At 40.6% G+C, this 144,179-nt stretch overlaps 2 protein-coding genes across 11 annotated transcripts; one reads left to right on the top strand and one right to left on the bottom strand.

The window, feature by feature from the left end:
• Nucleotides 1–43,741: 43,741 nt before the first annotated feature.
• LOC307036907 (uncharacterized protein) lies at nucleotides 43,742–47,677 on the bottom strand. Of its 2 annotated transcripts, XM_079677536.1 has the most exons (9): nucleotides 47,406–47,677; nucleotides 46,699–46,833; nucleotides 46,351–46,485; nucleotides 45,915–45,983; nucleotides 45,716–45,810; nucleotides 45,306–45,432; nucleotides 44,689–44,806; nucleotides 44,524–44,600; nucleotides 43,742–44,089 (listed from the first exon to the last, which is right to left on the bottom strand). In XM_079677536.1, the coding sequence occupies exons 1-9, from the start codon at nucleotides 47,673–47,675 to the stop codon at nucleotides 43,979–43,981; spliced, it is 1,137 nt and encodes a 378-aa protein (XP_079533662.1). In that variant the 5' UTR covers nucleotides 47,676–47,677; the 3' UTR covers nucleotides 43,742–43,978. The 2 variants fall into 2 exon arrangements, with proteins under 2 accessions (XP_079533662.1, XP_079533663.1); XM_079677537.1 differs by lacking the exon at nucleotides 45,915–45,983.
• Nucleotides 47,678–64,009: 16,332 nt separating this feature from the next.
• Nucleotides 64,010–143,852, top strand: tns2a (tensin 2a). Of its 9 annotated transcripts, none has more exons than XM_079677501.1 (28): nucleotides 64,010–64,589; nucleotides 100,169–100,274; nucleotides 100,607–100,644; nucleotides 117,023–117,061; nucleotides 117,465–117,506; nucleotides 117,899–117,948; nucleotides 118,717–118,900; nucleotides 119,088–119,138; nucleotides 119,237–119,359; nucleotides 123,030–123,094; nucleotides 123,594–123,677; nucleotides 124,609–124,721; nucleotides 126,669–126,729; nucleotides 127,154–127,229; nucleotides 127,890–128,019; nucleotides 128,945–129,010; nucleotides 129,169–129,285; nucleotides 129,749–131,317; nucleotides 131,581–131,746; nucleotides 132,254–133,458; nucleotides 134,016–134,147; nucleotides 134,305–134,406; nucleotides 134,967–135,044; nucleotides 135,167–135,244; nucleotides 135,318–135,486; nucleotides 139,045–139,113; nucleotides 139,595–139,624; nucleotides 141,524–143,852. In XM_079677501.1, exons 1-28 carry the CDS (start codon nucleotides 64,458–64,460, stop codon nucleotides 141,660–141,662), a joined length of 5,214 nt encoding a protein of 1,737 aa, XP_079533627.1. In that variant the 5' UTR covers nucleotides 64,010–64,457; the 3' UTR covers nucleotides 141,663–143,852. The 9 variants fall into 9 exon arrangements, with proteins under 9 accessions (XP_079533627.1, XP_079533629.1, XP_079533628.1 ...); XM_079677500.1 differs by having other exon boundaries at nucleotides 64,011–64,589; nucleotides 117,468–117,506; nucleotides 129,746–131,317; XM_079677499.1 differs by having other exon boundaries at nucleotides 64,011–64,589; nucleotides 129,746–131,317.
• Nucleotides 143,853–144,179: the final 327 nt, after the last annotated feature.

Raw genomic sequence — 144,179 nt, 5'->3', positions numbered from 1 at the left:
TACAACTTGAACTCAACCTCTACCAATAAATCCACTATTCATCAAAACAATGGCATATTTTTGGGAAATATTCAGTTGCAAATTTCCATAGACAGCAACATTAATTATTCTGTGAAATGCCAGATTTAAATCAAGACAAGTTTCGTAACTGTATCTGATAACAAGTAACCGATTCCAAATGTGTGCCACTTTCCAGTGCAATTTCCTATGCCCTGTGACTGTTATTGTGAAAAGTGTGTTTGACAGTGCGTCTACTGTTAGAGCCTCCTCCTGTCAGTCTCGCTAGCTGTTTTTTTTGGTGAAGTCCTAAAGCTGTCTTCCCCAACACTAAGTCTTTGTTGCAGCTGCATTCTGCCACCTCCTGAACCCAAAAGCTTTTTGTTATGGCTTTACTGACAGAAGCTGGGCAGACGGACCAGTGAAAAAGGGAATTCCAAAAAAAGAGTAGAAAAGAAGGGATGGCAGAACTGGCGGACATAGAAGATAAATGGGGGGGAGGAGGGGGGGGACAAACAAGTGCATGTCTCTTCTGCATGCCTAGGACCGGAGAGCTGGCTATACAATACATTTCTCTCTTCATAAAGATAGGAGGCCCTCTGAGGATTTACTCTGCTAAGTCCTAAATCCTCAAAGAATAGCGAACCTAAGTAAAACTGGATGGTTCAACACAGCAAAGAAGACTCCATAGCTGCCTCAATTGTGGACTCCATTTGAGTGGTCATTAAGAAATGTTGAGCCAACTCATTAGCACATTTGCATGCTTAAGTTCACGAGTGATAAACTCAATGAAACAATTTGCAGATTTATTTGGCAACCTGCAAATTGATTGCTGTAATTCTTTTGGAATACATTTTACATTTAACCCTAACCCTCATAAATGCTGTTGTGATCAGGCCTTAAAACTTAATTAGAAATGTTTTGAATGCATGTTTGAAACCAGAGCCCACTCTGCTCCGATTGGTTGGCTGGCCAGCTCTGTTGTGATTTGTCAACCACTTAGGGATGTCCCGCCCAATAGCCTATGTACAATGAGTTGGAGCATGATTGTTACATAATGATGTCATCATGTTACGGAAGTACAAATAGAAGCCCACTGGGACCGTTTCAGGCAAGAGAAACTCCATCTGGCATGAACTTTGGGAATTTGGCCTTTTGCAGACCATTTACATGCAATAAAAGATATATCACACACTACAGGAAAGAGAAAATCCCCAAAAGCATAATAGGGAGTCTTTCAGTAACATAATTAGGTCATCACATTCTTATTTAACCATCTATCTTTAACATAGCACTTTAACAGTGAAAGGTCCTGCCAGAAGACTTTTATTTTTCAAACTAATCCTTATTCTCCAATTGAAAGGACAGTAATGCCATACTCTGTGAGGGTGCAGGCATGTCCCGACATGTGTTTGTCCCTTAGTGTCTACAGCCAAGTGTCTCGATTCATTTTGCAAACATTGGACATGTTAAATCTGATCACCACAGACCAAATGTTGCAGGCGAATTTCATCGCCCAGAGTGTAGAAATTCACAAACCTACTCCTCTTTCATTTGACAGGATTATAGAACTTTTTACTTAATGTTAATGTAAGAGGCCCGTTAAGGGTTATCAGCTGCTATCATGAGTTAAGATCAACAGTTTGTAACAGGACTTAGCATTTCATCTGAACCTTCTCCAAGGTGTTCATGAGTCACTCATTGTGGGTTATAGGCCACTGTTTCATCTCCTTCTCCCTTTCCCCTAGTAAAACATTTAACAATCTTACGACAGATAAACCATGAATCATCTCCTTCTCTTTAACAGACTTTCTTCCCTCTACCCTACACATCTGTTGGGTGTGCCGGTTGCAAGTCAATCATCTAGTGATCCCAACTGGGCCTCCTCCCAGTGGGATGGAAAGAGAGGAGAAGTTAGGGACCAGTGGTTGAAGGAAAAGGGTTTGGTAAGACAAGACTGAAGGGCGGGACAGAGGAACCAAAGAGAGATGGAAGGCAAAAGCTGGTGGAAAAAACAAATAATGAATTGAAGCCGTAGTAGATTCCCTCAAAAATAAACACTCTATGCTCGAAATACACAAAACAGACTGCCCACAGGAAGCATTCATAATCAAAAGCTGCAGTCAAAATCCAAACAGTGGCAAATCAATGCTCCCCTGACTGACATCATGACTTACCAAAATGAGGTCTTTGGCCTCCAACAACATCCTACACATGACTGATTAGTAAACAAACTAATGCCGCCTTAAAAGTCTTCTGGGAACTGATTTTTATGAACACTTACTGGAAGTCTTGCCAGTGTTTGGACCTGAAAAAAGGAAAGAAATTCAAAGAGATGAAAAGTGTGGGAGAGCAGAGAAGGGGGAGGCAGATTTAGTAAGAACAAAACTAGGCAACGTGGCACCATCCAACCACCACTTCTTCTCCCATTTTCCTTTTCCAGTCCCGTAGTGTGGAGAGAGAAAGAAAGTTGGAAACCCTATCCCAAGCTGCAGCTCAATTGGCTGAACTTGTTGAGTGACTCATTCGTCTGGTTTCCATGGAAACTCACCAAAAGAACCTAGTGACCAGAAAGTCGCAGGCTGTACACCCCAAGGAGTAAGATGATTACCGCCTATGCGCCGCTAAAAATACAGCGCTGTGGATGAAACCAGCCCGTGCTGAAAATAGTTCCAAAGCTGAGTTTAACAGGTTTGAAACAGCCAGCTTTGCCCAAGGCATGAATGAAAGTGATTTGGTGTGGGCATATATATTCAAATGGGTGCACAATTTGACCTGGGATGTGATATGAAAAGCCTTACTAGCTAGACTTGGTTGGAAGTAACCATCTAACTGACATAACTGATTAAACTACAGACTACACTTTCAGAAGCCAAAGTAAAATATGCTACAGAGAAGTATAAGCAGATTGAAAACAGAAGATGTAGAAAAAGAAAAGAGGGGGCTGAAATACTAGCTGACGTGGCCAAATGTCCAGTGTCTGGCATGTAAAACTAAATACAACTTTGCCCACAAACCACAATTCAAGTTTATTCTCAAGGTATTGTTTTAGGGAGATTCTCCTATTTGTAAAAGGACATTGTGTGAAGCTGTACTTTTTTCCACAAATTTGGAAATGCTGGTGTTCTTGAAATATACACAAGAATAACAAGGTTGTGTAGCATAGCGCATTATAGAGGACTTACATGGTAAGCCTTTAACTATATCTCCAGTATAATAGCTTGTGAACTCAGGTGGAATGAGACTGCTGGTCTGAAAAAGAGTCCCACTGCTGCTCTGATACACGTTATCCAAAGAAGTTTCATTGACCTTGATATTTTTTCAATGAGTAACTAACTGACATTCCAAAGCAAAGGGTAAATGATATAAACTGCATAGAGAGGGAACTGCTCTGTTCCACTATAAGAGATAGGAAGGATACAGAATGATAAAAACATGTTTATTCATCTGTAATGCAGACCAGCTGATAGGGGCTTATACCATCAATATTCAAGATATTCCTTATTTATTTATTGTTATTATTATTTTTATGGTTAAAAAGTTCATGAAACGGTGTACACAAGACAAAAGGGAAAGTGAACTACAAAATAGATAAGTTAACTATTAATTTAGTTTTTGTTTTAAATATATATATATCAATGACTGAGTTAACAGTCACACCATATTATGAATTTGATAGTCATGTAAACAGAATATTCAGAATTTTGATTATCTTATTCTGAATTTAACATTTTCCCTTTGGAATAGGCCAATATGAGGTTTTCAATATTCATGGACATGTATACATCTCAAACTGGATTGTTAGAATGCGCAGCTTCATGGAAACAGGACATTTCATGGAATCTTAAAGGAGCCCTATTGTGTTTTTTGGGGGTTTTCCTTAACTGTAGTGTGGTTTTGTGCATGTAAATGGTCTGCAAAGGCTAAAATCCCAAAGTTCCAGAGGGAGTTTCTCTCCCACACACTCCCCCCCTTCCTGAACACTTCCATTGGACTCCTTTGTTTACTTCCATAACATAATGACGTCACTATGTTACACTGCCAGATGTATGGCGAACCGGGATGACTGGAAGCGACGATGGAGGGCTCGTCTGAGGACGACCTAGAGAGAGAGAGAGAAATAGAGATGCTACATTCGCGCTTCCGTTGGCTGGCAATCCAACACATTGTACATGATAGGCTAATACGGGACATCTCTAAGCAGTTGACCAATCACAACAGAGCCGGCCAGCTAACTTGCAGCAGAGACAGTATGAGAAAATAAATACCTTTTTGAACATTAAAGCATGCAAACATGTCACAGTAAAGACACAAAATCCAAATAAGGACCTTAGAATAAGCTTTAAATGTTTACAGCAGTTTTAGCAGCATACAGTGGCCAATAGAAATTATAAACCTGTCTCCACAAAGTCCACTACGCTCCACGCTAACTAGATTGGGAAGTTGTCACGTCTTAAGTGAATGTGTGATTTGTGGCCCAGATAGTGGTGAAATACTTTGATAGAGAAATTATTGTCATTTTTTTTTTTTACTGTTTTTGCAGCCTTGGTTTGGGTCTCACAGTTCGGTACAACAAGAAAAAGCAAAACAAATTCCCAAATGCATAATTCCAGGTTTGTTTTTTATTTATTTAGTAGTGCAAGTTTCAGTTTAAAAATAAGGAACTTTTACATTTTGAATAATTAACTTTATTACACAGTTAAAAACGAACCAGAAACAGTAGCCTACCACACACTCAGATGGCCATATTATCTATAATGGCTGATGTCAAACAAAAAGGTTCAATAAGCTCCTACAACTAAAAATAATGTCTCATATTACAAAATAAATAATAAGAAAGTGTTTCAATCATTTTCAATCACAATCAATAAAAGCCGGGGTCCTCTACTATTGCATAAGACGTTGAAAAATATTTGCCAAAAGCTTCCGTTATATATTTTTGGTCTCTTGGCTTTCGTGTCTATTGGCTTCTTAAAAACAGTGGGGATACGCTGTTGAACTGCTGATGTCTTTTGCCGGTGTTCCGGTTTAACTGTTTTCTTAGATCAACTGGTTTATGGTCAGATGTGTCGGGGGCGTGGCCTTCGACTGAAATACACATTTCGATCGCTTCTTCTGTCGTTTACATCCATCTTTTGGTATATTTGGCTCCATAGGAATACTTTGACGCACATTCAGTACCAGTGTGTGAGGTTGAGGTTGTGTCCGGACGCGTGCAGCGAGGACTACAAAAAGACAAACGAGGTGACTGGGGATGTCTGTTCAAAACATTGCGAGCTCGAATAAATCATTTAAACCAGCTATTGTTGCCAGACTTATTACTGAATATCGTTCTTAATGTGATGCCAAGTTCATCTGAGACCTGTGTACACCTTCAGACAGCCTCCAAGTGAAGCGTACGGTAGCCTACTCACAGTTTGAAAGCAGCGGGGAGAAGTTTTCAGCTGTGGTAAACTGTGATCCGCTCAGCTAAACCAGTATCCGCTAAGGTAAACTGTGATCCGCTCAGGTAAACTGTGATCCGCTCAGGGTAGACTGTGTTACGACTTCTGTGGCTATAAAAACGGTATTCTGCAGCACTCATCCAGATAAGATGTGACTGTAACTCGTTTTGCTAAGATAGCAGCAGAAATGTCATTGCTGCATGTGCAGGGATATTTAGACTAAAATGATAATTGTCTATATACTGGCTGGAAGGGCCTTTCCAAGATACCCCTTCAGTGTTTCCCCTAGGTTTACTGCTTTGGGGGGGTGCTGTTTGAGCAGCGGGCGGGGGCGGGGCATTGGGATATATATATGTGAAAAGTGACAGTAGATATAGATTAGCTGCAATTTGGTACAAAAAAAAAAAGATTAATTAAAAGAAAAAGAAAATTATTATTTATTTATTTTTTAAATCTGGAGGGGAGTTTGACAGGGGATTACTCAAAAAGTACATAGTAAAAGTACTTGATTGTATTTGTGGTAGTAGTCCAAGTAGTACTCTTTCAAGCAGTACCACTTTCACTGAGAACTTATGGCAAAAAATCATTTTATCTCTCATCAAAGATGGCAGAAAACCTACATTATTGTACTCTGGAGGGGAGTTTGACAGGGGATTACTCAAAAAGTACACAGTAAAAGTATTTGATTGTAGTTGTGGTAGTAGTCTAACAAGTACTGAGTCCAAAAGTATCGATTATATTAAGAACTTATGGCTAATAATCATTTTATCCCACATCAAATATAGCAAATACATGAATTATTTTACTCGGGAGGGGAGTTTGACAGAGTATTACTAAAAAAAGACACAGTAAAATTACTTGCTTGTACTTGTGGTAGTAGTGTAACAAGTACTGAGTCCAATGCAGTATCACTTTTATTAAGAATGTATGGTAAAAATCATTTGTATCGCATGAAACAGAAAAAACATGCATTCTTTTACTCTTGCGTTAGTGCCGCTTCTCAGCGATTACCGTAAAGGTGATATATAAATCGCGCACTCAAAAAGGAAGAACTGCTTATTTGACCAAGCAAATGCGAGAGACGGCTGAGTTGACCGCAGTTAAAATTTCATGGGGAGCGCGGGGCTTCGTTGGCGGGGCGCAGCGCTTCTCCGAGACAATGGTAGGGGAAACACTGCCCTTCTTACACAACCTGTCAAATTAAATAAATGTGTTTTTGAATAAATTGGATATTCTCTCAATGCCAACTCAGGACAATTAAAGTTTGTCTAAAGGAATTAAATTAATTAAAACGACTATCAGTTTTAAATGACAGCTCCACAGAGCCCCCCTTGTTTCCTTATTAATTCTCTTCATATAACCTCGGTTAATCCATTTAGGCCTACTGCAGGATACTGTTGGAGAGGGAGCTCTAATTATAGAGATTGTTTGTGAGATTTTTTGTGACGGTTGGAATTCCATCACAGGAAGGGAGAGTCCACATTTAGGGGTTGGAATGACCCTCTGACAAAACAAGAAATGCACAGTTCAAAAACACACACACCTGCATGCCTCATTTTCCTGCCCTCATATCGGGCACAAAAGACCTTTGTAACACAATCTTGACAAACCTTTGGCCTGTGTCCCTGTGTGAAATCTAAATCTAAGTTAATGAGGCGGAGGGGGAATGACGAACACAAGGGTGTGACTTTGGAAACCATGGAGGCTTCTCTCTAATGGTTAGTAGTAAAACAGGAGAATTTAAGAGGGGAGTTGGGTCTCGGAAAACAACCAGAGTTAATAATCAGTTCATATGGATTATCTAACCGAAATGCCCAATTTGTTTTACTGGTTTGTAGCAACAGGCTCCATATGAATTTGTATTTGTTGAGCTTAATTATATGTTTACGCAGGATTTGTCATAAAAATTAAGAAAAGCATTAGCATTTAATTAAAGACGACATATGCTCATTTTCAGGTTCATATTTCTATTTAGTGTCTCTACTGTGACATGTTTCCATGGTTTAATGTTCAAAAAGCTCTTTATTTTTCTCATACTGCCTGTGCTGCAGCACCTCTTTTCCCCCTCTGTCTGAAACCAGAGCCCAGTCTGCTCTGATTGGTTAGCAGGCCCGCTATGTTTTGCAATGTACATGTACAATATGTTGGAGATATCCTTCGAGCCATGTGCTCCCTGCTTCATGCTCTCTTTGTTCGTTTTTTTAAAATGCCTCTGCCCTTCTTCCATCAGGTGGCTTAATGACCCACAACTGTCTGAGTGCTGAGCATTCTGGGAGATGTTGTGTCTGCAACTGCAGTCATTTTTGCAATGTGGCTATTAGCCCAGTGTGGGAATATAACCCCTCTACTCCTTGTGATGCCACGACATATAATCCTAAAATGTTTCGTGTATGACAAATATATTTAAATTGAACTCTAACTAATGAAAAGTGGTTAAATGCTATTTAAGAATATAGACTTGAGGTTTTGATGTTTATACATATACATTACATCAATCTAATTTATTAAATCAACTATTTCAGCTAATTTGCCTTCTAATTCAAAAAGGTTTTTATTAATCTAGGATGGTATTTTGTATATTTTAGAATTATGCATCTGCAAAGATGCGCACATTTCACATTAAAGGGAATTCAATAATATAAATATCTTGGCTTACAAGTCAGTTTTATTTATGATTATTTGCTTCTTTTTAGAATAAAATGAAGAAGATACATAAAGAATGGAATTAAAGTATGTATACAAATTGTATAAAAGTTTAATAAAAATGTGATAACTGCAAAAATGTAACATTAAAGGGATTTCAAACAGATTATAATCTTGGCTGACTAGAGTAATTTATTATAGAAAAAAAATGATGAAATAGAATAAACTAGAATACAAATATTTATATAAAGAAAATAAGTTAAAGTAAAATGCCTAATAAAAGATCAAATAAAATAGAACATAAATAAATAAAAAGTGCTATTCAAAGGCATTTTTTACATTAATTTGTTTCTTTTTTTAAATATCATGATCAAGGCTGATTACAGTAACATATATGGGCAACCTCATGACATAATCCAAATGACATGTAAACAGTAACCACCCAACCAGGCAAACACAACCTATATGCAGATGACATTACACTGGGGTTGTGGGAACCCTTTTTGTTGTTGACACATGAGGCTGTTGAGGTAGGATATGCACTGTTACCCAACAGTTAATCTGTGTCCATGTCATTGTGTGGCACACAGTAGGCTGAGCCACATTAAGAGACGTTAGTGTTTGAAAGGGATTTAGGTCTCATCCCCAGCTTTAAATCACTGAACAGCTCATTGTTTGACGTCCTTTCTAAAAGTCCCTGTACTCCTCCACATTCCTCTCATGAATGAAGTATCTCTGTCAAACCTTAATGTGCTCCTTTATTTTCCCAGAAAAAGACGGGCCTCACAAGACTGTGTACCCAGAATGTTTTGAGTTTTGAGAGTGGAAACAGGACACACATAGGACATGGGCAATCATTAATCTTACTGGCTGCTTGTTGCACAGTTGGGGGTCAAAGGTTGGATTCATTCAGTGTGTTTACCCGGTTGCCACGGAAACACGGCGATAGGAGAACAGTGTCAAATGATATGCTGCAGCAAATAATGACTTTTAGGGTTTGTTTAGCAGCTGAACAGCATATGGAGAAGTTTGCTTTCAGAAATGTGATTTTTGTTGTTATTAGTGCCCTTTAAATGCTTCATTGTTTACATGTACTTGTGAGTGAATTTTTTCAAAGGGCGTGCGTGTGTCTTGTCTTTGTGTGTCAGCATTGCTCTCCTTTCGTGCATGACGGTCCATCTACAGTGTTAACAGAGGCCCGGGTCTGTCATCACACCGACTGCTCCCCATAACCTCAGTGTGTGTGAGCGTGACGAAGCCTTCACAGTGCTCTGCAGACTAGTCATGCAAGAGAGCTTCTTAAATCTTGAAGTACACACACACACACACACACACACACACACACACACACACACACACACACACACACACACACACACACACACACACACACACACACACACACACACACACACACACACACACACACACACACACACAAACAAACACACACACACACACAAACAAACAGAATTTGGCCCAAGTCAATTTTATGAGTTTGGGCTCTTTTTGCTCCCATAACAAGGCTTATTTCAGACTAGTGGAAATAAAACATCCAAATTATACCTGTATCCATTAGATCATGCCTCATTTGCATATTAAAATAAAAAAAAGTCTTAAGTAATCAACATGGAAAGTTTAAGGGTGATATTAGATCATTCTTTACCTAGACTCTTACAAGATGTATGTAATTTAACATTACATTTAAAGGCTGTTATTTACATTTCTGTTCTGGGAATTTATGAAATTAGCTTATATTTAATAAGATTGTGCCTTATTTGCATATTTGAACATGACCTTTAAGTTCACTTGTATTAAAAAAAACAATTGCCTTTGTCTCCCTCTTAACTGCTGTTCTTAAGTCTTGTCTATCCAAAATTACAGGTTGTAGTTTTAAGCCTTATTTGGCATTGTGTACTTCTGAGTTGTGTGATTTGCGGGGGACTTCCTCAGCTTGGTCAAATATTATGATCTATAAACATCTTGTGGTAAATGTCTCTCCCTTTCCCCTATTCTTCAGCACATCCTCCCCTAGGGAGCTACTTTTAGTGATTACTAACAGACAGGAAGTTGCACAGCCCGTTCCTTTCGTCTCTAAGTGCTGTACAGGATGTGCTGGTACATACAAGGTACTGCAGGGCACCACGCTCAGAAATGAAAGTCATGTCAAAGAAAAAGCTAAATCCCAATGTCCACACTTACATTCCTGCAAAAATGGGGAGGGCTTAGGGCTGTCCCATGCCATGACAAGTTTATGTCTTGCAGGAAGTTTGAGCCCTTTTTGCACACTTCATAAGTCAAAGTATGCATTTCTGCAAACTTTGCCTGAGGGAGTTACACACAATGCAATGCTTTTCGACTTTAAACATGGGGTAAAGAAGTAAAACTGGACAGCAAATGTATTCAGCCTGGCATATAAAACACTACTTTAAAGAGGTCATAGTATGCTAATTTTCAAAAAAATGATTTAGTGTCTCTACTGTCACATGTTTCCATGCTTTAATGTTTAAAAAGCTCTTTATTTTTCTCATACTGCCTGTGCTGCAGCACCTCTGTTCACCCTCTGTCTGAAACCAGAGCCCAGTCTGCTCCGATTGGTTAGCTCTGTTGTGATTGGTCAACCACTGTGAGATGTCCCGCCCCTTAGCGTATGTCACTTTGTTACGACAGTCAACAAAGGAATTCAATAGAGGCATTGCAGACCATTTATATAAACAAAAACCTATAAAACAGTACAGGAAAGGGAAAAGCCCAAAAAGCGTAATAGGGCCCCTTTAAAGAGCATCTTGCAGGTTTTAATTTTTTCTACATTTATGCTTAAACTTGCTTGAAAATTACAATTAAAAAAGTGAATGCAGGATTTGATATGTTTTACGAGACATAAGGGCAGGAATTCAGAGGGAAAGGAGCAATTTTGAGCTCTGCTCTTAAAAACGGCTTTTTTTTAAGGTCATACGTCAAACGCGTCATATTACATCACACAGGGGACACATCTCCGCTCTCTGACCGCGGGTATAGTAGAGTTGCGTTGAGTAGAGCGGTTGTGTTTTAAGGAGCTGGTATTTTTCGGTAGTTTTACATTGTATTTCACCATTTGTAATCATGGTGCAGTATTGTGTTTGTGCAGGTTGCACAAATACCAGCCTGTCAGGACATCGAGTCCACAGTAAAAAGGACCGGAGCTAGCGTTCGTTCCTGGGTGCGTTGTGCATCCACCTCCCTGCAGCACATACTCTCCACAGCTTTATCAGGAAACCGTATTACTTCTCTCTCCCCCCCCTTCGCTGCTCTCTCTCTCTCCCCTCCGGTACACGGCACCGTAAGACGTAGTGTGGAGTTGCATTAGGTAACGCTGTGGTGGCTGTACTGCTCCAGCCGTCTCCTTTGTGTTTGTTTGTTTCCCCCTGTCTGTGTTGTTTGTGTGTGTGTGATGGCTGTCACTCCTGGTTCCCGGCTCAACCTCCACTCACCTGCTGCAATCAGCTGTGCACCCTCCCCGACTACACACCTGCTTTCCATCAAGCCATTTACAACGACATATCAACGGAGACTCCACAACCTTTTTCCGCCAGATCGTCAAGTATCAGCCGTATCTCGCGTCTCCCCTCCGGTACACAGCACCGTAGAGTTGCATTAGGTAACGCGAGATACGGCTGATACTTGCGCATTAGTTTCTGTTATGGATCAGTATCAACAGTCCTGCCAGTAACATTACTATATTATCAATGCTACTTTAGTTATAGCCTGATATATCATAGCTAACTTTACAATGTTGTGATGTGACGTTAGCTAACATTCTGTAGCTAACGCCGGTCACTCACCAAGATAGCTGCCCAGTTCTCCACTGGTTCTCCTCACACCACAGCTCAATTTCTCTCCGATGGCCGTTATTTCTTCTAATCCTTGGCTGCTCCTGGTCTCTTGGACGCCTAGCAGGCTCATAATTATAAGGTTGTGGTCCGTCATATGCATTCGAATATTCATGTTCAACTTCTTCTGTGTCTTCTGTGTCGAAACTAGCATTGGGATCCATGTTTATTAATTACATACGTTACACCGGCCGCTCTCCCCCTTGTGTCCCCCGTGTTACGTCACACGCGGGAGGTCACGTGCCGAGGCTTTTTTATGCGGAAGTGAACATTTCTTACAAAAATGACGCCAGATGTCACTGTAGTGTATATTTCTGTATCTTTTTTTGAAAATCTAGTGTATTCATCATTTTCCTACACATTTATTCACAGGTCTCTTTAACCTGGAAGTTGCTCTTTAAGGATTTAAGGTGGTATCTCATAAAACACATGAAATTAGAGGAAAATCCAGCATAGACTACGTAAAACACCTGGCTAGTTTATTTATTAAAAGGTTTATTTTAATTTAACTTAAAAGACATTGGGATTCGGCAAAATGATGGAGAGCAAATATTGGATTAATAAATCCCTGTAGTCAAAGTTCATTTTAAAGTGACTCAACATTAGCACATATTAACGCTTCACTCCACCCTTGTATGGCAGAGAGAAGCTACAATTGTCCGGTCATATCTATCTCAGAGTATTTGCCAGAGACATTATACAAGAAAGCAAATTCAGTCCTTGAGATGGAATGCCCTGGCGGGAGAAATTCCACTGTTGAATAAATCTTAATTTAATCATCAGGCTCTGAACTATTTCCTTGATCCACATCTCCAAAACAGCCCCTGTCAGCGAGCCAGTGCATGCCAATGAATGTTGCCGGTGTAAGGTCAAGCAGTAATAATGCAGGCAGCTCAGTGCTGAGTCTACAGTGTTCTTCTGGCTTATTTGGCCTCGGATAACTGTGATATGACCAAAAAAGGCCTTTCACTGTGCGCTGCTACTGGGAATCCGGACTTTATCACTCAACCACAAGGAGTAGTTGCAAAACACTGCCGAAGGCCAACAAGGGAGCTTTGGACAAAGAACTGTGACGAATGAGGGAGATGGGATGGGTCGGGAAAGGGGGTAAACTAGGGTGGAATGTAACTACTGTAAGTGCATTTACTCAAGTACTGTACTTACATTTAATTAGTAGGTACTTGTACTTTACTTAAGTATCTTAAGCTCACGCCATTTTATTCTCCAGCTTTTAGGGAAAATATTGTGCGTTTTTTTTCGTATGAATTCCTATTTATAATGTAATATTTAAAGATATTTGGGATGGTAGCATTAGAAAGTTGTCCCACTGGGTTCTGGGTAATATTGCATTGAGTTGCAGATTGACATAACATAATTTAAAATGAGCTCCAACTCATTCAACTACAAGAGTTACATCCAGCTTTTACATTATTGCATGAATAATCATAATCTTATTATGATATATAATAGTTTAATAGTCACCACTTAAAGTTCATAAAGGATCAACTTTTGCTCAAGCAATATTTTCAATGCAGGATCTTTACTTTAAATTGTTTATTTTTAAAGTGTAGTATTAATGCCGTAAATTAAGTAAATGATCTGAATACTTCCTTCACCACTGAAGATAACAGTGGTTCATTTAAATGAACGTACATGTGAGCATGTGCCCTTTAAAGGCAATGAGAATGAGAATTTCCGGTCCTCTTAAACAGACCTAGGGTAATTATCAACTAATCCACCTGATACAGATCAGATATGCAGGAACAATAAAACAAGTTGTTTTATCTGTCCAGGCAAACATGTACAGCCCCGGGGATTATCCCGACATGACAGCAACAGTAAAGTGTTCGAAACACATGAAGAGTTATTCGCCAAACCCAGGGGATGATCTTTTTCTCTGGTCAAGGCCCTTTCTTATCACACTGGGCAAACACGGCCATAAAATAATGAGGAACTATTTGTTAAGAGTGTGAGAAAGTGAAACAGACGGAGAGAAAATGCATATAAGTGACAGCTTGATCACAGCCTTTAAAGAGCATTTCAATGTTAGTCTTGGCCCGAATGTTGTTCTTACGTAAGCAGGCTAAATACTGCTCTGGTCTTCCTGTGCTCTTTGGGAACAACTGGACACTGAGGCTATGTAATTGGGGATTCCTGCAATGAGCTCATTCTAAAGGAATCTGTTCTTTTTTGGCAAGTGAATTCAGTAATGGCTTTACCTAATCTGGCAAGCCTTTGCACGTCCACACATCCTTCTCCTTATTTGCTCTTTAAGGATGAGAACAAGCCTTCCTTATAAAAGCAGAGAAGGAGAATCCAACTCAGTGCTTCCCACTGCGAGAGTGTGAAAGGAAAAACCTAGTATTTAGTTTGCAACTGAGGCAAAATGTGACTCCAGCTGTGAAACATGTGACAATGCTGACATTTCTACTTTCTGGCTCAGTGCCAACGACAGATGATCTGACCCATAGTAACCTTATCCCCTAACCAGATGTGTGATGCAACAACAACAATTATAGAGATAATAATAGAGAAGCATCCACATTGGTCTACCACTTTCCAGACTGAAACATATTAATATATTCTCTTCAAATATGGGGACAATAATACATCCCAAGTTACCTTGTATTCTTCCAGGTGGATTTTAATTTATCCATTCCACTCTTTGGCACAAGACACATATGGTGCATATATATAGCACTAATTAAAATGCATTTCAACTTTAAAGAAAGATATAAAAGTAATATAAACAGAAATGCACTATGTGGTTCGAGTACATGCACAAATGTAAACTAACCATGACGGCTTTTAGTAAAAGAAAAATATATAAACCTCATAAACTTTGTATCCCTTTTGTTTTACAATCTTTTTTTAGCAATCTAAAAATATTGTCTTAATCTTTTTTCCGTCACTTCTTTAGCCCAAAAAAAAAAAGAGGAAAACTATTTGGATCAGACATAGTAACAGGTTCATTATTTTTTTCATTGGCCTCTTAGGGCTTCCATATATTCAATATATGAACACCTTGTAAGAATGACATGCCAAACACTTTAACATTCAGTTGCCTTTTCACACATCCAGAGAACATAGAGATACATTTAGATTTAGAGAGTGTATGTCCAACTGAAGAATTTATGTCCAATATTTACTTTCGATTTAGCGCGGTTTTTGGTCTCCACCAGCTACTGCCCTTTTGTGTGCTAGTTAGTTGCTAACTAGGGTGCTAATTGCGAATCGCTTACTCAAACCCATTAAATGTTTTCTAATCTTTGGGTGACACATTCCTCATTAGATGGTTTTGATTTGATTCTAATAACATTTAATAAAATAACTTTTAGTTTAACCTCACTCAAAATGAGTTGCTAGCATGGCTACATCTCTTTATGTGTTTTCAGTTTTTACTCTTACAACAGTACAGGCTGAGGAGCCACTTGTTGTTTGTGGTATTGGTAATTATGTTATCAGTATTACAAACATGCCTAGCTTTTTCTAATCCATCTTCATCACTTGACAAAGGATCATTACTTTCAAAGCAGTCACTCCTGCATGGAAATGCTCAAATTGGTAATTACAGGTTTCCTTTATCCCATGAATTATGGAGACAAAAGAAGATTAGACTTAATCCAAAACACACAGTTATGGGACCTCACCCAATTTCAGAATAATAATGGACTGGGAGGTGCATAATGCCGACCAAACTTTAAGATGACATCACTGTCTGCTGCCTCCAAACATCAGAGAAGCAAAGCCTAGGCACGTAAAATAACCACAAACTGACATAATAAATGAGGTAAATTAAACTTAATCTGGGTTTTACTACTGTGTGTCACGGCACCACATAAAGGATTTAGATACATAGAACAACAATTTTGTCTTGAAATTCTTGAGTAGTTTGATCCACATGTAATAATGTTGGATTGAATGACGTAAACCTATCTTAAAGAGAGCGTGGTTTCGACACGTAATGAAACAATAGCACGAACGTTTGGGAGATCTTTCCAACATGATGATGTCAGTTTGTTTAACTCAGCACCTTCCTCCCAGTGACATCACCGTATGATACTATAATCCCACAGGCTTTCCTTGACCAGAGAAGTTCTCATGCTATGTATGTTACCCATAAACATGGCAGTGTTTCATCAGCTGTAAAAAATATTTATTTTAACTTGAGTGAGATCATAGAATATTTTATCTCATTTAGGAATTTGGGATTTGTTATGGCGAAGTTCATTTTTAGGGTAGTCGAGAACAGTCGGTATACGACTCAAATCGGGAATAAATAAATGCTAAGCTATAAATGGGATATCTAAGTCCTACTTTCTATGATTCATTCAAAGGAAGGAGGAATTAAATGTCTCTCTTCACTTTAAGCATGACATGAACCAAACTGACATTTCCGGGAGCCAGACCTCTGGAAAACCTCATGAGACCCGTTTGCTTGCCAAGTTTATAAGAACAAAAAGCAGATAAAGAGGTTTAGAATGGAAGACAGGGGTGAGGGAGGCAAGGAGGAAAGAAGAGGGGAGGGATTGAGAAAGTGTTAAGATAAGTGGAAGATATAATCATAGAAGCTGTTCATTAAAAATGACTTTGTGCCGTGGTAAGCCTTTCACTTGGACAGCTTCAGGTGATGCATAAAGAACTGCCAAACAACTTGAATCTCTGTAGGGATTTAATGTGAAGCCAATTAGCAGTATGGCAATATGGTCATGTGGAAGTTCACATACTTGGATCTCAAAATCAAATACACCAAACGTTTATGGAGCTCTCTGACAAAGGCTGTGATAAGACGCAAAAAAGGGTGGCATAGCAATCGAGAACTTTGTGTGAACAGTTGAAATAATTCCTTACATTTATTATTTTTCTTATCAAGCTCCACTTTTGTGGAATCAGCTTCCAGTTTGTGTTCGGACGGCAGACACCCTATCCGTTTTTAAGAGTGCGCTTAAGACCTTCCTTTTTGATAAAGCTTATAGTTAGGGCTGATTAGATTCAGCCCCTAGTTTTGCTGATATAGGCTTAGTTTGTCGGGGGACATCTTACTTCTTCCTTCTCTCTGTCTATACCTGTGTACTCTCATGTTCCGATTAACCCAGCTTCCCCAAATTTCTTTCTTTTTGGTGTCTATATATACGCCGGGATCCGGAGTCATGGATGATCCTGCGGTCCTGTGTCATGGATTGCGAGTCCTGGATCTTGAGTCGTGGCTGTGGTCCTGGATCATAAGTCCTGGATGGATATACTCATGGATTCATCTTCCTATTATACACACATGCATTTCCAAACATTTGGACTACCTATGTTGCAAATGTATTATCTTTTCAATTTACACACGGCATCTATTGCACGTCTGTCCGTCCTGGGAGAGGGATCCCTCCTCTGTTGCTCTCCCTGAGGTTTCTCCCATTTTTCCCTTTAAACTGGGTTTTCTCTGGAAGTTTTTCCTTGTACGATGTGAGGGTCTAAGGACAGAGGGTGTCGTATTGTCATACTGATATTCTGTACAAACTGTGAAGTCCACTGAGACAAATGTAACATTTGTGATATTGGGCTATATAAATAAACATTGATTGATTGATTGATTATAGCGCTTTTCAAGATGCTCAAAGACGCAAGGTGGGAGGTTTGTCGACGCAGCCCAGACGCATCCTGGTTATCTATCAGGCTGAATATCTGGACTTGTTGGGGAAGTAGCTCAATAAACAGATATCTACATATACATGTAGACCACAGGGACTGGTATCAGAAGATTCCTGCTTTCATTTTGTGTTGACCAATCAAAAACCCTAACCCTAACCCTAACCCGTTGACCATGCTTTGGTTGCATGCAGGTAAACAGTCCGTGTGAAGAGTGAAAGAGGTGGAACGCTTTGTCCTAAATGCACCTTAGGAACGAAACAGATATAGTCTGATTTCGATTTACCATCTTCTCCCCGAATGTTCGTCCAGAAAGAAAATACATTGCTCAAATGTTGAAGAAGAAGAGCATTATTTCAAGCAGCTGTCATTGGCATATCTCAATGTATGTACTACATATAAAATACAAGATCATCTCAAGCCAAGTCATTACCTTAATCATTTTTGATCCTGTCAGAGCTCGCAGTAACTCATAATCTTGCATTAACGTGGTCGCACTTTACAACCACAAATCTACCTGGAAATGCGTCTTTCAGTCATTTTTATGTGCCGATAATTCAGCAGGGATTCTTTGCCAGTTCTGTGCGAGATAATAACTCTTCTGTCAAACATGTTCTATGTCAACTTGCCTTATGTATCGCTGCCTTCTATGGGGTTTCACATGCCTTCTATGGGGTTTCACATGCCTTCTATGGGGTTTCACATGTCAATGCTAGAGCAAATAGCCAATCTGTAGGTTAGGACACCTGCAGGTCTAGAAGTTATAAACACACGTGAATTCACTCCGGACATTTGTGTGAAAGCAATGCTTTAACAGCCTTCCAGGGGGGAAATGAATGGTGCTTGGCTCAAGAAATCAAATAATACAAAGACGATGCTGTATTCTACTTACTAAATAATACCAACAGATTTAATCAAAAGTTTTAGAACAATTTAGCTGATTCATTTGTTGAGCACACTGTAAAAGGATGCAGACAATATAGTTATATAAATGCTTGGCAAAAGTGAAATCTGGCTTTGCCAAAAGGGGGTAATGTGGTCTCAGTTCTAATTAAGCAAAGGGTCTTTCTGAGCTACTTTCTGAGTGTCTCAGAGCGTCTCAGAGCGGAATCTGAGACATGATTCTGTCAGGAACCACACAGAGATCTTACTGAAATCAGGCCATGTTTCGCTCCAGAGGGATAATCACGCTGGCATCTAAGTAAGAAGTGGATGCCAACATTCTGCAAAGCAGGAAGTGTGCACTTAGTTTGCAGGTTACAGAGCCGTTTGGAATTATCACGATCAGTCTAAACTCCATACTGTAACCACGTTGGCATTAAGACGCTAACCCCCCCAAAATGGTCATTCCACACAATCTGTCTCGGGTTGTTTTCCTGATGTAATGTTCATACTTTTTCAACCTGTTCAGAACACAATTATGTTCCCCACAAACTTAAAATATGTTTAAATGGTGAATTTCTCAATTAGCAATTGAAAAATGTGGACTGAAATGTGGACAAAACCCGAAAGTGAAAAATCCTAGATGTTTTATAATAAATAGTTTTAAAATAACTTTATTTAAACAAAAAACACATTTAATCCTTTCAAGAATGGTTAATTTGTATAAATTAATAAAGGGATGCTTTAAATATGTATATTTGTATCAGCATCATCACATACTTTATCCTCATTTTATTGAAAGTGATTTTTGCTCTCACTAGTTAGATAGTCGATAATTTTGTCTGCAATTTGGTGTTGGGCATCAGCATCGTCATCACTTCTCAGAAAAGGACCATTGTCAGTTTTGAAATGTAGGTGTCTGACATGGCTTAATGTGTTTAGCACTTGCATTTATTTGTTCATTTTTGAAACCTAAATTATATTTTAGATTTATCCTTAATTAAAAAACATTTTACTGTAATCTAGTCACTATCTTTGTGGTTTGGTGCTGGGCAGATAGCATTCATCTGCCTGCTGCATATGGAAAAAAGGTTGATGATAAAGTTTAGTTTTGGGAGATATCACCAAAACTATTAAGCTGAAAGGCAGCAACACACTGAAAAAAAGGGTACTAAAGAGTTGGAGGATAGTTATCTGTGAGCTTGCAAGGAACTAACCCTTTTTAAATGTGATAATTTGATTCAATATAAACAATAAATTATGCAGCTTTCTTTTTATGAAAAGAGAGTGTTTACTAAGAGTAAACAATAGAGAATGTGGGAGGGCAGCTGTTCTACCTCCTGCCACCACAACTCCTAACACAACTCAGCACATCATTTTTTTTATTCTCATTCTCATTTTATCACACTGTCACTTATTGTGTAGCTTCTATATAAAGATCAATTACATACGAGCTGATGAAGTCGGAAAAAAGCAGAATTATTAGCTGTTGTTGAAAGTGTCAGACTAAAGTCCAATTGGAAGGTGACGACTGAAGCTTAGCCGCTAACAGATCATGGATGCACTCTTTAAATCACAATAACTCCCATAAATTCAGTATTTTGTTTATTCTGGGTTCATCTAAGTAAGGTGTCTGGGCGCTTATTCCTACATGTCAGGACTCTGCTAAAGTTTAATCCTGGAAAAAGAGCAGAGGGGAAGAAAAAACAGATTCAAAACCACTCTGGGAAATGTTTCCACGGAAAAAGTAGACATATTGCCTCCACACACTCACACAGACACACGGTCTATTCATAGTCTAGTAATTGATTTTTTTTCAAGCTCCATGTGTCCTTTGGTTAGACAGCTTTCAGGCAGATGAGACCTAAAGACACAAACTGTTTACTGTAGTTAATTAAAACATTTTGATTTGCCAGATTCTTGATAAACTCATGCCACACACATCAATACAGTGATGTACAGTATGTCTCACTTTCACAAACAGTATGGCGTAAAGGTTCAACTCCAAAGTATCTTTAGTCATCACAGCATTTCTTTAACAAAAGACAGCTGGGACAGGAGCGCTTGTTGATGCTCAGGGATTATCAAGAGACTTAGTCAGTTTTATAATTTTTTCAGTATATTTTAAATGATTAGGTTAGCTATGTTGGCTAGCTAGCTTACAGCGGATCTGCAATAATATTGGAGGAATCGTGTGATCACATTGTTAAAATAAGACAATAAAACGTACATGTTAGATACAGTGACAACAACAGTGACAGTTGGCCATTTGTATAATCCCCGAATGTCAACAAGCAGTGTGCGTCACTTTTGAGTGTCTCCGTTTCTGTTGTGTTTTGAGCTTCCTGCAGCATTTTGTGTTCACAGCGTTTGTTCATGCAGCGATTTTAGTTAATGTTGCTCATGATTCGTCAAGTTTGTGAAAATGTTTCTTCATTTGCATGCATTCGTTTTGGCACATTTCTGCTTTTATGATTGCATCGCATTTCTACTAATGTTAGTCCTTTACTACGCGTTTGCATCTGTCAGCCACCGTACAGATGAGACCTAGAGACACAAACTTTTAAATGTAGTTAAAGAAAAAACTTGAAGATTAAACCCATGCAATACACATCAACAGTTATATATATATAGCTCAGTTAAATTGCCAATGTCTGTCTGTTATTCATCATAGCTTTAAATAAGTTGTATTTTTAGCAGTGAAAACAATAACAAATTCTTTTAAACACAGTGATCTAGAACTGTTAATAGAAATCTGATCAAGTCCATGGTTTAAAGACTAATAACGCTTGACAAAGTGAAACTCTGTGGAGTATAAGTCAAAGAACTTTCAGGTTTATTAATGGGTTTGTCCTGAACTACTAAAACACCCTTTCATCTTTATTAGTGTCAGAGCGTTCTCAGTCTCTCCCTCCCCCTCTCTCACTCTCACTGTACAGTCACAGAAATAATAAAGAGCTTATTTCCTGTCTGGCGATGACGAGGAACTCTGACGTGCATTCACAATCTGAAGCGTTGTCATGCCAATGAAAATGAATGGGAAGTACTGTAAATGTGAGTGTCATGACTACGGTCGCTACAACACATCAGTAACTGGGTGAATGAGTTTCAAGTTTCAGGAATGTATTCCTTATTCATAGAAATTACAGAGAAGCAGTCCCTGGAAATCAAAAATCTTGGGCCAAAGGCTTAGGAAAAAAAATCCTCATCCATCATGTATGTGAAATAGGACAATCTAAGACATAACAAAGCAAAGCATTTATTTTAGTGGATAGAAAGGAAATATAAATAAATAATAGATTTCATGCTCAGTCAATTAACATTTTCATTATCACAGTACAGTTCAAATGAGTAACGTGAAGCATTGTATTTAAAACATTTTGGTGTCATTTGTTATATTATTGGATCATGATGCAACATAAAAAATATTGCACCTTATTTAAAAAAATAAAAAAGGATGCTGCCACTGAATTTGATTTTCAAGATTCTCTTTCTACATCACAAAACATGTTTAACTGAGACCCAGAAAGAAAAAGGTTTCAAATTTCCTTTTTCACACAAGCCTTTAGGGTGGTATAAACATAATGACTAACAAAAACTAAAAATATATTTTTTTATTTTTGTTTTATTGTGTGTCCTTTGTAGAGGACATCAGGTGTTAGTTATGCGAAGCATAGTATACAAACAACATTAACATACAAGTACACGTAGACAACATTAGAGCACAACAACTCAATGCAACAAATACTGAGCCCTCATTTGTAGTACTCCATCCTTTTTTGAAATGCAGAGATACATCTGACAATTGAGACGCTTGATGTATGTTTTCCCACTGCATCCGTCTGCTATGAACCCTACAGAAACCTAAGTGTTAGTTTTGGCCCATAGTGGACTCCATTTGTGTTGTGTAAAATGGGGGGAAATAAAAAAGTTAGCCAATCCCCATGTCCTCCTCAGAGGACATTCATAAAAACATTTAGTTTTAGGTCAAATAAGTATTACACTGCTCTGAAACTCACTACACTAACTCCTAAGATGTTCCCTTACTATAATTGATTAAAGTATTGAACTCACAACACTGGTAATTACAAAATTACCATTTCTCTTTCTATAAATAGTGCTTGTGTTGATGGACGCCATTTTGAAATACAATGAAATTAATTAAGCCACACCCACACATATATCACATGTCTGAAAAGCCCAGGATGTCCTCTGTGGAGTACAATTGGACTTGTGAAATGTGTTTTGCATAGCATTTACAGTTGCCCCTTAAGCAATAATGGCACAAACTAAAGGTGTGTATTCTACAACATGTGTGACAGTGTTTCTCAAGTGTGAGTTTTTCTTGCTGCTATTTATTTTCCTTTTTTTTGCATTTTATGAAATCGTACGGTTATAGGGATCACACGCCAACATGAAATAGAGTTAAAGCTTTAATACATACATTAATTCAAAAAGAAAACAAGGTTTAAAAAAATTATTAACCTGAATGTATAGCATATAGTTAACCGGAAAACTGATTGATCACTAATACTTATACATGCATTATTTATCTCATTAGCAGAGGGTTATTTTGTCATATTTTGACAGGATTATGTAATCTGATTACATCATTCAAATAGCACCCCACCCTGATTAAAGTTCCCCTTTTTTTCTAACTGCTGGTGACCCAGTGTACGATTAGCCAAACAGTGTAATGTCCAGGAATGAGAGCAAAGTCGAGTCATGTATAACAAAAAAAACATTTTTCCTTGGTGATACAATCATGGGAACCATATCAAACTATGGACAGTAGGAATAGTGCAGGTCCGGCAGCTACTGCTGGAATGTGTGTGGGAGGAACTGTTGTCAAAACAATGATTGAACTGTTTGGGGGTTACTAAGACTTTTCAGGCTCGGGTTTTGATGACAAGCAGGAAAAATCTGTGGGGAGTAAAAATATAAAACGCTCTAATCCGGTGTTCTTTTCTCGCCTTTCAGGTTTACCCACACACATATTGTGGCCCCTATAAACACACTTGTGCAAACGTTCAGAAAGACGCTGTTAGCATAGAGATAACGGTTACCTTTTGGGTAAAACAGAAGCAGTTGGATGTGGCGATGGATGTGTGACAGATGTGAAAGATCTATGAATATACTGTTTTTACACACAGCAACATAACCGTCATGTGGCAGAAAGTGAAATGAATCTAACAGCCCTGTGACACATTAACACAGCAGCTGGTATCACCTCAGTCAGTATTACTTCACTCTCAGGCTGAAGCCACAAAGAATCACAATGTTGTTCCTTCCCATAACAATATAAACTAGAAAGGCTCTAGAACATTCCCAAGGCCGTTTCAATAAGTGAAATATAATGTGTGTATCCGCCCCGTGATTTGGAACCACTCCAAAAAGAATGTGTCCTTTCTTGGAACATGATACACCCTTCCAAGTTCTGTAAGAATCAGGCCATCATTTTTTTTTTTGTAATCATACCTGTAAAGGAATCCGAACACGCTGACATATACAACATTAATTACAACAAAAGAATATACAGTGGGGTTAATGCCTACAGTTGCAAAAGGGCTATATAACGTTAAAAATCAATTGATTCAAAGGACTAACACTCAATGACATTGGATTGTGCAGTTACATGTACTATGTACCATGTAGACTAAATCATTTCCGGACAATAGTCATTTAAAAGATGTAATGGTTTTATGCAGTGGATTCAGACATAATATAACTGAAAGCAGGAAGAGATATCTTTTCATTCCTGTGCCTGTACTACCCTCCAGTGGTGTTTCAGTAGAAGTGTGACATCAAAGTGTGGAGAGATGTCTTGTTCAGTTTGACAACCAGAGGCCACTGTTTTGCCACATTTTGTCATAGTAGGAACATACTGTGTAGACTGCTAAAAATAATTTCCTGACCTGTTGTTTGTACACATTTAAAACTGCATTTGATTCACAAAAAGTATCTTTTGACGTTCATACAAGGTTCAAGGTTCTTTATTTAGTCATACGAACATAGCTACAGTGTAGTTATGCCGATGAAACTGTTGTGTAACAGGATTCCCCAACAGAGAAACACAAAACACAGATTAACAGAAAAGATATATCGCAAGTAAATAGCAAATGTATACAAATAAATAAATACAAAAAGAAAAATAGTTTTAAAAAAGTGAAATAGTGCAATAAGAGTCTATGCAAGTTATTGAAATAGGATATATAGGTAAATAGATAAATCATTTATAACTTCCGGAGAAAACCCACAGTTTAAAAGGGAAAAATGGGAGAAACCTCAGGGAGAGCAACAGAGGAGGGATCCCTCTCCCAGGACGGACAGACGTGCAATAGATGCCGTGTGTAAATTGAAAAGATAATACATTTGCAACATAGGTAGACCAAATGTTTGGAAATGCATGTGTGTATAATAGGAAGATGAATCCACGAGGATATCCATCCAGGACCACAGCAACAGGCACAGCCACGACTCAAGATCCAGGGCTCGCGATCCAGGACACAGGACCACAGCAACAGGACCATCCATGACTCCGGATCCCGGCGTATATAGACACCAAAAAGAAAGAAATTCGGGGAAGCTGGATTAATCGGAACATGAGAGTACACAGGTACAGACAGGGAGAAGGAAGAAGTAAGATGTCCCCCGACAAACTAAGCCTATATCAGCAAAACTAGGGGCTGAATCTAATCAGCCCTAACTATAAGCTTTATCAAAAAGGAAGGTCTTAAGCGCACTCTTAAAAACGGATAGGGTGTCTGCCGCCCGAACACAAACTGGAAGCTGATTCCACAAATGTGGAGCTTGATAAGAAAAGGCTCTGGCTCCCATTGTACTTTTAGAGACTCGAGGAACAACCAACAACCCTGCATTCTTGGAACGCAATGCCCTAGTAGGACAGTAGGGTATAATGAGTTATTTAAGGTAAGAATTTTAAATTCTATCCTGTGTATAGGGAGCCAGTGTAAGGCAGCCAGAACAGGAGTAATATGGTCCCTTTTCCTAACTCTGGTTAGTACACGAGCTGCAGCATTTTGAATCAGCTGAAGCGACTTAACTGTCTTCTTGATACACCCTGATAATAAGGAGTTACAATAATCCAGCCTTGAAGTAACAAATGCATGGACTAGTTTCTCTGCATCGTTTTGAGGCAAGATATGCCTGATTTTTGCAATGTTACGAAGATGGAAGTAGGCGGTCCTTGAAATTGATTTTATGTGGGCGTTAAAGGATAAATCCTGATCAAATATAACACCAAGATTCCTTACAGTCTCACTGGAGGCCAGATTAATGCCATCCATAGATAGTATATCTTTAGATAATTTGTTTCGTAGATTATTCGGGCCGAGTACAATAACTTCAGTTTTGGTCGTGTCATCAAAAAGTTTAAGGTCATCCACGTTTTAAAGTCCTTGAGGCAGTCTTGAATTGTATTTAGATGATTAATTTCATCAGGCTTGATTGATAAATATAGTAGAGTATAATCCGCATAACAATGAAAATGTACAGAATGATTCCTTATAATATTGCCTCACGGAAGCATATACTATAATGTGAACAAAATAGGTCCGAGCACTGAGCCCTGTGGCACTCCATGGCTAATTTTGGTTTGCGTGGAAGATTCATCGTTGACACGTACAAACTGAGAGTGTTCAGATAGATAGGACCTAAACCAGCCAAAAGCAGTTCCCTGTATGCCAACTAAGTGCTCTAGTCTTTGCAATAGGATGTCATGGTCGATAGTATCAAATGCAGCACTGAGATCGAGCAAAACAAGAATAGAGACAAGTCCTTTGTCTGAGGCTATTAGAAGGTCATTTGTGACTTTAACCAGAGCTGTCTCTGTGCTATGATGTGTTCTAAAGCCAGACTGAAAATCTTCAAATAAATCATTATTTTTTAAGTAATCACACAACTGTTTTGAGACTGCTTTCTCAATCATTTTTGAGAGGAACGGAAGATTAGAAATAGGTCTATAGTTGGCTAAAACCTCTGGATCGAGGTTGTGCTTTTTAAGAAGCGGTTTTATCACTGCTACTTTGAATGATTGTGGAACATAGCCTGATAATAAAGACATATTCATAATGTTTAATAAAGAAGTGCTAATTAATGGAAAAACTTCCTTCAACAGCTTAATTGGAATTGGGTCTAAGATACACGTTGAACTGTTCTGGGGTGATGGGGGTATTTTATAATCCTGAGGGATTTCTTCCTGAGGGATTTCTTCCTTAGGCGCTGGGAGTAAAGGTCCTCCATGGATGGCAGCTCTGTCCTGGTGATGTGCTGTGCCGTTTTCACCACCCTCTGTGAAGCCTTTTGATTGAGGGTGATGCAGCTGCCGTACCAGGCCGTGATGCAGTCAGTCAGGATACTCTCTATGATGCACCTGTATAAGGTCAGGATCCTCTCTATGGTGCACCTGTAGAAGGTCAGGATCCTCTCTATGGTGCACCTGTAGAAGGAGTCCATGTTGAACCTCCTCAGCCTGCGGAGGAGGAAGAAGAGCCGCTGTTGAGCTGTTTTGGTGATGGTGGTGGTGTGAAGAGTCCATGTCAGGTCCTCAGTGATGTGGACAGCGAGGAACCTGAAGCTGCTGACTCTCTCCACCGTAGTCCCATTGATGGTGATGGGGGTGTGTCCCTCTCTCTGCTGCTTCCTATAATCCACAATCAGGTCCTTGGTTTTCCTGACGTTTAGATGGAGGTTGTTATTCTGGCACCAAGATGTCAGGTTTTCGACCTCCTCTCTGTACGCCGTATCGTCGGTGATCTGGCCGATGACGGTCGTGTCGTCAGCAAACTTAACGATGGTGTTGGAGCTGTGTGTTGCCACACAGTCATGTGTGAACAGGGAGTAGAGGAGAGGGCTGAGCATGCAGCCTTGAGGGGCTCTGGTGTTGAGGATCAGGGTGGAGGATGTGATGATTCCCACCCGCACTGCCTGGGGTCTGCCCGTCAGGAAGTTCAGGATCCAGTCACAGAGGGTGCTGTTGAGCCCGAGGTCTCTGAGCTTGATGACCAGTTTGGAGGGCACAATGGTATTGAAGGCTGAAATGTAATCAATGAACAGCATTCTCACATATGTGTTCCTCTGCTCCAGGTGTGAGAGGGCAGTGTGGATGGTGAGGGCTATGGCGTCATCTGTGGACCTGTTTGCTCTGTAGGCAAACTGCAGGGGGTCCAGAGAGTCAGGGAGGGAGGAGGGGATGAAGGTTTTGACTAACCGCTCAAAGCACTTCATTATGATGGAGGTGAGTGCTACTGGGCGGTAGTCATTGAGGCTGGTGATTTTTGTCTTTTTGGGCACAGGAACGATGGTGGAGTGTTTAAAACATGTGGGGACTACAGATTGCAGCAGGGACCTGTTGAAGATGTCTGTGAACACAGACGTTTATCCAGGGCTTTTGATTAGGGAATGTTTGTACTGAAACCTTAGGTACCACGTCATACATTTCCCAATGTAGCTGATGATCGTGTCCGTGTGTGTGTTGATGTTGTTGTCCTCAAACACAGTCCAATCCGTAGATGCAAAGCACTCCCGCAGTGCTGAATCTGACTCCTCACTCCATCGCTGTACTGTCCTTGTAATCGGTCTGTCCCGTTTAAGTTTCTGCCTGTAAGCAAGCAGCAGCAGCAGTGAGATGTGGTCTGATGTGGCAAAGGGAGGGCGAGGGAGAGCCTTATATCCATGTCGAAAAGGGGAATAAACATGGTCCAGTATGTTTCCCCCGCGCGTCGGGTAGCTGTTGAAAGTATCTCGGCAAAACTTTCTTCATGTTGGCGGTCCCCGGCCACAACGTACGCCGCCTCTGGCCGTGAAGTCTCCTACTGTCGATAATCCCAAACAGCTGATCGAGTGCCGTGTTGTTGCCGGCGAGCGGCGGAATATACACTGCTGTGATCGCAACAGATGTAAATTTTCTCGGCAGGTGAAATACCTGGCATGTAGTCCATTCACTTATTGTTTTGGAGCTTCTGATTGTTACACACTATCTTCCTCAACAGATGGAATAGGCTACATGCACAGTCACTTCCGCATTGTGCGTAATACTGCCCAACTGTTTCCGCTACAACAACAACAATCGCGACGTTCTACACTCAGTGTTTACAAGAGCTCCCGAAATTGAAAATGACCGATGTTCATCGAATTTGCAGGACTACTAAATCCCCAGCCAGCAAATTGGACAAAGGGTTCAAGTTATGCATCATATATTCATGATTACAAAGGTAAGACACAATTATAAACGGATTGACTAGTTAACTAGTGTTAACTGTGTTCGTTATTCTCCCGTCCAGGAGAGAAGCTTTAAAAGGAGACTAAATGGAGTCTCTGTGAAAGTTCAATTGGGTACTTTAATTAAAAAAGGCGCGGGTTGGTCACAAGCATGATATTGTTCAGTCAGACAAACAGCTGTGATCCGCTCCTCGATAGGGAAGAGAAGAGCCTGGATCTCTCCTCCGGTGCTGTTATATATCCTCTGCTGGCTCCTCCCCGCCAGCCGGCTCGCCTCGTCTCCAATGTCCGTTATTGCATTTAAACAGAGGATTGGTTCTTTTCACATTCAATATATGCTTAACACGCCTTTTCTCCTCATATTGTCTTTCATCACTTTTCATTTAACACATTCTAAACGCTGTAATCAATACTCTAAAAAATACTTCTCGGCTCGTTTGATTTCCGGTCATTCCGGATGTTGTCACATGCTACTCTCGACTGTAAACAATAATGTATTCAAATAAACTGTACCTTCATTTAATATTCAGCATGGTAGTATCTCGACATCTATAGTTGTAGTGTTAAATCAGTAGGCTTCGGTTTGCACCACTCCATATCATTTCGCTACTAAATTCACCTCTTTAGGAAATCGTATATTAGCCACATGCTAAATGCTAACCGTAGATGAAGGATTTTCAGAATAAAAGCTTAACTGCTTGTGCACAAGAATTTCTGGTTTTTCAGTATAAAAGAGCATTAAAACTGACGGCATGTTTAAACTACATTTCCCCATTAAAACATTGATTTTAATTTCTAACAGTCCCTCCTTACACACCTAAAAGGTGTGTATAATACTGAAATCAATGAGTTCTTCATCTGAACTTTGCATATTACATATCTCATATTAACAAACATACAATCAAATGGAATGGTTTTACAGCCGGCTTTACAAAAATACAAAATAAATTCTTGTCTGTGTTCAAACATAAAAGTTTTCCCTTGTGCATAACTTCTAGTGTTTACATTCAATATCATTCTTCAAAATAGCAGCAATGGCTTGGTATCAGAACATTTCTTCGTCCCTCCTTTCACAGAAACCGTTCTCATACCACGCTCATTGTTAAGGCACTTGTTTTTACAAAGTGAAAAGAAACAAACCATTTTAGAATAGCAATGATTTTTACAACATGAGATCCACCATATTAGAATAGTATAAAGTAATAAAGAATAAAATAAAATATCTTGGATTGGCAAAGTAAATTGAAAAATAAAAATAAACTATCTTGGAATAGTGTAAAGTAAATTGAAATGGATTCACTCCATTTTAGCATTTTATTTTGCTCACTTCTTCACATGATTTCATAATGTAAAGAATCACATCAGCTGGACATTCATTGATCAATCTCATCTCCGAACATCCATATCATTTAAACTAACTCATCATTGTTATCAACATCTGTATACGGGGGTTGGTCGTCTTGTTCTGCTAGCATTTGTAACTGTCTCCTCATGAGAAATGTACCCTCCCTCCTTTCATACCATTTAAGGTATGAAAGGAATATGTTCTCTAGAAGGGGCCGTCGTGATCAATCGGTACGTTCTACTCTGGGGTACGGCATTCTAGACAGTCATTTCTGGGAGAAGATTTTGGTCAGTTACAACAGTTGTAGAGTTTCATCACTTAAAAGTTCCTAATCATTACCTTTGGGTGGTCTGTTCTAATGCAGTGATAGAGTCCCTGAAATGGTGTGAGAACCAGTGGAATATCAATAACTCATTATACTAATTTATTTTCAATTCTTGTCTACTTAAATAGCTAGGCTAACCCCTTTAACAGTGTGTGGAACCTTGGGTGCTAGAGCATGTGATAATTACTCCCTCCTTTAACAAGAACTTTAAAACAGAAGTCATTTCATTAATGGTTTGCAGTTCAATTCAGGAATTACACCTATGGCAGATATGTTTCTCCTTTAAATAACATCTCTAAAAGTCAGGTCATCACTGATTGAATGGATGACCTTTAGGAGCTGGTGGCGCTTGTCTTTTAAAACTCATACTCTGGTGCCGTGCGCTCCCTCTGAAGCTGCAAGTAAGATTTAAAACATCTGCAGGGTGGGTCGAGCGACCCCTTCTCCCTGAACGATATTTGTTGTAAAATATGCACCATCACAATGAGTGATCCAAGGCCCCCCATGTATTACTCCCAATTATATTCGTTTTTTTTAAATTAAAATGTGCAATCTCTCTTTTGTCTTTTTAAAACTCTACATCTTGGACAAAAAACAACTGTTATTTCCACCTTAATCTTCCCTCCTGAGGTAATAACCATGCTACAATGGAGATATCAATACTCTAGATTGGAATACTATCTTTGGCTTGGTACTAGCTCTACCTTTAACATTTTCCATACAAATAAAGATTTGTCTGCTTTTATAGAGTGGTTACTAAAACCATCCCTTTAAACTGTAGGTCTATACTGTAACAAATTAAATCTTACCCAAATTCATACATGAATAAAAAAAACTCTTAAAGAATCATTTGTTCATATGATGAAAAGATTGAATAATATGTTCTACCCTCAGTGTGTTTTTAGGGTTATTTAATAGTTTCCTCTTTCTTACTTTATAAATTAACCAATTGATTAATTCATGGCTAATAAATCTTTTTCTTTCCGTATTTCTCGTTGGTGAATAAGTGTGTTTATGTGTAAACTCACTCACTCCCGTTTTCCTTCTCTCCCCCTCTGGTTGTCAAGCCACGACCCCCTCACGTTCTGCCGGACCATGCCAACTCCTCCGTCCTTTCCTCTCCTCAGTCCACCTTCTCCTCAGTCCATCCGCTCTTGGATCCTTCCGCTGTAACTCTCTTCAGTGTCCCATCTGCTTTGCTTTTAATCTCCTCCTTTACAGTCTCTACTTTGTTGCATGGAGGGCGTATTCTGCTCTCATGTCCCACCCTCTGCTCTTGTGTCCAAATCTTGTGGCTCAGCTTGGAACTTCATGTCCTGTGGGGGACCGATGAGAGTGTGCCTTTTTATGTCACCTGTAGTTCTGGATTCCTCAGGTGGAGATGGTTCTGGATAAAGTCTTGTCATTGTTGGTTCAGCTCTGCTTCTCTGTCTGTTCGATGGAGGAGGAGGAGGAGTCTTCCGTGGTGAGGTCTTTTGTCTGCTTGGAAGTTGGGGTCGTAGCGTTCTGACAGGCGGAGAGATAGAGAGAGAGAGATCTCGGGACGCATTATCTATAGTTAATTCTAACACACTAGGGTAAAATAAATCCAATCTTTCCCACTCCATTTTCCTAACCATACTATCTTTCTTTGATGTTAAATGTCATCTAAGCCCAGTTAATGTTTTCTAATAATTGTACCATATCCCTAAACATTGTTTTCACCCACTGTAACATGTTTACTCCAATTAACTCTTTCAGGAAACCACTTTCTTCCATACATTTAAATACCTAGATGCTTCAAGCACCACATATTTCACACACTATAAAGGAACGTCTCCATATTTTCTCCATCACTTTAAATCTCACTGTTATTTAGAACATAAGTAACTTTGGTGACTGTACATATCTGCAATGTCGCCACTGTCTGCTAGGAAATGTGGTTCATAGAGTTTGTACTTACAAAGCTGTACTTTTGGGTTAGTAGCCTGTTTCAACTGTAATCATTTTCAATAATTCTACTCAGGTCACCGGTCGGTTGTTCATAAACTTAACAGGGGGTGTTTCTGGTACAGACTAAAACATGGATCCAGTGTATTTAGAGATTCCCCTAATCTGTAAATCCCCATCACTTACATATCCCGATCACTTAAACCCATCTCATCATTTGATACAAGAACTGCATATAGGGGGGTGAATCATCTTGATAATAACCGCCTCTTGTTTGGGACCGAGTATTTCTAACTCCTCCTCTTGTTGCTCAGCTGATCTTTTGGCTCTGAGGATAAGTGAAAGTCTGTGAAACACAGCTGGAGTCTTGTTAGTGATGTGGGCATTCTCTATGAGTGAACTAATGGTTCCATGTCTTACTTGATATTGTACTCCCCATCCAACCAACAAGGTGCCAAGTGTAATGAGCACAATCAACAATGCTATTCCGACTCTTATCCCTAGGGGACCCCACAATTGGTTTGGCTTTGTTCTCGTCATCATCTCTATTTTATCCCTGGTTGTGTCCGTTACAGAATTTAAATAATGAGTCCAAAAATAACATACAAAAAATTAGACTCTTTTTCAGATGTAAAACAAAAAAATAGGTTTTCACATTAATGTACAATCTATAAAAATCTATAGACAATTTGTCTTTTGAGCTGTTTCTATCTTTATCTTATTTCTATTTATTGTTTTGTTCCAGCTCTGCCAAATCAGTCCTAACTCCCAATAATGTTCTGGAAGTTGCCAGTGAAGGGTGACAATGTGTGAGGTGGTGTCAATTTGCTCCTTTTTCTTTACCTTTAAACCGGAGCGCGTGTGAAGTTTGTTACAACTTTTCACGCTTCCGTCCACCGGGGATGAGCCCACTGTCTTTTGTGAACTTTCACCCTCACCCAATCACCTGGCCGAACAGGAGTCTCTTCTAGTGTCTCTTCTGGTGTCTCTGTAGTTTTCCTAGCCTGCTGTGTAGACAAAACTTGCATAATATTACTCAGAGTTCTGACATATTCATCCACTTCTATTTGTCTAATATCTAAAACTGGACCACTCCCTCCTTGGAGAAGGCCCAAGCTTTGGCATACCTCTTGTTGTTATGAGACCTATTGTTGACTACATTTTATTATTTATTAACTACAACGTCACTGAAATCAACATATCTGTATAATCATGACACTCCCTCCTTTGAGCATAAAATGCTCAATTGATATTGCAATGATTACCGTATTATGAACAGGACATGGAAATCCCACAACGTTGCATTAAATAAATATAAATTCTCCGTGTACCCACAAGGCGTACAAAAATATCATATGATGTATGGCTTTCTGATGGCATAAATGCATATTCACAAAACATTTCCCATTAGCACTTCTAATAGTTTACTTGTTTCAATAATGGCTTTTGTCATGGTATTATGCATCATCGTTGCTGCGAAAAACAATACCCCTGGTGTCGCTAATGCGTCTCAATAACTCTAGGATTAGAGGATTGCTGCTGAACTAACATATGATAAAATAATCATTCTCCAAACTGGAGGGAAAATATGAACTATTCTCACAGAGGGTGACCTGCATGAAGGGCTGGTGCCCCTCACTCAAATGAGATATTGCCTTACGCACTACACTATAAATCAGTAAAGTTACTCAAGAATAAATAAATAAAGACTGATTCTTGAAACTGTTGTAAAAACCCTACAACTTCTTCATCAGTGTTATGTTATTTAATCTGCTGCTCATGCCTTAAAACAGACACTTCAGACCGATTATAAAATTGTGTTTATGAGAAAAATGTAATCTGACTCCATAAATCACATAATTGTTTGATTAAAAACTGCACTTCTGGCTAAGAATAAATGAAGTTCCCCTTTAAACACAGCCCCGGTCTTCTGACGGGGTCTATCTATGTACTGGCTGGAAAATGTTGGGCCAGTCTCTGTCGCTCCGTCACAGTTCTCACACTAACAGTCACTCTCTAGTTCTGCTGGGTTCTTGTTGACTTCTTCACTGGTTTGAGACAAGCGACCCTATCGGACACCTCCCTTTGTAGCCAGACTTCACCACAGCAGAATCGAGTTTCTGTTTTCAGGTCTGGACAGCTTCACGTCAGGTGTATCGCCGCCCCTTGCATATTTTGGGTGGAAGCCCGTCTTCTTGACCTCACTAGTTGTGTGGACACAATAGTTTTCTGTGTGGGGGAACAACATCACTTGTAATCTGTATCCTTCTCATAATTACAAAAATAGTCTGCTAAATGTTCTACTCTGCTACTTCTAATTGGTGGATGCTCTGTGTAAATGCAAATTCAAAGCAAAAGGAGCAAATTGAATTTGCATTTCACGAAATGGCGATTGCCCTGTCTTTGTTTTTCCACATGTGGGGTGTAAACAAGATGGCACCCGATTATTTCGCACTCTGACCTGTAGACAAAGAGATTTGTCCATGCGGCTCTCAGGTGGGAGTTTAAACAATGGCTAGGTGATCTTTAAACGAACCGTAACAAAGTAAACCACTGGTGTGGTATTATAAACCCTGAAATACAAGCCAAAACAACACTTAGTTTAAAATAACAACATTTCTATCTAGTTTATTATGAAAAAATGGGCTACTATGAAAAAATGGGCTTTATCTTATTGATATCATCACTTAAAGTTAGGAACCCTTACGCACTAGCTATAAACCTGTTCACGTAATATTTGACTTTATAGTCGACTATGGGCTTTATCTTATTGATATCATCACTTAAAGTTAGGAACCCTTACGCACTAGCTATAAACCTGTTCACGTAATATTTGACTTTATAGTCGACTATGGTTAACTGTTGCTATTTGAACACGCCAAACCGGGACCAATATGGAGACCTATCAGTCACTGACAATAGACCGTCGTCTTATTAATGCACTGCTGCTGTAACTCCGATTACCGTAACCCACCCGCAATATCTTTTTTTAAACAGAACAGTTTTAACCACTGATAAAGGCTTAGACCTTAACCAAGCCTTTCTTGAAAAGGACTTTCTTTAAAGCACTGACTTCGGTCTTAACCCTGAGTTGATTCACTATGCCCCGCTGGTTTTCACTTACTCGGCCCTTAACCGATTCGCTATGTCTCCAGATCTTAACAAAAAATCGTCAAATGGGCTATATACCCTTACGTCATAGGCTAAATAACTATTAACGTAACAAGAGACACCCATGTGAAAGCAGCAAGGCACCTATCCGAAGTACAATGTCCACACACTATATATTTAAAATTCAACACCCACACGTGGTTAATAGCATGCAGGGTTAATGGAACAAAAGAAAGTGTGAACTCACCCTGCTTGTGACAAAACAACGCCTCGTGGTTTTAGAGTGATTATTTTATCAATTTGGATTGTTTTAACATTAAAATGCACAGCTATTTTCAGGATCAGCCGGCTGCCGTCAAACACACAAATCTAACTTTGCCTAGTTTAACTAGTGAAGAATCTTTGTCATAACAGGCATCTTCTTACCGATTGATTTGAGCTCTTGTGTGTCGAATGGCTGCAAGCGTCTCCAGGAAACAGCCGGTTGGTTTTCTCTCCTCGGTCAGCGAGATCACGTCAGGGAACTCACCAGATTGTTAACTGTGTTCGTTATTCTCCCGTCCAGGAGAGAAGCTTTAAAAGGAGACTAAATGGAATCTCTGTGAAAGTTCAATTGGGTACTTTAATTAAAAAAGGCGCGGGTTGGTCACAAGCATGATATTGTTCAGTCAGACAAACAGCTGTGATCCGCTCCTCGTTTGGGAAGCCAAGAGTTGGATCTCTCCTCCGGTGCTGTTATATATCCTCTGCTTGCTCCTCCCCGCCTGCCGGCTCGCCTCGTCTCCAATGTCCGTTGTTGCATTTAAACAGAGGATTGGCTCCTTTCACATCCAATATATGCTCAACACGCCTTTTCTCCTCATATTCTCTTTCATCACTTTTCATTTAACACATTCTAAACGCTGTAATCAATACTCTAAAAAATACTTCTCGGCTCGTTTGGTTTCCGGTCATTCCGGATGTTGTCACATGCTACTCTCGTCTGTAAACAATAATGTATTCAAATAAACTGTACCTTCATTTAATATTCAGCATGGTAGTATCTCGACATCTATAGTTGTAGTGTTAAATCAGTAGGCTTCGGTTTGCACCACTCCATATCATTTCGCTACTAAATTCACCTCTTTAGGAAATCGTATATTAGCCAAATGCTACATGCGTAGATGAAAGATGTTCAGAATAAAAGCTTAACTGCTTGTGCACAAGAATTTCTGGTTTTTCAGTATAAAAGAGCATTAAAACTGACTGCATGTTTAAACTACATTTCCCCATTAAAACATTGATTTTAATTTCTAACACTTATTGAATAAAGTTTGCTATATTCACTAACTAGTTTGGCAATATTATTCCGTGCATGTGTTAAAAACCTTATTTCCATTTGATTCATTGGATTACTCGCGTGAATGTTTAGCACGTAAATGCTTTCGTTTTTAAAACCGTCCGACCTCGACTACAAAACCATCAACCAGTTGCATAGGATTAAAAAATGTCAACACTCACTCACCCCGTTTTAAACATTCCCAAAAGAAGTGCCTCCGTCTCTCGTCGTGCTGGATGAAGTCACTGGCGACGAGTAAACCCAAAATAGTCCCAAACAGGCGCAGAGGCATTTTTCTTTTTTACTAGTTGTCCGAGTTCGGGGCCGGCAAATGCTGCCGCCATCTTGCTCAGCTCAGCTCTGTGCTGAGCTCTGAGAGCGGGAAAGACGGACTGCCCTCCCCTGCCCTCTGCTGGCGCGTGCTGTGCATTACAACCAATGTCGTCCCTGTCAAAACTCCGTGTCAGTGTAATAGAATGAAACGCATCTATGATTTGGCGCACAGTCTGTGACGTCACGGTATTGAAAATCATACCGACGGTATTTCAAAATACCCTGGTATACCGTAATACCGTCATACCGCCCAAGCCTAGATGACACCATCAAAAAGTTTGTTCTCTTTTATCCTCCTAATGACACGCTCCACATGAACCCTCAGTCTGGCAATGGCCTGTGTCTCCCTCACCTGATAGGCTGGCATTTGCTTCTGCTTTGACAGAAAAGGGGGGCAGTACAATTTGCATTTGCAGCAATCGCTGATCGGGAAGCCCTTATCTACCATCACTGCCATGTTTTCAGTCAACAACGCAGCTATTCCAGACTATTTGAATATCTCCTTGTCGCTGACAGAACCACCATACAGACTGGAAACAAATGTCACTGCGCCATGTGGGGCTATGCCAACCAGGGCTTTCATGGTGCAGTGAGATTTGTTTGTAGAATACATTTCACTTTGGAGGAGTGAGGATGGTGTTTGACACCTCAGCTCTGTGCAATCCAGGATCACCTGTGTGTCTGGGAAACCTTTGAATGCCTCTGGGAGGTGGGCTTGAACTTCTGCAGGTGTAAGCCAGATGCACTGTGACCCCAATAAAGTTGTAAGAAAACTCGTCCATGTTGCAATGATGCGGCTCACAGTGGACTGGTGTACGTTGAAGCGGTTTGCAAGGTCCCTCTCTTTCAAACCCATCGACAGGAAGCAGAGAAAAAGGAAGAACTCGTCAATTGGCTGAAGCAGCTGTCTCTGGAAGATAAAAACAAAAAAAGGGTACTATATTAATCTCATGAGTGTAGCACACCATGGGAAAAACATGAAGTTGTTTTAGTTCTCTGATGTATTCAAAAAGGATTGAGTACTATAGCCTTTTAGCCTACCCGAAAGCAATGAAATGTCGGAGATGTTAGATTGTGTGTTAAAAGAAACATAGCCTATACCGTTGATGGACGTGCGTGTGTAACCACTTCTTCATTCCTCTTGGCAGCTGATATCGCTCTTGTAACACGAACCATTTTATAAATGGAAGGCTCAATCAAAAACCAGAAGGCCATCAGGTTTTTATAGCTCGGGAATCTGTACACAAAAGACACATGTCAGTCATTAATTGACAAATTAATTAAATACAGTTGTGTTAACACATGGGCTAATGCTTTCCTCTTGTTTGCTATAATACATTACAATTCAAATATACTGATTACAGTAAGAAGGCACTTGGTGCAGGTATAGTAATATACAGCAGTAAAATGTAACTACATTAAAGCAGCAGTAATAATAATCTAAAACATACAGGGAACATTTTACACAGAATGACTACTTTTACTCTTCATTCTTAAGTGTGCAACTGGGGGAAAGGCAGTGGATATTGATGTACTTTTACTTTGGTAAGGTTTTGAAGATTTCCACTTGTAGTAAAGTATTATCAGTATGTTGTTAGTATTAGTATGTGTTACTCCACCACATTTAGTTAAACTTCATAGTTTCTAGTCACTTTTTATATATGAAAACACATGATTTATGATTCTACATGTACAGTTCAGGAGTACTTTCAAACCACAGTATTTGTACTTATACTTCAGTTAAGTTGAGTAGCCTACTTATTCCAACACTGCATGCATATAGTCAGCAGTCAAACGGCAGGTAAACAGGATTCTTTATAAGCTAACCCATCTCAAAAACTTGGATAGAATTTAGCCAAAACATTACCTGCTATAGAATCGGATGTTGTCGTCGGAGCCAGCAAACCGCTGTAAGTAAAACTCTCGCTGGACTCTTAACTCCTGCGGTTGCTTCTGCAGATCCTCCACTGTTTTGGAGTTGTCTCCTGTAGCTTGAGAGGACATGTCCAGTGAAGCTGGTTCAGGGGTTGAGCAGTAATCATGGTCACGGACATCGATCTGCTCACCGCGGTGAATTTGGTTTTAGGTTGGATATTCGACGGACATTCGCGGAACCGCCAGCAGCGTCAGTTTCCCGGACCCGCCAGCAGCGTCAGTTTCCCGGACCCGCCAGCAGCGTCAGTTTAACGGGGAGATCTTCTCCGCGAAACGAGGCTTTCATTTAGGGACCATCAACAAATGACTTTTACAATTACACAAGAAAAATGTTCTTTTTAATAAATCGACAGCTTCTCGATCATGATGCGAATATGAAGCAAATTCACTCCAGAGAATACATTTATTGAACACACATTTTAATACTTTAAATACGTTTTACTAATAGTTTTGATTGAACATTTGCTTATTTCTTCAATAACTTCCAGGTCATGTGACCTAATCACTCAAAATCAATGTTGGGTCAAAGAACTACATTGGCTAAATAAGACACACCTCTTTTTATTGCATTTTAATACTTAAAATATTTTTATATTAATATTTTAATGCGAAAATGAGCTTATTTCTTCAATACCTTCCAGGTCATGTGACCGATTCACTCAAAATCAATGTTGGGTCAAAGAACTACACCGGCTGAATAGGACACACCTCTTTTTATTCAATTTTAACCCTCTAAATATTTTATATTAATATTTTGATGGAAAAATTAGCTTATTTCTTCAATACCTTCCTGGTCATGTGACCGATCCACTCAAAATCAATGTTGGGTCAAAGAACTACACCGGCTGAATAGGACACACCTCTTTTTATTCCATTTTAACCCTCTAAATATTTTATATTAATATTTTGATGGAAAAATGAGCTTATTTCTTCAATACCTTCCTGGTCATGTGACCAATCAACTCAAAATCAATGTTGTGTCAAAGAACTACACTGGCTAAATAGGACACACCTCTTTTTATTGCATTTTAATACTTAAAATATTTTTATATTAATATTTTAATGCGAAATTGAGCTTATTTCTTCAATACCTTCCAGGTCATGTGACCTAATCACTCAAAATCAATGCTGGGCCAAAGAACTACACTGGCTGAATAGGACACACCTGTTTTTATTGCATTTTAATACTTAAATAATTTGTATATTAATATTTTGATGCAAAAATAAGCTTATTTCTTCAATACCTTCCAGGTCATGTGACCGATTCACTCAAAATCAATGTTGGGTCAAAGAACTACACTGGCTGAATAGGACACACCTCTTTTTATTGCATTTTAACACTCTAAATATTTTATATTAATATTTTGATGGAAAAATTAGCTTATTTCTTCAATACCTTCCTGGTCATGGGACCGATTCACTCAAAATCAATGTTGGGTCAAAGAACTACACTGGCTAAATAGGACAAACCTCTTTTTATTGCATTTTAACCCTGCAAATATTTTATATTAATATTTTTGATGGAAAATGAGCTTATTTCTGCAATACCTTCCAGGTCATGTGACCGATTCACTCAAAGTCAATGTTGGGTCAAAGAACTACACTGGCTGAATAGGACACACCTCTTTTTATTGCATTTTAACACTCTAAATATTTTATATTAATATTTTGATGGAAAAATTAGCTTATTTCTTCAATACCTTCCTGGTCATGGGACCGATTCACTCAAAATCAATGTTGGGTCAAAGAACTACACTGGCTAAATAGGAAAAACCTCTTTTTATTGCATTTTAACCCTGCAAATATTTTATATTAATATTTTGATGGAAAATGAGCTTATTTCTGCAATACCTTCCAGGTCATGTGACCGATTCACTCAAAGTCAATGTTGGGTCAAAGAACTACACTGGCTGAATAGGACACACCTCTTTTTATTCAATTTTAACCTTCTAAATATTTTATATTAATATTTTGATGGAAAAATTAGCTTATTTCTTCAATACCTTCCTGGTCATGGGACCGATTCACTCAAAATCAATGTTGGGTCAAAGAACTACACTGGCTAAATAGGACACACCTCTTTTAATTGCATTTTAACCCTGCAAATATTTTATATTAATATTTTGATGGAAAATGAGCTTATTTCTGCAATACCTTCCAGGTCATGTGACCGATTCACTCAAAATCAATGTTGGGTCAAAGAACTACACTGGCTGAATAGGACACACCTCTTTTTATTGTATTTTAACACTTAAATAATTTGTATATTCATATTTTGATGCAAAAATGAGCTTATTTCTTCAATACTTTCCAGGTCATGTGACAGATTCACTCAAAATCAATGTTGGGTCAAAGAACTACACCGGCTGAATAGGACACACCTCTTTTTATTCAATTTTAACCCTCTAAATATTTTATATTAATATTTTGATGGAAAAAATAGCTTATTTCTTCAATACCTTCCTGGTCATGTGACCGATCCACTCAAAATTAATGTTGTGTTAAAGAACTACACTGGCTAAATAGGACACACCTCTTTTTATTGCATTTTAATACTTAAAATATTTGAATGCGAAATTGAGCTTATTTCTTCAATACCTTCCAGGTCATGTGACCTAATCACTCAAAATCAATGCTGGGCCAAAGAACTACACTGGCTGAATAGGACACACCTCTTTTTATTGCATTTTAATACTAAAATAATTTGTATATTAATACTTTGATGCACAAATTAGCTTATTTCTTCAATACCTTCCAGGTCATGTGACCGATTCACTCAAAATCAATGTTGGGTCAAAGAACTACACTGGCTGAATAGGACACACCTCTTTTTATTCCATTTTAACCTTCTAAATATTTTATATTAATATTTTGATGGACAAATTAGCTTATTTCTTCAATACCTTCCTGGTCATGGGACCGATTCACTCAAAATCAATGTTGGGTCAAAGAACTACACCGGCTGAATAGGACACACCTCTTTTTATTCCATTTTAACCCTCTAAATATTTTATATTAATATTTTGATGGAAAAATTAGCTTATTTCTTCAATACCTTCCAGGTCATGTGACCTAATCACTCAAAATCAATGCTGGGCCAAATAACTACACTGGCTGAATAGGACACACCTCTTTTTATTGCATTTTAATACTTAAAATATTTTTATATTAATATTTGAATGCGAAATTGAGCTTATTTCTTCAATACGTTCCAGGTCATGTGACCTATCACTCAAAATCAATGCTGGGCCAAAGAACTACACTGGCTGAATAGGACACACCTCTTTTTATTGCATTTTAATACTAAAATAATTTGTATATTAATACTTTGATGCAAAAATTTGCTTTTTTCTTCAATACCTTCCAGGTCATGTGACCGATTCACTCAAAATCAATGTTGGGTCAAAGAACTACACCGGCTGAATAGGACACACCTCTTTTTATTCCATTTTAACCCTCTAAATATTTTATATTAATATTTTGATGGAAAAATTAGCTTATTTCTTCAATACCTTCCAGGTCATGTGACCTAATCACTCAAAATCAATGCTGGGCCAAATAACTACACTGGCTGAATAGGACACACCTCTTTTTATTGCATTTTAATACTTAAAATATTTTTATATTAATATTTGAATGCGAAATTGAGCTTATTTCTTCAATACGTTCCAGGTCATGTGACCTATCACTCAAAATCAATGCTGGGCCAAAGAACTACACTGGCTGAATAGGACACACCTCTTTTTATTGCATTTTAATACTAAAATAATTTGTATATTAATACTTTGATGCAAAAATGTGCTTTTTTCTTCAATACCTTCCAGGTCATGTGACCGATTCACTCAAAATCAATGTTGGGTCAAAGAACTACACTGGCTGAATAGGACACACCTCTTTTTATTCCATTTTAACCTTCTAAATATTTTATATTAATATTTTGATGGAAAAATTAGCTTATTTCTTCAATACCTTCCTGGTCATGGGACCGATTCACTCAAAATCAATGTTGGGTCAAAGAACTACACCGGCTGAATAGGACACACCTCTTTTTATTCCATTTTAACACTCTAAATATTTTATATTAATATTTTGATGGAAAAATTAGCTTATTTCTTCAATACCTTCCTGGTCATGTGACCGATCCACTCAAAATCAGTGCTGGGTCAAAGAACTACACTGGCCGCATAGGACACACTTCTTTTTATTCCATTTTAACCCTCTAAATATTTTTATATTAATATTTTGATGGAAAAATGAGCTTATTTCTTCAATACCTTCCTGGTCATGTGACCGATCCACTCAAAATCAATGTTGTGTCAAAGAACTACACTGGCTAAATAGGACACACCTCTTTTTATTGCATTTTAATACTTAAAATATTTTTATATTAATATTTTAATGCGAAATTGAGCTTATTTCTTCAATACCTTCCAGGTCATGTGACCTAATCACTCAAAATCAATGCTGGGCCAAAGAACTACACTGGCTGAATAGGACACACCTCTTTTTATTGCATTTTAATACTTAAATAATTTGTATATTAATATTTTGATGCAAAAATTAGCTTATTTCTTCAATACCTTCCAGGTCATGTGACCGATTCACTCAAAATCAATGTTGGGTCAAAGAACTACACTGGCTGAATAGGACACACCTCTTTTTATTCCATTTTAACCCACTAAATACTTTTATATTAATAATTTTATGTGAAAATTAGCTTATTTCTTCAATAACTAATGACTCAAAATCACTTTATTAATTGAATACTAGTCTGTACACAATAGAAACAGCTCTTTATATCGGATAATATTACATCCTCTATTTAATATTAATATTTCTATTACAAATTCAGGGTTTTTTCTATAGCTTCCCTGTCATGTGACCCAGTGATTAATGATCAGAAAGTAATACAAACAAGGCTACACAGGACACATGTTTTACTAATCGTCATCATTGAGCACATTTCAAGTATTACTTGCACAAAGGACATTTCCAATATCCTGTCTCTGCCTTTTTAAGGTCTCTGCTGTCCATTGCCAGACACTGGGCATGGTACCATCGTTCGCAGTCATCACACTGAACCTGTTGAAGTGAAAGAAATAATGTATTTATAATATATTTGTACCTTAGATTACCATTCAGTTGTCTTAATACTCAAGTGTTAGTGAGGAATCAGCTGACACAATCATCTACTCCTTAAAACCCACTCCCTGTGTTTTAACATGCTCTATTGTTTTGTTTTATTTTTTTTGTTTTATTGTTCTGTCTTTTACATTTTTTGATTTAAGTATTCCAGTAGTGAGTGTTGCATTTTTTAAATGTATTGTATTTAGTTGTTTAAAATTAAATGTGTTTTAGATTGACTTTTAAAATCTGTCCAGGGACTACAGATGAAAAATAGCCTCTTGGCTAACTCTGGCATATTTACAGAAATGTTCATTAATGTGCACTGTCCCTGTTAAATAAATAAATAAATGTAGACATCACAATTACACATTTTCTTCACAACAGCTCACCCAGTCTGTGATGGGAGATCCAGATCCTGGAGGCCTTAAGGCAGCACACATAGCACAATAAGTGTGCTCATCAAAGACTGAAACAAGATAACAATACTTGTATGTCAGCTTCTATATAAATACAGACACCCATATATACATATACATATATTCATATTTATTTACCTGATGCCTCAAGGATTTCGAGAGCCAGTTCTCTCCTCTCCTGTGTCATGTATTTCTTTGAACACTCGAAATTCACATTCGGGATCAGAGGGAAGGATTCCATGACTGCCTTTGTCATCTAAACAAACAACACTTATGTTATGGAGGGTTTTTCTTCTTTATTGTATAGTAATACAGATACAGACAAAAACATGAGACACATTATAGAAAACATCCACCCTTGACTAGAATGCCTCCCAAAACCTTTGATTATTGATATAGACCGGTCCTATTATTGGAATTTTGAGATATTCAGAAGCAAAGTTTTGTCAATTAAACTTTCTGTGTTCAAGTGAATACTAATTTAAGTTCAACAATGTTGTGTCATAATCCAATTGTTGTCAGTTGTGAAAAATACAATAAACAACAACATGATATCGGCATTATACTATATATTGTCCTTTGGCCAACCTGCCTGCTAAATATTATGGGGATCAGCATCGGCCTTTAAAAAACCTTTATCGGACGGTCAACCACTACTTTTGACAGCTTTTTTAAATCCGTCCTTGCATTAAACTGTCTTTCACATTAAAAACTCTGCTTGTTAACTGGATGAAAACAGAATCTCTTCAGCTCACCTTCACAACAACGACACCACAGCTACATCCATCCTTTTGAAGTGGGTGACCCATAACGCCTCCCTTCCACTTAACATCCACCCAGTCTGTTATGCTGTGGCGTGTCCTCCTCATCCTGAAGTACTCCCTGAGAAAGGATAATGTCAACACACTTTACATTTCTAATTATGTGGCTCCTAAAGATAATGTAACAGAAATTCATACTGTTTGTATTCACCATATGACCATTTATTTGTAGGGGCAGCCACAGGTCAGCTATAGATATCACTGTCTGAACACAGACTGTATCAGACTGTTTAAAATGCTTTCAATGCTGTCTGTGAGTATGAATGTGACACATTTTTTACATTTTTTACGTTTAAATATAGTTTTTCCTTGAATTTTCAAATATCTATTGAATTTTGATTTACTGTATTCTTTTGGCAGCATGTTCGGAGTCATCAAGCTCTTCGATGCTTTGAGCTGGATCCACCAGGAATACGGTGCTGGTTTTGGCATGAATGTACTGTGAAAAAGTAAAAGCACTTTTCATCAAAAAAGATTTTTGGTTTCACCATGTAAGTCTTGTGCTTTAACAGAAATAATACAATAACACAAATAATTACAAACCAGCAACTTCCAGTGGTTGTTTTTGACAAGTACAAAGGACAGGACAGCTTCATAGTTGTGAAATTTTACCTATAATGCCATCAAATAAAGGATTAAAACAAACTTGAAGGCTAAGGTAAAAATAACAACAACATCAGTCTGACAATTATGTTCTTGTGCCATTCATTGGTCGTGCTTAAAACAAGTGTTGGTATGGAAATTCAATAGTAAGTAGATTTATCAGGTGATTTAACTAATGACTATAGTTTCAGAGAGGATACAGTAAAATAATCTCAGTTAATTTCCTATTTAAGATCTCAGCCAATGCTTCACTCCATGTACCTAATGGGTGAGTGTGAGCCCACATATCAAATCCACACCTACTTCCCCCTAAAGTATCACCATGCACAAACACAACACACCACACACATAAACATACACAGACCACACACATTACCTTTGGTAAACTGTGAGATGTTAGCTGAGTTCTGTCCCCGAACAAAATGACACCTGCTGTGTAGTGATTTAGCAAGTACATTTTGTTCACAACGCCGAATTTGTCGGCAGCAACATGAAACACGCCTTCAATTACCTGGCAAAAAAAATCATAACAATTTGCCAATTAATGCATATTCCCAGTTATACTGAACTTTCATTCCCTGCAACTTTGAGAATCTTGTGACTGACAAAAGTATCTAGACATTTTTTTCAGATACTTTTTGGGCAGAAATCGTTAAATGCTAGATAAAGAAAATGACACAGTGTAGAGTGAAACTTCAGACACTTGAAACATGTAGTAACGTACCTCCCCTGTCAACCACTGGTGGGGTCGAAGTGAGCATAGCTCACAGTGGCGGATAAGTAAGATGCGTCCTTTCATCTGTGAGGGGAGCACTGCCACGACCACCTCGGTGTCCTTTTTTTTCCACAGCCAGGTCAACTAAGTCAAGATTGAGGGGAAATAGATGCATTCTGTTTAATATGGACACTTGAGGAATCTTTTAACCCTCCGGTATCACTCTGGACATTTTTGTCCCGAATGACTAATTAGGGTAGTGCATTTGAATGATACCAGAGGGTTAACAATCTTGAATGTTTGGGTGGAGGCCTTGTTTTTGTATATGCACCATCAAAGCTACATACACAAAATATAATTAAACTGTCCATGTGTATGCATTTAACCTCAGTCCCTTTTAGAGTTTTCACTAAATGTCATTAAACAGGCTGCTCAGGAACAGAAACTGTAATTGCAGTTTAAAGTCTGATTTAGAAATCTAGTTTCTGTTATAAGTTTGTATGCTGTATTTACATTTTTCATCTTCATATTCTCCCCCTACAACATGCACCTAATCATATTGGGTTATAATACTTCATGTCCTTTGTCCTTCACCTCACTCACCAATTTAGTCCATGCTTTACTTTCTGACAATATTTACTTATTCCATTGTTACAATTAAAATGCTGGAGAACAATTTACACACTCTGAACATAGTAAGTCTTAGAGAAACTCACATTTCCCTGTGCATATTTTTCCTGTTGGTCCACTTTTCTTTTCTTCACCTTTGTGGCAGGTGGGCTCTTGGGGTTGGGTAGTGTTTTTGGTGGATTGAAGTACTTGGACTTGGGCTTGGTGTGACCAGCAGAACTTTCCCGCTTGTTCCACTGTTCCTCGTGGTCATCATCTGGCCTGCTAGGATGTCCAAAGTTTTTGTCCAGAATATGCATTGGCAGATTGTGTTGCTCAATGTGCTCTATATATCTTCCTTGTATTGAGGCATACATTTTGTAGACAAAAACTCAGCTGGTCTCAGGTACTTTTTTTTTAAAAGGATGGAGTGTTTGACCAACCCAAACCAGAGCTCAACATGGCAGTTGGTATCCCTGGTTTTATGACTTCCATCTTTTTTAGAGGTACCTTTTCTATGTCGCGACAGATCCCCAAGCAACAAACCACTCCACAAAGGGAAGATCCCCATGTAGTTTTTTAACATTGCATCAATGGCACCAGGACAGAGGTAGTGGTTTTTTACATGAACAGCATCGTCAGAGAGAATGTCACACTCTGCTTGGTCCCGTCTGACTTGAAAAGCTTGTGTAAAAGGGGACTTTCCAATAATGTTATGAGCATTTTTTTCCATTTTGCTTTCCTCCTCTCCCATTACATGTCCAATTTCCTCCAGTTTCACGTCCCGAGTTTGCAAAATGCACTTGTCGAGGTACATTTTGTTCTGTTTCACCAAATTAGTGTACTCCACTGCATCAAAAAGCACACACATATGATAAAAAACATCAAGGGCTTCCTGCATACTTGTGCAGTTCAGGATGTACGCGAAACAGAATGTTGCATATTCCTGTGTGCCTCTGTCTACAGTTTTTTTTCCAAATGCTTGTGACACAGCCTTCATGATATGAGCAGAGCACAGATGCAGCACAGTGAAGTTAGGAATCAGTTCAGTTTGTCCAGACACTATCTCAAATGCTCTGTCAAGGTACACTGACATATTTTCCCTGTTAAAAGACAGAAGCACACTGTTTATCAGAGCCCAACTATAATCTGTCTCAACCTGTGCTATCTTTCTTTTTGTTGTGTAAGACAACTTTCTCTTAAATTCCATGAGCCAATGGGAAATAGATGGAATGGAATGGCTATTGGTGATCAGTTCTGTGACAGGCAAGGGAGGCTTATCCTTACCCATTCCGGGCAAAACCAAATCATAATACAAGACCCGCTTATTTTGATCAGGAATTTTCTGTATCACGCTGCCTGTGGCATCAAGGTAGAGGGCCGTAGGTGTTGGCTTTTTCAAGTGCTCAGTCAATATCTTTATTCCAGCATCTGTGTATAAATGCACAGCAAACGGATCAATTTGTAGGTGCTGAAGATAGCCTTTTGATGATGCATGACTGCTGCTCTCTTTGATTATTTTTTGAGTCAACATGAGTTCAAGCATCATGTCATCGTGGAGCCTTGCACTTTTCTTCACTTCAGAGGATATTTTCTTTAATACGTCTTTTGTGAGGCTTCTGCTTATGTTACCAGCCATTATTTCCTCTACTGGTGTCTGTCTCAACATAGTGTAATAATAATTGCTGACACCACTGGTTAAGGCTTTGGAAATTGTTCCTCTTCTCGTGTATTTTGCTGGTCTAAATCGCCTTTGATTTTTATGGTGTATAACTTCACCAATGCGCATGACTTTAAAAAATATTTTTTTATCCGTTGATTTTGGCCTGTTCTTTTTTCAGAAACTGTAGACAGCGAATTAAATTAAAGCGCACATCCATTAAATGTGCATTTTGCAGAGGCACAGAAAAATGGCGAATTCTTTTTATGGCTATCATTTGTCTTAACATGCTGGTATTTGAAAGCAAGTGTGCAGCATGGATTATTTTCGAAAATTCCTGATAAAATGTATCAGTCCAGGGGGGACGGAGTTTTTTTTTGCAATGTTTAGTTTTAATTTTGTTCCATTGTTTTCTTGTCATGGCAATTTTGAACTTTTTTGGCCCTGCTTTGCACTTTCTGTTCATTTTTGTTGTCATTTTGGTGGCTGTCTCTGTACTTTGTTGGTCTGACTCTTCTGTGTCTATCTCAGACTGTGGCTGTGCGTTACTTATTTCCCTGTCATCCTGACTTGTGTCCTCGTCTTCCTCACCCGTAGGTGCACTGTAAGACTGTTTCTTGATACTGTGCTGTCCATCTCTCCCTCTTTCACTGACATATTTTCCTAAATACAAACATTACAAAAGCAAAAAATCTCATTTAACTACTGTATCTCTTATTGCAAGACTACAATGCAACTTTAAGCAATCTGCCATCCTTGGGTCAATTACAGTAAATTATGTTAACATCCTACTGTGATGGCTGTAGTATTTAATTAAATAAGAACATTAACCCTTATGCCTCCCTAATGAAATGCATTATCCAGGCTACTGTTTAATTTTGCGAGCATTCTGATTGTGTTAAGAATATGACACGGCATTTGGTAGAGATGTTAGTGTTTTGGAAACATGTTCTTAATAATGTGTAATCAAAATAGTGACTTTCAAATCCCTAGCGAAAAAAATAAAAGTGAATGAACATTTGATAATTATGATCAGCACTGAATTGGGTTAAAAAATGTAAGTAATTGAAAGTGGAACAACATTATTAACATAGCCTATAATATCTTTATTACAGTATTTTTAGATGCAGACATTTTTGTCGTTAGTGTTTTCAGAGTAATGTTTTTAAAAAGGGATTCACAAGGGTTAAGCTTCAACTTAAAAGCCTCTGGGGCAGAGTCCTGCATGGGTCCAGTTTTGCAAATCTGCAACCACCCGAACCCTCGCAGCACAGTAGCAACTGCGAACCGACGCGTTACACGCAATTATCTTCAAGTCAAATCTGGACCCGACCTGTTGATATAAGACCCACGACCCGACCCGTTGTGAATTTTTGGGGGGCTAGTGGAGTACTTCGTGACCACAGAGCGTGAACGTTGTGATCAGCTGTTTTAGCGCAGTTCTCCAGTGAGTCTCCCTCCGCAGCCGGTTGGCGTAGTTTTTGGCACAATTCCGTTGTACAGACCGACGTTAACAGCAGCCCCGTCTGTGCACACGGAGACCGACTCTGTCGTCCGGTGATCGAACCGCCTTCTGGAAAAGCTTCACAAGTACCTCGGTACGCAAATGCGCTTTGTGACACAAGTGACGGTACGCAATTCAGATTGTTTCCGCGCATGCGTACCTGCGTACCAGTTATGTGCACCCCTGGATATGGGCCTACGTGTATGTTTTGCCCGTTACCAGACCCGGCGTCATGGGCGAGCCCCATGGGGCCGGGCCCGCTCATCCAGGATTTGGGCCCGCCCATCCAGGATTTGGGCCCGCAGTTTTAATCAGGGCTGAATACAACATTGTAATTGTTTTATTATTATGTTTATGGTTGTTATTTGTAGGGCTCTTTCCTAATATTTATTTTTGTTGTAAACTATGTTGAAAGATTAGTTTAATATCATTTTTTTATTTTGCTATGAAATTCTGAATGAAATTCTGAATGAAAGGCTGCGCGCGAGACTGGTTTTTCGCTGGGTTGAGTCATGTGGGTGTTTGAGTGAGATGCGGCACAGCAGCCTGTCAGTATACTCTTGCTAGGTTAGTTTGTCTATTATCATTTATATTTATCTGCAACAATGGATATCAGGAAGTGGTTCATGAAAGGAATAGGGCAACTCAGAGAAATTGACTCTCAAGCCGGCTCTCTCACAAACTCCGGTTCTGTGCGCAAACAGACCGCTGCACACGCTATCTGCCCCTCGCTCAATCTCTCTCTCTCTCTCTCCCCCTTTCTCTTTATCGCTCAACCTCACTCCACCCTGTGTACGCTCCTCAAGTTTGCCTGCGTGCTTGCCCAAGTCCCCACCCCCGTTGACAATTCAGATTTCCCGGGAAATGTAAGTTTCGGCCCTGGCAAATCAAATGCCCGCCCAGAGACGTACAGGACTGTCTCAGAAAATTAGAATATTGTGATAAAGTTCTTTATTTTCTGTAATGCAATTAAAAAAACAAAAATGTCATACATTCTGGATTCATTACAAATCAACTGAAATATTGCAAGCCTTTTATTATTTTAATATTGCTGATTATGGCATACAGCTTAAGAAAACTCAAAAATCCTATCTCAAAAAATTAGAATAGTTCCTCAGACCAAGTAAAAAAAAAAGATTTATAACAGCAAAACACAATCAAACATTTGAAAATGTCCATTAATGCACTCAGTACTTGGTTGGGAATCCTTTTGCACGGATTACTGCATCAATGCGGCGTGGCATGGAGGCAATCAGCCTGTGGCATTGCTGAGGTGTTATGGATGCCCAGGATGCTTCAATAGCGGCCTTTAGCTCATTAGCATTGTTGGGTCTGGTGTCTTTCAGCTTCTTCTTCACAATACCCCACATATTCTCTATGGGGTTCAGGTCAGGGGAATTTGCAGGCCAATCGAGGACAGTAATGCCATGGTCAGTACACCAGTTACTGGTGGTTTTGGCACTGTGGGCAGGTGCCAGATCATGCTGGAAAATGAATTCCTCATCTCCATAGAGCTTATCAGCAGACGGAAGCATGTAGTGCTCTAAAATCTCTTGGTACACATCTGCATTTACTCTGGGCTTGATGAAACACAGTGGACCAACACCAGCAGCTGACATGGCTCCCCAAACCATCGCTGACTGTGGGAACTTCACACTGGATTTCAAGCAACTTGGATTTTGCTCCTCTCCAGCCTTTCTCCAGACTCTGGCGCCTTGACTTCCAAATGAAATACAAAACTTGCTTTCGTCTGAAAAGAGGACTTTGGACCACTGTGCAACTGTCCAGTGCTTCTTTTCCTTAGCCCAAGTCAGACGCCTCTTCCGTTGTCTTGAGTTCAGAAGTGGCTTGACCATGGGAATACGGCTATTGTAGCCCATTTCCCGGACACGTCTGTGAACAGTGACTTTTGATACCTGGACTCCAGCTTCAGTCCACTGTCTTTGAAGCTCCCCCAAATTCTGGAAGCGACTCTTCTTCACAATGCTGTTAAGGCTGCGGTCATCTCTCTTGGTTGTGCAGCGTTTCCTGCCACATTTCCCCCTTCCAACAGACTTTTTGTGGATGTGCTTTGAAACTGCACTCTGTGAACAGCTTGCTCTTTGAGAAATTTCTTTTTGTGTCTTACCCTCCTGATGGAGGGTGTCAATGACGGTCCTCTGGACAGCAGTCAGATCAGCAGTCTTCCCCATACTTGTGATTTAGTTTACTGAACCAAGCTGAGTGTTTTTCAAGGCTCAGGAAACCCTTGCAGGTGTTTCGAGTTAATTAGACGATTCAAGTGATTCGTTGAACACCCTACTAGTATACTTTTTCATGATATTCTAATATTTAGAGATAGGATATTTGAGTTTTCTTAAGCTGTATGCCATAATCAGCAATATTAAAATAATAAAAGGCTTGCAATATTTCAGTTGATTTGTAATGAATCCAGAATGTATGACATTTTTGTTTTTTTAATTGCATTACAGAAAATAAAGAACTTTATCACAATATTCTAATTTTCTGAGACAGTCCTGTATGTCTGCCGCCGGGTCTGCCCGTTACACAACTATTTTGCGGGTTATCCGCCGGGTATCCGAGGCGGGACTCTGCTCTGGGGCTCATCAAAATTATTTTTTAACAGTACCTGCTTGAAGCACCTCAGTCCGGACTCCACGTCGGTCTTCACCCCAGATGACCCTCAACCACTTAAGATGCTCTTTCTTATTACCTTTAAACACTGTAAGTGTAACTGAGGACCACTGCTCAGTTGTAACATTAACTTCACTAAAACCATGAGAAATTAAAGACCTGGTGATGAAATCTCTACCTCCTGCTTGTTGCCACAGGTCTAAAGCTTTCTTTGTCTTGCCTTTTTTGAAGCGCACCATTTTTAGATCAAACAATGTGATCTGGTTTCTAAAATGTCTTCTTCGTGTTCTTCTTCTTCTTCTTCTTCTCTCGATGTTTGGCGTATTGCAAACAACTTTAAAGGTGCATACCGCCACCTGTACATGATTGTGAATCAACATATCATGTCTTAACCATGGTCTTAACTCATGGACGTATCTATGATCTAATCAAAAAATCTATATAAATAAATCAACAAAAATGATATGATACATTATTTGTTCAACCTCACACTCAATGGCGTTGGCTAATTTTCTGTGAAGAACTTATATCAGAACACATTTAAAATGACCACCCACTGTACTACACATTTATATTACAAACAGGAGGTTCGGGGCTAACACGAATGTGGAAATTGTGTGTGTGTGTGTGTGTGTGTGTGTGTGTGTGTGTGTGTGTGTGTGTGTGTGTGTGTGTGTGTGTGTGTGTGTGTGTGTGTGTGTGTGTGTGTGTGTGTGTCTTATCACAACTGATCAAGATGGCCAAATTATGCTCTGCTCAGAGGGCCTTGCAAATGATTTTGGAAGAGAGAGAACCATTTGACGATGATGTAGAGGAAGAGGAAGGTGTATCAGAATGTGTGGGTCACATTTCTGAGAATTCTGAGTCCGACAGTGACTTTGAAGAACACGATTAGATTGAGCATCAGCTAGTTACAACAACAAAAAAAGCAACAGGACCAGCCGGTCAGCGGGCAAAACAACAAGTAGCACTTTAATTAATGAATCAAGGTTCAAGGTTTTTATTTGTCATACGAACATAGCTACAGTGTGGTTATGACGATGAACATCTTAGGTCACAGGATCCTCCATTGAAACAATAAGCTAATTTTTCCATCAAATTATTAATATAAAAATATTTAAAGTATTAAAATGCAATAAAAAGAGGTGTGCCCGATGCAGCCAGTGTAGTTCTTTGACCCAACATTGATTTTCAGTGAATCGGTCACATGAACAGGAAGGTATTGAAGAAATAAGCTAATTTTTCCATCAAAAAATTAATATAAAATATTTAGAGGGTTAAAATGCAATAAAAAGAGGTGTGTCCTATGCAGCCAGTGTAGTTCTTTGACCCCACATTTATTTTTGAGTGATTAGGTCACATGACCTGGAAGGTATTGAAGAAATAAGCAAATTTTTCCATTAAAATATTAATATAAAAATATTTAGAGTGTTAAAATGCAATAAAAGAGGTGTGTCCTATGCAGCCAGTGTAGTTCTTTGACCCAGCACTGATTTTGAGTGATTAGTTGACATGACCTGGAAGGTATTGAAGAAATAAGCTAATTTTTCCATCAAAATACTAATATAAAAATATTTAGACTATTAAAATGCAATAAAAAGAGGTGTGTCCTATGCAGCCAGTGTAGTTCTTTGACCCAGCACTGATTTTGAGTGAATCGGTAACATGAACTGGAAGGTATTGAAGAAATAAGCTCATTTTTCCATCAAAATATTAATAAAAAATATTTAGAGTGTTAAAATGCAATAAAAAGAGGTGTGTCCTATGCGGCCAGTGTAGTTCTTTGACCCAGCATTGATTTTGAGTGATTAGTTCACATGACCTGGAAGGTATTGAAGAAATAAGCTAATTTTTCCATCAAAATACTAATATAAAAATATTTAGACTATTAAAATGCAATAAAAAGAGGTGTGTCCTATGTAGCCACTGTAGTTCTTTGACCCAGCACTGATTTTGAGTGAATCGGTCACATGACCTGGAAGGTATTGAAGAAATAAGCTCATTTTTCCATCAAGATATTAATAAAAAATATTTAGAGTGTTAAAATGCAATAAAAAGAGGTGTGTCCTATGCGGCCAGTGTAGTTCTTTGACCCAACATTGATTTTGAGTGAATCGGTCACATGACCTGGAAGGTATTGAAGAAATAAGCAAATGTTCAATCAAAACTATTAATAAAACGTATTTAAAGTATTAAAATGTGTGTTCAATAAATGTATTCTCTGGAGTGAATTTGCTTCATATTCGCATCATGATCGAGAAGCTGTCGATTTATTAAAAAGAACATTTTTCTTGTGTAATTGTAAAAGTCATTTGTTGATGGTCCCTAAATGAAAGCCTCGTTTCGCGGAGAAGATCTCCCCGTTAAACTGACGCTGCTGGCGGGTCCGGGAAACTGACGCTGCTGGCGGGTCCGGGAAACTGACGCTGCTGGCGGTTCCGCGAATGTCCGTCGAATATCCAACCTAAAACCAAATTCACCGCGGTGATCTGCTCTTCCTGCTCCTCCCGAGAGACTGGTTCAGTGGGCCGCTACCTTCTCTCCCAAACACTAGCCCGCGGTGTTTGAGCAGTAAAGTGATTCCACTCAAACAGAGTTGGTACAGCACCTTTCACAAGCCTCCTATGGCCATCAAGGGTTTTTGGCTCTATTAGTTGATCCGTAGCGAAGTGACGACTGCAGACCTTGGAGTGAGAGGAGATTGTAAAGTTATCGCGTCGTATTTTAACCAGCCACTGTCTTCGCAGCTCGAGTTTGGTCAGAAAGCCATGGAAACTTAGGACGCCGTTGAAAGTGGGACACAGCAGTGCTCGGAGTAGTTCTTTACTTGTCTTTGAAAATGCTCCGTTTTGAAAATCTTACGTCGACTCATATTTATAACATTTGTGGACGATCTCCGGCTCAGCTACGCAGACCGGAAGCAAACCGAAAGCTGCCGAGCCGTATTACGGCTAAGGCGGAAGTACGTCTCAGACCCTAGTGCATGTAGCCAATTTGCAGTCACTAAAAACATATTTAATAGAGAATGTATCTTCTGATGATATGCTCTAATGGTCATTGAATTAATAGTTTACAAAACATCTGGGGAAATGGTGATCCAAAGCCACGAGGTAAACAGTTAGACAGAGAAAAGCGGCATTCCTTCGCATTTGACAAGCTGAAGACCAAAAACATCTGAAATAGTTTGCTTTAAAAATACACTAACTGATTAATCACCTATCAAAGTAGTGCAATTTAATTGGCAATCCCCATATGATGAGTGCAGTATACTGCTGTCTGAAGTGTTTATAGTAAAGTCTTTACCACTTGGTGGTGCTCTCTCCATGCATAATAGTAGTTTTATGTAAACTCCTGCATCATAGGCCACACACCCTTGTCTACTTCTTGGAGGATTGGGGTAGTTTTGGACTTCTGCACTTTGTTCATTGTGATTTATTTTTAGACCATCCAGAAACTAAATTGGCATTCAGAGAGTGTATAATGTTAAAAAAAAAATTTTTTAAAACAACACTCTGTGTATCCATACTGTGATATATTGGTTCTTTCTTGGTCCATGTTAAATCGTTATACCATTTTTTATGAAAATTGTACAATATTTTTTATTTGCGATCCTGCTGACTAACTATCAAACCGAAATTAACACAAAAGCTGCTCGGAGGAAGACATTAACGGAAATCTGTGGAAAACACATCCAAAAATCTAAAATTCCAAACATGCAATGGAAATATTTCAAGAAAGGACAGGTATACATAAGTATGTCATGCAACATGCAACGGTTTCAATATATTCCATGAATGCAGCCAGTTACTCTGTGCACTCCTGTCACACCAGGTGCAGGGCCTTTGCTGTTTGACTTGATAGTCATTTGTTTTTCTCCATGGGTAACCAGTTTATGTGAGGTAGGCTATAGATGACAACAGTGTTACAGAAATACATACTGAAAACCCAAGCAGTGTTTTAAGTGTGCTATGTGAACACTGGAACAGTTTTCAGTTGATAAAAGAAAATTGGGAAATTCTGCAACCCAATGCATTTGTGGGCTTTATTTTTCTCTTTGTAAGATCGTCCAAATGATTTCAGTTCAACCCGATTGAAGCCTAGCTTAACCTTGATTTCACTTTCCCTCCCATATTTTCCATCATGACTCAGCTAGAAGCCCAGACACTCCGTTTCCGGCTTTTGTACTAACAGTGTGCTCTGTGTGAAATCTGACGTCAATCTAAAAAATAAAGAAAATATAGTCCTGGCATGAAGGATAGGAGCAAAAAGTGTATACCCTTATATACTTTGAGAAAAATATTAATCAACACTATCTAATCAAATCACATTTCACACAAAGTGTAATTAAACATCTAGGCGCACAAAGCGCCTATTGGTTTACAATTTATATTCTTAAAATCTGTTTAAAGGGGACCTATTATGCAAAATGCACTTTTTTGTATGTCTTTTATACATAAATATGTGTTCCCAGTGTGTGCACTAATAACGGGGGTACAACGGAGCTGATCCAGATTTGCGTCCGATATGACATAATATCTGAAATGTGGGCTGGCTTTACACCCACGGCCCTATCAGAAACGTTGCTATCAGAAACAATGCCCGACTGTTTTGGACGTAATATGGTCTGTGTTTACATTAGCAAGCATCGCTAACACTAACACAGATTATGTGTAAAGGAGCAGGAAATAAAAAAGGAACTCACCTTGTGGTATGCCCGCATGAGAAAAAAGCATTTAAACTCCATACTGTTTCTGAAATAGTCCTTGATATGGTTTTGAACATTAGCCTATAGGCCTATGGCGTTTCAACACGGCTGAGTATCTGCCGGTAGAATCTCACATGAGCAGGCATAAACTCCGCCCCCCCCCCCCCCCCCCCCCCCCCCCCTCTTTAAAGCTTTATACCAAGAATCAGCACTTTAGTAACAGGGGTGAGACGGAGGGATATGAGGCATGGCTAGAATGGGTGATCTGTTTGGTGTTTTGAGCAAAACACTTCATAGACATGTTTTTATATATTTTTATATATCTGGCATCTATGCAGTGAGAACGTTTTTGCTATATAATCCATGCAGGTTGCATATCAAGATGCCGATTCACATTAGGGCTGAAGATAGAGATTGCAGGGATTGGTTGTGCAAATTGGCTCTTGCATCAATCTGTCTGGGTGACTGGTCTCAGACAAAAATGTGCCTGTCTACAAATGGTTTGCGAGTCCGGATTGTTCGGCCAAATTTTGAAAAAATACCCAGCTTATCTGAAATAAACATTCAATTCACGGCCAACAGCTCTGGTGCACATTCCTGCCGTCATCATGCATGGACATTATAAATGGTGACATCTGAGGCATTGTGTTGTGTGATAAAGCTGCACATTTTAAATGTGCCTTTTATTGTTACCAGAACAAGCACCACCTGTTTGGTAATTATGCTGCTTAATCCGAATCTTAATATGCCATATATGTGAGGGAGATGAATGCAAAGTCACCTAAAAACACATTTGCACTCAACATTTGAAAAATATATATATATTTTTATTTCTGAAAAGATTAGACTTTTGTCAAATTGGAGGGGAAAAAATTAATTCTGCCTTCTTTTTTGTTATTTCCTGTTTGGGAGGTCATGGTGCCATACCTGTGTGTCCTGTCTAACTTGATGACGTTACTTATTTGTGTGTCCACTCCAGTTAACATTATGTGCTGAGTCCCAATCCCAACTAAAGCTGGATAAATTAGGATTTTCTAGAGTTTTTTTATTGTCAACAAATCTTGTTACAAAACGAACAATGTGTTGGTCCACCTCAACACTTTCTGACATCCTTACCCTGTGTTAAATATATGATGTTACTCAAACAGGGGGGAATTCATTTTAAATTTTTGGACCATTTTTCAAGTCATGTTGCACTTACCACCGTTTATGAAAAACAGTGGCCTCTCCATGCCATTTCACACATCGAACACAAATGCATTACTTGAAGTGTGACCAGAGAAGTGTGTGATCTCATGGGACCACGAGAATCCCGCTCCCATGAAAGGTAAGGCGTATTAAAGTTCTACTCAAAATATGTGTTTTCATGGTCAATATGTTTTTTTAAAAGAGCTTGGCAATGGTAATGGAGCTCTCTGGTATGGAGGAAGAACATATAACAGGATTGGAGTGGTTTTCGACAATGCAAAGAATACCATTTTATTAACATGTACATTTTTAGGTTCATATTTGCATGTTGTGCCTCTACTGTGCTATGTTTACATTCCTTGATGTTCAAGAATGTGTCATGAACCTTTGGAGTGACCTTCACTAGCACTTTTAAATTTGACAAGCAGGTCAGCACCGTAGTCAAATCCTGCTTTTTTTAAATAAGAATATTGGCCAAGACCAAGTAGTTTTTATCTTTTAAAGACCTAGAAAGGTTTATTAACGCCTTTGTTACCTCGAGACTGGAATATTGCAACGCTCTGTATGTGGGTATGGACCAGGCCTCAATTAAACGCCTGCAGCTAGTCCAAAACGCAGATGCATGTCTTCTCACTGGCCACAAAAAGCTTGACCAATTCTCGCCTCACTGCACTGGCTTACAATTAGGCAAGGCAAGGCAAGGCAAGGCAAGGCAAGGCAAGGCAAGGCAAGGCAAGGCAAGGCAAGGCAAGGCAAGGCAAGGCAAGGCAAGGCAAGGCAAGGCAAGGCAAGGCAAGGCAAGGCAAGGCAAGGCAAGGCAAGGCAAGGCAAGGCAAGGCAAGGCAAGGCAAGGCAAGGCAAGGCAAGGCAAGGCAAGGCAAGGCAAGGCAAGGCAAGGCAAGGCAAGGCAAGGCAATTCAAAGTGCTTTACAAAAAATGAAAGACATTAAGAAAATGGCATTTAAAATCAGTCATTAAAAAGAAAAGTTAATAAAATAAACATTAAAAGAAAAAATACATGGATAAAAGTTACAGTGCAGTCTAAGATATAAATAGTTCAATTAAAAGCAGCGACAAAAAGAAAAGTCTTCAGCCTGGATTTAAAAGTAGTAAGAGTTGCTGCGGACCTGCAGGTTTCTGGGAGTTTGTTCCAGATATTTGGAGCATAATAACTAAATGCTGCTTTACCATGTTTAGTTCTGACTCTGGGGACAGAAAGCTGACCAGTCCCTGAAGACCTGAGAGATCTGGATGGTTCATAATTTAGCAGGAGGTCAGAAATGTATTTTGGGCTTAAACCATTCAGTGCTTTATAAACCAGCAGCAGTATTTTGAAATCTATTCTTTGACACGCAGGAAGCCAGTGTAAAGACTTCAGAACAGGAGTGATGTGATCCACTTTCTTAGAGTTAGTGAGGACTCGAGCAGCAGCGTTCTCAATCAGCTGAAGTTTTCTAATACATTTTTTAGTGAGACCTGTGAAGACACCATTACAGTAGTCCAGTCTACTGAAGATAAAAGCATGGACAAGTTTTTCCAAATCCTGCTGTGACATTAGTCTTTTAATCCTAGAGATGTTCTTTAGGTGATAGTAGGCTGATTTAGTAACTGTTTTAATGTGACTGTTGAAACTCAGGTCAGAGTCCATGACTACACCTAGATTTCTGGCTTTATCTGTTGTTTTGATCATTGCAGACTGAAGCTCAGCGCTAACTTTTATACGTTCTGCCTTGGCTCCAAAAACCATTACCTCAGTTTTATCTTTGTTTAATTGGAGAAAGTTCTGACACATCCAGTCATTGATTTGTTCAATGCACTTACTAAGTGTTTGAATTGGAGCATAGTCTCCTGGTGAAATTGTTACATAAATGTGTGTGTCATCCGCATAGCTATGGTAACTTATTTTGTTGTTTTTCATTATCTGAGCCAGTGGTAGCATGTAGATGTTAAAGAGAAGAGGCCCCAAGATGGAGCCTTGAGGTACCCCACATGTTATATTTGTCAACTCAGATGTGTTGTTACCTATAGAAACAAAGTTGTTTCTGTCCTTTAAGTAGGATTCAAACCAATGTAGAACTGTTTCCGAAAGTCCCACCCAGTTTTCCAGTCGGTTGAGTAATATGTTGTGGTCAACAGTGTCAAACGCAGCACTGAGATCTAATAATACTAACACTGAAGTTCTGCCACTGTCTGTGTTTAAGTGGATGTCATTGAAGACCTTTACAAGAGCAGTCTCAGTGCTGTGGTTTGGACGAAAGCCTGACTGTAACACATTGAAACAGTTATTAAATGCAAGAAGTTACTCAACTGTTGAAAAACAACTTTTTCAATGAAATTAGGTTCTGAATTGATTTTAAACTCCTTTTATTTGTTTTCAAAGCCCTAAATGGGCTGGCTCCGGCCTACATAGCCAAACTCCTCCATCGCTACACCCAAGCCAGAGCTTTGAGGTCGGCTGACCAGCTGCTGCTGATAGTGCCCAAGACCAGGCTCAAAACCTGAGGTCACCGAGCCTTCGCAGCAGCTGGCCCCAGGCTCTGGAACAGTCTGCCCCTCCATGTGAGGTCGGCCCAGACCCTAGGGGTTTTTAAATCATTGCTAAAGACTCACTTCTTCTCCCTGGCCTTCTAGTCAGAGCGGAGTACGATTCCTGACATTTCCCTGTGTTTTTGTTTTTTATATTTCTGTTGCAAATTATTGTCTTTCATTGTGATTGTAGTAAAGTGTTTTTATTACATGTACAGCACTTTGGCTCGACCAAAAATTGCTTTTAAATATGCTATACAAATAAAAAATAAAACTTGATTTGATTTGGATTTGAAAAAGGTCTTTTTTTTCTCATGCTGCAGCACCTCTTTTCACCCTCTGTCTGAAACCAGAGCCCAGTCTGCTCTGATTTGTCAGCTGGCCGGCTCCGTTGTCATTGGTCAACCGCTAGAAATGTCCTGCCCCTTAGCAAATCACGTGCAAAACGATGGCTCACTTGCCAACAGAACAGCGAGCGTTACATAGGGATGTCACTATGTTACAGAAGAATAACAAAGGAGTCCAATGGAGGCGTTTCAGGCAGGGGGGGAGTGTGTGGGAGAGAAACTCCCTCTGGAGGGAACACAGGGATGTTATCCTCTGCAGACCATTTACATGCACGGAAACCTATAACACACTACAGGTGTTTCTCTTCAAGTCTGAATTAGTTATTGTTGCTCACTAGGGGGCAGACACACTTCCAAACAAACCCAGAAAAACCCAACACCATGTAGTAAAGCAAGTGTCTGCATTGCAACAGTCCTGTTAGTTGATCCTGTGGCTCTCATGCTTGATGGGATGTGAGTGTAACCAGTGCACACACTCTTGGCATGTATATCCTCGGTCTGTGGCCCAACAAGTATGTTATTGCTGTGCACTTGTCCGAAATTCCTCAAGTTATGCAAGGTTCAAGATACAAATACAGATGCTTGGACCAGGCAAAAAGGGCCAAGGTTGTTGAGCAAAATTCGATGTATTTTACAATGCTGATTTAGTGCCATTGGTGATGATGGAACTTGATAGGTGAAATCAAATCTTCAGTTAAAGAAGCTCTGACATATAAGGAGGCTTAGGTGGCGTCACCAATGACATCATCATAACTGTGTCTATTTCTGTGCAGCTTTGTTTCTTCAGCTTTTGTTTCTCTTTTACAATCCCTTCTCTTTCTCCCTGCCTCTCCATATAAGGGCTTGGTTTATCTTGTCTATATAAACTCTTGTCTAAGATGTTATCCTTGCTCTCCCTCCTATCCTCCTTATCAAAAACTCCTTGAAATCTGTCGTTAATCTTCACTGTTCCAGAGTCAAACTGATTTCTGCCAAGACCCCTGACGTGCCAAGTATGCTGCAACAGAAGGTAGCCAAGTCTTTGCAGAAAAATACTTTTCTAGTATGAGTTCTATATCAATACAGTACCATATCTTCTAATCAGATTATATTTGGATCTTTCTTTTGATTTAATATGCAAAGGAAGATGTCTCAGTCCGCAAATACCTGCCGTCTTTCTCCATATATTCCGTATGCAAAGGCAAGACCTTGGTGGGACCTGAGTTGATTAAAAGGAGTTCATTTCATGGCATGTAAAACCAATGGGGGGGGTAGTTGTAAACGCTGTCTGCAGCCTGAGCTCATGTCTGAGACCTTGCCTGAAAGACATTAATAGAGGGGAGAGGTAAAAAGGAAAAAGGAGGGGCTGGAAGGGGGTCTAAAAGAGAAACAGGACTCAGGGTGAGGGATTGATGGTATGGTAAAGTAGGAAAAGGAAGAACACCTGGAAGGCTTGTCTGGGGCAAAATGCCCAGGACAACAAGACTGTCTCAATGCTGGTTTCTGTCTAAAGAGAGAAAATAAAGACCTGGGACGAAGAAGAAGAAAACAAATGTAGAGAAAAGAGGGAATGCAGAGCGTAAATACAAAGAAGGGGAGGGGTGCTTTTGGAGGCGCGTCAAGAATTTGCCTTTTAAGGGGTACAGTCACTCTTCCAAGCCTTGTGAGCTCCGGGTTAGCAGCCAAAACACTGTCGGGGGGAAAAATAAACAACAGCAAAGAGGCTGTGAGGACCAGAACAATGAGCGATGCTAATGTTTTTAGAAATGCTATAAATTCCCTTTATGTGCTCCTTTACAATCCAGGCAGAAAACCAATTTACCAATATGCAGCTTACATTCCTTTATACATAATTGTTTATGTTAGGTAAATGGTGTGGTGTAAGGGACCGGATTGAAACACACACTGGTTGTAAACAAGAGAAGGCTCAGTCCATTCTGAATCACCGCAGCATTCCAACAGCTGCCCTCACTGTTTGGTTTTCTTGGTTGTTTTCTACAATACCAACAATGTACTGGCCAAGCTAAAAACCGGGGCTGCCTGTATCTGGGAGCAGGAAACTGCCGAGGAGGAGAGGGTGGATGGGTGGGGGTGAGAACAGAGAGGTAATTGTATATGTAAGAGTGAGGCAACCCCAGAAGAGAGGTAGAAGCAGGAGAGAGGAGGAAGGGAGAGACGCTGTTCTTGGGACGGGAGGACTGGGACAGGGGAAGAGAAGCAAGAAGAAAGAAGCAATGAAGGAGAGTGCAGAGATGTATTGAGTGGTATCTTCTGCTCAAAAACAGATAGAAATTAGTGTCTAGGAAAGTTTGGGTGTGTGAAACAAAGAAGAGAGGGGGTGGAGGCAAAATCCACATGTGAGTGCAGCAAGTTGGAAAGAGAGGTAAAATTGTGTGGAGAAGGGAGGAAGGGAAACAGCAAGAGCATGCAGAGTGTATCCTTCCCTCTGTCCCCGTAGCAAGAGCCAGGAAAAGGGGAAGGTCCTCCCTGTCCTCTCTCTGCAGCTGACAAAAACCTCTGCCCAGAAGCCCGGGGCCGGACAGAGCGGGAGAGAGGACAGAAGAGAGGAGGAGGTTAAAAAAAAAAAGGTCCAGCGGCCAGGAGCCGGTCACCTATATGGGTTGCGTCCTGAGTTCGGACTGGTGTGGGGAGGAAGAGGTGCAACCAGTGGTGGCTGTTGGCAGGAACCCATCTCTGAAGAGAAGGAGTCTGGAGAGGAGTGAGAGCGCCAGGATGAAGCTGACAAAGGTCAGTGTGCACGCAGTGTTTACATGAGTGTGTGGTGACATTTAAAATAAACATGGTCCCTGTAATGGGGCAGGAATCTGTTGATATGCACGAGCGCGGTGACTGTGATTGCAGTTAATATGACGCAGGTTGCAATTTCTTGGCTGAGTGAGAATACAATATTTGGGATTATATGTAAGATCTATGCACAATAATACACAATGACTATATTTAATTTAGGCCTATATATTATTTGCATGATTTTTTCTATTATAGAGCACTTTTGCTATTCCGGGTTTTCCACATATAATAATAATAATAGCTTCATAAACCCATTTTCCAAAAGACTATCTGTATGATGATGAAAAATGCCATGAACTTTGTTCATTAAAGTACTGGCATCTGTTTTGAACATTATTTTGGCTATTATCTAACAGAACAGCTTCATAAATAAATCCCAATAAAAAGCCACATTTTGCCGAAGTCAAAATTATGATACTGGAAAACTAGAGGAACAATTGGGTTTGTTTTTAATTGCATGTCTTCCACGTGAAATATCATTGCACTGACTGTGTATGCATATCATTTATATGTCTCTTAGATAGCAAATATCAGATTTTTCTTGCAGTCTTTGACCCGCAGAAATGTTCTTATTATACTCAATAAAGTCTTTGGGAACATGGAACTTAATGTAAAGTTAAAAAAGAAGACATTTATAGTATGCTAAGAAAAATGATAAATCTGCATTCTGGGAACAACGAAATTAAATTGTCCCTGTAGTCTGTTTACGGGTGTTGTAGAGTGCAACTGAACATGTGAAAAAAAGTAATTGGATACAGACACAGCTGTGTGAAGTATAGAAAAATGTCCTTGAGTGATGTCACTTGACTGAGTGTTGGATGAGTCTGTTGACTTCAAGTTTGAAATAAATTGTGGTTGGGAAGTTAGTCCTGACTCCTGAGGCTAGCAGCTCCAAACTTTGTTTGACACTGCTAGCACCCAGAACTCAGACTGAACCGTTGACATGCAAGTTGGGTAGTGTAGGGACCAGGTATGGACAGGGGAAAAGAACAAATAAAAACAATATTTCGGATTCTGTGGCATCAATATTTTATACTTTTCTGAAACGGTCAGTTCTTAATCCACCAATTTTTTGCCCAAAAATGTAATACCATCGATGAGTTCTCATTGAACGTTTGATTATTCAGCATAATTCAGAAGTCAAAACAACAGAAGAGCATATTTAAAATGTATTTTTGGTTGATCCAAAGAGATATCCAAGCTTCATTAGAATTGAGTAAACCCACTGGTCATGTTATATTTTTAATACCTGGGAAATTCCCTTTTCCTGCCGCCCTCAGGTCAAAGGTCAGCATTAGCTTAGGATCATGTGGTCAGTCAATTTCAGATCCATGTGTGATAGAAAAGTGCCACCCAAAAATAATCCTTTCCTTAAATTTGATCAAATTCCAATGTGATATTAGTGTTATTCCGCTCTCATGACATGTGCAGGAGATCTGAAGAAACTTGAAGAAGTGATTGTTTATATTCTCACAAGGAGCGTGTGTGTCTTATTTGGCCCTTGATTTGAAAGATGATGTGGATGACGATGGCTTCTCAGAGCTGCTGGCACATCTGTGCAGAGACAATGGCAGTGTTGTGAAGACCACAGCACTGCTGGGGAATCACCATCATGTAAAAAGAGGCAGGCTAGCTAGCTTGTCTTAAGCTGCTATTTGCCATCAAGAGAACATTGAGGACTTGGGTCCAAGAGTTTACATGACATTTGATAATTGATTGATACATACAGCTTTTAGTCTCTGTAGCTTTTTTATCCAGATGTGAGTGTTTGTGTTCATTGTGCATGTCTTGCATCTGGGCTTGTGTGTGTGTGTGTGTGTGTGTGTGTGTGTGTGTGTGTGTGTGTGTGTGTGTGTGTGTGTGTGTGTTTGTGTGTGTGTGTGTGTGTGTGTGTGTGCGTGTGTGTGTGTGTGTGTGTGTGTGTGTGTGTGTGTGTGTGTGTGTGTGTGTGTGTGTGTGTGTGTGTGTGTGTGTGTGTGTGTGCGTGTGTGTGTGTGTGTGTGTGTGTGTGTGTGTGTGTGTGTGTGTGTGTGTGTGTGTGTGTGTGTGTGTGTGTGTGTGTGTGTGCTTGGTTGCACCACGGTCCCAGTGGCTCAGTATCACATGTTGAACAGCGTGGGAATGAGGAGCCATCTGGACCACGTCAACTTGACCCCAAACAGGATTGTGGGAACCAGTTAGATCCCACTCATTATCCTAAATGTCCCATCTATTTATGGTCATACTTTAATTTACTTGTTTTTCCATTGTTTTGATAATTTCATGCTTTTTTCTATGGGCCCATCGACAATCGTAGGTGTTGGAAGACACAGCTATAAGTGAGACCTTAACCAGAATGTGGCTTGGCTTTAATTAGTTTTTACCCGTGCATAAACCACACACATACCAAGTCAGATTCATGCCAAGTATTTACTGGAAACACTTGGCCACAGATAATGATGTTCCACATGTTGTTCACATTGCATAAAGTACTGGGTGTTTTGTCAGAAAAAGGGAAAGAGGATGTTTTTATCACATGTGTTTTCTTATTAAAAAATCATTTTCAGATATTTTTCCAAAATCTCATGCAGTATATTAACTGTTTCTTTACCTACAAGATATTTGCTTCGGGTTTTCAGGGTGTGGTCAAAACACATCCTTCATTTAGCCAGGAATGGTTTTGTGATTATTGGGGTTATTTTTTAATAATAAAACTTGTAGCTAATTAGTGGATTAGCCTAAACTTGGAAATTAACTTTACTGCCTCGCTGCCAAATGTTTCTTGAGAGTTGTTGATAGAGAGTAGCTGAGCAATAAATACCCTGGTCTTCTGGAATGGGTCTGCTCTCGGTTCCGAGAGTAAGAACAAAACATGGAGAAGTGGCGTTTAGCTATTATGCCCCCACAATCTGGAACAAACTGCCTGAATCATGCACGTTCGCAGAAACTCTTACTATTTTCAAATCGAGACTGAAAACATATATTTTTGCAGCTGCTTTTAATTGAACTGCTTTTAATTGAACTGCTCATATTCACACTGCAGTTTGCTTTTTATATATGTATTGTATAACTGTTGTGTTTATCTTATTATCGTTGCCTTTGAAATGCCTGTTGTAAAATGCCATTATATATAATGTGTTTTTACTGTATTTATTCTTAAATGTATTTTTGATTTTGAAAGCACTTTGAATTGTCGCGTACTGAAAGGTGCTATATAAATATACTTGCCTTGCCTACTTAAAATGGATTCCTCAAATAAACAGGGTCTGATGGACATACAAAAAAGTCCATATGGTTCTCTTTTGAAATATAATAAAATAAAAGAGCACAAACCCTGCAGAATGATGTTGAATTAATGTGAAATAAATCAGAGTAGAAAAGCCTCAGGCACAAGTAATGAAACTGCCAACTTGGGGTTCTGTGGTTCTGCAAAAAAGATTTGTTCGGATCTGTTCAATTTTGTGTTATGACCACAAACACATTATACTGGCATTGAATGTTACATTTTTTAAATATCTGGCCATCATTACAATAAACGTGTATTAAATGCACCCACATAAACAAGACAAGAGTCTGGGAGTCATTAATGGAACCACTTAGCAGTTGATAATATTATGAAATGTGAAATATTAAACACAGCCGCAGTTGTGGGATCTTTTTAGCCATGAAAGCAGCAGGGCTCTATAGACTGCAGTCCATACAAAATCTCTTTAAATAGACATCTGATTGCACAACCTGTACGCAATGGGACACAATATTAGTCATGGAGGCTGTCTGGTTTCTATTATTAGTCCAATTTCTACTGCCCGATCATCTTTGATCAGGTTTTGGGTTCATGGAGGTAAACAGTCTGTGTGTAAAGCAAAAGAGGCAGAACGACTTGGCTGAAATGCAATCTTGGAACCCACATGCATTCGTCTGTTGACAACGTAGGTATTCATTAACTTAAAATTAGCGTGTAAACTGGCCACTTGTCAAACAATCAAGTCACAGACATTGTTACATTACAATTACAACCACTCTTTGCATTTGAAGACTATAGGACTGTTAACAATGACTAGTGCATAGAAAAGGAAGTCTTGACTCGGAAATCAGTTGACTAAACCAGAACCCTCAACAGATTGACTATTGCCCCAAGTGGCCAGGTCGTAGCCAGACTCATAGCTATTACATTCCGAGATTGGTTCATCAACTACTTTGGTCCAGACTGAAATATTGACAATTTTAAGGATTGCTTTGAGATCTTTAAGACCTACTGTTATCTGAAAGAAAAGACATCCCCAAGATCTACATGTGTTGCTATTCTGGTGAAGCTACAGAAATTCGATTCCAATCTTTTCACGAAACAAGCAATCAATTGTGCTTCTTTCGGCTTCTGTCCAAGGACTGTGTTTTTCCTTAATGTTGTCCTCTAGCACTCTGCTGCTATCAGCATGGATTCTGCTCAGCCAATCCGATTTGCAAAAGTGTCATTTCATGTGGGGTGTTTTTGCAGTAAAGTAAATCTGTCCAATATATGTACTTGGGTTTGGAGTATATTGTGGGACTGTTTGATTGCCAAAGTAATGCTTTGTGGCCACCAGTCTGAACAAAGCTTTAGTCCTTAATTAAGGGGTAATATGTAGATCTTTTTATCTGTAATGTAATATTTCTCAATTCCTATCTCTACAGTTTCAAGCGACATAGTCATTTTCCAATTATTGTACTCTAGAAAGTCAAGTTAATTCTCTTTGAAGCTGCTTTTTGTCACCACAGAGGATGCAAATTTCATTTTGCTTTGCTTATTTTTGTGATTGTTGTGGAGTCCAGAAATACATAGAGGGCAGGCGTTGTGACTGCGGTTTTGTATGTATTTGTCTTGCTTCCCTGTCATTTCTCATGAGCAACAAAGTTTATATTGACCGTGACCAATACTGAAGCCTTGAGCCACAGGCATTCACTAGAAACACACTTCCAAAACAGGAAGGAACACTGACGGGCTGGGGTTAAATATAGATCCCCCTAGAACATCCAGAATAAAACAAAGAAGGGTAGAATAGGCATCTACAGTACGTAATTCTCACACTCCTGCATGTAAGAAAAAATATGAATTACTATGCAAACCCCAGTCTGGGGATGTGGCTGACTAAATTCCTGTGGCTTTAAAACAATGATCCGTCCCAAACTCAGCAGGATTCGAGGAATTATTGTCGCTGTGTTTGTAGCGGGCACAAAGATGAAAGTTGAACAAGGGAAAAAGGAAAGACATAAACCATTTCCTCCCACAGTTAGTCCGCAAAACCCCCCCATCAAATCCCAGCACCGCCCTTAAAAGAAACACCCCAAAGCAATATGCACTCAAAAATGTCTAGTTGACATTTGCCCAAGTTTTGGGTCTCGGGGTTCAAACAGCATAACTGGCTAATGGCTAATGGAAAGGACTTTATTTATCTCATCAGCACAATAAATGTGAACATGTGTTCGAGGGGTCATCAGTATCTTTGTGTCTCACCCACGGCTTTCTCGCGCTTTCGCTCCTTCAACAGCTGCACCTTATCAGCCTTTGGCGTACTGCTGTGTTACACAATCCTTCGTCAAGCAACTCAGCCCCCTTTTCTAGCCTCCTCCTCCTCCTCCTCTTCCCCTCATTTCCTCTTGGCCCTGGTTCCAACTCTGTCCCCCTCTTTCTCATTTACCTCCAAGCAGGATCCAAGTCCTTCCACCTCCTCCAATCTCTAAATCCTCCGTTCTAAAAGGACTAGAACACCTGGAATTCCTGCAATATTTCAAGAAGTATACCAATCCCAAACACCTTGCATTGGGTGAGGTAATTCAGAGTTTTTGTAGGTACAAAGAAAAATTGTCTCAGGATTCATGCCATATGTTTGCAAAAGCGTGCCCCCTTTTTCTCCATCCCTTCCAACACAACCCTCCCCCACTTCACTCAACCCCTCATTCCAATCCGGAGACCAGCTTCCTGTCTCTCAGGGTCCCTCAGTATTACGTCTTGTATTGCATGTGGTCTCCCCGCACCTCCCAATAACCTTTCTCCCCACTTTGTTCTCCACCTCTTAATCCATCTCTACCCCCTTTACTCTTTTACTCAATCCACAAGAAAGGGAGCTGAACATTCCACAAACAATTAAACTCCCCAAGAACCAATCCATCAACTTTTTTATCAGTCAAAGCCGGGAATTCTTGGGTTATGAGAGAAAGGAATGGAGTACATTACAGCACGTGTTGTTTGGAGGGTTTACTGAAGAGGTTTCACACTGATTGGCGGGGATATACTGTACCTGGATGCCAATCTAACACATATGGAAGTGACTAAGAGATTTAAGGCTGCAGACAGATATAATGCTCGATGCATTAGGAGTCTGAGGCTGGGGAATAATACTGGCTAACGATATAAGACGGGCAACTTGAAAGGAATGAACCTCTGTGCACACATGGGCATATACATATAATCACAACCATAAGCATGTGCAGATTGCTGGGCAAGGGGTCAGAGATTTATATCGCCATGTTTAATGTAAGGAATGTTTTTGCTAGTTATGATTGTAGAGCTCTTAAAAACATGCAAAAAATACTTTCTTCATGTAATTTCCAACACTTCAGCAACATTCACTGTACCAAAAGGTGAGTTAATCTCTGTATTGAGGAATTTTCAAGTGATATTTTACTTGGTGCATTGCTTTTATTTCACCACTAGGCGCTGCTACTAACACAGTAGTCGCTACTCTTCAGCAGTGTTAATGCAGATGTTAAAGAAGGCATATCTGTTTGAGTGGGTTGGGGGTATATTGTGAGTGAACATGGGTACTGACCACACATGACGACCCAAGAGAGCAACTTTTGAGCAGTGATTTCCAAATAAGGTACTTGTAAACGCAGATGATACTTTAGCAGTTAGCAGTGGGGTGCATGGAGAAATATATATTATTTTTAAGAATAATATAGTCTGATATTTCACACTTCTTTTACTTCGGTAAAAACAGCAGTAAGGTGGTGTAGGTTGAGGAGTAAGGTGGTGTAGAAAAACAACAAGACTGTAAGTAAGTACAAACATATAAACATCATAATACAATTTAATTTAATTTATATTTATTTGATATATTACTTATAATAATGCTGGTTACAGTAGGTTGTCAATCCCCACCCCACGAAAAAACAAGCTTTATTGAAATATCAATATTTATTTATTGTTAGATTTGTTATTGTTAATCTGAATCTGCTTATTAACTAAAGCTGTAAGGTCTGAAAAAAAAGACAAAAAGCGTTGAAAAAATTCACAATAAAAATATCCCCTCATTATATTTATGATATCATACTTTAAAATCAACAAAAATGAAAACATGTAGAACAGGATGGAGTGGCATTAAAGAGCTAATTGTGTAGGAACGCAAGAAGAAAAAGAGTTGAGCATTTAAATACTTTCTGTTTAGTCAACATTCATTTACGATATTTAATTACGCCTTAATGTGTGTGTGTGTGTGTGTGTGTGTGTGTGTGTGTGTGTGTGTGTGTGTGTGTGTGTGTGTGTGTGTGTGTGTGTGTGTGTGTGTGTGTGTGTGTGTGTGTGTGTGTGTGTGTGTGTGTGTGTGTGTGTGTGTGTGTGTGTGTTTGTTTGTTTGCTTACATGCTAAGATTTTACGCCTCTTCTACTATTTTTTAACAAAGTCACACCCAGATCCACCCACTATACCAGGGGTGGGGAACCTTTTTCCTCTCAAGGGCCATTTCATTTACAACATCCTGCGAGGGCCATACAAATGATTGAAAAAACAAAAATCACAGCCCATTCATTTCGCCTTTCTTTCATGCTTTGCAAAGGAAAAGCAACCTCTTAATCCAGATATATGTACACCATGACTCGCGCATGCACATGCACGGTTGTGGCATGACCACCAAAACAGAAAGATATGGACACAAGATGTGTGCAAATTTATTTCGTTCGTTCCTTATCCATGTGACCATGATTTAAGTGGCGGGGTTTCCCGGGGCCTGCTCTCCCGGGAAGATTTTTTTTTTAAATGTTGAAGTTAAAAGCATAAATCTGGTGCACTTTGAGAGCATATGGATACATCTCTCGACACCCATATGAAACAGAACTGTAAACAGATTTTCTTCTCTTTATGGATATTTTACAAATCACTCCCCTTTCAAACTGTATTCTTGTTTATTAATAAAAAACTTTGTTTTACTGTCATAGTATTTTATACCAGTTCTTCCTCTATTCTCTTATTTTTTTACAACTATAATGATCATATAAAGATGTGCCTTTACCTCATTGGTTGTAGAAAAAGCTTCTTATATTCGTTAGCATAGCTAGCTAACCAGATGCTCATAACAACAAAGTCATTGACTGCATGATCAGTATGACAGATGAACAGATCGCCACTTGGCTTACAAAAACACAGCCATGCAAAAACTGTGGCATGTGTACGGCTCCTTATGGGTACTGCAATTTTTGCGTGTGTTTATACATTTCCTCAAGGGCCGTATCAAATGGTCTCGCGGACCGTATACGGCCTGGAGGCCGGAGGTTCCCCACCCCTGCACTATACCATCATTTTGATCTTGTTATGAATGACAGAGCTGATTCTGTGGTTATCTAATTACAGATTTTTACATTTAAACCAATGTCCAACTACTCTAAAGACCCTAACATTACACAATCCCATCACAAATGTATTTCAGAAGCTGTAAAGTAAATAATAAATGATTTTAAAAAAGCTATGAAACGTTTTATAGCACAATCTGACTTTATCCCTAAGGATATTAGGTCGTTTAATTCAGCCAATCAGAATCGAGTATCTATACGCTCCCCTCCAGAAACCGACCAATCAGGGAGGTGTAATCCAGTAATAGTCCACATATGCTTCCAGCCTCCGTGTGGCCCCGCCCCTCGCAGCCCCTGCACGGAGGGTGGAACGGAGCAAAGAAAAATAAATTACCTCAGTGGCAGGACATGTTACTGATGGTGTTCTCTGAGAATGAGAGGCAGCCTTTAAACCAGGGAATATGATTAGCGGGAAAATGAACAAGGTAAGACCCCAACCTATTTTGCCTGGAAAGAGTATTTTGCGGTTACTTACATCCGTTTTTGCAGTTTGGATTAACAATTTGTGCACATATGATGCTGAGTTTTCATGTGTTGGCTGTGCAGGGGCGGCATAATTTAAAAAGTATGCTACCTATTGCCTGTATGAGTTAAGTTTTCTTATGAGTTATTGCCCAACTTTTAAAGACTTAATAATGATGTTTAACACTGTAGTTATGCGACTAAAAGAGGGGCTTGTTCTGTGAGAAGTTTCTTGCAGCGACGCACTTCATTAAAAGTGACATAAAATGTTCTGAATAGAGTCATATGATGCACTAAGCAGCCCCCCCACTGTTACTGCGTCAGCCACTGTTAATGTCGCCAAGTCATGTTAGAGAGGGGGAGCATGTTTCTCACGAGGGTAGTGTTTTACAATAAGATTATTACATAAGTCCATGTTAAAACGTATTCATAAGTATAAATATACAGTATTCGGAATATGTTTTATTAAATTCAGTATGATTTAGTAAAAATGTGTCAATGAGTTAGGGATGGTTTCTATTTCCTTTACATTTCTTTCTAGGTCAAAGGCTAAATAGTCCAAATTCAAGGACAAAAGCTGTCACTCACTCGGCTTTAGCTTATTTGTTTGACCCATCACTTGCAGATTAATACTTCTGTTGTCAGATGAAAACATTACTGTATGTGATGCAATGAATTGCAATTTGGTCAAAAGCTAGTACCATTAAGAAGATTGGGCATGAGCTACACCACAAATCATGTGTTGCTCCAAGCCTTGTCAGATTGTGATGACAACGTGTGTGCATGTGTGTGTGTGTGTGTGTGTGTGTGTGTGTGTGTGTGTGTGTGTGTGTGTGTGTGTGTGTGTGTGTGTGTGTGTGTGTGTGTGTGTGTGTGTGTGTGTGTGTGTGTGTGTGTGTGTGTGTGTGTGGCTGTAATTAGAAATATGCCAAGTATGCATGATCAAACTTGGTGTTGGACCACTCTTTAAGCAGACTGGAGAAAATATATTGGGGTAGATATTTTTTCCAAACAGTTACAAAATAATGTAGACAGGACACATCACTCTCTTTGTGTGTGTGTGTGTGTGTGTGTGTGTGTGTGTGTGTGTGTGTGTGTGTGTGTGTGTGTGTGTGTGTGTGTGTGTGTGTGTGTGTGTGTGTGTGTGTGTGTGTGTGTGTGTGTGTGTGTGTGTGTGTGTGTGTGGCTGTAATTAGAAATATGCCAAGTATGCATGATCAAACTTGGTGTTGGACCACTCTTTAAGCAGACTGGAGAAAATATATTGGGGTAGATATTTTTTCCAAACAGTTACAAAATAATGTAGACAGGACACATCACTCTCTTGTGTGTGTGTGTGTGTGTGTGTGTGTGTGTGTGTGTGTGTGTGTGTGTGTGTGTGTGTGTGTGTGTGTGTGTGTGTGTGTGTGTGTGTGTGTGTGTGTGTGTGTGTGTGTGTGTGTGTGTGTGTGTGTGTGTGTGTGTGTGTGTGTGTGTGTGTGTTGCCATTGCGTGGTTCATACAGCCGACCAGTACAGTAGTGTTGGCTTCATATCATGGCCCCTTGTCAGAGTTCCTATCCTGCTTTGGGACATGAGGAAAAAAAGCTGTACATTAACAACAAGATAACATTGTCCAACCTCTCCAACCTCTCCTTTGCTGATAACAGTGGTCATTAGCAGTTTTTCTCCTATGTGAAACATAATATGTAATGTAGATAGGCGACGGTAAACCAATGTTTTGACCAGATTGGAGAAAGAGATTGTAATTAAAAAAATATTTTGTCTGGGAAATCCTGGCTAAAAAAAAAAAAAAAACATACACACTAATATTATATTATTCCAAAAGAGGACAGTATTCTAAATTTGATACGGGTCATGTAAACAGCATATTCGGTTTGTATATATCGAATAAGGCTCTGTTCCAAAAGTGTTAATATATAGCTTACAATAAGTCACATAGAGGTTTGACCAAATATGAAATACGAACTGTTTACTGCCGGCCCTAGCAAACAGTTGGCAGGTCTTGGAGGAAATGCATGCCCAAAAGAAAACCCACCAATTATTGTCAAAAGTAAAACCTACAAAAATATGAAAACATCATGAAAGACTTTGATATCAAGAGGTTTTTCACAAATATCCCATCACCAATCTTTTCAAGAAGGCAGTTGGAGAAATAAAACAGGGAGGCTGTGGTTGCACAGAGTTGTCAAAAACTCCACCATTGCTGACATTTTTTTTTTTTGGACAGTTGCATGTTTGTGGAAGAATCTTTTTCAGTCGCCATGTAAGTTAATTTGTTGGAATATTGTCTTTCAGTATAAGGACAACAAATTATATTTTGTGTTTGTTAGTGTAGTCAGTGTTCCACTGGAGATGTTTTCTGAGCAGTACAGTACTGTTGTTGTACTCAGTGTACAGTAGGTATTCTATATTTGTAATGATTGGGTGTAACTGAGAGGTTTGATGGTCCATGATGGCTGTGTTTACTCGGGACGCCCCCTGTTCACTGCCAGGACCGAGACACTGAAACAGAGCCTGGCTCACATTCCCTAGTGCCAGATGCAGTAACACTGAAATCTACAGTAGCAGCCATTCACTTCTGCCTGGAAAGTATAGAGCTATAAAACAGAATGGATGCCAATGACTCGCTTCTAGTAAACCAGAGGGAGCAGTAACAGGTTTCCTTGAAAAAGATCTGTCATGGTCTGAGGCTTCAACCTGAACATATCTGGCTCTAACTAACATGCTTAACCATCACTTCATCCCCCTGGATGATGTCATCCACTTACCGAGGCCACTTCATAGAACATTGAGTAACTGTATGAGGCAAAACAGATGGTACATTTTGCCAGTAAATATCAACAACTGCAGGGGGATGGTGATGGTCTCCTTCCTTTTGGGGAGAAAATGCTCCTTAAACCATTACATTTTAGGGTCAAGACTAAGTTTAAGTCTAAGATTAAGTTGTATGGCTTAGGCAAGTCGCAGTTATGGTAAGGCTAAGGGGGAATGACCATTTTTTAAATATTAGCATTATCAATTAGAATTATAATAAAAGATAATGGTCATTTTTAAGTGGATTATGTTTGTGGGCTAGGCACAAAAAACATCCATGAGATATTTTCACATATTTGACCAAATATCGCCGTTACCGCAATTTGAATATCACACTAGTTTATATTGCATTTTCTCCTCCTAGAAACATCACTGTGTGTTTGTGTTTGTGTGTGTGTTTGTGTTAACAGCAGGAGTCCTAGCAAACGGAAGTGCATCATGCTGACCTCACCTCGGGAACAAGCAGTCTCTGTTCCCTCCATTGCCTGTCCCACCCTTCTGACACACACGTGCACACTCACACACAAATGAATTGACACGTTTATTAACACAAACGCTGGCCTTGATGCCAACAAATGATGCAGGAGCCCAGACCCATGAGAAACACTCTCAATGGAGGGTGGGATTTAAGTATACAAGAAAACACTCACCACTGAAAGACTGTGTGTTGGAGTGTAACATACTGCGACAAGCTGACATAACAGGCTTGTTGCTTGGCTTGTTATCCATTTCTGATGGATAAATAAATGTTTCTGTAAAAAAAAAGGAGTCAGGGGATTTTTATTGAAACTAAGGGTCAATTCTGTGTATTTTCCCATGTATTGATTGTCAATGGGACAACCGTCTTTGCTTGTCTTTGCCAGTTCGAAAATAGAAAAGATCTGAGATTTTAGCTAAAGGAAAAACTAGATTAATACTCCTGAATCTTCCTCAAAACTGTATGCAGAAGATTTTAACTGTAGGTATTGCATGCGCTAAGAAGATATGTCCAGTTATGCTACATCAATCTATTCTGGACTGTCTTTTGTGAGCTCACTTGCAGTATGTTATAATAGCACAGAACTCTGGAATGGTGCATTGCAGTCAATCCTATTGTGAACAGTATATTAATCATGCAGATCTCCAAGAATAAGTATTTTGGTATCTACATTTTGAATTTCCTATCCATAGATCTGTAACCTTGTTGCATCCTAGCCAAAGCTGTGGTAATATTGCTTAAAGTCCATGTAATGTCCAAAATAAATGTTATTCTGTGTTAATAAATCGCTTCATCACTTTCCACTGTTTCATTTGACATATCAACATCAATGATTCTTTCCATAAATACCCCCCAAATAACATGAAATGTGTGCCACTTTCCCGTGTTATTCCGCTCCGGGAGCGAAAAGCTTGCCAGCCATTAACCCAGCTGTGTGACGTCACACGTGGCAAACACCAGCCTCGTCTAGATTGTTTGTTTTGTATCCTTCCGCTATTTTCGCTCAACATATGTGTAACCGGACCTCGCTAAACTTTTTTTATCTAACCATTCATGATGGGGAAGCGATGTGTAGTTGTGAGCTGTGAATGTTTCCTGATTGCTATAAACATTGATCATGGGTGCTGGAAAATTGTGAACAAAACTCGGGTAAGAATTAAGTTACTACAGGTGTTATGCCAGCTTGAGCTAAATGTCACCAGAGTAGCCTACAGTGAACTTGCCTAGTGACTGAAATATATAAAAGTTGAAGTGAAATAAGTAAGGCCAAAAATGAATTAGGTCTGAATATCTTTATTATTTTTACCACTTTTAATTATTTGTGGGCTCGCACATACCAAAATAGACTAATGTACACTGCAATAAAGATCAAATGATACAAGTGAAAAATTAACAAAAGAACCCTTTTTTATTTATCAAACAGTAAATTAATACAATCTTACAAACTTGTGATTTGGAAAATGTTGTTATATTTACATGTTTCTTTGGAAAAATAATATTGTAAATGATGTACTTTGTAAATTATTTACATCATGCGAAACCATTTTAACCAGTTCAGCTGCATGACTTATGTCAAATTACAGATTTGGCCATTGAAATCCCTGATAGCGGCCTCCCGGTTCAGGGTAAGTCTTCCGTATCTCGGTTACAGCACATGCAGGCAGCGGGACTCTGATTTTTGGGCCGAGTAGGCCTACACCCCAGCACCAACGTACAAACTGTCGATAAGCTGTATATCGATACTTCCTAATGAAAAAAATGTATACAGATTATAAATATATTTGGAAAAAATAAAATGTTATGTAGTACTATTATGTAGCAATGGTTACAAATTGGCTTATAACATGATATTTGTATTTTACTTGTACAAAATAAATATGAGGTTATACATGACTGCTTGACAGAATCATAGACCTCTTATATATTTCCTCACATGTGTAGTTGTTTCTTTTCCCAAGCATACATTGAACTTGCATACACAGAAAAAATAAAAGCCAAGCTGTTTTTGACTGCTTGAAAGAGTTTAATGGTATCTTTAAAAGTGTACCATATCTGTAGCGACTAAAAGTAGGCTATTATATGAAAGCAAAGCTGCAATAGGCAGTTGGGTCAATCAATATTTACTTACTGGTGTAGTGGGCCATCAACTGCTCTGTGTTGTTGTTTGTATTGAAGATACGCTATTTTCAGTGTCCAAACACTGAGACAGCCTTCTCTAAAGCCTGGGTGGCTAATAATGCACCTTGGTTTCTCGTCGGTGTCTTCTATCTGGCAGAGTCCTGCACGGGTCTGATTTTCAAGACCCGCTCCCGCCCCGCACCCGTGACGTGCAGTACCGAACCCGCCCCGCTACCCGCACATATTGCCAATTAGTTCCGCAACCCGACCCGACCCGCCGGCACAAGATCCGCAACCCGACCCGAACCCGCATATATATAAGCAGTGACAACGTGCAATTATTAACACACGCAGTTGCATATTTGGCTCAAAAAGCCTGGGATGTTGTTTATTTTCTCCATCTAGGTTGACACCAAAAGCCTCCCAGACGTTGGATTTCGCTCTTGAAGAAGAGTTATTGAAAATGGTGTATTCTCCGCTAGAGAGCTTCACCTCAGCCATTCAGAATGTGGTGCGCTCAGCAGCAGATAGATGCGCTGCAGAGGTTATGATTATGCTCGGTCCCGCGGAGGAGAGGTCTGAGGATTTAAACATTAAACTAAAATATTATTGTTTAAATATATTTATTATGCAACACCCGCAACCGGACCCGCATCATCTTTGTTTTACCCAGAAGCGAACCTGGAAAAAAGCGTTTGAAAAAATACCACCCGCAAATCACCTTTTTTGCGGGTTACCCGCGGATACCCGACCCGATGCAGGACTCTGCTATCTGGTCAGTAGGTTGCAAACTGTCTATTTGTTCCATCACCTGTCAGATCTCTCTGCAGCATACACATTCATCTGCAGTGGGCATGCTTTCACAGCATTGACATGTACACCTGAATATTGTACATAACATTAAAAAAAAAAAACTATATCTGCCGGACGTGTGAGGAACAGATGACAAATTAAGATCGACATTTAGTGCAGGTCAAATTAAATAAAACAGAATTTACCATTCAGTATTGCCGACTCGAGTCTCGTCGGCTGCGGAATCCGCTTCTCTTTCACAAGTTTCTGCCTCGTTGTTCGATTGCCGGGCAGGAGGCTCGTACTGATAAGGCAAGATGCCTTGAAGTGAAAGGCTAGCTGGTTCACTCTCTACTTCTGTAACTGAATCCAGATAACCCACCGAATCTGAGCTTGAATGATCGCTCTCGCTGTCGCTGTCTGAAGTTGTCGCGTTGCTTGCCATTTGGACTGATTTGATCAAATGGCAATGTTTGCCACGTGTGACGTCACCGCTCGTTCGGGAGTGATCGGGGGCGTACTCGGCAAACTTCGGAACCAACATCGGTTTTTAACGTATATGTCATTTAATTATGACCAAACTTTAAACAATTTTATTTATTTTTATTCTGGTGATATCTAAACTACATGTTAAAAAACACCTGTGTTAGATGCATTACATGGCCTTTAAGCAGAGGCACATTTTTCTATATTCTCTTTGTGAACAGATGAACATGCATTTGGTTTAGTGTTCTGAATTGTCTTTTTTGCTTGGAACACAAAGTTGCTGTTGTACTTGAGGATGGTTGGTAGTCTGAGTGATAATAATGTACCAGCCCGGTAGCATTGGTTTTTTAGATGAACAAAATGTATAAAAAAAAGGTGAAGCAAAACACACTTCATTAGGTTTATTTCTTAGCGCCCAACAAATCATTACTGAGCAAACACCTTCAAATTACACAAAACACCCACCTTAATACATTTATCCTGGAGACCAACCATTTTGCTGTCTTCCAAAAGCCTTTAAAACCTTGTCACCTGTTGCCTGTGGCCAATCAGGGAGGAGCTTTGTAATTAGTGCCACTTAGACCCAGGTGCAAACAATCTACCCTCATGTGGAGCTAAACAGGACTTCATTTCACACATTGAGGACAAAACATATTTTTCAACTAATCAGTAAAGAGTTCTTGTGATGAAATTCGAAAAAAAGTTCATGCAGTTTGTCCTGGTGGTGCCAGGGTTGGCCAGACTTTTGGTTGTGCAGGAGTGACGCAAAGCTAAATGACTGTGCCAGGCTTGAAAGCAATGATCTAAAGATCTGAGACAAAGTTCCATTATGAGTCACGGAGTTCTTCTAATGACAAAATCAGAACGAAGAGTTTCCCCCACGAGGCTTCTTTCGATGTGTGTCCTCGTTGACCATCTGCAGCTGAAGCTGAGGTCACGGTCCTGTGTACCCCACTCCCACACAATGCCCATCATTGTCTAAATATCAAGATTATTTTTAGAGAGGAAGAAGAGGGAAGCAGCATGCAAGTTTCCAGGAGCAGGAATGGTTTCTGTGTATTTGTTTTTACATTTGTATCCATAAATCAACGGCTGTGTGTGCATCTCTTGTGTCCAACCCCTCCCACGTTCAATCCAGCTTCTGTTCAGTGATGGCTGGCAGACGTACAGCCAAAATGGGGGGGGGATTTCTTGTTAGAAAGCATTTCTTTGACTCCAGAAAATCCCTGGTCCCTATTCTGCCAGAAAACGAAAAATATTAGAAAAATGGTTTCTTGTGCGTAACAGAAGTTGTAGGGGAGGTTTTGGGATACAGGAGGGGTGTATACAGTATGGTGACAGGAAGAGGAAAGGGGAAGGCTGTCTGTTTCCACTGACTGTCTGCTGGGACACACGTCTACACGTGAGTTTCTGTGTGTAGAGTTTCTCTTCCTGAGGTCTCAGGTAGCTGTTTACAGGTTGTGTCACTTCAGTGGAAATACAGGCAGGTCCCAGCTGGTGGAGGCTTTGTACTGCAGCTTAGTGGTCACATGTACTGTATGCTTGTGAGGGTTTGTCCATCAGTATTTGTCAGTAATGGTTGTGCATCTACAGAATCAGGGAATTAAATAGATTTGTTTTTTTGCTAACAATTGTGCTTTTATTTTGAAAGTGTTTATTGTTGAATGATCCAACCAGTAACAGCCTACTGATTGCTGAATAACACATGTTGTACCAGGGGAAGATGTTTTTTATCCATTACAGTGGTGAAGGTAATTACTATCTTGGGGATCAGGCTTAGCATCACAGGTTGCTTTTTACTGCATATACACTCTACCAGCTGTTTTCTGTTGTAAACCGCCTTTACTGAGGTTTGCTTTGCTGGACTCCCAGGTTGAGCCATGTGCAGTGTTTCTACAGATTTGATAGTTTTTAAGGTGACCATGCAGTAGTTTCCCCATGATACAGGACCACATTTCCTGAACCCTTTAATTGTTCTGCAGGGGACTTTTCTTCTTTCTAACTATTATTACATATGATGTTAATGTTAAATACTTAACCATGCTTTTGCTCTTGAGAGTGTTTAAATGTATCTATTTTAACAAAGGAGAAAGTAAAGCAGACATGTTAGTTCCATATTGCCTTTATGATGAAACAGGCTTGTTGAACTAACTTGAAATAAAACTGAGCTTAATACTTACTATTGTTGCAGCAATGTTGTTTAACAGTTGCCCTTTTTTTCTCCTGTAATACATATGTATGCGTTACGAAATATATTTTCTAGGGCCGGGACTCGATTAAAAAAATTAATCTAATTAATTACAGGCTTTGTAATTAATTAATCGCAATTAATCGCATTTTTAATCACATATAAATATTTGACCTGAGAACAGTGAGAAGCAATTTTTTTCACATGGATTTTAGTATACCTTTGAATAATGACTGAATACATAAGCTTAAGCAACAAAACATTGTTTATTTCTTTCAAGGATGTACTTAACCAAGACCAACAGAAAAGTGCAATTTTTGCCATAAAGTGTAGCAATAGCATATTTAGGAATATAGTACATTTCAGAGATTTAGGTAGCCTATAGGTAGGTAGACCTTCTGTAAACTATAACACTTTGTTTTTTAAGTATAACACAATACTTTCAAGTACATTCAGAACATTGGAAACCCTGACTATTAGAAAACATCTCTCTGTTGCTTCAGAGGCCATAACAGACTTGGTTGATTTAAAAAATCTAATCAATTTCAGTCCAACTCTCTCAATAACCTTGGCCAAAACAATAAACAGTTCAACATAAAGTGCCAGTTGCACCAACAACATAATAAATAGTTCAACATAAAGTGTACTGTACCATTTAAAATAAAATAAAAAAGTGCCAGTGATTGACCTCAATCCCTCCTATTCTTCCAATATCCTGATGAAAAATAAAATCTCTCTGTTGCATAGGCCGCTGTTTGATCAACGGGAATTGGGTGTGTCCTTGTCCTTGTACTCCGAGTCGGGCTAACGTCCACGCTAGCTTCCACGCTAGCTGCTATAGGTTTTGCATTGAGGTGATACTTGAGGCTTGATGTGCTGCGGTGGTATGCAAATTCCTTTTTGCATAATTTGCAAACAACCGTGCTCTTATCGATGCTTCCATCCTTCCATTTTTTAAAACAAAATGTCCCATCCACGGGGCCAACCAAAGCGGTCTCATCAGCTTGTTCGTTCATGTTTGACTATTGTTCACTGTGGTTTGTTGTTGTTTGAAGTCATGAACGTTAGTTGGTGCTCCAGTATAATCGGTACCCCTGAAACTCATCCAGTGAGAAACGTTCCGCGGTGCAAAAATAAGTGCGATTAAAATGCGTTAAGTTTTTTTAACGCGTTAATTTTTGTGTAATTAATTAATCTTAATGAACGCGTTAAAATCCCGGCCCTAATATTTTCTAATCAAATTCAGGGAAAATATGTTTTCCATCTGAACAGCTAGCTGAAGTTTTTATCAATGCCTACTATTTAATTCAAAGAGGTGTTTTCTTTAAATCCTTCTAGAGTTCAGAAATAACTAACTTGCTAACTTCATACTTTTAGCTGTAGGTATTAATGATTGAAACTACAAAATGGCACAAAAACCGAAATGGTTATAGCTCCTGTGTGGCGTTTGGATTATTGGACCCCAAAGCAGAGACAGACACAAGTAAAGTTAAAGGTGTTTAATTAATAATACTAGGCCAAGGCAGGTAATGTCGACAGGGAGCTGACTGGTAGCAGAAAGGTCCAAAAAACAAACAGAGGAAAACGTTCCTGGCCAAAAACTCGAAAAGTTGCACAAAAACTGCAAAGAGAAACAAAAACTTGGCTTGGGCTACAGAGAGGCACTCTGGATCGACGAACAGCATGTAATACTCTGGCAGAGTAGTGAGGTGAGGGCCAGGCTCTTAAAGAGAGGGTTGATTAGGGAAGTGAGAACAGGTGTGCCTCATCTGCAGCCAGGCGAATACCAGCCACGCCCCCATCACACACCAGTCCTGCAGAGAAGGAGAGAAAGAGCAGGGAGGGGAAAAAGAAGCAAACAACAGAAAACAACACAACAACCAAAAACCCCATGCATAAACATAACATCCTGAACAGAATAGTATGAACCGAAAGTTCATACCAAGAGCAATAACAGTTAATTTGCCAGTATTGACACTCAACCAGTGTTTCCCCTACCATTGTCTTGGCGGGGCGCTGCGCCTAAACGCCTATGTTATTTATCCAATGTGCATGTTTCAGTGTCCACTGTCTTGCGTATTCACATTCTCCCTTCGCTCTGTTTCTGAAGGGCTCCGCTCCCTCCTCCCCCCCCCCCCCCCCCCCCACACACACACACACACGCGAATGCACACACTCACAATCAGAGACAAGAGCGGAGGAAAGGAGGAGAACAACAGCTCCGCTGTCTGCCCGTTTGTGTTCCCCCCCAGTTTCAAATTCGTTTATTATTATTTTTTAACCGCAAGCCGTCATCGTCACGGGAGAAGGACACAAACAGCCTGCCCAGGTGGACGCGCGCGAACGCGACAACGAACGTAGCGTGCGCATTCTAAAAATAGCTCACAGATGTTGAGCAGGTAACGCGGTTTTGAACTACAGTATTGAATTTGACAGAAAACAACAATGAAACGCCAGCAGAAGAATAGTCTAATGCAGGGGTCGGCAACAATGCTGGCACGCGGCAACGTAACCAGTGGCACACTAGGAATAAGTGGAATAAGTGTGCAAAATATTTAAATTGTATGTTCGGATCCTGAACGAGACCGCCGCCAGAGCGCGTCTCCCCGTTACCTGCAGAAGGAAGCCATGCACGCAGCCCCGCTCTCTTTAACTCCAGGCGACTTTCTGCCGCTTTCCTCCGTGGTGCAGTGCTGATCGTTTCACCACGGAGGAAAGCACTTCACTAATTGCAGTAGGCCTACCCCTAAGGAGCTGTACAAATGCCGCTTCAGACACGTTCAAGCTTCAGGTTCAATAACCCACTTTAGCCTAAATGACTGGAGAGAGGTGAGCTCTTCTTGGGAGGCCGTTGCATTTATTTAGCTGTTCTTCTGTTTCACAAAATACATCACAGACCTGTTTTTCTGCTTCCTCGTTTCACTTCCAAGGCAGTAAAACTAGGGGAAACACTGTATATGAAATAAATACAATTGACTCTCGCTCAAAAATTCATTTGGTAGTTGTTATGGAGTTTTAAGACTTCTCCTCCTAAAGTATGTTCTACTTAATGGACTGACTGCTTCCAAGGTAAAGAATACTCTTTAACCTGTTAAGTCCCATAGCCCCCGCCCGCAATTTTCGCCATAATTTTAGGTATAAAATGTTATATATTTCAGGCTATGAATGATATATGAACAAACCCTTCAGTAAAAATCGTCAGAATATTGATAGGAATAAAACTGGAAGGTTTGGTGTATGTAAGTGCTACTGAAGTGGACATTTCTGACTCAGAATATGAGAAAAAACTCATTTTGAGAAAACGACCTTTAAAGATTGCTGTGTGGCGCAGAGATGGAGTACTCGAGTCCTGGACTCGGACTCGAGTGCCGATATTCGGGACTCGTGACTCGACTCTGACTCGCGCACTGATTGACGCGACTCGGACTTGGACTCGTAAATTCTCGCGCACGATGACTTGGACTCGGACTCGTGAATTATCGCGTACGCTGACTTGGACTCGGAGTCGTGATTTCTTTCCCCCACGATGACTCGGACTCGACTTGTATATTGACGCTCCGACTTGGACTCGGACTCGAGCAAATTCTCTCTGGAGTCTGATGTCCTCTATCCTGGCGTGTGCACCTGCGAGGCGAGCTCACGTACTGGGCCCCGCTATTCCAGTCTGAAGATGTCTAGAGACACACCCCGCATCGTGCTGTATGCTTTCACACATTCTGCTTCCACATTGGAAAAGAGCAGCGCAAACTGCTCATTATGTGGAAACAATATTGAAGAGAAGGCTCCGTAACACATTACTCTAAGAATCGAGTTCAGACATATAGGCTGTCTTGAACACTAACATCAGAGTAAAGTGATCTAATCAATAAATAAAGATTCATCCGATAACACGAAAGCACATGGCTACTTAACATGCAGAATGACATCATGTTGCATGCTAAGTAGCCATGTGCTTTCTGGGGCTAAATATTTATCAGTAAACCGATTTAACCGGCAAAAGTTCCTTCAAAATAAGAGTCCCGATCTTATTACTATCAAAAATAAAAGTGCAAAATAAAAACTTTACCATAGGAAAATATTGGCATACAAATATAATCACTTCTCTAAAAGGTAACTCATTTTAAATATAGTTTATTTATATATAATAATAATAATAATATTAATATTAGTAATAAGCTTTATATTTGTATAGCACCTATTACAAGAATTGTAGCCAAACTCGCTTCACAGCAGTTCAATAGACAGATTAGTATAACATGACAGGATAAAAGCAATGTAGAGGAGCAGCTACATTTCAACACATATATCCACGAAGATTAATACATGAAGACTTGTGACTCTGACTTGACTTGGACTCTTCTTAGGTGACTCGGACTTGGACTCGGACTCAAACACAGGTAATGATGACTCGACTCGGACACTTCTTGGGTGACTCGGACTTGGACTTGGACTCGACTACGACTCTCCCTTGGTTACTCGGACTTGGACTCGGACTCGAAGAGTGGTGGCTCGAGAGTGACTTGGACTCGTGAATTGGTGACTTGACTACAACGCTGGTGTGGCGCTACCTAAACCCGTCTGTTCTTTGGATGACAGTTGCGCATCGACGCACTCCGTGAAGGTATTTCATGTTCGGGGTCATTTGTTTTTTGTATAACCTTGCTTCGTGTAAGTGACAATTGTTGTCGTCTTATCTGTGAACGTTTTTTTCGCTGTTCTTTTGCCATTTTGAGATTTAAATTTTCAGCGGAAAGCTAACCAGGAAGTGTTTTAGCACACCAAGTGAACGAATCACGTTGTCAGAAATTGACACCAGCCAATGAGATTTTGTTTCTTGGTTTAAGACCCCTTTGTACTTTCACGATTGGTTGCTGATACAAAGGAAATGACCATATTTGGATCCAATGAGATTGTGCAGGAGAGACGGAGCTTTCCAACTATATCTCTGATGACATGGTCCAAACAGCGGTCGTGGTACTTTATGTTACGTTAGAATGCTAACTTTTGGTGAATTTAGGAGAAATCTACAGACGCAAATAGACAAACTATAGTCAAATAAACACCTAAATGTGTATTTTGTACGTTTTCCTTCCAAAAGCCTGAAAGAAAACATGTTAAGGAATCAAAATAGCACAAAATCTCAAAATTCACCAGTGCATGAAAAACGATGTTTTTGCCTGCCGTGTCTTGCCTTTTAATGGAAGATCGCCATAGCCCCCACCCACCCTATAATCGAATCGGCCGATACTGATTCCGGTGATCGGCGATCGGCCCCAAAAACCCTGATCGGAGCATCCCTAGTTACAGCAGAACATGAGTGATTATGTGTTACAATGGCGTTTGTTAGCAACCAGAAAATGACCAGTAATGACAAACAGATGAGAATACTGCGTGGGGTCTGGGTGCACATTCACAGCCTGATACATGATAAGGCTGAGTGAGTGTGTGTGCCGGCGAAACTCTGCGGAGTAGCGCGGCTGAGAAAAGATAAGGCTGAGTGAGTGTGTGTGTGTGAGGAGCTCCATGAACTGGTCCATTTGGACCAATTTGTCCATTTGGTCGTCGTTACGTCACTGTGACCAGGAAGAAAAAAATGGTAAAAGAGAAATCTCCAATGAGGCGTTCTGGGGCAGCATAGACAGGTTTTTTCTGTGTTAGAATTGTACTCGCTACAGGGTATACTTTGAGGGGTTTTGACTCTGCAGACCGTTTACATGCATAAAAAGCTACATAACACACAAGGGGACGGGTAATAACCGGAAAAGCATTGCATGGGACCTTTAATGTGTCATACCCACTTAACGGGAAGAAACTCAGCTAACTGACGATATGAACCATTTGTACCGAAACAAAACACAACTCTAATGCCAAGCGTCTGAATTAGCACTAATAAAGAGTGCTAACGCACGGTAGAAATATGTTATACTTCATCGGATCTGCACAAACAAGATATCATATGAAAGCTGAGATTCCGCAGATTGCATCGGTGTAAGTATCATCACTGTGCAACCAGAACTCACCGCAGCGAAGGAGAAACCAGACAACACACAACTTAGCTTTATGGAGCCAAAATGGCAAATACGTCTTACTTTTTCTTTTTTCTGATCAAAAGTTTGTTCAATGGCATTAAAATGCATAAAAACTAGGGGTGCTCCGATCGATCGGCCGCCGATCGATATCGGCTGATACTCACTCTCTGCCGATCGATCGGTGCTCTCTAAAAATGCCGATCGCGAGAGCCGATCGCATGACGTAAAATTCTACAGGGTACTTATTAAACTTATTAAATGTTATAGTTTGGATTCCTAAAGCTTTTAGTCTACTATCCCATCATTCAAGGGTGGTTTTCACTATAAGTAATGGTTTTTCTTTGGACGGAAACTATAATTTAAATGTTTTTACTATGTTCAATCTGAATTTACTTTAAAAAAAAAAACACTCACAGGTTTATCATTGCTTTGAGAAAAAAGATTATTAATTTACCCCTTTAGAAGTGAAGATATAGTCATTTGTTCTGGGAATGTCATTTTCGAGCCTGAGACCTGAAAAACAGGCTTGGGGCTTAACAGGTTAAACCTCACTGAGATCATTACTAATTTAGAATCTCATAAGTCTCTGCCTTAACAAATATTTTTGTGAAGCGTACCTCAAACCTGCAGTTTCTTTGGGAAAGTAATTGGTCACACTAACCAATGTGCTAACATATCATGTTGCATTTGGCAAAGAAGCACTTACAGTATAACCTCTGCCAATGAGGATATGTATTTAGTGCAGTATGGGGATTTTTGTCAGTATGGGGATTTTTGTCAGTATGTTTGCGCAAAACCAACTGGCCTGAATTTCATAAAACTTGTTGGAAGGGTGAAGCATGGGCCAAGGAAGAATATTCAACTTCAAGCGGAACTGAATTGAAGAGTGGATACACATATTACTTATCACTTTTGTTAACATTGCAAGATATGGCATTTGACCTTTATTGGAAAGCTAAAATAGAGAGGTGACAGGAAATAAAATGTAATTGGGAATGATTCCGGACGCAAATTGGGGATGTTGCGGTTCATGGTTAGCACCTTAAACCCCCTAGGTCACCAACGGTTGTCAGCTGTATAAAACAATGGTGTTCACCAGTGGAGACTAACCAACCAGTCTACTTACATCAGGGGTCGGCAACCCCTGGCACGCGTGCCAGCATTGGCACGCGGCACCATAACCAGTGGCACACTAGGAATAAGTGGAATAAGTATGCAAAATATTTAAATTGTATTTTCGGATCCTGAACGAGACTGCCGCCAGAGCGCGTCTCCCCGTCACCTGCATAAGGAAGCCATGCACGCAACGCAGCCCCGCTCTCTTTATCTCCAGGTGACTTTCTGCCGCTTTCCTCCGTGGTGCAGTGCTGATCGTTTCACCACGGAGGAAAGCACTTCACTAATTGCAGTACCCAAAAGGAGCTGTACAAATGACGCAGTTTTTGCGTTGCTGTGTCTTTAGTTGAAAGCCCAGTGGCGATCTGCTCATCTCTCATCGAAATAATATGCTACAAAGGGGCAGACTTGTCATCTGTGTGTTGAACTTTCCTGTCGGCTCCCAGACCGTAGTCGAGGAGGGCAGAAGCAACAAGCTTCAGGTTCAATAACCCACTTTAGCTTAAATGACTGGAGAGTTGGCCTCTGTTTTTCTGCTTCCTCGTTTCACTTCCAGAAACATACACACGTTCCCTCACTGTCGCTCTGCCATCCACACACACACACACACATGCACAAGCCACACCCCTCTCTCTCTCTTAAAGGGACAGCGATCTCATCTCACTCTGCATGACCCTTATATCATAACATCTGTGCTCTGGAGAATCACAGAACGGACGATCGTCCTTATTATTATGCCGTTTAAACCAATTATTTAAATGTGTTTGTTAAATTCGGCATCATGTAAGTTGCGCTGACAGGTCCACACACTGCTTCCCCGCAGCGAGGCTCCCCCGCCCTCCTGCTGGTAGTTGAAGAGCGTCAAGCTCCTCAGCCCCCCCGTTGATAATTCGATCGTTGGCACGCTGATAACAATTTTTTTTTAAAATGGCACTTCATATCAGAAAGGTTGCCGACCCCTGACTTACATGAACCAGAGTAATGCAGCTTGTATTGTTGTCAATCCTTATGAGACCTTATCCAGCATTCAGTAGCAGAGTGGTGTATCGCTGTCTGACCATGATTGCCTGTGGTTGGACTATAAAGTGGTCTTGATTGTGTCTGAAACAGGAAGAATGTTGCCAACCTCTCATCTACATGTTTATCTCTCAGCCCACATCACCACTGCGGTTTATTTGACAGTAACTGTGCTTTTTTAAACTTACCGTGGGCCCCGTGGATATACTCATTCATGCTTACACAAACACACATAAACTTCACAAGATTATTGCACAAGTTCACACATGAGAATGAGGGCATACTTTTGACTGAATCTACAAGTTGTTTAAAGCTTATATCTAAAATAAATAGTTTTTCATTTCTTTATTATAGGTCTGAGATATATACAAAACATGTCTCTGAAGTGTTTGGCTCGAAATACCAAACAGATCATTGCAGCATCCCATAATCCCCTCTGTTTCAGCCCTGTTTCTAAAGTGCTGATTCTGTGTCTGTTACTTTAGATGAAAATAAGGAGCCCCTCCCCACGCCCCTCTGAGAGAGGTTTGGTTAAAAAGAACACAATGGTGCTCGAGGAGGAGATTCAGGTGATAAGGTGTGTGGGGGGGGCGGGGTGGTTACCTTGGTTGGTGATTGGCCAGTGGCGAGCCGTCAGGGCCCTCTAGGCCCTCTGTGAGGGCCTAAGATATTCTACAAAATATTTCAAAACATTAAAAAAAAAAAGTATTAATATATATATTTTTTTTATTTGTCATTAGTTTTACCAAAATAACTTGATTTAATTGTATTTAAAATAACATTTCCAAAGAAATAAATCCTTCGAATCTGCCTATTCAGTTTCTGTTGGAATGTGAAGGTTTAAATGAAAGAAGCTCGTCTCTGCGAGTACTGTGAAGAGAGGAGCTGTTGGACGTCCAGGCGGTTCAGCTATGAATTCACAGAGGGCCCAGCGATAGTAACTGAACGAGAGAGTAATGTCAAATGACAGTACAATTGACCAATCATATCTTCCCTCTAAATGGGTGGGTGTTATTATCGCGGACTTTATGACAAATTCCGCCCGCTGTGAAACTTTTCTTGTTTCCATAGCAACAACAACTTCCTGTCAACAGAGTTAACTTGCCTTCAAAATAAAAGCATGCCAAATTACACTTAAGACATACAACTAAAACGAAAGTAACAAACACAATGCAATATTCTTTTCAATTTCAAAGAACAGAAATAGGGTTATTTACAGGTGTTGTTTTGTGTGGTAGAGGGTCGCTTTCATTGATGCGTTTTGCACCCCGGGCCGTGGTTTTGATATTCCGCTGTAGTATACGCTGTGACGTAATAACTCGGGGGAAGGGGTGGGGGTCAGAGGGCCTAGGTATAAAAGTCACGGTTTGCCACTGTGATTGGCAAATGGTAACACAAGCCAACAAATATTTTAAAATGTTCATACAGGTTTTTATATAAATGGATCAGGACAAAAAGAGAGAAAATCTTTTTTCCTGAAACTTTCAGAGTCTCTTTACACAGAGGGGACACATGCTGATGTATAAAATACAGGAAAAAGACGATTTTGCATAATAGGTGACCTTTAAGGTTTTTACATACAAGGAATTCACTTTGGTGGATTGGTGTAGTGATTAAAGTTGAAAGCTAATTTTGCAAAAATTCAAACAAAGAAAACCATATACATTAAAAAAATATATAAGAATATGTAAAATAAACAAATATAGAATGAAAAAAATACTGTGAAAAAACCTGTAGAATATAAATAGTGTTTTCAGTAATTAGCATAGCCAACATGAGGTTGTTAAATTAGCAAAGCAGCAATTTGTATGTTTAGTGTGCAGGAAAGACTTGGAGTAAGGAAGGGTAGTCAAATCAAGGATTCGTCAAACGCAAGAAGTGTTTATGAAACGTCTTGTCTGTGTAGATTCCGTTTAGTTACTGTGAGAAAAGCGAAAACTGGAATAAGCCAAGACATACCGAGCCAGATAAAAATAAAACAAGAAAAACGGTTTTAGAGAGCAACGTCAAACCCCCTGACCAAACTATATTACATTACAGCCTACCACCTGCACCTGAGCCACCCACCCAATCCATCACCATCCAGTTTGCTGTGGTTGGAGTACACTTGTACTGGAGCAGGACAGCGGCCAAGTAACACAGCTGGCAGAGGGTGATGCCAGGCAAGCAGCTGTCCAAACACTGTCCAGTCCCTAGAACAGAGTCAGAGCAATAGAATAATGAGAGAAAAGTGTGTAAACAGCACCCTCTCTTTGTTACCATGGAGGAAAAGCACACATAGAAAAAAAAAAACCTTTATGTGTCTGTTTAATTATCCAAAGCTATGGAAATATGGACGCTGAATAGCCAATAACATCTCGCTGTTGTCATCGGGATGATGTTGTTAGGTGTTTGCTCCATAAAATGTATACAAAACGTGGACATACTCAGTCATATCATCCCATGATTTGTCATTCAATGATTTGTTGCTACCTTTTGAAGCCTCACAAGAAGTGACCATATTCAGATGAGATGGTGTAGCATGGGAAGGATTTTAATTGCTACGCCTATATCCTGATCACAAAGTGGCCACGCCCTAAAGCATTCACTGCTTCATAGTCTGTTTTGTTCTGAATGGGACTATCATTTTCAAAATGGAAAAGGATACTCAAAATAGTGATTGAGACGATAAACTCATCAGGAAAATGTTAACCTACACTGAACAAAAATAAAAACGCAACACTTTTGTTTTTGCTCCCATTTTTCATGAGATGAACTCAGATCTAAAACATTTTCTACATACACAAAATAACTATTTCTCTCAAATATTGTTCACAAATCTGAACAAATCTGTGATAGTGAGCACTTCTCCTTTGCCGAGATAATCCATCCCACCTCACATGTGTGGCATATCAAGATGCTGATTAGACAGCATGATTATTGCACAGGTGTGCCTTAGGCTGGCCACGATAAAAGGCCACTCTAAAACGTGCATTTTTGCTTTATTGGGGGGGTCTGGGGGGGTCCGAAAACCAGTCAGTATCTGGTGTGAGGGTTAGGATTAGGGTTAGGGTGTCACGGTTTGTGAAACAAGCAGGACCCAAATGCAGATATAAACTGAAACTTCCTTTATTTCAAGGCTATGATAGATATATATATATATATATAGACAATGACAAAACAGAACACTCACCGCAGAACTAGTCAGGGAACAAGACGAACCGACCAAGACAGACAGACAACCCAGAACTTAAATACACACAAGACTCAATCACACAACAAGACACAGGTGAGGAGGGAGGAGAAAACAAAGGGGCCCAGGTGAACATAATCAGACAATTAGACACACCAGGGAAACTAATGACAAGAGGAAAACACAGGGAAAAGGACCAGACAATAACCCAAAGGAAAACATGACATGGAAAACAGCAAAAACACCCAAACCTACAAAACTATAAACGTGACATAACATGAGAATCGTGACATAAACCCCCCCCCCGCCCTCAAGGGACGGATTCCAGACGTCCCCAAAAAACAAAAATCCAGCAGGGTGGGTGGAGGGGGTCTGGAGGACGGGTCTCGGGCGGACGGCCCGGGGGCAAGGCAGAGTTCAAAAAAGGGGAATTCGGGCGGACGGCCCGGGGGCAAGGCAGAGTTCAAAAAGGGGAATTTGGGCGGACGGCCCGGGGGCAAGGCAGAGTCCATGGAGGGAATCTCGGGCGGACGGCCAGGGGGCAAGGCAGAGTCCGAGGAGGGGTGAAGACCCGACAGCTCCGGAGGCCGGTCAGGAGCCGGTGTCGGCAAGATCCCCCATGGAAGAGGACACAGGACCGGCAGGATCCCCGGCAGGGGAGCAGTCGGCGGAATCCCCAACGCGACAGGACATGGAGTTGGCAGGACCCCCAGCGGAAGAGTAGTCGGCGGGACCTCCAACGTGGCAAGACATGGAGTTGGCAGGACCCCCGGCAGAAGGGCAGTCTGCGGGACCTCCAACGGCTCAGGACATGGGGTTGGCAGGACCCCCGGCAGAAGAGTAGTCTGCAGGACCTCCAACGGCACAGGACATGGGGTTGGCAGGACCCCCGGCAGAAGAGCAGCGTGCAGGACCTCCAACGGCTCAGGACATGGGGTTGGCAGGACCCCCGGCAGAAGAGTAGTCTGCGGGACCTCCAACGGGACCAGACATGGAGTTGGCAGGACCCCCGGCAGAAGAGTAGTCTGCGGGACCTCCAACGGCACAGGACATGGGGTTGGCAGGACCCTCGGCAGAAGAGCAGTCTGCGGGACCTCCAACGTGACAAGACATGGAGTTGGCAGGACCCCCGGCAGAAGAGTAGTCTGCGGGACCTCCAACGGCACAGGACATGGGGTTGGCAGGACCCTCGGCAGAAGAGCAGTCTGCGGGACCTCCAACTTGACAAGACATGGAGTTGGCAGGACCCCCGGCAGAAGAGTAGTCTGCGGGACCTCCAACGGCACAGGACATGGGGTTGGAAGGACCCTCGGCAGAAGAGCAGTCTGCGGGACCTCCAACGTGACAAGACATGGAGTTGGCAGGACCCCCGGCAGAAGAGTAGTCTGCGGGACCTCCAACGACACAGGACATGGGGTTGGCAGGACCCTCGGCAGCGGGGCAGTCTGTGGGACCTCCAACAACACTTGAGTGGGTTGGTTCGCCAACAGAACCCGGGGACTTGGCGTCGGACGGACAGCCAACAGGAGACGAGGTGCTGGAGTCGGCCGGTATGCCGACAAGACACGGGGAGCTCGCGTCGGACGGACAGCCATCAGGACACGGGGAGCTGGCGTCGGACGATGAGTCAGCAGGTGACGAGGAGCCGGAGTCGGGACCATGGTTACTGGAGCTGGCACTGAAGCCGGGGACATGGCTGTAAGGTCCGGTTCTGGGGCCGGAAACATGGCTGTAAGGTCCGGTTCTGGAGCCGGAAACATGGCTGTAAGGTCCGGTTCTGGAGCCGGAAACATGGCTGTAAGGTCCGGTTCTGGAGCCGGAAACATGGCTGTAAGGTCCGGTTCTGGGGCCGGAACCATGGCTCTTGGGGCTTGAGCTGCTAGCTTGGCCTTGCGACTCCTCCTCTTAGCAGCCGCCTGAATACTCCGTGGACCTCCATAAGCCAGACGAGTTCCAGAATATGACTCCTGGACAGGAGCAGGAACTGGGGCAGAAGCACGGGTTGACTTCAGCCGGAACACACCGAGGCGTATGGTCCAAGGTTGGGAATTGGGAGACATGGAGCTAGCATGCCTGGGGCTAGCAGGCCGGGAATCACACACTGAGAAGAAGTCCAAAATCCAGCCAGGTAAGAATTTAACTAAACCTGGTTTCTCCATTGCCCTCTGGTGTGCCTCAGCCCGAACAGCCTCTCGCTGCTGACCCCTGGATGCTCCCAACCATCGACTAGAGCAGACAGCCAAAGCAACGGTTAACTCCAATATCTCCTGCTCGAAAGGATCTGCTGGGCCCATATTTCAGGTCGGTTCGTACTGTCGCGGTTTGTGAAACAAGCAGGACCCAAATGCAGATATAAACTGAAACTTCCTTTATTTCAAGGCTATGATATATATATATAGACAATGACAAAAGAGAACACTCACCGCAGAACTAGTCAGGGAACAAGACGAACCGACCAAGACAGACAGACAACCCAGAACTTAAATACACACAAGACTCAATCACACAACAAGACACAGGTGAGGAGGGAGGAGAAAACACAGGGGCCCAGGTGAACATAATCGGACAATTAGACACACCAGGGAAACTAATGACAAGAGGAAAACACAGGGAAAAGGACCAGACAATAACCCAAAGGAAAACATGACATGGAAAACAGCAAAAACACCCAAACCTACAAAACTATAAACGTGACATAACATGAGAATCGTGACATAGGGTTAGGGTTAGGGTAATGTTGTGAATCATGTTGCCCATGGTGGTGGTGGGGTTATGGTATGGGCAGGCGTATGTTATGGACGATGAACACAGGCCACTCGATTCACAACAACCTGTGAGGTGGGATGGATTATCTCGGCAAAGGAGAAGTGCTCACTATCACAGATTTGTTCAGATTTGTGAACAATATTTGAGAGAAATGGTTATTTTGCGTATATAGAAAATGTTTTAGATCTTTGAGTTCACCTCATGAAAAATGGGAGCAAAAACAAAAGTGTTGCGTTTATATTTTTGTTCAGTGTATGTTGTATTATCTTTTCAATTTACACACGGCATCTATTGCACGTCTGTCCGTCCTGGGAGAGGAATCCCTCCTCTGTTGCTCTCCCTGAGGTTTCTCCCATGTTCCCCTTTAAACTGCGGGGTTTTCTCAGGAAGTTTTTCCTTGTACGATGTGAGGGTCTAAGGACAGAGGGGGTCGTATTGTCATACTGATATTCTGTACAAACTGTGAAGTACACTGAGACAAATGTAACATTTGTGATATTGGGCAATACAAATAAACATCGATTGATTGATTGATTGATTGATTTTTTGCAGAGAGCGAAAACGCAGCTGCTTAATGTCTTTGTTTTTGTTTTACATGTCTCATCGTTTACTCCATTGAGTGTTGACAAGAAACAGTCGAAATATGCGTTTTGTTTTGATGTTTTGAGGTACGCAAAGGCACGTAGTGACACAAGTGACCATACGCAATTAAGATTTGTGCCGCGCATGCGTACCTGCGTACCAGTTATGTGCACCCATGGGTATAAATATCATCACTGTGCGACCAAAACTCATGTCAGCGAAGCCAGGAAAGACAACACACAACTTCACTTTACGGAGCCAAAACGGCAAATACGTCTTACCTTTGCTGTTTTCTGATCAAAAGTTGTGTTCAATGGCATTAAAACGCATATAAACGCTGCTGAAGATTATTCCAATTTCTCTGTGTCACTTTGAAATGATTACTGATAATCCATCATAACATATGGCAATAAACCTAGTTTTCATATAGAGCGTAACAGCTTTCGGTTTGGGCAAACTGCGTGCGCATCACTCTCACTCTCACTCCCCCCTCGATTATATTGGCTCTATTGGTTCAAAAGAGGTGTCAATCACCACAATCGACCAATGGGTTCCAGAGATATGGCAAATCCACCCAATTGACCCCAGAGGTGGGTTTTTTTTCTAAACCTCTCTAAAAAGGTCAAATTGCCCTTGTTTTGTATCAATCTTGATACAATGTACTTAGTATATGTTATAGTTTGGATTCCTAAAGCTTTTTGTCTATTATCCCATCATTCAAGGGTGGTTTTCACCATGGGTTTCATGGGTTTTTCTTTGGACTATAATTTAATTTGTTTTACTATGTTCAATCGGAATGTACTTTATAAGAACATCTATATTGATTCTGACTCTCTTACATCCAACTCACAGATGTATCATTACTTTGAGATAGTTAATTTACCCTTTTAGAAGGGAAGATATGGTCATTTGTTCTGGGAATGTCATTTTCGAGCCTGAGACCTGAAAAACCGGCTCAGGGCTTAACAGGTTAACAGAGGTACAAAATTAAATGAGAAGTACGGTCACTTTTTCAGACTCCTATACAATCTTTACTTACCCATCCCTACAATATACTGCAGGTTTTCAACTTATGGAGTTTCAACTTCAGGCCATTATAAACATTTCAGGTTTGGAAGCAACTCTTTTCAGACCTGAAAGCTACATCCTCTTCTTTCATACCGTCAATGGTTCACACTCATATTTACTCTAGGAGTGAACAGAGAAACACATTCTGTCATAAATCCTATATTTTTGACTGGACACCTGCCAGTTTCCAGAGTATGTGTGCCTGCCTCCCAGTATGACATTGCACGTAGTGTGTGTGTTCACACGCCCACCACCCCCACACTCTTACTCCCTCCTCTTTCTATGTATCCATGCATGAAAACATGCTCAGCTCTCCCAATGCTTAGCCCTGGGTTGTTAGCGTTCTCATGTTCTTAAAGGGCCCATGTCAGGCTTTTCCGGTTATTACCCGTCCCCTTGTATGTTATGTAGCTTTTTATGCATGTAAATGGTCTGGAAAGTCACAATCCCAAAGTACACCCTGTAGCGAGTAAAACTCTAAAACAGAAAATACCTGTCTATGCTGCCCCAGAACGCCTCGTTGGAGATTTCTCTGTTTCTTCCTGGTACTAAGTGACGTAACGACGACCCAAATGGACCCATTGGTCCAAATGGACCAATCCGTGGAGCTCCTCACACACACAGACACAACCACACATACAGTCTTTTAGCGGCAAAAATGTGACGTGCTGGGGGGGGTGATAGTGGATCCTCGCAGCGCGGCGAAACTGTGGCGCGCTTACACTGCAGGTGCGCTGTGTTCGGGGTTGCGGGGGGGATGCGGGTGCTAGTGGAGCCTCGCAGATGGGGCTGCTGCAGCTGCAGCCCCCTCAGCCCCCCCTCCTTCCCGCGTCCATTCGGGATGTCTCGCTGTCTCGCAGCAAGCAGGAAACCACACCAGTAAGCCAGCTCACACTGTCAGCTCCTCGCAGCAGCGAGCTGACCAATCAGAGCACACTGGGCTCACAGGGAGGGGGGGGGGGGGGGGGGCAGGATCTCCAACAAGTCATTTAGGAATGAGTGAAATTCAGTGAATACACATACTATACAGAGATGCTGTATGAGAAATCAATGTGAGTTTGGAAAATTGCACAGTATAAATCTATTCTAGTAGACCTCAACAATGGAATTATGATCAGTAGAAATGGCCATGACATGGGACCTTTAAAATCATGTCAGACCCAGTCATCTGTGGATGTGATCCCATGTTGGGAAACAAATAGGCACTGGGCGGGATTGGCTACCACACACACACACACAGACACACACAGATATACACACACTAGCAGACATTGTGACAAATATTGACATTGGAAAGAAAATAAGTGAAAATCTTTAACTTTCACTTATCCTATATCTCTTTTTAAGAATTACACGAACACATTTGCTCCTTTTTATTTTTCCCAAAACTTCCCACAGACACACACACACACTGAAACATACCCACACACTAAGGATTACAGTATGGTATGGGCGGGAACCACAAGGATTATTACTGGAAGACAGTTACACAACCAGAACAGAAGTTCAAGAGCCAAAGGGAGTAGAGAATGGATGTGGCCAAAGTCGCGAAATACAAACTATGTCTGTCATTCACGATCCTGTCATTATTACAGTCCACTAACCCACCAGCCATAACTTTGTTTTCTTGTATCTTTCTTTGAAAAGATTTGGGGAAGTCCAACTTTTTGTTTTCATCCGTCAGATGGAAGTGTATGGAGGTTCAACCAAATGAAACGCTTGATGAAGGTCAAACAAGGTTTCCCTTGCATTGTTTGAGATGAGGCAGCACCACAAACTGTGTCCCAATGTCTGATACTGTATCAGGTTTCTAACTGAATTCCATTCTTATTTGCTTTGTGTGCACAGGGGGGGAAGGGAGAACCTCACGTCTTCAAGGAAAAGACCTTTAAGAAGAAGCGACAGTGCAGCGTGTGTCGACAGAACGTGGACAACGTTGGGTCCTTCTGCAGAGGTAAATGTTGCAAGCATGTGTTGTCATCATTGTTACAGTTTGGCCTCTCACAACTGCAGTTAGTTACTCTAAAGGACCAAGAGGACCAATATTAGAAATTGATTTAGCGATATTCATTGCCAAAATATTTCAGATTAATGATGGTATACAAAATGATAATCATCAAAATGTGCTTTAAACCTGCATGAAACACATTACCTTTAATTGTTTTTATTCTTGCACCACATATAGTACACACTATAAAATCCAATGGAAATTATAGTCGAAACTTCAAATTGAATCAAATTTACTATATACTATTTTTTAACATGTATTTCTTTATTTCCTTTTAGTATGCAAGACAGCAACCCACAGAAAGTGTGAGACAAAGGTAAGAATCCACCCACTTGAGTTTTTTGTATAGAACCCAATTGTATTCCTTAATTACCCACTATACAGTGGGTTTCTGTAAAGTTGCACATATTGCACATTTTCTTGGTGGACCACCTATGGCCTCCAAATTACAAGAGGAATCGGTTGTGATGTTGTCGTAGAGTTGTAGACAGCATTGAAAGTGATGTTTCTCATTTACCCAAATGTGTAATATCTTGAATACAAAGTCGATGCCAGATTTTGGCATTGACTTGTTGGAGGGTCAGTTCTCATGAGATCCCTAGTGTGAACACAACCTGCTCTGTAAGAGGTCAAATGTGCAGTCATCGTCAACCATGACCCTACTAATTTAAGGTTAAGCCCAAATGCTGACCCTCTAATCTTTCTTAATCGGGCTGACCACTGGGAGGTATCCATCCTTGGTCATATTTTCATGTGACTGCCCTAGACTGTCGGAATAACATTTTAATGGTTATCCAAACTGCTTAGTACATTGTTCTGCTAGTGAGGTGTGAAAATACATGACAGTCGCTCTTTGAGGCCAGGAGTCTCGAGATCTCTGCCAACAGAAGACCGCTCAGTTGCATTCCTCGGAAAGAGCTGCAAGCCTCGTTCGCACCCACAGTGCTGCCTCTTTGAAAGGAACATTGATGGAGCGGATGGTGTAATGAATAGACAGAGGGATGCAGAGGGGGGGAATGCTAGCCATGGCCAAAGTGATGAAGACGGGGTAGGAACAGGGAGCCTTGGCTGGCAGCGGGCGAGAAAGAAAGCTAAGGGTGAAGGCATGTGGCAAAGACAAGCCTCATTCCTCAAGCGTTTCCCCATCCTAACGTCTATTATCTGAAGGGAGCCATGAGGATGAGTTCAGGGATGAAAGGATGGCACAAGCAATCAAAAAGTAAAACAGTAGATATTTCTGTTTTGCAATGCAACACATGTATTGCTTTTTATGTGTCATTTGGCGCCTCAGCAACATGAGAAGATTTGAGCAAATACTTCTGAAGTCAGGGGACATAAAGAGTGTCTCAGTGTGTCTCATTTCTTCTGAATTGATCGACCAGAACGTCTGGGCTGTAGAAATCTGATTGGAATCAATCCAACACCAAATATGGTTTGAATCCAATTTAGCAAAACATTTGCATTTTAACCGTTTTTTTTGCTGTACAGTAATGTGGATACAGTCTGGATAGGACAACAACCAGTTTTGCTGGCAGTCTGAACAGGACCTAAAAGGCTGCAACCATGTTATCAGAACATCTTATTTCTCGAAACGTTATCTTCTTGTGGAAAGATAAAACCTGAAAATGGTTAAAGCGAGCTTATTTTGAAAATAAATTTGGATAAACTGAATGCCTTGGTAAGACTGATTACAGAAAGCAACAGGGTGTTGTTTATTAGCCTTTCTGTGACTGTCTCATGGTGTTTATGTGTTATGTGGTTGTTGATTGGTTGTTAGATTGTGATATCCATCGTTGCTTCCCAGGAAGGGAGAGGTCAGATAAGGCAGGGCGGGGGAGGATCTGGCTGATGTGTTCATCCCGGTTGTTATCTAACCTCATGTGAAGGGGGGAGTCTAAGGAAGGATGGATTTGGGCTGGCATCAATCTGTTACACTTAGAATTGTAAAATGCATAATAAATAGATCTGAATAACAGATCCCAGCTGTCTGACTGCCTAGCTAATTAGCTTTAGCCCTCCTGCTACAGAGAATGACCAGTTTAGTGCTGTTAAAAGTCTTATTAGTTCAAGGTGTTGCCTCATTTGCACCTGATTTGCATTTGGGAGCTATTACCTATAACCTTTCATATTAACCCTGTTTGTGTGCAGTCACACATCTGGATATCAGCCCTCTGTCATCTGTAAGCCATCCTGTTCTCCCCAGGCTTCTATTTACAAATCCACCGCTGTCTTTACTGTAAAGCTGGTGACGAATCTTTCATTATACGACACTGTCTAGAATCCTGTCAGCTCCGTTTTCCTGGAAAAACCCTCCGACAGAGAAAAATGAGTGATTATTGGTGTTCTTGTTTTGTAAATGTTATGTGTTTTTGTTCCCTTCTTTAACTATGTTCCCTTCTCTTTGCCCCCATGTCAACAGCCTCAAGCTGACCCATCTCTGTTCTATAAAAAACACAGATTCTCTCTCTTGCACTCAAACAAACAGAAGGCCCTAAACTATTTTTATTTCAGCATGTGCTTCTCTAAGAGAACAGTTCCTCTTATGTTTCTAACCCAAAAAGAACATCTAGTCAACAAGGAATTTGGGGGAGAGAGGGAGAATGCCCGGGGCCAGGGGCAAAGAGGTGTGGGGAAGGCCGGGCAAGATACAGAGAGGGGGAATGTTGAACATGGGAGAAGAAGGGATTAAAATGAGTGAAATACAGTCCGTGACAAGTTGACTGGCCTGTCTGTCTAATTAGGGAAGAAGAGGCCTTTCTGCTAGGCGGGGGGGAAACCCCCCTGACTCCATGTACTGTATACACTGATCGGCTGACTGTTGCCCTTGAATAGGTTTGAGTAGGTTTGCTTTGAGTTTCATCACATTTTATTAAAAGCTTAAAAGTCATCCAGATTTTGAGTTTATTCAACATCGTCCACTGTGCTAACAGAAAGGTTTTAGGAAAATATCCAATTGCAATTTCTGCCATTGATTTTGCTAGTGCAATTGAAGTTGTGATGTTGTTTTGTTTTCTATGATTTGGTTAGGAATTGTCCAAATTGTCCAACCACCGTTTCTGTGCTCCGTTATAACATACGTTTAAAATACCAGCACTCAACAAGTAATCTCTTGCAGTATTCGAGAACAAAGATTTCTGCTTGAGCCAGTCTTTGTTGGATACATTAAAAATCAGTTCAGATCAAGTGAAAGGTAAATCAACGGTATTTAGATTCAGGGTGCTTTTCATTATACTGTCAACCACTAAAGCCTGTTGGCAAAAACCGGCCCTTTTAGTGGACGGACATTGCACAATGCTGCACTCTCTCTCAATACCGAGCAATTTCCAAAAGGACCATTCTCCATTAGTCATTAAAACACAGGTTGAAAAACACCAAAGTTACCCTTCTAACAAGATGTGTGAGTGCTTAATCATTATCGCTATACAGAGTATGTCTACTCAAGCTCACTTTTGGTACCAGATCCTTTGCTCTAGTTGGTATGCCACTGGGGAATGTACCTATCTTAATGTAGGCATTGTACTTCACCTTTTAGTATTAACCCAGCTCGCTACCACATACTAACATCAACTTTTTGACAAAGAGGAATGACTCGAGTTGAGAAGACCCGTGCCGTACCATGCATTGGAAATGCGAAGAGACTTAAACTCTTATTTTACCAACTGGAATAATAGTTGAGTGATAAGCCATCTTACAGATGGTGTATGTTGGCAGAGCTGTAGATCACAGTAATTACAATCCCTGCTTCCCTGTGCATCGGGATCCCCCAGGTCTTTCAGCCTTATCCACTGAACATGTCCAAAAACATTTCACATCAAGGCTAAGCACTGAACTGTTTGCACTGCCTGCTCCGTTTTACGAGAAGAGGATGTACAATCAAGTACAGATAGATAGAACGGAAGTGGGGGAGGATGCCGGAATGAGGGGAAGAGCAACATAACCTTCCTAAAGCTTTCCGACGTAAAAAAACCTTTCATCAGGACAGTTGCTGTTAAAGTCCGGAACTCTTTATTTTTAGCAAAGAAAATGCTTTCTAGATGAAAGAGAGACTGTAAAGAAAACAGTCTGCAAACAAATGTGACTTCTGCTTTCTTTGCTGGGGCCATTTTCCTCAAGTCCAAATTGTCCAGCTAACAGACACAGACCAGAGGAAGCGATGAGGAGATGGAATGATGGAGCCATGGTCGAGAAAAGTGCCTCATGTTCCATGTTTTCCAAACACTGAGCTCTAACATCACAGCTGACCCAGCATCCCCCCCCCACCCTACAGACTTCCTGTCAAAGGGTAAAATCTCTTCCTGATAGTTGCAATTATGTTACTGGAGGAATATGTCACTCATTGCTGTAACATTTTTGGCTTTTAATTCAAACATTTTGATATCATCGCTGGCAATTGCACATTGTTTAGGGTTGGGTTAGGGTTCAACCTCTGATCCTATAAATAGACTATAATAAAGCATGTAACAAAAGTAGACACTCAGAACCTCAATGCATTATATTACTATTAGGCAAATAGATGAACATTGTGTTATGATCAGAACTGAATTTGGTCAAAAAGAGTTTACTCTGGAAAAAGTGAAAAAACATAACACGTTATTTGGTGTAGACATTGTTGTCTTCAAGGGACTTGTGTCGAAGTGTTTCTCCGCCACTGCTAAGTGTTAAACGTTTTTTGAGAATATTGCTTCCTGTGCCTTAACCATTTTCTTAATCACTTTAAAAATGGTGGGAATCATCATAGAAATGTAGTTTGGCAATATGTTTGACATAAAATAGTGATTAATATAAGTGAGTTAGAGGTTGTTGCCTTGGGCCCAGGCACCCTGCAGACTGCACTTCACCAGAACTTCAATGTTGTCAGTGAGTCATCGGGATAACACGATCCAACTGTATTGATTTAACATTACAGAGACTGTGAGTGTCCTTCCTGAGTCATCACTTTATCACTGACAGCTCTTGTAATTGCCGAGATAGGCTAGCATGTTTTGAGTTAGAGCTGTGTGTGCGTTTTATGTGTGAGTGTAGCGAGAGAGCAAGGGCATGAATAGTGAGTTAGCGATGTTGATGAGAGCTAAAACCATAAGCATGATAGCTACGTTAGCCAAATTGGACCTCTGCCAGTCCGCAGTGTGTTTGTGTGTGCAGGCATGTGTGCGTGTGTGCGCATGTGTGTGTATGTGCATGCGTAAGCAGCACTAATTGGGCTGTAGGTTTGGCCCTTGTCATATCTAACAGGAAGAGACCGTTTAGATATCTCTGTTAATGGGAATCTTAGATATTGGCACAGGACATCACAGATTAAGGTGATATCTACAAAAAAAGTTATGAACTAGCATTAAACTTTTTGCTTCTCTATAAATTAAACTTCTGAATCAACAGATAAATCCCAGATAGACAAGACAAAGACTTATCCACACTGTTGTTTCTGAGCTCTGCAAAAGGAGATGGGTCCTAAAGCAGAATGTCTGAATGATAAGGATGTATATTTGTCCATATGTTAAACACTGCTGAGGTTGTAGAGGAGTGGAAGTAGTGCTTTGGGGAATCGTATCCATGCCTACTTATCAACAGGATGAATGACAGATGCTCAACCGCAGAGAGAGGGAAGGACTGTGGGATCTGTAATAATGCTGCGTGTTGATTGGTTCACAGGACATTTTTATATTGTTGATCTCTGCCAATCTCATCCCAACCCATGGCTTCCTGCTTTGTTTATTTACCCACATCTATTTTTGTCCAGCTTACAGCCATCAGCCCTTGTTTGGTTGGGAAGGAGGGTGAAGATGGGTGGATGAGAACAGTGCTGTTGTCAACCAATTATAAAACATATTTGTATTTGTTTGCTTTTAACCCATTTGCGATGAAATCAAATCTATAATGACCATTATTTTTGAAAAACCACACCAATTAAAAAAGGTATCACTTATGTTATAATTGTTACAAAATGTTTCCGTATTGAATTTATCCCGAATATGCATTTCTGTTTTCCATCTGCAAAGCTTCACGAGTACATCTGTGCATGTGTGTGTAGTCGTTGTAGTCAAAACGGAGCTCCACAAGAGGGATATGGATCCCCTCGGGTCATTAAGGCTCCAACACAGGGACCTATGTGACCTGCGATATCTTCGGCTTCCCTCTCAGCTGCTTGGAGCAAAAACGCAACAGCTCGAGACACAGACCCCATTCTTTCTTTTTGGGGTCAAAACAAAGTGTGGGAACAAGAGACAAAGACCGAGAGAGGGAAACATGTGCTGAACAGGAAGAAAAAGAAAAGAAAAAAGAAAGAAAAGACAGATAAAGGCTTTTTGATTTGGCCCCACGTACAGTAAAGCGCTAAAAAGTGTGATATGGGACTCCTAAATCGGGAGGATAGAAGTCTTTCACCCATAGGTGTTGTTTTCACTTAACCGTTGCCTTGAAGTCCCCTCGTGCAAGCTGGGTGCTTTGTGGTTTTCTCATGAAGTCCACCTTGTCATGATTAAGGGGCATTAGACATGTGGGGTGCATTTGAAGGATAGTCATAAAGCTAAGCTAGGTCACTCTCAGCCCTGTCATAAAACCCAAGTGGCTTTTTGACCACAAGACGTGCATACAAAAAGTTTTAAAGAGGACATTATTATGCTCACTTTCAGGTTCATATTTGTATTTGTATCTCTACTGTGACATGTTTACATGCTTCAACATTCAGAAAAATAAGTATGTATTTTTGTCATACTGCCTGTGCTGCAGCACATAGCTCTTTTTACCCTCTGTCTGAAACCAGAGCCCAGTCTGCTCTGATTGGTTTTCTGGCCGGCTCTGTTTTGATTGGTCAAAAACGTAGAGATTTCACGCTCCCTTAGCAAATCATGTACACAATGTTGGAGCGCACGACAATAGAAGCGTGAGTGTTTACATAGTGATGTCATTATGTTACAGAAGTAACCGAGGAGTTTCAGGCGGGGGGAGGGGGGATGTGTGGGAGAGAAACTCCCCCTTTGCAGACCCTTTATATGCACAAAAACATACAAAACACACTACAGGAAAGGGGGGAAAGCATTAGGCTCCTATTTAATGTAATCTTATATTCAATGTTTGTCCCAGTGTATTAATGGGATCATGGACTTCATATAATATGAAATACCATTGGCAACCATTTAGAGAAAAAAAGGTTTAGTCAGGCTGGCTAGACTTCCAAAGCGAGGATTTAAAACAGAGATACCTAATTGATCAAGCGTGATACATTGTTAAGTCGTAACTATTACATAAGTCTTCCCCAAGCTTGCACATGAAACCACATGACAAACAGCTTTCCAGACTATTTATTTTTGGGTGAAATTCCAGTGCAACTGCACTAAGAAAGTCAGTAAGTAAGTGGCTTGAAGGTAGTACAGGACTGTTTCGGTATTTTGAACATGTAGTTAACGTTACATTACCAGAATGCCAGAATTACAACATGTACAGTATGTTCAAATTAGCATGGCAGTAGTTGCTTTGTTCTATTTGTACCGTCATGTGTCTAGTCACTTCTCTGTAGGTACTTGAAGCTGACATACCCGTCTTACTAACATTGTTTAGAGAAGAAATTGCTCTCTGGGGTCTTTATGCTCTGTTTACTTTCAAAGCCCGCTATATTCTTCTATAGCTTGATCGCTGATGATGGTGATGAAAGGTCTCAAGGTCACGGCCAGCATCAGCTTTCACTGCTGATTTGTTGCAGCTTTCATCAGTGCCCTCTGATTGGCTCTCCCAAGAGAGCTTAAGGAATGGGGACACTATTTAGGCTAACCATCAAAGCAAATATGGCATGTGTTTATATGTAGCTACAGGGCGATTAGACCCTGATCACTATCTGTTTATCTACAACACATTGTTGCTGCATAGTTTTAGTCATGTCTTCATACCTGAATGACAAATTGGTTGTTTGCCATTTAATCCGAATGACCGAGGGACAGTATCAGGCGCATGTTGTGAAACAGTCGCCGTTTCAAACCCATTAACATTGCGAATTGAAACAAAACTACATTGTTAGGGATAGAAGATGGTTTGGGGTCAAATTAAATGTTTGGGTAACTTAGGTAATGTTCATTATGTAAGGTGTAAATCCCAAAGTTCCCTCCAGAGGGAGTTTCTCTCCCCCCTGTCAGAAAATGCCTCCATTGGACTCCTTTGTTTACCTACGTAACATAGTGACATCACTATGTATCAAACGTGCGGCTAGCGCTTCAAAACATTGTACATACTAGGGGGCGGAGGTTTCCACACATCTCTAAGCAGTTGACCAATGACAACAGAGCCGGCCAGTTAACCAATCAGAGCAGATCTGGCTTGGTTCTGGTTTCAGACAGAAGATGAAAATAGGTGCTGCAGCACAGGCAGTATGAAAAAAATAAAGAGCTTTTTGAACATTAAGGCAAGTAGACATGTCACAGTAAAGCGACAAAATACAAATATGAACCTGAAAATGAGCATAGTATGTCCACTTTAATTATGTAATGAAAAATATGTCAACGTTGACCTATAGTTTTTACACTCGACAATGTTTCGGAAAGTGTTGGATCAAAAAATGGCTGCTGTAACAAAAAAAGAAAATAAGGGAAAGCTGTGTAGTAAAATGGGTCATGTGGACAGAAAATTACAAAAGTAGAGTAGACATGTGGAGATTATCCGGGCTGAACAAAACCTGATCCGTCTCTTAAATGTGTGTCAACCACAGACCTTATTTCCAGCTATTTTCCAAAATCCTATGGAGAAATTGCATTGGTTTTTGTCGAAGGAACCGGAAGAAACTTACTTCCGGGTTTTTAGGACGCGTCACTGTGGCACTCTATTCACACGCATATATACTGTGGCAGGCTCTCACAAACACACCAGCTTCTCACACTAATAACATACCAGGGCTGCTACCTCAGCCCTAGTTATCCCTCTTGGAACCCACAGCTCTTAAGCAATGCGTTGAGACTAGAGAGCTGTGCATTATCCATTAGCCATGCTTCGTCTGGCTTTGATGGATCAAAGGGCATGTAAAGGGCTGCAGGACCAAGGGCCACTGCAGAAAAACAAAAAGCGGACAGATAGGGAGAGGACAGAGGGCTGACAGATGGAGATGGAAGGAAGAGGGCAGGGAAAGGGATGGAGGAAAGTGTGGGGGGGGGAATGCTGAGGGTTCTGGGGGTCACGGCTCTCTCTTGGAGTCACCAGCTGGACTGTGCTGAAACAAGGCAGCTGAGGGCAGCGTAACAACTAGGGCATTTGCAGATCCTCCGCTAAGCCCATTTTCACAAGTTAGAATATGCCCTTTACCATTCTACACCCTTGCAAAAAGTTTCATGCATATTGGGCCAGTCGTTCTTTTCCTTACTCCTGCTTACAAACTGTCAAAGAAACCAACAAACCACACCAAACACAGAAGCCTATTACAGATATAAGTAAGTAATACATTAGTAAGTAGTATGTATTGTTGCTTTAGACATATTCTTCACTTTGATGTCATTGTACTGCTCTCAAGCTTCTTCACTGCTTTACTTTATTTTTAAGAAGATTTTAGGCATGTAACCAGCACAGTCCGGAGCATGTTAGGACAAGCATGTTGTGGGTCTTTGTCTTTTTTCAAGGATATTTGGTTACTTGGAATCAAGCCTATGACCTTCCAGTTCAAGACACTTAAAGACCAGGGACCACGAAGACGTAAGAATAACAGTGGCGGTACAAAAGGAAGGCTGAAAAGATTTCAGGAGAGCTTTGTGGGAATGCTAAGAGGAAGACAAACAGGAAGGCGTTTCATAGAAATCGATTAGAGTAGAAAAAAGAAAGCAGAGAAAGGGGAAGGAAGTATTGAGATTGTAAGAAAGAGGAGGTTGAGAGAATACACAAAGCAAGACTGAGGTGAGGAGAAATTGGATTGAGACTAGGAAAACAAAGAAGTGGAAAGTACAACATTTGGAAGAAATGTAAGGGAGAAAAGAAGCTGCTATACAAAATGGCAAAGTAAAGAGGGGATGTAAAAGGGGATGAACATTGGACGGAGAGATGAGATGGGTGGAGGTCTATTAGCAGGAAGTTTGTGCGTAAGTGTTGGCCTGGGGAGATGGAATCTGGTATGGTGTGTTTGTTCTGGCTTAGCTGCCACCCTTAGCAGGCCCCTTCCCTGGGCACTGGGAGAGAGGGATGCAGAGGAATAAATGGAGGGGAAAGGGACAAATCAGAAATAAGAAGTAAATGTGTCAAATTAGGTATAGTGTGATGCATGCTGTCAGAAAAAGAAAGGGGTACACATTCAAAATGTGGTAACCGTCGTCATAACAAGTGGAAATTTGAGACAATGTGGATGGTGTGGACTACTTCCAAGATTAAAGGAGAAACTGGAACCAGTGAGTCCAGAAGGTTCTCATTTGTCTTGTTAGACGCTAGTTGAATTGCTTGGATTTTCCAAAGATACCACCAGATTTCATTAGGAGTTTTGTGGCTTCCATTTTAATGTCTGGCACATCGAGCCCTACGAAGCAAGCATGAGGCGTTTGCTGACCTGGTGACATACAGCACTTACCCAACCTCTCAGTTTTCTGTGGACTTTCCACATTTTAATTCTTCTTCTAGGATAGCGTATTGTCTCAATGTCAACATCATCAAGCTTTATAAGGCTCGAACATTTATTGCAGAGTGGACCCAAAGGCAGGAGACTACAGGCATCAAGAACTTGAATACAAACTAATCTAAAGAGGTAATTAAGTGCAGATGGCGTATAAGCTCAGGTGAAGGGAGTGAGGTGATTAGGCAGGAGAAGAGGAGGATTCTGATTGGCTGGAAAAACAGTGTGTTCATCCCAAAACTCTGTTCGGTTTTTTGGTGCCGTATTTTTGCCGTATCTTGGCATGTGGGTTTCATATGTCGTCTAGAGTCATTCTCGTTGATTTGAAAGGGACTTTTTGATGTCCATCCTCTGATCTAAAAGAAAGCCCTGACAACTAAAATAACACTAATCTACATCAGCTTGAGGGAACTAGGACATGGTCATAAATTGGGTTCAGACTGGGAATAAATAAAGAACCACAACACAGGATAAGATTTTACATTCATTTCCCAGTGGAGATGGAAAAAACTAACATTAATTCTTAGAGTGAGTCATGCAAGAACATTGTCCAGTTAGTCACTTGATAGCCGAAAGCGAACCGGTTTCCTGCGACTTCTGTCAGAAAAGGCGAGTCTCGATTTAGCTCATTATCTGTCCGTCTGGCTTCCTGTTGATGTCCGTAGTTACGTACAAGCATAAGTAGGAGACCGAGCTTGATTTTAAAGTAAGAACACACACTGTACAACACACACACACACACATGCACTGAGGTGACACACCCTCAGGTTCAGGGCCCGTCCAACTTCCCTTTTGTGCACAATGAGATATACACAAGCCCTTGCCCTTTTCCTGTATCCAAATAAACAGTCCAAAAAGGGCCATGTAGCAGGAACACTGCTGTGTGTGTGTGTGTGTGTGTGTGTGTGTGTGTGTGTGTGTGTGTGTGTGTGTGTGTGTGTGTGTGTGTGTGTGTGTGTGTGTGTGTGTGTGTGTGTGTGTGTGTGTGTGGGTGGGTGGGTGGGTGTGTGTGCCATGTGTTGCGTGAGTTACGTAAGCATGACTGTGGCCCCCTTCATTAGGGCTGCTGTTCGGCTCCTGCTTCCTTTGGTCACAGTTCATTGGCCTGTAGGCTTATTATAACAGACATGGGAGTTGGATGTGTCACTCCCTATGTTTCTGTCTCAGTGTTCCTCGAGGGGTGTATTTGCCTTTTCATTTCCCCATACTTTACAAACATGCTCTAAATCAGGGGTTCCCAACCTTTTTTCCCAAGAGCCCCCCCAAATGACTCCTGTTGGAAGTAGCGCCCCCCCCCCCCCCACACACACACACACACACACACACACAAGGGGTGCTACAAAAAAATGCTACAACTACTCAAACTGGATGAATGTGAAGTATTTTGTTAAAGGAGGATGAAAGCGTAATTAAGGAGCACTATTGGAGTGACTTTGATGGTTAATGGACTCAGGATTAATTCATTTGGATTCCCACTGTATGAAGAAATTAAAGGATGGCGCAGAAGTGGAAACAATTCACAAAGGGATTCAACTGTTTAAAACACATGCTCAAAGTAAGCCGGATTTTGCCGATGTGTTTATGTGGATTCAAAAGTCGTAAATAATCTACAAAATGGAGGAGACCGATCTGTTTATCTACAACACATTGTTGCTGCATAGTTTTTGTCATGTCTTCATACGTCAATGACAAATTGGTTGTTTGCCATTAATTCCGAATGGCCGAGGGACAGTATCAGGCGCATGTTGTGAAACAGTCGCCGTTTCAAACCCATTAACATTGCGAATTGAAACAAAACTACATTGTTAGGTTAAGGGATAGAAGATGGTTTGGGGTCAAATTAAATGTTTGGGTAACTTAGGTAATGTTAATTATGTAAGGTGTAAATCCCAAAGTTCCCTCCAGAGGGAGTTTCTCTCCCCCCTGTCAAAAAATGCCTCCATTGGACTCCTTTGTTTACCTACGTAACATAGTGACATCACTGGACAATGACCATGTTTTAGAAATGCGCTTATCCAGACAAGCCTGGTTTGGACACTTTACAGGCAGAAGAAACATTTCTATTAATGAAAGAATTATACATTTCTTTCTTTTTATGCCTTTAATACTAACTTGAATTTTTATTTAAATTAATCAATTATTTTATATATTTTATTGTAATGTAGAGACAATGCTTTTAGTGACAATCATGTATTGCCTTACAATTATATGGAAAAAAGAAAAATGGAGAAAAAAAAGTCTAAATATGATATTTGGCCTCAAATCATCTGAGGCCTGGCGCCCCCCCTGCGATCTTTGGCGCCCTAGGTTGGGAACCACTGCTCTAAATCATCAGCTGCACTTGTATTTTATGTGGCACTTGAGTGCATCTAAGTAGTTTTACAGACAGTGTGTATCCTCTTTTTTGTGTAGCTCTTAAAAATGTCACTACATGTAGTCCTCCCACAGTCTGGCCTCAACAAGTTGCACTGCTGAGCTGTCTGATATAAATAATATCCTAATGTTAGGTGGGCAGTGCCCCAGGTAGTCAATTAAGATACAAGGTACAAATGTTATGATTTCCTCTGCAGTTAAAAATTCCTGGTCAACAGGCCCGGATTGGCCATCGGGAGGACCGGAAGGTTTCCCGATGGCCCGGCCTGTTAAGTGGCCTGCTGGCCTGAGGAATCTTTTTTTTTTATGTAGCCCTATGTATTGTGAACGCAAAGCTGGGCAAATGTGGGTCTAACTCTGCCTCACAGAGGGTGACTGGCTGTCTACATGATGTAGCCTGCCGACTTTTCCAACCCACTTTCATACAGATCATACACTAATGCCCTCGATTGGTCTCTGTGTGTCATTCAAGCTCGGGAGGGTGTGTATGTGTGGCGCGAGCGAGCGAGAGAGAAAGCGCGCGCACCGGTTACGTGTATTGTTGTTGTTAGCATCTGGTGCTAGCTAGCGGCGCTAACTGATATAATGAGCTGTCAACAAGGTGGAGGAGAGTCCTCAGGAGTCCTCTCCTGTCAGACTGAGAGACTGATAACTACAGCTCAGGTGAGGTAAAGGACTCTTGAGTGATAGTTAACTTAGTCTAAGTTCTCCGTTCTCAAACGGTTCGGTCACCATTTATGTAAACACATATTTCGATTTGAAGGGGGAGTGGGTAGTAAAATATGCATGAATAATAATTTTAAAAAATGCTAACTAGGTGAAAAAAGGTAAGATAAACTTTAAAAACGTGTTGAGAGCTAAAACTAGTCTTTGCTGCTGCCTCAAAGAGGAGCAGGAGGGAGAAGGGGGAGACGGGTGAGGCTGGTTCAGGAGCCCAGACACACTCACAACTATAAATGAACCAAAAACAAATAAATAAACAATTCTCAATGTTTTTTCATATTGGATATGGTATGTTAATGGTTATGGCCATGTTCTTATGATTATTTAAATGTTTACAGTTCTGTTTCATATGGATCTAGTCTCTTTATTTCCCCCTCAAAGTGCAGCAGATTGATGCATTTAAGTCCAACATTTATACAAAAACGTTACCGGGGGGGGGGGGGGCATGCCCCCAGACCCCCCAAGAGGATTTGAGGTCCACCTCCCCCAAATACAGTATGTTCACATAGATCGGTTCCTAAATAGATTTAACCATTTTTTTTTAAATAGTAACCCATGTCCATATGTTTATTCTGGGGTAGTAGATTTCAAGTTTAGGGCTATCACTATGGGCAGCAACGCTGTAAATATTGACAAATAAATCCAGGAAAATGGCACAAAAGAAAACTTGATAGTGGCCTGGCTGGGTGTATAATTCCCGGCCTGACTAATGGCGCATTTCCACTGCAGCGGGTAGCCCCGTTTAAGCGTCCTTAATCGTCCTCAAGCGGCCAGGCCAGTTTTTGGTGGCCTTTCCATATAGCGTAGCACCGGCTAGCGGGTACTTTTTCCCTCTTTTTCCGGCCCCATAAAATCGTGGTTCTATCAGGCCAGGTCCAGGGCTGAACTAGTGACGTCAACACTCTCGACTGCTGATTGGTCAGAGAGAATCGTCACAAGATCGCGCGCGAGATCATCCCTAGCGTTGCATATATATATCTAGAAGCAAGCTTGCAGCATTTTTATACACAACATTTTTTTAAACGGAGGAGCTACAAAAATGGCAACGTCAAAGAAAAGCACACCGTGGTCGACCGAGGAGGTCATTGGGGATGATAAAATCCAGTGGCAGCTCGACGGAACAACTCGAAATGTGAAAGTGTTCCAGGATGTCTCTGCACAGATGCCCCGCCTACACCGCGTTGCTGCCCCAGGTCCTAAACTGTAATGGAAATGCGCCACGGCCTCGGACGGCCAGCGAGGCAGCCCGAGGCCTGACGCCTAGGGACGCTTAAACGGGGCTACCCCGCTGCAGTGGAAATGTGCCATTATTGTCCCAGTCCGGCCCTGCTGGTCAATGCCAGTTATTGTTTGTTTTTGATTGATCTATTTAAGATATTTGATATATGTTGTTATTACTTCTGTATGCCAAGTTTTGGTCCCCTGCATTTTTTTAGGGACAAGTTGAATTATTTAAATTATTTGAATTGAGTAGATCAGGGGTTCCCAAACTTTGCCATGCCAAGGACCCCCATATATCATTATCCTCTGGCGGGGACCCCCCTGTTGCAATATAAAAAAAAATGATGTGTACAAGTGCCTCGCAATGGAGCATGCAGTGTGTTGCCACTACAATTGGGGCCTTCTGCCTGATCGAAGCTGTCACTCCGCTTGTTTTGCCTGTCATAGCCCCACTGCCCTATCTGAACAAACACCCACACAACGAGACCAGTCAAGTCCATTTGAGATGATGTACTCATCTAGAACTTGGAAAATGTCTCTTCATGTGGTCCTACCTTCCAGTGCTTTGTAAAATAATATTTCCTCAACAAAGTTGTCTTCTGAAATAAATCTGATGCATGCAAGCAATTCTGTGACATTTGTGCTCTCATCCAGCTGCAGAGCGAAACATTCACTAGCTCTCACTCGCTCCAAAAGCTGAGCAGATACTCAGTTTCACTCTCAGTAGCGGCAGCTCGATTCTGATTGGCTTGAAGGGCGGTCATGATTCAAAAACAAAAAATATTAAAAGATTGGCATCAAAGGACACATATTTTGATAGATATGTAGTTATTAATAACATATATAAAAAAATATATATTAAACTTTTAAAAAAAAAAATCCAGTTTCCCTCAAACTTTGCGTGACCCCTCTGGCGCCCCCTGGAGCCCCCCCGGGGGGGTCGGGGCCCCCACTTTGAAAAACACTGGTCTAGATCAAATTGGGCTGTTGTTTTTTTTTGTAACCCCGCTTACAAAAAAACACATTTAACCAAAAACATAGCGTCCTTGGCAGAGATAACTACTTTATTTTTTGTATTTTCTGATTCAAACCATTTTAACATTTTGAAAAATACCTTTTGCTTTTCACAAGAGTTAAGTTCTGGAACGTTCACTTACTTTGACAGTCCTGTTAAGCTAGGACCCCAGTTACAAGCTAACTTTTAAACATTTAACAGTCAACAAACACCTTTGCATTTATCGTCTATTTTCCATCTGTGGTGTAAAATCCAAAGAGGTATCTTATGTAACCTCTGAAATAGTTTTGTGTCATAACATTACTTCTCCGCGTGACATGCTAGTTTTCTTTACTTTGTTGTTAGCAAAGGGAACATAATAGCCTAGCTAACTGAGGCTAATGCTATGTAAGCTCTACAATACCAGGCTCATAGTATTTCCTCTTTTCTTCCCCACAATCGCTGTTATGTTATATTTTTTAAACATCTTACTTTAAGTCAGTTCTCAATTCTATACAATGCAATATTACATTGCTAACAAGCGATTAGCTAACTTTTTTAGCAGCAACAATGTAGCACTGCTTTTCGTTGTTTTGTTAGTTTGTCGCTTGTAGTATAGCATACATTTCTACCTGCTCAAGCAATATATTTTACTGAAAAATATGGGAATGTTATCAAGTCTTTAGTTTCAATATTAAATCAGACTTTGGTGTCTTTTGTGGATTTATCCATCTTCCTGTCTGAGGACTCTGTCCTGAAGCAGTTTTTTCCCTGTGTGCAAACCTTGTATTCACATGTGGCTGTCTTTGTGTGTTCCAGGTCACCTCGGCATGCATCCCAGCTCCCACCAATGATCTGGTAAGTCTCCTTCATCTCTTTTCCTTTGTAGCATTCTGTCTTTAAGTGCAGTTTTCCCTCTCTGTCTGGCCTTAGTAAAGAGCTATGGCTTCCCAAAACCACTGTATGGTTTCCTCTTGCTGCATTCCTTTTGGGAAGCCGAGCCCTCAACCCAGTTTGAGCACAGTTTGAGCACTGCTGGATTCCAGAAAAAACTGTTGATGTTGCTACAGGAAGTAGTAATGTTTATCCATTAGAGTCTGTTTGTTTAATTAACTCTCCTTTCCTTCCTCTGTGTCCCCCTCATCTTCCTCTCTCTCACCTCCTTTCGACCTCCTCCATTTATCCAACGTCCTCCTACCATCCTACTCTTCACACCCTTATCTCCTATCTTCTACTTCCTATCACCTTTTCTTACATCCAGCAGCGTCGAGGGACCGCTCCTTCTCGACACATCCAGCACCTGGTGAGCATACTTACACCTCACATCCTGTCTCCTTGTCTTCCTCATCTTCATACTTTTTATCTGCATCTTCCATTTTCTGTCTCCACCCTCCATCCCCAGTGTCATGCTATCTATCTTGAAAAAGTCCAAACCTGTTAGGGAAAATGTGAAAATATCAAGAAATCTTTTTTTGAGGATCTAATAGGCTGCCTTGTTCATTACGCTCCATTTTAGTGAGGTGCCGAGAACTCCGCTCTGTACTTGCTATCTTTCAAGTTGTAACACTACACAAATTGTGTTTGGTTCAAATGGCTTACTCGTTCATTAAGTGGAAAATAAATAAAGCATCTGAGCTTGAATGGACCATGCATTTGGATAATGGGATGGCCAACTGTATCTTTTCTTTTTTACAGGGCTCCACCAAGTCTCTGACCTACACCAAACAGAGGAACACCCTGCCAAGGTAAACTTCATTACATTCATTTCTTATAATATACATGTTTTTTAAATTTATTACTTATTTATTTAAGTATGTTAGCACTGAGAAACAACGGAGAAATGTTTGATCAAAATAATAAATGCATTTATGTTTCCTTCCAGGTGTTTTTTTTTTCCTGCAGTAGACTTTGTTTTATTGGCAAATGTTTAATTCCTTAAGGGGAGAAATGTATTTTAATGTGCTACTTTTAGTTTAATTTAGAGCATATGGTGGTGGTGCATTACAGCCTCTTGTGGCTGACATGAGTATTACAACAACAAACGACAACATTTGATGGGAACATTTCAGGTTTAACTGACGGAAAATGAATACAATAAGAAAGGACTTTTCCAGTTCCTAAGCCATAAACACATTATAGAAAATATATATTATTTGCCTCCTCCTTCTGTATATTGCTTTGCTCCAGAGAAAACACATATCCACTAATTGGCTATGAGTTTCCACATCTGCACTGCTCTTCACTTTGCTCAAACCATTATTCTTTTTATAATACCCTCCTCACAGTAATGGCAACCGTCTTCATCCTTTCAGGATGGTTAAGTATCAGTCATGTGTAGGAACAAGTTGGCTTCCTTCATGTCACACATAGTATCCAATTTCTCTATTTTCCTTTTTCTCTCCATCCATGCATGCAGCCAGAGGTTTGGGTCAGAGTGTGTTCGTGTTGATCTGCTGCAAACAACCCGTGACCTTATGCTCTCTTTTAACCCCCCTCTGCGTTTCCTTGTCCAGGAGCTTCAGTGTGGACCGTGTGATGGAGAGAGTCATGGAGCGCCACTACGACTTCGACCTGACCTACATCACCGAGAGGATCATCTCTGTGTTCTTCCCCCCGAAGCTGGAGGAGCAGAGGTACCGCGTGAACCTGAAGGAGGTGGCGGCCATGCTCAAGTCCAAACACCAGGACAAGTTTCTGGTTAGTGATTACAGAAGTTCTTTGGTGCTTGTTACAGCAGTGATTTCACTTCCCTCCTTAGAGTATTCTGGAGAAACTTGTTGCACAATAGAGTCACACAGGAAGCCACAAAATATACTTGGCAACCCACAAATAAGCAGTTTGTTTTATTCTGTCACTCCCATGATTAACATCGTTTCTGTTCCAGCTCCTGAACCTCTCCGAGAGGCGTCACGATATCACACGACTATACAAGAAGGTAGACTTTGTCCTCGCACATTTTGGGAGAATTCAGTGCACAGCTTTACATTAAATCACCTCAAACAACATGATCCGTTTCTCCATCTCAATCTACAGGTTTACGATTTTGGCTGGCCAGACCTCCACGCCCCACCGCTGGATAAGATCTGTGCCATATGTAAGGCCATGGAGACGTGGCTGACCTCTGACCCCCAGCACGTGGTGGTCCTGCACTGCAAGGTTAGAGTTCGCTGCCATGTTGTTGTTTTTTCCCTAGGCAGATGCCCCACTGTTTGCCAGGCTTCCAAACAGGCAGATGTTCCCAAATGTAGTTTTGTTGCTATACATATGGAATTGTAAACACAGCTAATTTGCTAGTTTTAACCTGGGTAGGGGACTTATTCTGCACATTATAGGTGATCGGGAGGCTGGGTACCAGTTCCAGCTACATGAAATTAAACATTTTTACAAGTGCCTTCACAATGAAAACATGCCTCTCAAATGATATTAACGTTAACATGATGCAGGGAAATGCACCAAGCTGCTCTCAACTCTTAATATGGAGCCAACAGGTGATCTTAATAACCTCCAATCAGCTCAGGGGGAGAGGGACACTCAGCTGAAATGAACAGCAAAAAGGAAATTAGTACCAAAGTCTGAGGGTAGGTGATATTTATATTAAAAAACAACATTTAGTAGTGATGTTATGTATTGCGCCGAGGCTTCGGAGCGTGTGTCGAGTAATCCCCGAAGCATTTTGTGAAGCATGTATCGAGGCTTGTATCGTTTTGGGCCAGTGACGTCATCAATGACAAATGAAGCCTCGCTGCCTGTCGATACCACCTGACTGCTTCAGAAAGTGATTCCGATCGGTTGAACCCATGGTTGAACCGTTGAACCACAACGCTCATAATACCCATGGATGTATAATAAGAACCATGGAATGGAATTGAGTTAAAAGAGCTCAAACCCTCACTTATATAGAGGTCGGAACATGTCATAAGTATAAATACATACAAGCATAAATAAATGTAGGAATAAAAACATGAATAAATACAGGAATAAATACAGGAATAATTTGATTAAATGTGAACCTATAAACAAAATAAGACCTGGTTCCCTTAGGCAAGCATATACGGTTGTACAGATGGCAGTTAAATCTGGCCTAACACAGGTGAACTCGTGCAAAGGAGTTCTTTAATATTCACTCAAAGTAGGTAACAGAATGCTCAAAATCAGCTTAAATAGAAAATAAAAATGAAGACAGCAAAAAAAGTCTCCATACTGTCTGTGCATAAAGTGAAGGTGTGTTGTTCTCCACCTCCTCAAGAAAAGGTCGTCCTGACAGTCTGATTGGCTGAGAGGGGAAATGCACCAAGCTGCTTTCAGCTCATAATTAGGAACCAACAGGTGACCTGAATAACCTCCAATCAACTCAGGAGGAGAGGGACAGTCAACTGAAATGAATTAAGAAAAGGGAATTTCAACAAGTCTCCACAGTGTTAGAGAATTCTACAATACAGTACAAAACACACATACATTCTAAAAAAAAAGGATATTTTTAGCATTAAATAAATAAATATGATTTAGTCCATACCTCAGTTTATTTTTGAATAAAGCTTCTTGTCAATACCATGACAGAAGTGTCAACAATACTAGTACTCTTATTCTCATTGCATATTCTTACTTTAACTTTGAATGTTCAATAAATAATTTGTTTTATTTTCAAATGTTTATTTCATCTTTATTTGTATTTATTTATAAAATAAAACAACTGTGCAAAAATCTTTAATGACTAGTAACTTAATAAATGCTAGATTAATAAATAAAGTTAAAGTACAAGTATGAAGTAGCATAACATTAGAAAGTAAAACATTAAAGGGGACCTCTCTTGCCAAATGCACTTTTTGATGTCTTGTATACATAAATGTGTCCCCGGTCTGCCGGGGAACTCACGCAGTGTCAGAAAATAAAACCTTTTCTCTTTTCTTCCTTACCCAAATATTTTAAAACGGGGGTAGAACGAGCGGATACAGATTTGCTGCCGATCTGACGTAATATCGGATGGTGGACCCACAGAGAGTTGCAATCAGAAACAATGCCTGACGTGTTTTGGACGTAATATTTTTACATTAGCATCGCTAACACTCAGAGCTAACCTGTACTGGAGAGCACATGTGTTTAAAAAGCAGGAAATAAAAAAAGGAACTCACCTTGTGATAAACGTGCAAGAGAAAAAGAATTTGAGCTCCATACTGTTTCAGAAATAATCCTTGATGTGGTTTAGAACCCACAGCAGAATTTAACTTATATATATCTATATTTAGAATTCTGATCAGGCATTAGCTCCGCCTCCTCTTTTATTTTTTTTCAAGCCACGACCCAAAATCTGCATTTCTCTTAACAGGGCTGGAATAGAGGAATATGCGGGATGTCTAAAATGCAGGATCTGATAGTATTTTGAGTAAAACACATCATAGACATGTTTTTATATTTTTTTATATGTCTGAGACCCATAATATATCCCTTAAAATAGCATGATAGGTGGACTTTAAAATGAAACTCAGGTATGCTAAATGACTGTACTCGGAAAGCTAGTAACATAGAGATAATGAAGAATAGAATAAAAATAAATATAGAATATAACCGTGATAAACAACTAACCACCTAGATGCTTATTTATGATGCTGCGATATGCTAACATGGATTAATATCAACATGTATGTCGATGACATTTCATTTGATTTGCTTGTTTTCAGCTTTAATCTCTCCATCACTTATTCAAATTACAAATGAAGTCAGATAGTGCTGTTGAAATATAAGTTCTTGAAAACCACTATTAAAGTGCACAAAATTCACCTTAAAATGAACCCTACAATCCACAAGAAACTCTGTGAACTCCATTTTTAGTGAGTCATTTGATGTCATTCTGCCAGGAAAGTGGTGCCAGCGTTACCAAAGTGAGCAGCTAACACCGAGGGGAGACCGGGCTCCCACGGCCTATCCGCATGTTTATTTATTGCTTTTGGTCCGGAGAATTTAAATCCTAAAACCAGACTGCTTCTGTGGTCTGCTGACTCTCCATTACATTCCAGTTCCAGAGGCCCTTCTCTCTACAGCTGTAGAAGAAGAAGAAGAAATTAGATGGGGATATAAAAATGTCAATTGGGGGACACATGGAGTAAACCAGGCTTTAATTTGTGCTCAGGGTGTTGGTGGGGTCACATTAGGAATTTGAGGCTGGAATGTCTTTGGAATGTTTTGAGGAGCACCCAATGAGGGAGAAAAAATAAACCACAGGAAGCTTTTAATTTGCCTGTCCCCATGGGGTCTCTTACTGACAGCAATCAAGCTTTGGTAGTGCAAATCACCATGCTTTGGAGAGTTATGGATTACATCCAATGGGATAAAAACAAAGGTAACCGTATTGCCTTGCAGATACATTAAACATATACGTAATCAGATAACGGTTACAGTTCATTTCAAGTTCAAGGAATGTTATATTATGAAGCACATGCATTTAAATACTTCACAATAACACCAATTATCTTGTTAAAAAGGCCTTATTATATTTGTCGGGGATGTCCCTTTCCTGTGGTGTGTTATATAGGTTTTTGTGGATATAAATGATCTGCAAAGACTCAAATCCGTTTTGTCATGCATTAGGTGGACACCGGATTTGTTAAACAAAAATACTGTGATGTTTCTTTTCTCTAGTATTTACGGCATTGCAAATCATTTTGAGGTAATCCAAATTCCTCCGAAAGTAATCAGTTAACATTAGTACTTTACTGATCACTTTTCTTTACAGGTAAATAGTCATTGTAATGGATTACATTTTAAAGCAACCCTCCCAACTATGCAGGACAAAATCTGCACATCGTGACTTTGCCTCCTCTTCCTCCTGCAGGGCAATAAAGGTAAAACAGGCGTGATCATCGCGGCCTACATGCACTACAGCAAGATCTCTGCAGGGTGAGTGTGTTTCAGTTTGTGTGTTCAAGACATCCAAAGAAACACCATTTGACATGTTCATAAAACATCCACACATTAAAGTGTATTGAACACATCGGATTACATTTCACATGTACATTTCCAACGTGCTTAAACGTAGCAACAGTGTGTCTCGTGTGTGATGTGTGTACCTGCGGCACAATGGTTTCCATTCAGATGCTGTTGATAAGTCGTTTGGATAAATGAAGCCCAGTGGATTTAGTGCAGGAACAGTGGAAACGGCTTCATCCTGTGTCCAACGCCAGCTGTATCCTCTCCATGTTCACTCTGCTGCAAGTCCCTTGATGGAAGTGTGTGTGTGTGTGTGTGTGTGTGTGTGTGTGTGTGTGTGTGTGTGTGTGTGTGTGTGTGTGTGTGTGTGTGTGTGTGTGTGTGTGTGTGTGTGTGTGTGTGTGTGTGTGTGTGTGTGTGTGTGTGTGTGTGTGTGTGTGTGTGTGTGTGTGTGTTTGTTTATGTGCAGGGCGGACCAGGCTCTCAGTACTCTGGCCATGAGGAAGTTCTGTGAAGATAAGGTGTCCTCTTCTCTGCAGCCGTCCCAAAACAGGTAGAGGCCATGAGATAAAATGAGGGGAAATGGGCCGGGGTCGATGAGTGGTGGTAGTGGGTGTGGTGGGTTGAGGCTGTCCTTCAGCATAGTAGAGGTTGGTAAATACGTAACCATTTACCATAAAATGTAGCTTCAAGCTCTTCATACGTATAACTTCTGGATTTCCCTTTTCACAGCAGACTTTTGACATCTTAAAAAGAAGATTAATGATGGCTGCATTCCAATTAGCTTCCTTTGGAGTCAGGACCCGGTGTTTTGCATGCTGGCTCACTGGTACACTGGAATATAATGGAGCCCTTGGTAATGCTTTTAGGAATACCTTCATTTACGACAGCAGGCAGATGTAGTTCAAAAAGTTTGTAATGTATCCAAGTCGTACATTTAGTAGAAAAACACTTGAATATTCTCAACAACAAACTCATAGCGCCATCATTTGTTTGTCATCAACAGTGACAGTGTCAAAATATCTCCAATTTTGTTTTATTTCTATGTTCCTAATCTATTATTTTAGGATCAAACATAACAATAGGTTTACTTTCGCAAAGATAATAGTCAAGGGAATAGTTTTAACATTTTGGAGAATCTGCATACAGTATTCTCTTTCTTGTGTTCTCTTTCTATATGAGAAAATCAACGGCTGATTGATATCTATATTTTCATTTAACTTTGGGCAAGCGATAAAGCATACATCCCAAAGTCACACTAGTGCTGCAAGGTGAAATGTGACACTAACAAGAATGGTTTTGTACTGACGGGATTGCGTCAAATATTTAGACTCGCCTGTCCTCCTCCTCTGAACTCGGCTGGCGTTCTATCTGAGAACAGCATGTCAGCATTCTTCTCCTCTCTTTGATAGATGCTTGTACATGATCTCCATCTGTTAGGGTTAATCTTTTATTTGTATCTCACAACGATCTGTCTCTTATAGATACATCTATTACTTTGGGGGCCTTCTGTCGGGGGCCATCAAGATGAACAGCAGCCCTCTCTTCCTGCACCAGGTGCTCATCCCGTCACTCCCCAACTTCCAGGGGGAAGGAGGTGAGCTCTTCATCTATTCGCCAAATCACAAAATAAATACAGTCTCCTTTCTTTTATTTGACCCTCCATTTTTTTATTGATATCCAATTCAGCCTACTTCAATATTTCGACTCATCGTGCTATGTTTTAATGACAACTATGATTATTAAATAGTCCTTTTACATAAAGAATAACTATACCTTTGTATGAAAAGAATAAATGATAAAAAAAGGAAATGGTTAGAACTGACGATAAGTACATTTACAAACTGTGATTGGACTTTATTTATATAGCAATCATATTTGAGGAGACTTGTAATACTTGTGTGGATGGATTTAATGGTTAAAAATCCAGAGATAAAAAAAAACTTTTATTACCAAGGTGTCTTTCTTGTTTTCCCATGCTCTATCACTCTATTTAGCAATGTATGTCTTGATACATTTTTTTATTTGTCTCATTGGTGATCCTTCCCAAGTATCAGCCATAACCACAAAATACAGTATAACGTCAAATGCATTATCCAAACACACATCACCTCCTGCTTCCTTTAAACTGAATACCAATCTTGCCTGTAAAAATGTAAATGTCTGCCGGTACCATTATAAATGATTTAGTCCTATATAGTGGCATGAAAAAATAACTTAAAGGTCACCTATTGTGCAAAATCCAATTGTTCATATGTCCCCTCTGTGTTAAGAGATTCGGAAAGTTTCAGGAAACAATATTATTTCTCTTTTTGTCCTGATCCATTCATATAAAAACCTGTCTGAAAATTAGCTAATTAGATTCTGGCCATTTTGTAATGTCACAATGTTTTTAGGGTTGTGTAACCATTAGCCAATAACAAACCAAGGTAACACCGCCCACCTTATCACCTGAATTTCCTCCTAGAGCACCAATGAGTGCGTTTCACTTCTCTTATTTTTCATTTCCTCGCTCCTCGGTCTCGGTATCACCGGAAGTGGATTTTTATCTGCGCCATCTTGAGTACCGTCCCAGTGGCTTTATTTGTGCCGGAGCACCGAGGATCGAGGATCAAGGAGCGATAACGGAGGAGTGATAATCGAGGAACTACCAGACCATCCTCCGGTGAAATCCTCAGACACTCGCCCCGCCCCCTTACTGTGTATCGCTCACTGATTGGACAATGCAGCGCATGCACTGATCGAGCTGCTGTCAAACGATCAGCTATGTGGCGTCATCACAAACGTCGCTTCACTTGACGCTCCGGAGGAAACAACGTCCCATTGCTCTAAAAACTCATTTCCCTGCTTTTCGTGGTTTCCTTACGTCTCTCCATGCGTCCCTGGTGGGAGGGACTAAACGCAGGGAAACGACGCAAGTGAGGGATGCAAGGAATCCATTTAACCGAAGTGAAACGCACCCATTGTGTTTTTTTAAACCAATCACTTCTCAGAGGGTCGCGACTACCAGTATCTCATTAGCATTTAAAGTTACGGCACAGAATCAGCACTTTTGGAACAGGGCTTAAACAGAGGGGTTTATGGGATGCTACAATGATCTGTTTGTTTGGTATTACGAGCCAAACACTTCAGAGACATGTTTTGTATATATCTGAGACCTATAATATATTGTTGAAAAATAGTGTAATATGGGACCTTTAATAGAAAAGGCCAATCTTCTTTCAGGTCCCTTTTGCTTTTCAGTTCACACGAAGTCATCAGTATTACACTGGCACAGTTTGCTAACCAGTAAAACTCCTTATCTAAACTGAGGTGTACCCTCTATGCTCCCCAGCCTGTTTGTTTATCTTGGTGCTCTGAAAGGTTTCCCTGCTGAATCACAGCTATGTTGCTGACTGCAGAGCTCACATGCAGCCTCCACCCACACACACTCCTCTGTTTATCTGTAATCTGATGATCAATTCCAGACGGAGGGGGTGGCACATTCCTCTATCTGCATGTTGATAATGCTTGCTATGTCTGAATATCTCTCCCCCTCCTCCAGGTTACTTCCCCTTCCTGAAGATCTACCAGTCCATGCAGCTGGTCTACACTTCTGGCATATAGTGAGTCACATGGCTGATATATAATCATTTGTTGGTCCTAATGAGCTTAGATTGAAACATCGTCACAGAGTAATTGAAGAGATAGATGTGAGGAAATTACACAAAGGGCCTTTTTATTCTTCTATCCAGCTTTTAACTCAATGACTCATCTCAAGTTATGAATATAACCATTGTCAATCAATTATTTGAATAGCAGTCAATGACATGATGCTAACAAAATAAATCAGTCTTTCGGAGTTGGGTGACATACTGCATCTGTTCTTTAACGTGTGTGTGTGTGTGTGTGTGTGTGTGTGTGTGTGTGTGTGTGTGTGTGTGTGTGTGTGTGTGTGTGTGTGTGTGTGTGTGTGTGTGTGTGTGTGTGTGTGTGTGTGTGTGTGTGTGTGTGTGTGTGTGTGTGTGTGTGTGTGTGTGTTGTCTACAGTGACCTTCAGGGGACCGGAGGCAGGCGTCTCTGTGTGAACATCGAACCTGCGCTGCTGCTAAAGGGCGACATCATGGTGAGTACACATGGAAAGAAAATGAAAAACAATTAGATTAAATACATAAACTGATATATTTTCTTATGCCATATGCAATTGTAGACTGTAACCAAGTAACTTGTGCTTTCCTTCAGTATTTCCAGAATCCATTTCTTTACTCCACACATTTCTTCTTGATAACCTGAGTCAGTTTGTAGATTCCAAATTAATAATACAAAATATAATGTAAAATAATGTATTATGTATTATTTTAGAAAAGCTTTATTGATCCCTTGTTTGATTGAATAAAAATCCCACCGGTTATATGGTAAAACCAATAATTATAATATAATAACATATTGTACAGCATCCTGCATTACTTTTTGTAAGTATATTTGGAAAGCTAAGGCTTTTGTAATATTACTCATAAGGTATTGAATGCAGGGCTTGTATCAGAGTATTTCTGAAAAAGTAACACTACTTTCACTTGCGTAAAATATCTAAATACCTCGAACACCACAGGCCAAATCTCCTCTCTGCAATACACATTTGTTTTGTGAACAAGGCATCACAATTTGTCCTTTTTGCATCCAGTAATTTTCAAAGTGTAGGTGTCAATCAGTTTGTAACACTTACCCCGTCAGTATCCCACATGCATTCTGAGCTGCGTCCCTCTTCCCTCTCTGCCGCCCCCTGCAGGTCAAATGCTACCACAGGCGAGTCCAGAGCGCAGACAGAGACACGGTGTTCAGGCTGCAGTTCCACACCTGCACCATCCACGGCTCCCAGCTGTGGTTTGGCAAACGAGAGCTGGACGAAGCTTGTGTTGGTGAGTTTCTATGGATGGATATTATATGGAGCATTTCCTAAGAGTTTTAGAATCCTCTTTTATATAAGAAATGGATAATTGCTACACTATATCAGCTCCCCCTATTTGTTATATGTTTACCGATCTACATTCATCAACCCTATCCCATTCCTTCTGGGCGGCCACAGTTCTTAGTTGTACTTGTGTAGTTTGGTAGAAATAAAACAGTTCCTACATTAAACTGCTGTGGATTATGTTTGGTATCTCTGTCATATGTTTTGAAAATAGACATATTTGTTGAATTTTTTCCAATGCACTTTTTGTGCTTTGAGCACAACAAGCCGAGTGCCTATATCTGTATCAAGGCGGACATCTTTATGCTTACTATCGCTTAATAAAATGATTCATGAACAGTCAGCAACTCACTTTGAAAGTTCAAGATTGAAAAATATCACTACTGTACATGTAAGAGGAAAAATATCTTCTTTTTTTTTTTTAAGGTGTACTGTACCTTTAAATCGACTGGGGGCACAACTTGTCTATTGTTGCAGGATAATCATCATACTACTGATTGTCATAATGTTTAGAAAGGCTCGTTGTGGGAATGTCTTCACAGTCGTTTGCTTCCTAAAATGGCCCCATTACTGTGGCTGAATAAATCCTTTAATAGTGGTAGTTTAATCCCCATACTGGACACTATTACAGCTCCCTGGAGGTGAGCATATAGAGAATGAGTTGTACTGTGTGCAGGGAGGGAGTGTCTCCAAATATCCCTCAGAGACTGTAAAGGAGGCCCATTGAGCACTGCTCTGTGGATTAGGGCTAGAATAATAATGCTCATTTCCTCTTGGAAATGACATCCATTCCAATCCATTTCAGTAGATAAAGCTTTAGAAAAATATATATGAACACACTGTTGTTTTGTATTTCCTTTTCTTCAACCCAGATGAGCGTTTTCCCTCTGATGCCACAGTCGAGTATGTCTTCTCTTCTGGACCTGAGAAAATCAAAGGTTGGTTCACTCTTCTTCAAATTCTCCTTATTACCTTTTCTAGATTTAAAGTTCACTTCCTATATTTCCAAGGTTTCAAAGACAATATCATGTAAATGCTCAATCGGACTATACAACTACAAATGCAAATGAATGGAAATTGGACATGTCTTTCCCAGGTCGTGAGTACCATAAGAACGACCCGGCAGTCACTGTCGACTACAACACTGCTGACCCATTGGTCCGCTGGGATTCCTATGAGAACTTCAACGAGCGATACCAGGACAGCCTGGAAGGTAATTATTCTCTTCGTAGCCAACTTCAGCCTTATTTCAAGCATTACTAATAAGGAATAGTTCAAAGTAAGTTAGTAACAGACTTCTAGCAGATCTCAAGTAGAAACTAGTTGGGCACTCAGAAAGTGCAGATATTTGCCAAGCCAAAAAGATCTATTTTTCGCAATAACGATAGTAAAAACTAATTAGTATTCCCCCCCTCTGCAAAATGAAATGCATTCTTCTTTCAATAAATTTAATTTAGTCGGCCCAGTAGTTTTTCCAAATGTTAATCCCCCCAACAAACGGCACAACAATTGGGTGGGGGTTAATGAAAGGACAGCCAAACCCTAAGAAAAAAACAAACATCAGACATTATTACATTGACGTTTCAGTTACAAGTGACAGGCACATTTCTCTCTTTATGTGTAGCCAATGAGATCTCTTAGTTTGAGAGCTGTTCTGTCTGTCTCTCCTACAGTAGACATTGCCCACACCAGAGGTCCAGTAGATGGCAGTCTGTACGCCCAGATAAAGAAGCGTCGAGGTCCCGGCTCTGGTTCTCTCTCCTCAACCAATGGCAGCAGCCCGGCGGGGGGCTTTGAAGAGGATAGGTCAGATCGTCTCATCGCTCAAGGTTCTGACTCCGCCCTCTCATCCCATTCCCACCATTTGCACCAATCATCCGTCCATCCTGAGCGCAAGGAGGAGCCTGTTCGCCCGCTGCCCCCAACCAGACAGGAAAGATTGGAGCTTGAACGTCTTTTGGGAGGGATAGAGGGGAACCGAGATGGAGAGCGAGAGACCGCCATCTTGGATGATGGAGATTCTTTGCCGTCTGAGAGAACGGGCACGCTGAGGCTCAACCGGTCGTGTTCTTGCCGGGACGGTTACCGGTCACAGCGCTGCGCGGAACCCGGGTGTGACCACACCCTCCTCATGCCTAATGGTTACTGCCTGGATCGCGCTCCCGGCACCAACGGGCACCACGGGGCGACTCCTTCTACCAGCCCCAACCCGGCTGCTCCTCCGTCCCACATGGATCTGTGCCAGCACTACAGCCCCCACCAGACCCTCCCACCCCCAGATCTGGTGTGGGACCGCCAGGCTGGCCCACCGCACTACATGCACCGCTCCTGCTCGGAGACTCCCCCGTCTCGACACATCTGCCCTTACCCATCACCAGACCTCACCCCTCACTCTCACAACCACCCGCTCCATCACCCTCTGTCTGCCCCAGGACGTGTCTGCTGTCGGGAAGATGACTACACTCCCTATCATCCCCCTCCTCCACCTCACATCCTCCACCATGCCCACCCCCACCACCCCAAACCCTCCACCAGCCCGACCTACCATGACATAATGTTAATTGATGGTATGTCGCCCCCTGGATGCCCTTGCAGAGACTGCGGCATCAGGAGAGAAGACTCAGCGGCCTATCACAGCTTGAGGCTGGACCAAGGGGACGGCTTCCACTGGGACAGAGAGGCGGAGCTTCAGCAAAGGGAGGTGGGGCTTAGGAGAGCCAGGGAGGCAGAGATACCCAGAGGGTCAGAGCTCCACTGGGAGAGGGATCCTGGGCTGAGACGAGGCAGAGAGTTGTCCCTCCACTGGGAGAGGGACAGGGAGGCGGAGCTTCTGTGGGAGAGGGACAGAGAGGCCGAATATTGGCACAGGAGGGCCACCGTAGCCTCCTATGGTCCGCAGGGTCACGATCTCCCAGCCTTCACGTTTGACCCCTTGCCATCGGGTCACCCTGCTTATCCAGAAGCGTCGAGGTCCAACGCTCACTCCCACCTGGACCTGAAGTACAGCAGCAGCAGCAGCGGATACCAAACGCCCCGCCAGGTGTGCCCCTGCTCCCCATACCAGCCCTCACCGTCTGAAAGCAGGGGCTACGCCTCTGGGTACCAGTCCGAGTCCACGTCCCCGCTTCCCCCGGCCTCCTCCATGACAGGGCCCTGCAGCCATAGCAACGGGCAAGCAGAGCATAACCACCACCACCACCACCATCCGGACTCACAGCAGTCATACGGCTCTGACTCACACACTGGTGAGTCACGGTGAAACAGAGACCTTCAGACTTGTGTTTTCCCATAACAGAGTGTATAAATGATCCACAATCAACAACAGCCTGCACTGAATCATTTACGCTAAACTAGACAGATGCCATACACTTAACTCACAAATTGTCTCAATCTGCCACCAAAGCAAACATTGGCAGTAAAGAATATCTTATAACCCCAAATATACAAATAATATGTGTACTGACTTTACGTTGTTATGAATGTGTTCTATCGTTCCCTTCCTTTTCAGACGGCCTTCGTAGTTCCGGGGAAAGTGTGGGCTGGAGAGATCACATTACCCACGGTTCCTTTAAGAGGGTCCACAGAGACAACCATGCACCATGCTCCACGCCGTCTGACATGTCTGGACCGCCAACTCCTGTACACACCAGCAGCCCGCTACGCACACAGGAGAGGTATTCAACGCTCACTCTTTCACTTAAAGGGACAGTAGTGTCAGTTTGAGTTATCTTCACTGTCAGGGAAAGGGAACGTTTGGATGGTCTGAAGTACTTCAAGATGTCCATCATAGTCTTGTTGTCCAATGTCTTCTGTTGGCAATACACTGACTCCATCTTAAACACAGCCTGGTATCTGCTATAAATAAGAAACCTTGTTATCATGACTTGGCCCGCATTATTTCTTTAGATTTTGATGAGACTTTATTCACACCTGGAAGAGATCTGATCACAATGAGAGCCAGACCACCTTCAGAAAGCTGATCTGGCTGATCCCATTCCACACATTCTTTCATCATCAGGTGTATATTATCCAAGAACGATATCCAGATACAAGTTGCAGGTTACGGAAAGATCAACATGGAGTATTGATAAGAATAAAGATTCAATAAAGGATGTCAAATAAGAACTTTTAGAAACATTGGTTATTACTGTGATAGTAATTCTCTTTTGTGTCCATTGAAGCCCCAGTCCAGAAGGAAGAGAGTACGAGATCCGGACCACAGACATCCTCAGCAGTGACTACGAGGCCCCCCAGCCCCAGGAGGGACACCATCGTGCGGATATCATCGTCCAATCCCTGGAAAGCCAAAGAAGCAGCACAGACCTGCCATCGCTACCGCAGACAACCAAAGAAACACAACCAAACATAGCTGCACCTGTTCTACCCCAGAACCACTGCACTGCACCCCCTGACCGCTCCCTCACTGCCCCCCAACAGCATCACTGTAGCCCAAACACACCGTCAGCTTTGACGACGCAGAACACTTCTTCTTTTGATTCTGCAACACCGAACACAACAAACCAGGCCCTCTGCCAGGCTCCTTCATCCCCTTTCCGTGCTTCGTCTGTACCAGGTACAACCCCACAACCTGACATCACAGTCCAGACCCCCCATCCTTCAGAAGCTGCTGATCTAGCATCCAATGGGGAACAGACAGTGCCCCAGACTCAGAGCCAAACCCAAGGCGCCAGACAGACCTCAGCACAGGTCAATGGACCTTCTCAACCATCTCAACCAGAAACGGAAAAACCAATGACCCCGAACACAACGCCTGCTCCTGCATCTCCTCACAAAGCTTCATCATCATCACCCCCACAGCCAGCCTCCAGCAGCGGGGAGGGCTCCCCAATCTCTGACACCCCAGTTCCGGGCTTTGCCACTTTGGGTAGGAGGTTGATGTTGAGTGGGTCAGACCCCCATCATCCGAACCACATCCAGCACGGACCCCAACACCACCACTACCCAGGCATGGAGCACAGCGCTGCCGGACACTCCTCTGCACTGGGCACCAACAAGAGGCCCTGCTACTCAGCTCACCCCACTCAGCTCTATCCATCCTCCTACTCCAACTATTCCACCATCTCCATCCCGCTGCCTCACCCCCAGCCACCTCTGCCAGAGAAGCGCCACCTCCCGGTCCAGCCAGGTTCCCCCAACGACAGCGTAGGAACTCTGAGGACAGCTGGAGGAAACGTGACTCCCTCCAACGGCAGCACCGCCCAGCATCAGCACCATGTCACATTCTCTCCCACCGTGGGGGAGATTGCAGCCCCAGCAGGCAAAAATGATGCAGCGGCGTCGGTGGAGAGCGAGAACAGGGTCAGTGTGAAGTTTGTCCAGGACAGTTCCAAGTTCTGGTACAAAGCCGGCATCTCCAGAGAGCAAGGTAGGTCTGAGAAGAGGGAACTCTTTCATTACTCTGATGTTCTTTTGCTTAATTATGACTGAAGGTTTTGTTTGTACGGACACTCTTCTAGTGACAATCCATTTTCAAAATCATATTTGTTTCGGTTACTGTGTGATTTTTTTTTATTTAAACCTGTTACGCAGGTGGGGAACATATATTTTTCTAGGTTGATTTAGTTTCTAATTCAAATGAAAAAGTAAAACTGAATCTTGTTGTATGTCCTAACCTAAGTGAATGAACGTGTCCTAAAAGTGGCAGATTAAAATACATTTCTGGCCAAAACATGACAGTAATGGTACATGACTTACTATCTAATAAATATATTACTTTTAGAACCAAATTTGAAGAAGATGCAAATGCTTCAAGCACTATTTTACTTTTTTCCACCTGCTCTAGAGTATAATAATAAGAGCGGAGAAAACCACTAGACCAGCCTTTTTTCTGAATTGTGTTTGCCTGCCAGGGCTTCCGTACATTTGCTATGATCAGACACATTTCAGTAGATATATGAACATGTTGGTTGTGTTTTCTCGCAGCAATTGCAGCCCTGAAGGAGAGAGAGCCAGGAACCTTCCTGATCAGGGACAGCAACTCTTTCCAGGGGGCCTACGGCCTGGCCCTGAAGGTGGCTACACCCCCTCCCAATGCAAACAACCACAACAGCAAGGGTAAAAAGGGTTTGCGTCATTTAAAAATGAAATATTTACATTCTCTCCTTTACTCTCCTCTCCACAGACTAGCCAGGCTATTTGATATTACATTTGATGTGGCAGTTGCTTTGTCCGTAGGTAGACAATAACCCTTGTTTAAAGTGAATCTGTGCAGTTTCAGTGAGCGACCCTCTGGAACAGCTGGTCAGACACTTCCTGATAGAGACGGGCCTTCGGGGAGTCAAGATTAAAGGATGTCAGAACGAGCCCTACTTCGGTATGTTTTCCTGAACCAGCTTCAGAATGCTTTTCATATCTGTGTCTCATGGGAAAAGATTGAAAAGCCAATAATGGGGCATGCAGCACCCAATAATGTAATCATTTCCTGACAATGTCAACTAAATAAAAAATAAAATTGCAATCAACCTGATCAATATTATATTTAGACAAAATTATGTTACGAATAAAGTAATACAATGTTCCTACATCTTTTATCCATAATGTAATGCATTCAGAAACCACTTTAAGTTACTACGTATTCAATTGTATTTTTGTCAAATGGATAGAACTCTACATATTCATACATATAAAAAAATCAGTTCTAATAAAAATGACTCACCTTAAAAGTATAACTGTATTGCAACAGTATCAGTCAGGACATAATATAACATTATTCAAAGTATTACAATATTAGGTTTCATTACAGTTTTTAAAAGTGGAATTTTGAATAGGTGTTTTTTTCGAAAATGATTAAAATCTCAGGGGCTCTAAGGCAGCTTAAGGAAAGACCATTATTGACCTCTGGGGAATGTAATATATTTGTACTGTCATCCACAGGGAGCCTGTCTGCATTGGTCTACCAACACTCCATCACGCCCATCTCCCTACCCTCCGCTCTCAAGATCCCAGAAAAAGGTTTGTACTTTTTTGTAAGCAGGAGCAACTTCAAAAATATCTGTATCATCAATTAATCACCTGCTTATTTTTTTTAGGTAATGCAATTTTCATCTGATATGATTGCTTCTTATCCCTCTCAGATCTGATAGGAGAGGCTCCGGAGGTTCTCCCGGTGAATAACATCAGCACGGCTGCTGACCTGCTGAAGCAAGGAGCAGGTGACCCCTCTCTTCCTCTAACAGGACCCTGTGAGGTGTGTTCATGATGCTCACCTCTCTGTCTGTCCCTCAGCCTGTAACGTCCTCTACCTGAACTCCGTGGAAACAGAGTCTCTCACCGGCCCCCAGGCCATCGCCAAGGCAACAGATGCCTCCCTGGGTCGTAACCCTCGTCCCGCTGCCACCCTGGTCCAGTTCAAGGTGACATCGCAGGGCATCACGCTGACCGACAGCCAGCGCAGGTACCAGAGTCCCTGGAGGATTACAGCTTAAACATGTGTTAGCATTGTAGCACTTCCTGGCTCCCTCATCTTAAAGTCAATCATTCTTTGAAGTTTGTATTTGTATTGCCTAAATAAGGTCTGTGGTTAGGCAAGCTTTCAAGATTAACTTTTTTCTACGACATAAAATACTACAATAAACTTCCCACTGGTGACCGTCTGATACTTTCAACCCAGTCTCATGGCATTTCGTGTTCACCAACACGATTTTTAATCTATTGAGTCGTGTTCACCAACACGATTTTCTCATTTTTTTCGTGTTGCAAAGCACGATTTTAAAAGCAATGTATTTCTACTGGTAATGTGTTTCGTGCCTGCAGCACGTCTTTTTCTCCGGTCGGGTCGTGGAAGACCGGAAGCTGTGTGGTTCATAAAAACATGTTCTTACTCGATATCAAGCCACAATTATTGCTTTTATTTTAAATCGTATAATTTCGGACTTTTGTTTCCGTCTGTGAGGAAAATAAATGGGGCTCAGAGCCTCAGAATACTGAAATCTGTATTTTTAAATCTTTCCTTCTAATTTGTTATTCTTTTCAAAATAACACACTGTTATTTACTCACCAATAACACACAATTATCCTTGCTTTTATTTATTGGTTTAATTCCATAATCTCTGGCTTTTTTGGCGTCCGTCAGGAACTGAATTTCAAAATAAAAATAACTGGAAACACGTAGGCCTCTAGGAGTTTAGGATGGCCGAAGACACTACACTACCCATAATCCCCAGCTATCGTTTAGGACTACAGTCCCCGTGATTAATCTTCAAGCGCTGGGATTGGATGTTGGAGTGGCAGTGCGCCAAGGTTACGCCGAGCGTCAAACAGCTGTTTGAAATGGAACAAAACCACGCCAGACTATCCAAAACTGGAATCGAACGCCCCCCCCCAGAACTACACATGCTGGCAATTGTGTTTCGCAAAATGTTCCATGGGACGTCTCTACTGAACGTTTTCGTTTTTCCCACAATTAGAAGTTGCCAGTATTAAACACATTGGTGTTATCAAATGTAAAACATATAATTAATAAATGGGTGAAAATCGCTTGTGTCCATAATGCGCAGCATTAATATATACCCACGTGACAGATCATTGTTACTTTGTAATTCTACTCCACAATACAGAGGTTAACCTGATTGCCAAGTGCCAACAATCAGGAGAGATATTTGATAGTTGGTGCTTGAGAAGACTAAACATTTATCTGCAATTGACATGAATGGAAACGAGTAATAAAGTATATTCATTACTCGTTACTCTCTACTAATAGTTAATTAAAGACTGTATAATGGCTATTTTGCACATCCCTTTCAAGATTTCCAAAGGTTATTGACTTATCATATACACAACTACGGTGTATGCAATGTATGAAAATCTTGGGTCACAGGTTCCTCAACAGCACATTACAAGACATCTATCAATATGTGAATACCTCCACCATTAAACTGTCATATTCTGCACATTTCTTATACAGTACTATCTACATACATAAGAGGATAATTAATATGTATAATATCAGTTAAAATAAGTGCTTTAACATAGTTAACATTGCAGGAAAGCAATATATTAGACGTTAAGTACTTTGTCAGGCTTAATATTTATCTGTAGATACCCCCAAAGTTTTTTTCTTATTTAAAAGAGGACGTTAATCTAAAGTATTATTTAATGTTTAAATAAAGGTTCATTCGTTTTTCTGTTTTGCACATCCTCATATTAATATCTTTGTACATCCTGCTCTAAACTGTTTTATTGTAGAGATCACTTACGGTATCTTCTTAATTTTTTATATTCTATATTTCTATCATTGACCTTCTACTTTCCCCCTATGAAAGTATGTACTCTTAATATTTCTGTAATCAAATATAACACATAAAAACAATAATTAAATAACGTGCTTTAACCACTAGGCGGTGCACACAAGTTACACACAGCTATAATAACTTTGTATTATTAGTGTAGGACACTTATGTATGTACAACATCTGAAGATGTGTAGTTTTATTCATGTTTTCACTTAATTTTATAGCATATTGCTATACTATTTCAGACTCAGTATTTACATTCTTATATTCAAAGAAAATCAAAGTCCTTTTATATCAGCTGTGCACCGTTATGGTGTAAATATAACCTATCTACGAATTAGATCAAATATAAAAGTCCGCCGAATTAAGGTTGATACTGCAAGGAGACGTATTGTGTGAAGAGAAATTGAAGATGTTGTTTAATTGTTGATATATTTATGATCCACGTCAAGTATTCAGTTTCGGCGGCATTTCTTCCAGTTTTTCCAAAGGTCTTCTCATCAGGGCTCTATAAATAGAGAACTACGGCAGATCTGTAATATGTAATGCAGCCGAACCGTGTATTACAATGCCGTTATGTGATGACTTTCAAAGAGAAAAGCAAGAACACTCGGAATTAAGTATTATTTTATTCTTTTAAAATGTTTTCCGGATTTCATATCATATAAACACCAAATCCCAGCATGCATTGCGGCTAAACCATCCAATCAGCGAGCTTAAACCATAGCTGAGGATCTTGGGTTAGCGCTCGAAATGCCTACGTCTGTTTCCGGTTATTTTTATTTTGAAATTCAGTTCCTGAAGGACGCCAAAAAAGCCAGAGATTATGGAATTAAACCAATAAATAAAAGCAAGGATAATTGTGTGTTATTGGTGAGTAAATAACAGTGTGTTATTTTGAAAAGAATAACAAATTAGAAGAAAAAAAGATTTAAAAAATACAGATTTCAGTGTTCTGAGGCTCTGAGCCCCATTTATTTTCCTCACAGACGGAAACAAAAGTCCGAAATTATACGATTTAAAATAAAAGCAATAATTGTGGCTTGATATTGGGTAAGAACATGTTTTTATGAACCACACAGCTTCCGGTCTTCCACGACCCGACCGGAGAAAAAGACGTGCTGCAGGCACGAAACACATTACCAGTAGAAATACATTGCTTTTAAAATCGTGCTGTGCAACACGAAAAAAAGGGGAAAATCGTGTTGGTGAACACGAATCAATAGATTAAAAATCGTGTTGGTGAACACGAAATGCCATGAGACTTGGTTGATACTTTAGCATGCCTAAAAAACAGCAGTTGCTAACAAGAGGCTAAATGAGATTAATAAACGTCACAACGCAGAAAATTAGCCGCCTTTAGCTTAGAGGTGTTGAAGTGAAGTCATACGATCATCATGTAGTTTCTTAGGATCAAATGCAGTAGGAACTCTGCCCTCTTACAAACTGCATAAGACATATGTATCAGGACACACTTGATGTTTTTTCGGGCTCACTTACTGACTAATGTCCAACATGTTGTCCAGAACTGACTAGAGGTAAGGCTTGTTCTTTGCCTTTTGCTTCTAAAAGCAGTTGATCACTTGCAGCCCCTACTGGTGGGTTCAGAGGAGTGAGGAGGTTTGTAGTTTCCACCACAAGAGGTCCTTAAGCATACAGTCAGAAATGAGCAAAAGTAATATTAGGCCAAAGTGTCACATTATTGTATCTTTCTCCTTCTAGGGTTTTCTTCAGGAGACATTACCCAGTGAACAGTGTAACCTTCAGCAGCATCGACCCCAAGGACAGGAGGTAAAGACGGTTGCTATCTTTCTGGGCTCTTGTAGCTGTGGTTTGATCCATAACTAACCTCAAATCTGCAGAAATCCCCACCAACAAATGTTGTGTGTGCTGCTCCCATGACCATCCACTGCATATATTGCTGTGAGCCCTCGCATGGATCTGTACCTCTGTTTTTATTTATCAGTGCCTGTGTTAGCAAGCATGAGAAACAATAGGCGATGTGTGCTGAGGCTGCAGCTGCATTGGCTTGTTTAGCATCGCTGTGTGTGTGTGTGTGTGTGTGTGTGTGTGTGTGTGTGTGTGTGTGTGTGTGTGTGTGTGTGTGTGTGTGTGTGTGTGTGTGTGTGTGTGTGTGTGTGTGTGTGTGTGTGTGTGTGTGTGTGTGTGTGTGTGTGTGTGTGTGTGTGTGTGTGTGTGTGTGTGTGTGTGTGTGTGTGTGCGCGTGTGTGTGTGTGTCTGTGTCTGAGACCGGTTTCTCTCTCTGCTTCAGGTGGACTAACTCAGACAACAAGGCTGTTAAGTAAGTGCTCTGTTTGTGTATAATTTCTATGTAACAGGGAAATAGTAAGAGTGTATGCAATACATGTGTGTATTTTAAAATGGGCGTTCAGATTCACCCCGGAGTCCGAGCTCTGCATGACATCAGATTGTGTGTGAGCCTTGTCAAATTTATTCCAGCAAACATGATTTAACTAAATCAAATCTTACATCGCCCATTATTACATAATACTGATTGTTTCATTGTAGTTGACGCTACGGAAGCCCTCAGAGGCAAGTTATATTTGTTCCCAATTCATTTGAAATGTGATCTAAAGAGTTAAAAAAAGTTTTACAGAGATGATCTTATGTATTTATTTACATAGAATCTCTGAAACAGGAGGAAAACATGTTTTGCAAGAAAATAATTATTCTAAATGGCTTATTATTTACTCATTACTTATTAACATGTGAAATAAATGTTTTGTTCTAAATAGCTAAAAACCATAAATGTTCTCAGTTTTTCCATGAACCCTAATAATAAGCCTCTTGTAGCTGAAATGATTATCAAACACTGAAATAATATTCCCACAAAAACTAAACTTTTTCACCTGTTTTAAAGGAAACTAAGAAAAGTAGAAAAATGAATGACCTTTTAACAATTAACCGGGGACCAAAGGTTTCAGTCGTAAACAATTTAGATCGGACCTACAGTAGAAAAGGTCACAACAAAATGAATAAAATCACACTTGTTCCTCAGGACTTCTGTATACTCTAGACCTCCAGAAAAACGCGGGCAAAAATCCTTGATTATGCGGGCTAAATTCCTTGAGTATGCGGGCTAAAATCCTTGATTATGCGGGCTAAAATCCTTGATTATGCGATTAAACATGCGGGTTTTTTATGCGGTGAAATTGCGGGAAGTTGCGAAATATGCGGAAAGTTGCAAAATATGTTAAATATGCGGGGGAAAAGAATAAAAAAAATGTTTAATATTGGGCTGTCTTATTTATTCTCTCTCACACAAAACCTGCCACTAACGTTAAACCCCTTTACTATTCAATTAAACAACTTCAATGTTTATTTATTGTAAAAGCAATTGGGCTATTTTAATCTCACTCACACACACACCCAGGTACACACACACACACACACACACACACACACACACACACACACACACACACACACACACACACACACACACACACACACACACACACACACACACACACACACACACACACACACACACACACACACACACACACACACACACACACACACACACACACACACACACACACACACACACACACACACACACACACACACACACACACACACACACACACTCTCACACACACACACACACACACACACACACACACACTTCTCCGCCTCATTCTGTTTTCATTTACTCGTTCGTTATCTGCAGCTTCAATCTTGTAGGCTACTCACTTCGTTTCTTGTAGCCCTCGAAAGGGTTTTGGAGGTTGATGCCTCGGTGAACGTGAGTTGTTTGGCTTTCTTGTCCGCAGCAGCAGAAAGCATTTTCGAATGTTTGAATGAATCAAAGTGGGTCGTCACCGTCAATTTTCTCTTATGCTCCAACACACAGTTGCACGGGGTGCAGAATAGTTTCCCCACACTTTTTGCCCGGTCTTTAGTAGAAATGTTCGTCGGTAAATGAGATGAGATTATGCGGCCTTTTGATAAATATGCGGCCTTTTTTTAAATCTGCGCCATTTTGCTGATTATGCGGTAAATTCTGCGATCGCAGAATCGCGTTTGTCTGGAGGGTCTAGCTGTTACAGAGAGACTTGGAGTACTAGACACAATGTTTCTCCCTTTCACTTGTTATTTATTTATTAAATTATGATTTATCTCAGATAGGCTACGTCTTCACATGCTTTCTCTTCCTCCACCTTTCTCCCCTCAGGGTGTTTGGTTTTGTAGCCAGGAAGCCAGGAAGTGTGGCAGAGAACGTGTGCCACCTGTTCGCAGAGATGGACCCGGAACAACCCGCCTCCGCCATCGTCAACTTCATCAACAAGGTCATGTTGTCTCAGCGCCGATAGAGGGACGAAAGAGACGGAAGCCAGAGCAGATGGGCAGTGGCATGGAGATGCATATATAAAGCTTGTTATGCATTGTAACGACTCAGTGAGAGTGTTTTCAGAGTCTGGGCCCTGACACCAACGTCCATCAATTGGTGTAAAGACATTTTCGAAAGGTATGCTGGGTTTACTGTCTGCTCCTAGAGGGCTGTTGACAATACAACACTACTTTTTATTTTTCTCATATAGTACGTTATCATTGGAGGAACTGTTGTGAATTAAACTAAGCCATGATGTAAAGTGTTACAGCTCCTCCAAAGACAAGGAGGCTTCAGAGAAAACTTCTACAACAGTGGATTTACAAGAACAAATCGAAATGTTCTGCGTCTAAGAGGGGCCTGTTTCATGAAGAGAGACTGAGGGGAAATTCAGCTATCTTGGGCCATAAGGCATCATGAAGCTAACCTACTCTTAACCAGGGTAGAACACCATGGTTACCTGGTAACAGAGTTCAGAGAATCAGATTCAAACCCATAGTCAGACCTCTTACACACAGTATAAAGTGTACTTTTTTGTGTGGCCGAGCGCTTCAAGTTTAAAAAAAAAAAGAAGGTAAATCCGCAAACGGCTGGTAACGTCGCTGTAGAAACTGGAAGAGAAGCTTGTTTTTGACTGTGTCTTTTAAATAACCATTTAGTCCCACAGTAGTAAAAGCTGTAACCTATAATATTTGGACATAAGAATGAATATATTGATGATTTGTGTAATATCACAATTACCTTTTAGACATCTTTATTTTTATAAATGTCATATCAAAGGCCACATAATCTCACTTTTTCAGATGTTCTAACTAATCCTAAAGTGGGGGGGCTCGGTTTTAAAAAAAGGTGATGTCACATGGTTTAGTGCACCAATCACGACAAGAAACATCTGAATCTGGTAGACCAGATATTTTGGATTCTTAAACTTATCTTACACTTTTGTTCCTTAAATGTAGCTCTTCAATAGTGAGTTGTATTTAGAAATATTCATGAATTGATTCTAAGGTTCCAGGAGCTTTGTTTTGTGGTTGTTACAGCTTCATGATACCAGTTTTCCAGAGTTACCGACTACGTTTAACTCACTTTGTGAAACAGGCCCGTGGTTGAATACAACTTTTATCATGACTGAAGGAGCTTTAAATTACACACACATCAGACTGTGGGAAGATATTATAAAGAGGACATTTCCGTGCACTGTTTTGGGGGTGAAAATCCTGAACATTAAGACATAGGAACTTCCTTTAATAACAGAATATTCTGTTATAAAGTGACCAAAGCCCTGATAATGTTATTACGTTTCTATATTTTTGAGATTTGCAGGTATTGACATGTCTGTACCGAGCAGTTACAGTCACTCTTGCCTTCATTATAACAGCTTTAATCATAACCGACAATCACATACACTTATTACATCGGAGCGAGGAAGAGACATAACTCTCTGATGAAAGTAAACATGAATGTGAGGTTTTTAACTTTTAACGAGTGTGTGTGCGAGGTAGTGGCCTGTGTGTGTGTGCGGGGTAGAGGCCTGTGTGTGTGCGAGGTAGTGGCCTGTGTGTGTGTGCGGGGTAGAGGCCTGTGTGTGTGTGCGGGGTAGAGGCCTGTGTGTGTGCGAGGTAGTGGCATGCGTGTGTCGAGGGTATTTCGGGTAAGGTTTTAGTTAACGTCCATTTTTAAAGATATGTATGTGACATGGGGGGAAAAGCTAGATGGGGAAGGACGTAAAGTGTTCAAACGCACCGTTGCCGTGTTACCAAATTCAGTATAAAACATTAAGTTAACAAAGAGCAGGCCGGTAAACACACACAAAGCAAAGCAGTGGCCTAAAGACAGACGTACTTAACCAAAGACAAAGCACTCTTGTATTAATAAGCTTTTTATCCTGCTATATTTTTGTACTTATTGCTTCTTGTGTTTTTACTCTATGCATTTATTTTAGTGTGTTGCCTTGAAACGTAGAAAAACACTACTTGTATTACAGCGATAATATATTGTGGTCTGTTTTTTCTTGTTGATCTCTATATTATGTAGTAATATATTTTCACATGCAGCTATAGGACCGTGTATGAGATATAAAAAAAGGAAACGTGTTTGTTTATAAAGGACATTATGCTATTTTGTATGCCAAAAAATGAAGAATAGATTAAACAGAATTGATGTGGTACCTAAAGTGCTCTGTGTTCAGCTTTTTTTGTGTGTCCATGTTTGTATCTTCCTCTCTTTCTGTCTGCAGCTAGTCTTGTATACCACTGGACTGATCCACCTAAAAAACTAATTTCTACTATTCTGGTTGTGGTGTTTCACAATTTTTGAAAAACTATTTCATTGACTTTTTTAATTAAATAACTGACAGCTGAATTCTCACTCCCCTTAACCAGCCTGTGATCAGAACTGCTTCAAAAAACAGCATCGATACAAAAATCCATAAAAAAGGTTTGGTCTATTTTTGAATCAGACAATTTGCAGATTAATTCCATACCTCAATTTCATACCAATA

The sequence above is a fragment of the Notothenia rossii genome (assembly GCF_949606895.1).
Source record: "Notothenia rossii genome assembly, chromosome: 4".
Taxonomy (NCBI): domain Eukaryota; kingdom Metazoa; phylum Chordata; class Actinopteri; order Perciformes; family Nototheniidae; genus Notothenia; species Notothenia rossii.
Note: the sequence above shows the minus strand (reverse complement) of the source record. Positions and strands in the feature narration are given on the sequence as shown.

Coding starts and splice junctions, on each gene's coding strand:
- LOC307036907 (XM_079677536.1), bottom strand. CDS start 47,675: ATGTATGCCTCAATACAAGGAAGATATATAGAGCACATTGAGCAACAC. Junction 46,834..47,405: donor AAAAATATGCACAGGGAAAT/GTGAGTTTCTCT, acceptor ATCTTGACTTAG/TTGACCTGGCTGTGGAAAAA. Junction 44,807..45,305: donor GTGGTGTCGTTGTTGTGAAG/GTGAGCTGAAGA, acceptor TTGTTTGTTTAG/ATGACAAAGGCAGTCATGGA.
- tns2a (XM_079677499.1), top strand. CDS start 64,458: ATGGGTTGCGTCCTGAGTTCGGACTGGTGTGGGGAGGAAGAGGTGCAA. Junction 126,730..127,153: donor GTCTACACTTCTGGCATATA/GTGAGTCACATG, acceptor TGTTGTCTACAG/TGACCTTCAGGGGACCGGAG. Junction 134,148..134,304: donor AAACAACCACAACAGCAAGG/GTAAAAAGGGTT, acceptor GAATCTGTGCAG/TTTCAGTGAGCGACCCTCTG.